The sequence below is a fragment of the Cyrtonyx montezumae genome, unplaced genomic scaffold (genome assembly GCF_038088225.1).
Source record: "Cyrtonyx montezumae isolate F1298 unplaced genomic scaffold, pur_monq_1.0 scaffold_31, whole genome shotgun sequence".
Taxonomy (NCBI): Eukaryota; Metazoa; Chordata; class Aves; order Galliformes; family Odontophoridae; genus Cyrtonyx; species Cyrtonyx montezumae.
In genome coordinates, this window is record NW_027072036.1 from 1,562,581 (window position 1) to 1,694,040 (window position 131,460).

The window sequence follows — 131,460 nt, forward strand, 5'->3', positions numbered from 1 at the left end:
ATGGGAGCTGGATGAACCAATTAAAATGACACCAATTAAATCAGCATAAATCACATCCCGTGAACCAGAGGTGGGGCTCGGGCAGACACCCCTGTGGCAGAAGATGTCAGAGCTGAAGCTCAGGGAAAGCCAGCCACCAAGCACTGCCAGGGAGGGGTGGGATAGGAAAGGGTGGGATGGGGTGGAGTGGGATGGGATGGGATGGGATGGGATGGGATGGGATGGGATGGGATGGGATGGGATGGGATGGGATGGGATGGGATGGGATGGGATGGGATGGGATGGGTGCAAGAAGGTGGAAGGGGAGCAGGGTGATGGGAAGGGTGGCCTGCCCTGTGCAGTAGGGACTTCTACCTGGAGATCTCCCAGCAGGTCGCCATTGGCTGTCATGCTCCTCATGCAACTTGGCTGGAAGAGCCCATCCCTGCCCCTGGGATCCACATCCCCTGCTTGCAGCACCCAGGGCAGGAGTTTGAGGAGGCTGTGCAGCCATTAGCAGAGCTGCTCTGAGTGGCTGTAGCTACCTGCCAGGGAGGAGATCCAAATCACTGTGGAGATGTCTCAATGTCAAAGCTGCTGAGTGAGGTCTGGGGCACGCAAGTGGAGTGGCAACTCTTGACTTAATCCAGAGAACTGCCACTGAACCACAAAGGAAGAGGACTCTAATTAAGTCCTGCAGCCCTTTGGGAAGTATCAAGCCAGAAAAACAGTTTAAGAGCTTTAGGCAGGGTGATTTTAAACAAATGAGGAAGTGCCTTAGAAACAGCTTAAGATGAAAGCTACCAAATTAAAATCCTTGCAATCAGTACAGAGGCTACTTATGCAACAACCTCCTGAGGAGGAATTGGAATCCCGGAGATAAAACTCTAAACAAATAAAGAGACAGGAGATGAAGGAGGAGTAAGAAAAAAAAAAAAGAAATTTGGTCAGAAAGTGATGTACAAAGGGCTCCTTGAGCCAGATGAGCTGCCTTTGAGAGGTGGAAATCTAAAGCCAATCTGCAAAGGGCAGATGTCACGTAAGCGGGGGAGGGTGGAGATGAGGAGGGTGCCCAGATCTGCAGTCAGTTTGGTGCAAGCAGGACGTGGCAGTTTGGTTGGGGTGAACTCAGCGGTCTCTACCCAATGCTTTGGTTTGCTCCCAGCAGAGCAGCTCCCAGTGCACGGGGACAGAAGGATGCTGCCCTTGGGCGTCAGGTGGGGTTTGGTGGCTGTGGGTGTTGGCAGACCCCAGGAAGACAGGGGTGCTGCAGCAGAAGAGCTCCCTGGAGGTTTGCCCAGAGGGTCCATGTCCAGACAGAGAGGCAGTGGTTGATCCCATCACAACTCACAGCCCCAGCACAGCGCTTGTTGCACACCAAGTCAGCTGCTCCTTAGCAGTGCAGAGGCTGCATCCTCTGAGTGACGCTGCTTTCCTTCAGAGGTACAGAGGGGCTGAGAAACAGCACAGCACCCCCAGGGCAAGCAGAGCCAAAGTGCCAACCTGGCAGCAGAAGGACATGAGGACACGGGGCTGCTGCCCACAGCTGCCTCCTGCAAGGTGCCCCTGCCCTGCTCAGCCCCAGCTGTGCTGCTGCCTGCCCCACATCACTGTGGATACAGCAGCACAACCCCACTGCGCTGCCACCTCCCACCACGGCACCAGGAGAGGGCATAGGGACGGGGGCTGGCACGGGAGAGGGAGAGCTGGGGATGGGTTCGCCTTTGGGACCGCCACCAGGAGTGGGACCGGTGGGGGCACGCAGCCTGGGGGTGCCACACAGCAGAGTTGTGCAGCAGCACCGACAAGGTCCCCGAGCAGCTCCGCTTCCAGTGCAACGAGCTTAGGAAATTAGTAGGATGGGGGGCAGGGCAGGCTGGAATAAGCTAAATAAAACCAAATAAAACTAAACCCCGAACCCACCGCTCCTCTTTGATTCCTCCAGTGGTGGTGGGTTGCTTTTTTTTGTTTTTTCTGCTTTTATTTTTTTTTTATTATTATTTTCACGCCAAGATTACTAATTGTCTAAGCATCTCCATTTGCTGGTTTCACTTAATCACAGGCACTTCGGAGATTATCAGCCTTCCCCACATGTTCGCTACCTTCCTTCCCAACTCCCGGGCCCACGGGGAGCGCCTGCAGGAGCGACAGCAGCACCGCGTCCCTCCGGCTGCGCTGTCAGAGCCTGATTGCCTCCAAGCCCAACTTCCCGAGGATGGGGGCTGCGAGGAGTGCAGGGGGAGGGGGCCCGTCGGCAGCTCCTGGCAGCTCCCAGCCTTTGATTTGCACAAAAGAAAGGAGGGAGGCTGGGAGGGAGGGAGGGGGGGGAGGGAGCGGATATGATTTATTCAGCAAGTTCCTAACCGTTTTATTTTTTTGTAGCTGGTTTTTATTATTTTTATTATTGTTGTTGTTGTTGTTGTTGTTTTCAGGGGGGTTTATTTTTTTTTCCTTCTTCTTTTCCAGCGGCTGCGAAATAACTGAAGCCGACGGAAAGGTGAAGCGCCGGCAGAGATGAAGGAGGAGCGTTTGAAGGCATTTTCTTCCTTTTTGTCACATCTTCGCTGCGACGCGTTTCATTCCTGGAGCTTCAGCTCCTTCCTGGAAAGCCCAAACCGCTGCGGGGTCGGGGGGCTCCGGGAGGGCTGGGTCTCAGCCCCGCCCCCACCTCCTGGCACCCACCCAGCCCTGGGGATGTGAGCTGTGCCGCAGCTGTCCCAGGTGCCACCAGGATGTGTCAGCACCTGCGGGCGCCGCGGGGGTCCCCGTGGTGGGGGTGGGCTGCCCGCCGCACCCCCGTGTGCTGCGATACTGCGGTTAGCACATCCCTCTCCGCATCGGAGGGTGAGCGAGGAGCATCAAACGGAATAGACGATGTGAAAAAGTGTCTGAAATCAAATTTTCCTCTTCAGAGGGGAAAAAGATCTTTTTTTTTTTTTTTCCTTTTTTTTTTTTTCTAAGGAAAAAGCCGTGATTGGAAACTTGACTTTTCCTTGTACTGCATCTATCTGCCTCGGGATAGCTGCCAGTCCAGCTGCGTTTTTCCTTCTTAAATAATGCAGACCACAGCACAGCCCCAGGACGGGGGGGGGGGGGGGGGGGGATACCTGGGGGCAGACGCAGTGCCAAACCCACACAGCTCTCCCGGGGGGGGCGGGACCACCCTGCGGGTGCTGCTCCCAGCACAGAGGCAGCAAGCAGCACTGAGCCCCACCGTGCAGGACAGCAGCGGGGCCCAACGACACCGCTCCCCAATCCTTCCCTTCCTATAGGGAGGTATAAACCAGAGCGCTGTGTTGCAAAGCTCTCCATCCCAACCCGACCCCTGATAGATTCGGTGTCCCCATTTTGTGCACCCAGCTGTAAAATCCCAACCCCTTTTCCAAAAACCCCTGGAATAAAATCAGTGCTGAGAGTTCACCGCACGCGGCGCCTTCAGCAGCAGCTCCTGCTCCGCCAAAGCCACCACCACGTCGTTGTCCTCCTGCAGCTGCAGCTCACGCAGGATTCAGAGGTTTTTTTTTTTCCTCTCCCTCTCTTTTATTTTTTTTCCTTCCATTTCCCTGTCGCTGAGAAGCCAGTCTCCTGATTTCTGCAAATGAATTTGTTATCTGCGAGTGTTTGCTGAATAGTTTATGCAAACAAATTTCAGCCCGTGGGGCGTCTGCAAACTGTTCATTTCACGGTGCGTGATGGGTAGCAGTGGTCAGAAAATGGGTGCAAAACAAATTCCCTGGGCCACCCTCAACACCCAGAGCCCTTCAGCCCCCATTTCTGCTGGGGGATCATCAGGAGTTGACCTCAGCCTGGCTGTGGTTGACATGAAGATGATCCTGGAGGCTGAACGCGTGTTGGTGGCTGTTGTTGCGCCAGTATATTTGAGCCCTGCCAAGAGAGAGGAACTGGAGCTATGGGAAAAGCTCTGAGATGCTGGTGACAAACCACAAATCGGCGTTGGGTTTCTATCCTGTGACTGCACTGAGCTCTAGGGGTTCCCAACATGATCCGGGCTGCGCTCCCGTGAAGAGCTCCGGTGTCACGCTGGAGAGGATTTTTGTAGAATCAAAGACCTCTAAGCCCAACCCCACCCCACCACTGCCCACATCCCTCAGTGCCACATCCCCATGGTGCTGGAACACCTCCAGAGGTGCTGACCCCACACGCCCTGGGCTGTGTGCGCCAATGCATTATCACTCTTTCAGAGAAGAACTTGTTCCTAATACCCAACCTGACCAACTTGAGGCCATCACCTCCCATCCTATCCTTGTTACCCGTGAGCAGGGGCCAACCCCCCTCCCCACGACTTCCCCTCATGCAGTTACAGAGAGCAATGAGGTCTCCCCAGTATCAAATGCAGCTGCTCAGCACCCACCGGGGCTCCTCACGGGGACCCACCGCTCACACTGCGATGCTCAGAGCTGTGCCCAGGTCCACGTCTAGCTGACCCGAATCACACAGCACGGAGGAGGTCCTGGGGCTCAGAGGTGGCACGGGCACTGGGGGCAGAGTCTGAGGCTTTCCCCGTGGGTCTAACAGCGCTAACGGGAAACGGTGCCCAAAGATTTATTCATTTAACGCATCTGGTAATTACATTTCGGCAGGTGGTATGTGGGGCCTGGACTCGTTCCACACACACCAGGCTCAGGAAGGCTCCGGTCCCACGTTTGAGAAATCTCAGAATAGAATAAATAAATAAAATCAACAGTCCCCAGCTGCGAGTGCGGAGGAGGCACATCCTCCCCCCACACAGCGCTCCCCAAACCCCCCCCGCACTCCTCCGCACCGCGGCGTGATTCAGCACTGCCCTCCTCCTGGTGCAGGGATCCTCCAGCTCCAGTGGTGACACACACACAGGCACAGGTGAGGATGGGGACAGGCAGTGCAGTGCACACCCGCAGCGCCCGTGGGGCACAGAGGCAGCAGACGGGTTTTATTTTTACACCTCACCTCCCTGCCCTCCCCCTCCCCCCCCCCTCCTTTTTTTTTTTTTTTGTCAAAATGACATAATTATGGGGATTTAATGTTCCGCTGCTAAATTTCTTCATTTTTCAGGATAATTTCCACTATTTCATCAAGGAATAATTAATTGCATTGTCTTTAATCAGTTGTTTTACAAATCCAGCAGCGCAAGAAATTTTCATAGACAGACAATGCAGGCAGCTGCTCTTCCCTTCTGGGCGCATTAATGAAGTGAAAGAGCTCGAGCTGGGAAAAATCGGCTGGCAGAAAAGGAAATCTATTGACAGAGAGATTGAAAAGATCACAGCGTAATCCCTTAATGTGTGCAGCAGGGAGGGAGAGGGGCGAGATGGAGCCAGGTGTGAGGGCAGGAGGATCGGGGCTGCAGAGCCCCCAGCCGTGTTCCCAGCGCGGACTGCAGCGCGTGGGTGCACGGGGCGTCAGCACGTGTCTGCATGTGGGGAATGGGAAGGTGCATGCGAGTGCATGGATGTTTACAGAGCATCTACTTTCTGCGGTCTTGAGCTCAAAGCTGTGCCCACAGCTTCTCCTCGAGAGCCCATCTCCCTGACCCAAACTCCACATCCCCATCTCCACGCCCCATCTCTATGTCCCCATCTCCGAGTCTCCAACTCCATACCTCCACCTCCACATTTCCAAGTTCCCATCCCTGTCCCCATCTTCAGATCCCATCTCTACATACCCATGTCCGTATTCCCTTCTTCACATCTCCACCTCCATCATCTCCACCTCCATGTCCTCATCTCCACCGCAGCACAGCACCGCTGTTGGTGTCTGTGCTCTGCCCTGCTGTGCAGCCGGATGGGGCTGGAGCTCTGAAACCAAGACACATGCTTAGCCACATGCGTGTGGGCTCTGGAGCTCCCCATCTGCCCAGGCTCCCCACCATCACACCTGGCCGAGATGGCTGCAGGCTCTGAGCACGCTCCTGGGCTGGGCTCAGGGATCCCAGCACCTCATACAGTCACCAAGCGAGGTCTCACCCAGCACTTCTCACCATTAAGTCTGAACATGCCTCACAAAGGAGGCCACAGCTCTACCCAGAATGACTGGGTGCAGAACAATGCTCTGTTTATGGCACAGTTATGGTGATAATTCAAGGTGCTCCTCCATCAGCCACCAAACTGCCAGGCACAGACAGCCCCGCTGAACCTCAGTTTGGGGGGATAAGAGGCCAGCACAGCCAAAAAGGTTTTCCCTCAGTCCTTCCTTGGTCTCAGCTGGAGAGCAATGCGCTGGGGCAGCCCTTGGGGGGGGGATGTGGGGAGAGTGTGTGCAGCAGCCCCTCCAAAGCGAGCAGTGGTCACGGCCTGGAGAACCCACAGACCCCACCAGTTCCTCTGGGGCTGTTTGGAAGATGGGGCAGCTACCTGCCAGGGAGAGGAGGGGACAGAGCTGAAAGGGTCGCGTGCACCATGGTTTGGAGGTGGCTGTTAGCACAATGCGCGCAGGCATGAGGGAGGGGGGCTGGGGTTGCTGTGGTTTCCCCCCTGTATCTGCTGCAATCACATCTCTGAAGGTTTTCCCTGGAGGCCTCAGCAACAGCGACAGAGAAAGCGGCGTCACCAGGGAGTCCCCTGCTCCTGCGTGGAAGGTCATTGTCAGGCGTGAGCAGAGACACGTGTGTGCGTGTCAGGGGCTGGGGGCAGCCCTCCTCCAGCAGGGACCAGCAGCTGCACCGCAGATAAGGACAAGATAAGGACCCCCCCCCCCCCTCTGCTCTCCTGCCCTTGGTCAGGAGGAGGAGGAATAAGCAGAGCTTTAATCCTGCTTAGCTGGGGGTGCTGGGAAAGCTGCTGGCTGCAGCAGTGCCACGCAGAGATGGAGCAGCCCAGCAGAGGCACGGGGCAGCATCTCCCCATCGGGGGTAGGGGGAGAGGGCTGAGGATGAGAGGCGGAGAGGGGGGAATCCACAAGGCTGAGGACATTGCCCGTGCAAGGAGGACCCTTAGAGCTGGAGCACCGCCCCGCTACGTCCGTGTGCCCCATGCAGAGCTCTGTGCCACTCTGCCTTCCTGCCACAACTGAAACTGCATGCCCACGTACCCACGAGGGCCAAATTTCTGGTCTGCCTTCATGAATATTCACAGCATTTACCCCAACCCAGCCCTGGCAGCAGCTCCGTGTGCTTTAATGTGAGCGATGGCCGCGTGGCCAGCACGGCTCAACGAGCCCACGCTGAATACCCACAGGATCCACAGAGTTAAATTATTTGAAGGAAAACGCGATGCTCACATAATTTTCCGTAACAATCGCTCCGCTCACAAGCAGCTTGCAAATATTCTGCGCATGAAAAGGAGCTGCTTTCCTCTGGGGAGCTTCCTCCTCTGCTCTCCAAATCAGCCTTCTACACCAACACCTCCAACAGGTTTCCGCATTAGAAGTGTGCTCTTCGTTATTAAACTGCTTTATACAGTTATCACCCCAAACTCCTCTGCAGCGTAAACATATCATTCCTGGGAGAAGCTGTCAGTGCAGTGCCAAACTACAGCATGCAATTAAAGCCCTAAACAATACAACACAATAAATCACTGGCGCTATGGCCGGTCAGTGTCGCCAAGCATGGAGTAAGGATCTTAATTACATTTAGACCAAACAAGTATTAGATTATTTATGGGATACTGTAAGTGCTTGACAATGGGTAGAAAGTCATTCCACACGCATCCCTGGGCACTTCGGAGTCCAGATGAAGAGGGAGAGAAAGAGAGGGAGAGAAGTAGAGCCAATATCCATCACGGAGCAGTATTGGAAGGGAAAGAGCTGTTGCTTTAAATAAGGCCCAATTGCATCATCAATTTAAAAGCAATAGCAGCAGCATCTGAAGAAAGCAGCAGCTGCCACAGGTGGCCAAGCAGCTGGAGAGCTGCCAGCACCCACGGGAGACACCAGGACCTGCGGCACTCTGTCACACTGCTGGGCACACACTGGGGCCTCCACATCACGCCCTCAGCATGTCCCAAAGGTGTCCAGGACTTGGAGAATGTGATCCGACTGGGAAATCACTGGGTTCAATAGCAGGGGCCATAGCAGGCCGCAGAACACCTCAGGACTGACGGATCCGTGTGCTTAGGATCAGGAATCTGTTTCAGGGATAAGCTGTTTGTCCTCAAGAGCTCTCTGCACAGAAGTGCACCAGGATATGCACGTTTTGGCCCCACTGCAGCGTCAGAGGATGCTCGTCCATGCACCTCATGCAACCCACAGCCTTCCCACAGCCTCAGCATCCACCGGGAGCTGTGACCTCACGGCACAGGACCCTCCACCTGTGACCTGATGCCATCCGGGTGGATGAGGCGTGCAAAGCTCATCCGTGGGGAGCAGTGGGAGCCACCAGAGATGCAGTGCTGCTGGCAGGAGCTGGGCTGGCTGTCTGCGAGGCTCCTGCTCTGGGTCTGCATCCCCCCCGGGGCAGGTCAGCGGGATCGGGTTCGTCTGACTGCGCTCAGACGGCCGCCGCAGCCCTCCTCGTCTAGACAGCCCGCGGAGGGAGGGCTGACGGGGTGCCCTTCAGCTCGGGCTGCCCAAAGTAGGTCAGAGAGTCTGCTCTGCTCTGCCAGCAGCGTTTCTTCCTATTGACCCCCGCAGCATGGGATGGATAATTGCAGCCGGCGTGCCTGAATCTAGGCAAGCTGAGCACACCCTGCATCAGCCTGCTGTCCTCTTGCAGGGTCCCTGTCCAGCCTCTCCACGTCTGAGATCTCAGAGTGGACCACAGCTCCTTCATAGGAGCTGGGGATCAAACCCAGACCTCAGTTATGTATGTTTTGTGTAAGAGCTGAGGCTTTGGCTGAACACTTCAGCCCAGGGAGGGTGGTTTGGCCGCTGCCATCTGTGCCTACAGAAGTGGGGGCTGCGCACACCAGCCTGCCCATAAAACAGTACCAGAGTCCCCATTTCCAGTGCCACTTTCCCACCCAGCAGAGCTAGATTTGCTCCTTCTCTGCCTGGGGATCCTGGGCACTCAGCCCACATCGCGCGCAGCCCATCCCAGTATCTCTGGATGGGGATGTGGTCACGCTGCTTGCATCCCTGCCAGCAGGAGCAGCACGCAGGGCTGCGGGGGGAGAGCCCTGATCCCGGAGTGATTGATGGGGCTGACAAGAGCAGCTGATGTCAGGCACTGGTCCGAGGCCACGCCATGCCACGAGGTCGTCGCAGCACTGATGGATGCCAAGGTTGCAGGAAGGCGATGCAGGGGGGGAGTGGGGCCAGCTCAGGGCCAGGGATTGTTCACCAGTGCTGTGCCACCAGCGGCCCCCGGGCTCCCTGCCCGGGGCAGACAATGCCCATGGCCTTGCTGGGACGCAGGGATGCCTCAGGTGAGGTAGGACCCTGATCCCATGGTGCAAACGACTTTGAGGAACTGGGAGTTAATGCTCTTTTTTTTTAGTTTTCCCCTCTCTTTTTTTTTTATTCTCCACACCCCCCCGCCCCCCCTTTCTGTCTCAGCAGCCGACAGGCAGTAAAAGACCCTTTTCAGTTGTCAAGGCAACAGCGTATCATGAAGACGGTGCCGTGAAGTGGCAGCAGCCGAGGGCTCTGCTCTCCATCTCCACTGCTTCCCTCACCAGGCATTGCCAGCGTGGATGCTCAGAGAGGGCAGAGCCCCACGGGATGGCAGGAGGGGAGCGAGCGAGGGGGCTGGAGGGGATGTGGGGCACAGTCTGCATCCTTCCCACATCTGCCTTGCCTGCTTCCATCGGCCCCACAGCACTGCCTGTCCTGAAAGTATCTCCTTCTCATCTCTCCATCTGCTTTCCCCCCATGGAAGCCGCACACCTGCTGCATGCAGACACCAGGAACGAGCCCTGTGGTCCTTGTGCTAACAGCTGGACATGGGATGGGATGAGCCTGGCCAGGTCCTGCTCCCTGCAGCTCACCCCTTACACAGCCTGCAAAGAGATTGCTGCAGGGAGTCCCTGTGTGGGCAGGAACACTCCCTATGGTGCCACCATCCCCACACCTCAGAGGAGCATCCCTCCTGCTGGGAATCACAGAATCACAGCTTCATAGATTCATATGGGGCTTGGGGTTGGAAGGATCATCCAGCTCCAGCCCACGTGCCACAGTCAGGATTGCCAGCACCAAAGCAGACCAGAAGCACCTCCTGGCCATGGTAAAGCTGTGGATGAGATGTGGCACGCTGCCTCCTGCCTGCCAGGATCCCTGAGAACATCCTGGAAGCTCCATTGACTGCAGTGCACCTGGCAGGAGGCTGCTGGACCGCACTACGCACCCCTGGGTGTGCAAGAGAGGCAGGGATGGGGAGAGCAGATGGACAGATGTCCTTTGCACGCTGCTTTGCCCAGTGCAGGGCTCTCCATGTGCCATTCTTGCAGAGCTGGGCAGCATTCATGCTTCTTGCTGGCTGTGATCTGATCTGTGCATGCCCCAACCACGCATCCGCACTGGGGGATGCTCATATTACTTTGGTCTGGATGCAGGATCAGCCAGAGTCAAGATCCAATGCCATGGGAGCAGCAGGGCTGTACGTAGAGCCTGTAGAGAAGGGTAGGGGCCACCAGCCACCATCCCAGCCCCCCCAGCAGCCCTGTCTGCCTGTCAGGCTGGAATGTCTGCCAGCACCCCAGAGAAGAGTGTTAAAAAGGGACCTGTGAACCCAGGCAGCCTTGGTGCTAACAGGGGCTGCAGAAGCAGATGCTCATCCTCCACACGTTTGGCAATTTCTGTTGACTCCTGAGAGATGGATGCTCTGCTCCAAAAGGGATCTACAAATAAACTTCACCCGCTAACCTCCACTCCAGGAGGACTGTGGTGGCCGGCACAGCCACTGCTGCTGGGCAGTGATGTCCAGGACCCCAAGGAAATGGGTTGGGATCACAGAAACATTGGGATGGAGTTCTCTTGCACCCCATCAGCCCAGGCTGCCCAGGGCTCTGGGTTCAACTGCTCCAGGGCACAGTCCAGGATGGTTTGGGGGAGCAGAGAGTGGTGGTGTATCTCTGTGTGATCACTCAGGGATGGCAACACTGGGCGAGGAACACGGGCATCTCTTCACTTCGCCACTCTTCCATTTTGGGACAAGCAGTGGAGGATCTGGGGGAGCAGAGGAGGGGGTTGCTGCTCCCCTTCTGCTCTGATGGCACTGGGCACCCCCAGACCTGTCCTGGAGGATGGAGTGTCTTCCTCACACCACTGAGGATCCTCCTCTTGGAGCTGCTGTGACCAATCCCCATGGGTGGGGGTGGGAATGCAGGGAGCAGCCTCCAGACTGGATATCACCCCGTGTGCTCCCCCTGCCCCTCACTCCGTGGGAGCAGAAGCTGCCATGCTGGCGGTACCGTGTGCCACCTGTTTTGTCTCACTGCACCATGCCAGGGCCTGTCTGATGTTCAAGTGGGGCCTTTGGTGGGGCAAACAAACTCTGTGGGCTCAGAAGGGCCACTGGGAGGGGGGAGACAGCTTCCCCATATGGGACCCCCTATCTGCTGCAAGCACAGCTATTGGGAGACGGCCATCCCTGCGCATGAAACAGAGATCTCAGAATCAGCCCCAGGGCTTTTTGCCCAGGAAATGACAGCACCGAGGAGGAGCTCTAAATCAGCCAGCAGCTCACTGACACGCACGATGACGGCTCAGGCCGTGGTGGGCACCGGGCTCTCCATCTCTGAGGTCAGCCAGGGACTCAGCAGCTGAACGAGGGACCCCTGGCTGAATGAGTGCAGCTGCCAAGGACGAGCCCTGGGAGCAGGATGCAGCGGGTGCTGTGTCCTTGGCCAGGAGGGCGATTCCAGGGAGGCAGATGTCAGTGCAGGAGGCCCTCGTTAACGCACCTCCCGCTGTGTCCCTGCCCAGATGACGAGCTTCCTCGGGAAGGAGGGGAGAGGATGACCTCCCCATCCTGCCAGCTTGGAAAACCTCACCCAAGCGATGCCAGGATGTGTTGTATCACGTTGCCACGGCAACTGACATCTTACGATGCTGAAGCAGGCGGATGCGGAGTCATGCCACATGAATCATGCAGATCATCTGACCTCGGCGTGACGGGGACAGACAAAGAGCAGAGATGTGCTCGCCAGGGTTGAGTCCTGAGCTCTGGCAGGGGAGGAGGTGGCAGCACTGTGGGCTGTGGTGCTGAGCACAGCGTGAACCTGGAGTCTGGCACAGCCCAGCCTGGGGCTGCTGAGGGCAGGAACACGCACAGCCCCGGAGCATCCTCTCTTTGGCACCCCACATGTGAGCCCCCAGGAGATGGGAGCATGTCCCCACAAAGCACAGGGGGATCCGAACCGGTGCAGAGCATCTCTCCTTCCCTGCACCCATCCTCAGGAAATCAGACTGGAACATTCTCCCTTGGATCTCCCAATCCAGTCTGGACGCATCTGGTTTTACTGCCAGATTGGCACACCCCATGGGGAGTTGTGTGGCTGTAAGGAGTTGTCTGCCTCCCTGGGGTCCTTCTTCCAACCCTCGGACCTCACATGTCCCCAGGGCTCTGCTGCCTGAGAGCCTTGCTCCTCCTGGGAACTTGGCACCACTCCCTGCAGGTGGATGGAGGGGCTCACTGCCCTCCACCGTGCTATTAAGTGACATCTTCCAGGTGACAGAGTCAGGCAGTCTGAATTCCATCTCACTCTCAAATAGTTTCGATCCCTTCTCCTCCTCCCAGGTGCTTAAGTTGCATGTAATGTCGTGACAAATTCCGACAAAGGAATGTGCATCCACACATCTCTTTCTTTTCGAAATAAGTAACTCCCCACCAGCCATCCCTGGGAGACAGAACAGCAGCACGGACCTCCCCCAGCCGAGCGAGCTGGGAGGGGGCACTGCTGCTCAACAGAAATCCGTTTTCAAGCACAGCATCCTTACAGCAGAGTATTCCCCACGTGGAGCCCCACTTGGCAAACTGAGCCCTCCGTGCAGCCGGGAGCAGACGTGCTGCCGGGGATGACCCTGCCCTGCTGCACTGCACACAGAGAGGACAGCCCGAGTGCTGCTGCCTCATGCAGAACAAAATCTGACCCTGAGAAAAAGAAAAAAAAAAACGCAGAGATGAATTCCTCTTCTGGCCAATTCGTCCTGCTGGATCCACCCAGCTCTGGTGCTGCTCACTGGAGGCGTCAGGGTGGGGATGCAGAAACAAGAGGGAGTGAATTCTGCTCTCCTGGAAGCAATAAATGCCTTCTGCTGTTTACAGGCAGTTCCCGACCTTGCTGCGGCTGATGGGCAAGTTTATGATCTTTCATTTTAGCTAAATGGAAGAAGCAATTATTCTTCCTCTTGGATTAAAATGACTTCGGGAACAGAAATGAGAGACAAGGGAAGAGCCTGACCCAGGAGGGGAACAGGCTCCTGGGAGAGCAGCTGGGTGTGGAAGGGCCATGCAGGGATGCGCTGCCTTTGGGGGCAGAGGGGCTTTGGTGGAAGGGCAGCGGAGCTGCCTCTGCCCCAGCGCTGATGGATGGCCCAGATCCACTGCATGCTCAGTGAAAGGCTTCACTGGGGATAGCCCTGCTCCATTGCTGGGTGCTCAGAGATACGGGCTGGTGTTTTGCTGAGTGCAAGGCAGCAGTGGGAGCCCTGTGAGATCCTCGGGCTGTCCTGGTGAGACTCCTCCTCCCCTTCGTACCATTGGATGCAGTGTCAGGGTCGTGGGACGCAGGACCCATATGGTCACAGTGTAGGGAAAAGTTGTGCCTCTGTGTCCCTAATGAAGCATCGTAGATTCCCAGGTGCAGCAGTTCTGGACTGGACCTTAAAGCATTCAGCTGAACCGTGCCCACACCCTGCTGTCCTTCCCCAGCAGCACTCCAGCGTGCTCACACTCCTTCCTCCCCAAGGACCCACTCAACCCGGTGCATCCTTTTTTCTGCTTTGCTTTGCACTGAGCACCTTTATTATCCATTGTCTCTGCGACAGTGACGCTGTCCATAACCAACTTCACAGAGTGATGACACAGGAGCCATGAGCGTGTCCTCCAACCCAAGCACACCTCGTGAAGCATTTGCTCACCAGAGCCTCTGATGGGTGGTGATGCCTGCAATGCCTCCTCCGCGTGGCTGTGACCCTGCGAGGTCCCCTCCGCACCCCACACCCCACAGCAGGACCAGGACTGGGCGCAGCAGCCCAGAGGAGATATTTCATCTCCGTGGAGAGCTTGAAGCAAAGAATGGCACTCAGATTGAGATATTTTCCTTTGGATGGTGCAAAGGTTCAGAGCAAATGCGCTTTTAATAAGCGTTCCGACTGAAATTGAGCTCTTCCCCCCAAAGCAATTTGTTGTGCTTTCTTTTATTGTTTTTTTTTTTTCTTTAATAATTGCTTTTTTTGTTTTGTTTTGTTTCGTTTTGTTTCAGCAGGAAAAATAAGAGGTTGGTCGAGCAGCTCAGTGCCGGTGTATCGAAGAGCACCACATCCCAGCAGCCGCGTGGACACGAGCAGTGCCCAGCAGACAGCGTTCCCCGTGTCCTGCTCTGCAGCCTCCGCCAGATGCATGCCCGCTGTGGGGTTGGAGCACCTGGGCTGGCACTGCAGCCCCTCTGCTAGCTGCCATCGCACCCCAGCGGGCCCTGAATGCTTCTCTCCTCCCACCTGCAGCAGCTCATCGCCTCCCCCGGCTGCGCCCTAACTCCGCAATCACTCTGAGACAAGGCACCCGCAGCCTGTCGTGCCCCAGGAGGGACACTTAGGGCCGGCCGCTCCCCGCTCTCCCGGGCTGGGAGGAAGCACCTCACGCGATGCTCGGGCTCGCTGGTAGCTCGGAGGCCTGATGGTAATAAATGAGTCAGGAGCACATCTGCACGCAGCGGAGACGCTCCCTGCCAAGTCGCTGCACTGCAGGACCACTCTCATCTGTCTCTCTTTAACAGGAACAAATGGAAATGAGCGAATCAATTAACACAGCACATTAGCAAAATGTCAGAGCCTCCCCGTTGCACTTAACCCTTCCCTCCGCTGGCCATGCCAGCAGCCCAGCACGCTGAGTCAGCAGCGTGGGCAGCGCTGCCAGGGGGCAGGATGGGGTCGGGGGGGGGGGGGGAATTGAATGGGATGGGGATGGATTGAGATTGGATGAGATTGAATGATATAAGATGGGATGGGATGGGATGGGATGGGATGGGATGGGATGGGATGGGATGGGATGGGATGGGATGGGATGGGATGGGATGGGGATGAGATTGAATGAGACTGAATGATATAGGATGGGGATGGGGATGGGGATGGGGATGGGGATGGGGATGGGGATGGGGATGGGGATGGGGATGGGGATGGGGATGGGGATGGGGATGGGGATGGGGGTGGGATGAGATTGGTTAGGATGGGGATGGGAATTGGGATGGAATGGAGTGGGATGAGACAAGGTAGGATGGGGTGGGATGGGATGGGATAGGATGGGATTGGATGGGAATGGGAATGGGAATGGGAATGGGAATTGGATGAGATTGATAGGATGGGGATTGGGAAGGAATGGGGTGGGATGAGATGGGATGGGGTAGTGTGGGTTGGGATGGGATGGGATGGGATGGGATGGGATGGGATGGGATGGGATGGGATGGGATGAGGAAAGGGATGAGTGAGGTGGGTGGATGAGATGGGATGGAATTATGGCTGGCAGCAGGCTTCCTCCTCTTTGCCCACCTCTGAATCAAGGCCAGAATAGAGGTAATGGCTGTGAGCTCCTTTATGTGCCCCTGTTTCATTTTTGCCTGGAAAAACCCCAGGGCAGACATGATGTGACCATGACATCCTGCATGCTCTGAAGCCAGCATAGGCTGATTCTGGTGCTGAGCAGAGCTGAGCCACAGCTCACAGACACTGCAGGATGTGTTACAGCTTTGTCCCCATGCCAGCATGGGACAAGGGCTCTGGAGATCACTCACTCTTGCATAGCAATTCTTGCACATATGTGAGCAAGAGGAGTGCTGAGCCCTCCCTGCTGCTCCTTGCCAGTGTGTCATAGCAGCAAGAGAGCCATACTCACACATTACAAACCCTCAGCTAATTAATAATTAGAGCCACTTGTACCTGAAAGGCTGGCTCCACTGGTGGGCTGCTCAAGTCTCCCACCAGGCACAGGCATCAAGATGTGTGTGCTGACACATGCCCTGGCCTGTAGGAGAGCTCCTGACTCCAGAACTCAGTCCCAGTGAGCAAGACTCGTCGCATTCATGTTTGTTCAGGTGCAAACCCTATGTGCCAGGAACAAGTGTGCATGGTCAGGATGTGGGCAAAGTCTCAGAGCCGCCAGGGGAAGGAGGACACGGTCGTGGGGTTGTTGAAGTCCTCCCTCCAGATGGGAAGAGCAGGGAGGAGTTCATCCCCCTGAATCCTGCAGGGTGGAAACAAGGCTGCTGCATCTCAGACTGGGCTGACTGGAGATTCCCTCCAGAGCCTGCAAGCAGGCAGTTTGTGAGCTGGAAGCTCATTTTAGGATGGGGGAAAGAGAAGAAAACCCCGAGGAAGCCTTTGAGCTGCTCCAAATGAAGAAGGCGGGGAGGATCACTTGGAGTGGGGCGATCCCACCCGCCCGATTCCTGCACGCTGCCGTGGGGCCGTTGCCCTGCACTGTGTGCCCACAGCAGCACCAGCCCCACGCTCCCTCTGCATGAATCCCTCCTGCAAACATTCAGGCCGTCAGGGCATCACCTCGATTAAACACTGTGGCCCTGATAGCTCGGGGGACTTTGTGTCTGGGGCTCCCCCAAGCACCGAGGAGCACAGGGTGTGAGAACCACGAGGCGAAGCCGAGGGCGCAGAGACAACCATTGCCATGAATTAATAATGCTCTGCCTGTCTATAGGCTCCTGCAGCTGGAGATTTCAAAGCACTTTGCAGACAGTAATAAGGAGGGGCTGGGTGGACCCGGCGTGCAAGGAGGCACTGAGCTCGGAGTGCTGTGTGCAGGATGCACTGGTCCTGTCCCCAGTCCCCATGTATTCTGGGATGCTCATCAAGGATGTGTGTGACTCGGGGTGGGGAATCTGCAGCTCGTGCCTGCACTCCCCGTTTCAGGGCTGCCTGCCCCTCTGCAGGGGCTGTCAGAGCGCGGGGTGGATCCGCACCAGTGCTGGGGTTAATGGGCATGGCAGGCCCCGGCTGTGCTGAGTGATGCAGCAGACATCAGAGCTGCGTGAGAGCTGGCAGCTCCACCACGGGGCTGCGTGCCAGCCCTGCCTGCAGCCCCGTCCTGCTGCCCTCCTCCTCCCCCTGGGCAAGCACCAGTGATTCCTGGGTCGGTAGGAAAATGTGTTCTCCCTCCCCATCCAATGCGTTCACCCAGCCAGGGAGGGGTACTGGAGGCACTGCCCCATCGGGTGCAGCTGTGGGATGCAAGATGTCATGGTTGGAACACCAGAGCTCAGTGCTGGGATCTCCTCCACCCTCCTTCACCCTGGATGCCATCATAGAATCATGAATCATGGCATGGCTGGGTTAGAAGGGACCACCGTCCATCCAGTCCCAACCGTTGCCACGGGCAGGTTGCCACGCAGCAGATCAGGCTGCCCTCTCACTTCTAACCTCAGTCTCCCCTCTTTTAGTTTAAAACCATTCCCTGCTTGCAAGCCCTCCAGGGGAGGATTAAGGCACGCAGCCCTGCACCCCAGGCAGGCTCCTTCCATGTCAGAGCTGCACACTTTCCATCTGCCCACTCCCCATGCCACATCCGTCCGTCTGTCCATCCTCTGCAGTGCCACAGGGCACATCTTTCAGTGCAAAGATGGAAATGCAGCCCCACCGGGGCCTGTGCTCCGCATGCAATTATGCACAACCTTCACAAACAATAACAACATGGAAATATTCTGATTTCCAAGAACATGCACGATCCTTGAGTCACCTGCCCACTCCCAGTTATCCATCCATCGATCTATCTGTCTGTCTGTCCTTCCCCTTTCCCTGTGCTCCATCCCAGCCCTCTCCACAAAGCCTTTCCCCCACATCCCTCACGTCTGTACGCAGCCATCTGTTTGTCTGTCTCTCCAGCCATCTGCATGTCTGCCTACAGTGTTTGCTGTGTCTCTAAAGCATATACAGCCTGCATGTATAGATCTATCAATTGGAAGTCTACTTGCCAGTCTCTCTAAGCTGTGTTCTCCGGGCTTCATTAACATGCAAATTAGCAAGATCTGACTGGCTCACTTAGCTGCTACTTCTCTTAGACAGCCATGCAACAATGCAAATACTAATGAGGCTCTGGAAATGGCACTTGCTCTATTGCTAAGCGAGCATGCACACAGAGCAGGCTTTGGCAATTTCAGGCATGCCATCCATCCTCACACCTGCTGGAGGACTCAGGACAGAAGGGATGGGTGATGGATGGATGATTAGGGGTACTGATGTGGAAAAAGAGGAGAGAATTCCCGCTCTGAGCGGGATGCCAGTGCTCCCAGCCCTGGGATCCTTGGCTCCGAGATCCCTTTGTCCTCACTACCACATGGTGCTGCTCTGGAGCTCGGACATCAGTGGGGATCCCCCTCTGGGAGCACACTGTCTCCAGCACCCCAGCACGCACAGGCACACCACCCCAGTGGTTTTACTGAGTTTGAAGGCTCTGATACGCCTCCATGTGTGCTTCCTTCCTCGGGCAGAAGGAAAGCTGGAAACTGGGGTGCAGCTGCTCTCACAGGCTCCTGACCCTCTGGCCCCCATCCCAGCATAGCACTGACTCCTGGGCTTCGTCGCTCTGCTGCTTCCAGCGTGAGGCCAGGTCACCACGGGGGAAGTTCCCTGTTCCTCTTCAGCTCCATCGCCTCCTCTAATGATAATTCAACCATACATCTCCTTGTAAAACATCTGAAATGATCAAACGCTGTGCAGCGAGATGAAGGCACCTCGTCTTAGGAACCTGGTTTCCGTATTCCTTTTTATCCCGGAGATAAAATAAAGAACCATTTGCTCTGGTTGCTGCTGCAGTCTCTAGCCTCTCCTCACCCACTCCGCTACCCATCCCCTTGGGAGGTAATGCTGCTGCACGCCCGGCTGCTTTGCTCCCAGTCCTTTTCATCTCAGCCCTGCCTGCTGCTGAGGAGTAACACAGAGCAGCTTGCTGAGCCCCGGGGGGACATCCCTGCCCCTGCTCTCATGGGGTGACATTATTGTATGGGTTCCTACAGCTGCTTCCTGGTGGCCAAGCCACCGCACACCTCTTGTCCTCTTGTCCCTTGTCAGCCCTCTCCCACACCCAGGTGCAGGGACAAGGGAGAAGATGGAGCTCGGGATGAGGGACTGTAGGGAGCTGAGGTCGGGATGGGTGCACTGGGACGTGGAGATGGAGCACACACAGCCGAGCAGGGAGGGGTGGCTTTCTCTGCATGCTGCGTGGGGTGAGCACGCCGTGGGAGCAGCGGGTGGGCAGTGCAGGTCGGGGAGCAGTGACGCTGTGCCGTGGCACGGCCTAATCACTGCGAGATGAGATTTCGGTCCGGGCATCGTGTTCTCTGCTCAGGGGATTCCCTGGGAGGTTGGCCACGTGCCGTGTGTGTTAGCAGAGCAAACTGCCCGCCTGGCTGTGTGGGGAGCCCCGTGGGTTGGCACTGTCTGAGACACTGTCACAGATTGCTCCTCCTAGCAGGAGAGCCCCTCAGCGATGCAGGGAGGTGTGGGGCTGCTGCTCCCCTCTATCACTCGTCTCTGCTAGGTCCTCAGCTTGGCAGAGCCCAGGGGTTCCGCTAATGCACCCGTTGAAAAGAGGACTCCATTTTCCAGTCCCAGACTCCACAAACTCAGTGTTTCCACCCTGAGAAATGGCATTACTCCGTTGAGAAGATGTGGTGACCTGCTGGGGGGAGAATCTGTGGCAGGATAAATTTATCTGATGAAATTACTGCTGCGGGGACACCAGCATAATAGCACCCCGTGCTTGGCTGCACTCTGTGCCTGCACATCAGCAGCTCTAGTGGCTCCCCACGTCACTCCTTGCTGGAGTGTGGCCTCCAGCACAGGTCTGATTGCAGCACAGTGGGCTGGAGCTCATGGGAGAGCCCTCAGCAAGACGTGCCCCATGGCAGAGCATGTACCAGTGTGACACGAGCTGCTCTGGGGCACCGGCCCCACTCCCTGCCCTCGGCTCCATTCTGCTGCCACAGCTGCGTCTCTGGTTTGGCCGGAGGCTGCAGAGCTCTGCCCTGAGCCTTTGGGGACATGCTAGCAAAGGGACCGAAATAGCTCCTGCATTCTGTGACTCCAGAGCAGCTTGTTTCCAACTTCTAAACCTGTGCAAGATTTAAATGTTCCCATGTTGTCACTGGAGATGCAGATCTCTGCCTCCCCTGCCAAACTCAGGCTCAGACCTGAGTTCCCTCTATGCAGGTCTGCACTAAGAGGTCCCTGCTCACCATTAAAAGGGGAAACCCATGCTCAAAAAACTTCAGAATTGAGTATCCTGAGCTGCGAGGGGCCCCTAAGGATCATCAAGTCTAACCAGCTTTGATGCTCCTGTCTTATTTTTGCCTTCCGCTACACATGCTTCCATTATCCATTATCCATCCATGACAATGATGATCCACCTAGGATCCACCCAGGACAGGGGCACAGTTTTCCTAGTGGTCTCCTCTCCACGTCCCCTAATATTTCCCTTGACACCACTCGGCATCGCTGCCACCTCCTCCCTTTGTGAGGAGCGCGGTCGCCCCATTTGAAGGCTGAAGGACGTGCTGCAAAGGGCCACAGCATTTGGAGAAAAAGAAGGTGAGGAAGGGTCAGCACCGCCCCGTTGGGACGGGGAGATCCAACACGAGGCCCTCGGGCAGGGGAGCATCCAGGACAGGGGCTGGAGGCTGAAGCTGGGACAGAAGAGCTGAAGGCAGTGATTCAGGGCAGAACGGACCTGCTGCTGCCACGAGGCTCTGTTCTCAGCACGGCCACGGTGCTCAGCGTGGCAAAGTCTTCCCCCGCAGCAGCGGCAGCGGTTGGGAGCCCAACACATCCTAATGGCAGCAGGCACACGTACTGCAGAGCCCTGCACCGAGCTCGCCAGGCCACGAAATAATGAGGGAAGGGGGGAGGAGGGACAGCACACGACGCCTTCGTTTCAGCTTCGCCCGCCGTGCGCTCCAACCTCAGACAGACGGAGCTGAACACCGCGTCTGCTTAATGCGACCTGTCGACTCTTGGTGGAGAGCAGCGCGTGTCCACCACAGCGAAGGTCACCTCATTAAGAGCAGCGGGAGCCGCGTCCCCCCAGGCACGCCGGGTGACTCCTGCTGCTGAAGGGTGACCTTTTCCGCGTGGGAGGAGACGGTCCCGCACGCCGGCCCCGACCCGGCTGGCTGTTAGCTCCGCAGACACTTACACGTCCCGAGCACTGGTTTTGAACTTTTCATTCTCACGAGCTTGTCAGCTCTTGAAAGCTGCAGGCGCCGGCGGTGCCTCCTGCTCTCTGATGGGCTGCGCTGGGGGACGACGTGTGCTCCCTCCTCGCTGATGGGGAGAGCAGGAGCAGAGATGAGGTTCCCAACTGCGGATGGACCTCTCCTGATGCAGCGTAGCTCAGCTCCCAGTGCAAGAGCTGGATGTGGCCCAGGCACGGCTGAGCAGGAGTCCCTGGAGCAGCTCAGCTCGCAGCAAGGGAGCCCTGCGCAGTGCCCCTGGGGCGCAGGCTGTGTTCCACTTCAGTCTCTGCTGTGTGCAAAGCCCCCATGGGCAGCGGGGTGCTGCAAACCCAGCAGCAGCATCCATGCTGCAGAAAAGCAAACGAGCTGCCCGCTCTGCCCTGCAGCCCCACAGGGGAATTTTGCCCTTCACATCACCCTCCAGCTGAGACAGAAGGACACAGGTTTCCCTCGGAGGTGGGCAGAGGTGCCATGCTCCACGCTGCTGCTGGGCCAGCCCTGCCAGCCCCTCCCCATGCTGCCCTCAGCAGACCTTTAATTCTGCCTCCTCTGATGTTCATCGTGGAGGTGGTGCACAGGTCGAGTTTAATACGCTGTCCTGGGGGAGTTTCATTCGAGGCTGCCAGGAGTGAGGCAGGGGATTCAATTAGGGTTTCCCATGTAGTCCGAGAGCATCGCCAGCATTCAAAAGCAGCTGGCTGTGCTCGGTGAATGCCATTTCCCACCGCTTTAGCTTTTATCCATGGGGCTAACCAGTTCCCCCTGCCCCATGGCACTGTTCCCAGTGCCACACTCAGACACCACCCATGGCTTTACCAGACAGACGCACCATGAGCTGCCCCAGCACTGGAACACACACCAGGGCTCTGGATGCTGTGAGTTTCTGCGTGCCATCACACACACACAGCTCCCATGCACTTCTCCCGAACTGTGGGCACACACGTGGCCCTTGGTTTCCCCATCTGGAATCAAAACACGTCACTTCTGATGGTTATCCCAGGTGTAGAGTGAATAACCCGAAAGAATAGTATCCACAGAAAATAATGGAAGTGGATGGTGTATTTTGTATGGCTTATCTGGGTGGTACACAGACAACCAGTAAATAAAGGCTCACGCAGGACTGTACAGGGGAGGGATCTCCAACAAGAGGTCCTTCCCCAGTGGTGCTCAGCCCTTAAATGGGGGCTGGGAGAGGCGGATTCAGACTCCTCCCCTTCTGGTCACACAGGTGCATTGCCTTCTCCTGTGCTCCGTGGCTGACTCAGTGCTCGCATCAGTGGTTCAGGCTGTGATTCAACAGTTCCCATACGCCCAGGAGATCAGTGGGGCAGGTGTGCAGAGACCCCATTGGAGCAGGGGGTGTTGGTTTGTTCGTGGTGCTGGGATGGACGCTGATGGCTCCAGCACACCTCACCCCCACCCAGCACGGCGGGCACGTGGCGGCAGCGCTGTAGTAATGCGAGAGGACAGGCAGCAAAAGGGCCGTGATGGGGATCATAAATATCCATTAAAGCAGCTTTTAATCTGCCCTGCTGACAACAGCAACGCCGAGGAGCGAGAGACAGGAGCCTGGCAGGCTGCATGCGGGAGCAGGTGGCACACAGACAGCAGGGCACCCCGAGCACCCGCTGCGGGAGGGGACGAGCTGTCTGCAGAGCACGGAGCGTGCAGTGCAATGGGACGGAGCTGCACACGAGCAGTCACGTCCGTGTCCTCTGCCACCAGCACAGGGCGAGGTGTCCCCAGGTGGAAACCAGCACCTTTCCCATTCACACTTGCTTCCAGTGTAGAGATTTGGAGGGGAGGGGGGGACAAATTCCACCCAGAAAACTCAAAGTGTTTTGACGCCGCCGAATCATTAAACAGCGAAGCGTTAGAGAGAATAGAAATGTAGATGTGGAGTAATGCGATCATATAAAAGCCCAAATGGAATGAAACCAAACGATAATGTCAAGTTGAAATGCTCGTCTCTCATTGGGAAGAATCTTTTCGACGTTATTGAAAGAAAATGTGAAAGTTGAAATCATTTTATCTGACACTTCCCCACCGGAAACAGAAGAAAAGGAAAAAAACTTCGGGGTGGGCTTGATCCCAGGAGCTGCGTGCAGATTTGGAAAACTGCTCTGGTGGAGAAACATCTCCAGGTGGGAATCAGGAGGAGTGATGGAGACGGTTCCTCCCGTGCTGCAGGCAGATGAAAGCAGAGGGTGCTCCCATGGCCTCAGCCCCACTCCTCTGCTGACCCAGCCCCATCGGGGCAGCTCGGGACCACGCCGGCCAGGAGCTGCACTTCACATTTTGCCCTTCCCTCTGCTTCACGCGGCGGTGCCGTGAGGATGCTCCGTGGCTGCCCCGCAGCCAGCCCTGCCCGCACTGCTCCTCATTTATTTCCTGACCCCTCTGCAGGCCGGAGCTGCCCGGTGCTCCCTGCTCCTCCCCAGGCCCAGCTCACCACAGCTGGCCGCTAATGAAGATTTCCTGGAGCGCTTGCTTAGCAGAAAATGATTGGTTACACCCGCGCCCGTAATTAAAAAAAAAAAAAGAGAGAGCGAGTGCACTAATGGGTATTTATTTGACTGTTACCTTGTCATGTATTTATCGATGCAGATAAATTTAAAATCATTAAATGCTTTACGGGGCCTGACAATTTACAGCCCCTGTCAGCGCTGCGTGCCCGGCTGTGCGGCGTGGAGCCGTGTGGGGCGGCCGCATCCTGCCCCACCGAGGGGCTGTGGGTGGGGGGCAGTGGGGCAGGCTTGATGCTGCTTCTGTGCACACACAAGCAGGTGCAAGGAGGGCACTGCGTCTCCTCTTGGCAGCTCTGCACTCACCTGGTGGGTGCTGCACCAGCAGGTGATGCATCAGTGAGCAGTGCACTAGAACACGCTGCACTGGTGGGTGCTGCACTGGTGGATATTGCACTGCATGGACGGATGCTGCACCGTTGGATTTTACACCAGCAGGTGCTGCACCGTCAGGTGATGCAGCGATGGATGCTGCCCCAGTGAGCAACACTCTGGCTGATGCCACGCTGCTGGGTACGTGTGGTGCAGGTGAGGCACCAGCGTGTGCCCTGCAGGCAGAGCCACTGTGCTCGGAGCACACCGCACGGCAGCTCGGGTGGCAGCATTGTTTGGGAGAGAAAAGGCAAGAAGTGGAGCTGTGTGTGTGTAAGTAGGTCACACACAAGGCTGGCGCCGAGGCCATGGGCACGGGCTACAAACTCAGCGGGGAGGAGGGGGGGCGGGGGTGTCTGGGGCTGGTGAACCCCTGAGTCCTGCAGCCCTGTGGATGCCTTCCCAGCCCCCGTGGTGACCAGCTGGTGCCCTGAGGCAGGAGGTGCAATTAACCTTCTCTTGACAAGAAGAACTACCAATGTGATTATTGATCATAAAATTACCCGGCCCTTTTCCAGCCCCAGACACGGGGTCTGAGCGGAGGTGGTGAGGGAACAGAGCTCACAAAGATGCGCTGCACAGCTCCCACCTTCACACCTCACTCCAGCCCCAAAAGCAGGCTCGCTTTGGGGGCACACACAGTGGGGCTGCCCCCCTCCAGGACTCGTAATGGGCTGACACAGAAACAAAAGGGGAGGAGGGAGAAGGCCTTGAGGGTGGTTGCCCAGCTCCGTGCTGTGCTCAGCCCTGCAGCAGGACCCAGAGGGGTGTGTGTCTGGGGAGCACGGTGGGTACGGGGTGGGGTTCTCTGGCATCTGCAGGGAAACCACCGCAGACAGCTTAATCACGGTGTAATTATGTCAACGCGTCGGTCGCTGGCTGAGCAGATCCTGCATAGCACAGACCTGGGGGAAACGCTCCTGGTTTTGGTGGGTTGTTGTTCTGGGTGGGTTTTTTTTGAGGGTATTTTTGTTTTTTTTGGGGGGGAGGAGGGACAGAAAGCAAGAAGCTGGAAATTCTCAGGGTAATGTTTCTGGTCCTGGTTAGGAAAATGATGCTGGAACGCCAGGCATCTTCACTGTCTTCTGTCCTGACAGCTTTTGTTTGGGGTTTTTCATTTACGAAAGGCAAGGATTTGGCAGAGAGGGGGAAATCTGATGGCAGTGCAAGGAAACAAAACAAAAAAACCAACAACAACAAAAAAAAAAAGATTTCCGCACAAAATCTGCAATGGAAAATAACCAGAAATTATTTCATCTGCCTCCTTTGAGCCTCCAGCAGCGCCGCGCTCTGCAGGGCCGATCCCGGGGCTCACCTGCATCCCCGGCCGTCACGCGGTGGTGGGCATGAAATTGGCAGCAGGTGAGAGGCACGTCGCTGTGCCACCGTGGTGTCACCGTGGTGTCACCTGCGTGACGGCGTGTCTCCGGCTGCCGGGGGCCACGAAGCGCTGCGTGCTCCGTGCTCACATCACCGGAGATACAGAAGGTCCCCAGGGGGCACGGGGTGGAGTCTGCGTGCGTGGCTCCTGGAGCTGCCCCCGTCCCCGAGCAGCAGAGGGATGTTGGCTCGTGGACTCTGCTCATTGCTCACCCATACTAATGGCCCGCAGTTATTAATATTGCCACTGTAGTCGTGTCTGGGTAATTACTGCCATTAACCGCCAGCAGAACTATTGAGTTCCCCTAATCAGTGCATTATAATAATTGGGACCAAGTGTTTTATAGATCCGAATGGTAATTCCTCCTCCCCAGCACCTCTCTGCTCGTGGGAGCTGCCCTGCTGCTGGGACAGCTCACCCCGGTGAAGGTGAGCTAAAATTCTAACCAGAATTCGCGGCCACAGGAGCTTGGGGCATCTCAGTGCTCCCCGAGGGAGCGCCCTCTGTCCTCGGGATGCAAAGCGATGGGAGGCAGCTTGGGGGGACCTGCAGCTGCCAGGCTCAGAGAGGCAGCAGGACGGGAGAGAGAGCTTTGGCTGTTCCCATTCCGCAGGGACTGAAATCTGGTGTGGGTGCAATTAGCTGCACAGTCTGCTATTTACACCCATTTCCTCTTGCTCTGGAAAGCTCCTCGCTCCCGCAGCCATCTGGATCGCAGAGCCCAAACCCACCGGGCCCGGAGCTGGCAGCACTCAGGTTGCTTCAAGCAGAGCATCTCCTCCATCCATGCAGATCCCAATCACTGCTGGTGATCCCATCCCAGCAGTGTGATGGGGGGGGAGGGGGTCCTGCCTCACTCTGCATGTGCACACAGCTCACCACAGCACAGCCCGCACTGCCCCTGTACGGCGCCCAGCCCGGCTCCCTGTGTGCCACAGAGCTGCCCTGGGGCAGAGTCAGACCCCCAACTGACCCAGGGCACGGTGGGGTCCGTGCCTCCGAGGCACTGCCCCATGGCAGTGGGACTGTGGCTGCCCCACAGCTGCGCAGCGTGTCACTGGGAATGGACACCAGTGGGGGTGGGGAGGATGTGGGTTGGGTTACGGGCTGAAACCGAAGGGTTCGTCGCGGCCGAGCCAAGGCGCTTTCTTCCGACTGCAGCCACTCCTTTCACAGGCCTTTTTTATTTCTTTTTTTTTTTCCCTTTCTCTTTTCATGTTTGGAGAAATGAAATTAAGGGAAACTTTGAAACAGAGTCATTTGGAAGAGGAGGAGAAAAAAAAATCCAAACGTTTCACTCTCAAAATGCCGAACTGAAATGTTTTGATCTTTTTGGGTGTGGTTTTTTCTGTTGTTTTTTTCTTCCCTCCAAACCGTTCAGCACAATTGACGCACTCTTCCAGAACCTTTTTGGTGTTGTGAAACCCGATTTTTGTTTTGTTTTGTTTTGATATTTTGGGGGGGGTAAAAAAGTAAAAAAGAGAAAAATCCATCTCGCTGTTCTGTCACGACAGAGTTTCCAGGGGGAGAAGAGACGTGCTCCATCCTCTGCGGTGTTTTTGTGCCCCCACGCGTGACCCATATCCCTGGGTGGGATGCATGGGACCCAGTGCGGTGCTGGGAGGGAGGCACACAGCCCCAGCGTGGCGTGGGGAGGGGAGCCAGGTGAGAGCCTCGTCCCCCCGGGAGCCGGCAGGTGAGAGAACAGAGCCGTGCAATCAATAGCACTAATTGCAAAGGCACCGTCTAGCAGCAGTGAGGTGGTTATTCTGCATCGCTGGGTGCTCTTACAATCAAATCGTCCACAGACAATTAGCTGAGCGGGAGAAATAGGAATTAGGTTTCTAATTATTCTGCCGGTGAAAGGCAGCTCGGAGCACGTGGAGGGATGGAGGAGGGAAGTGCTGGGGGGTTTCCAGGGCTGAGCAGGGAGTGGGGCTGCAGCCGGGAAGCACAGACAGCTGCCCCACGCAGTGTGACCAGGGCTCGTTTCTCATGGTAGGGTTCAGCACTCTGCACTTCCCTTGGTGCACGCACGTCCCGCATCCCCCAGCCCCACTCTGTGCACCTGGGACATCTCCCACTGCCACCCGCAGTGCCACGGGGCCGGCAGCATCCCCGTGGAGTGCGTGGAGGCCGGGGTGGGTGAGCAGGACCTGAGCCCGTGCAGCCACTTAGAGCAGGACAGGGGAGGGGGGAATTGTTTGTTGTTAGCGCTCCCTTTGCCTATTGAGCCACCACACAAGGGATCTCCTGATGCTGTGGCTCCTGAGGCTGTGTCGTGCAGACAAGGGGATGTTCTTCTGCCTCCACAGCAGGGAGCAGCCCCGCTGTCCTGCAGCAGCTGTAGAGGTCGGAGTTGGGCCATGGAGGACATTGCACCCGCTCCAGCAGCAGGGCTCCCTCCAGGAGCATCCTCGTTCAGCAGTGGGGCACAGGGATGCTGCAGCATCCTGAGATATCCATCACCCTCCCCCAGGTGTAGCATCTGCGTCCATGCTGACTGTAGGATCATAAGGTAAAGGTTGGGAAAGACCTCTAGGATCCCCAGCCCAACCCCAGCCCGCCCCCACCGCGCCCCCTGCCCACGTCCCTCTGTGTCACATCTCCACAGCACTGGAACACCCCCAGGGACGGTGACCCCTCACTCCCTGGGCAGTGTGTGCCACTGCATCACCGCTCTCTGGGAGAAGTCACTGATCCCAACACCCAACCTGATGGCAGCACCGTGCCCCTGTGCACCACAGAGAACATCACAGAGCACCATGAGACGTGAGGATCATAGCATCCATCTCCTGGCTGCACAAAGACAACCAGAGAGTGAACCCATGCACCTGAGAGCAGATCCCCACGCTCTTAGGTCCAATATCCTTCTCATTTTTGGTGCCCTGTGCCCCTACAGGATCAGCAGCACTGCCCTCCTGCCGGAGGAGTGGTACCAAGGAGCAGATCACCGTCTGTAGATCACCCTCCCTGTGGGACGTCGCCGTGTAGTGCATAGTACACACCAACCATTCCTGCTGACGGCTGGGTGCACCCCACTGGGGGTGGGGGCGGGGGTCTCACTGCAGCAAAGAGGGGAGCGGGTCTGCATCGCACACTCCCGAAAGCATCAGCCCCAGCAGTGCCACGGGAGCACAGCCAGCAGCGCTCACACCGACCCATATTCTCACGCACACACACACACACACACACACACACGTCCATGTCACCCCCACCCCCCGCCTTTGAGTCACCTCCCTGCCAAGAGCCCTCTGAGATATCCTCCTCTTTCTCTGCTTCTCCATCTCTCTCTTGCATACAGGCTAATTTTATCTTCTGCCTTTCATCTGCCTGTGCATCTACCACTCCTGACACACAAAAAAAAATAATAAAGGATTTTCACAGATTTTGCTAGTGCTCACCAGCTCTAAAAGCTTTCATCTCCCTGTGTCGATGAGTGCATGTCTTCTGCTTGCTCCAAATTACAGCGGAGGCCTTCACACTCAATCGGAGCATTTTCTGCCTAATTTCCCAGGCAGTGAGATTAAGTGTGGGCTCGGGGCACAAGTGATGCGCAGAGCGAGCTGGCCGTGCTCCTGGGGCAGGCACGGCGGCACACCTCCCACAGCTCCGGGGGAACCCGTTGGTATTTTCTGCACAGGAAGATGTGTGGGGTCTTACTCCTCCGAGCCAGCACCGCAGCACGGGGTGTGGGGACAGCCACCAGCTGTGCCACAAGGTGCCCCAGAGCTGGACAGCAGCGGGCACGGGGGAGCAGGCAGCCCCAAATCCCAGCCATGCTCTCGTGCTTCCCAGATCAACGTCTCTCGTAGGATAGAACAGAAGAAAATCATTGAGGTTGGAAAAGATCCAACCCCAACACCCCCCCAGCATCCCCCCAACGTGCCCTATGGCCACGTCCTTCGGTGCCACATTCCTGCAGCTCTGGAGCACCTCCAGGGATGGTGACCCCACACTCCCTGGGCAGCGGTGCCACTGCATCATTACTGTTTCAGAGAATAAATTGTTCCCAATACCCAATCTGACCTTCCCTTGGCTTAATGTGAGGCCGTCGCCTCCCATCCTATTTCAATGGAGGTGTAAAGTGCAATAAGATCTCCCCCGACCTCCCCTTCTCCAGACAGACCCCTCCCAGCTCCATCACCCCAAACCCACAGCGCAGTGTGGGGCAGCTGCTCGTTGAAGCTCATCCCACGAGCTCCAGCCCATCCCCCCCTGCAGGGCCGTCCTACCCTCTGCACTTTGGGTGGTGAGCTCTGCTCCTGAGCTTTTAGTTCTTCACATGACAGCGAAACACAAAGTGCAGACAGGAGGCAGTGGGGACACACACACAGCCTCGAAGAGCCGAGATCTCTGGTGGGACCCCACTCCCACCAGTGCCCCACAGCTCCTCCCTCAGCGCCCGGCATGAGCTGAGACGGAGCGAGCAGCAGACGGCACGATTAGCTCTGCTCAAAAAGGTCAAAACACTTATCAGACATGAACAGCAAAGCTAAAAATACACCCGGCACCTCCCTGGCAATTCTCTCCCAGGGAAGTGACAGCCAGGGCGGCTGGGTGTGGGATGTGAGCGGGGCTGCTGCGCTGCGGGGTGGGGGCCTGGTGCTGCTGGGAAGGGGGGGTCTCCATCTGTGTGAATAGTGAGGGGCAGAGCACTGCCTGACCAGTGGGATGTGGCAGTGGGATGTGGCAGTGGGGCATAACAGTGGGCAAAGTCTGCTCCGGGAGAGGTGGGGGGCCGACCCTTGGGAGCAGCAGGAGAAGCAGGATGAGGAGCTGACAAGACAGCAGAGATGCTACGGATGCGGAGCAGAAGACACGAGCTGCACTCTGTCAGAATGCTGGAGTCCCCTCACCTGCCCCAGCACTGCACTGCGTGCCCCAAGCCCCCAGAACACGGCTTGCAGCTTTCCATCGTGGTGCCACGTCCACCGCCGCCTCCGCAGCCGCACTGTCTTCCAGCCACGGTGCTCCCATTGGACATTGTCATCTTAGTCCTTTTTTTTTGGCTCAGGGAGGGAGCAGGGTTGCTGTCATCTCCCCATGCCCACGCACTGCTCTTCCCTCTGAGACCCCCGGGAACAACAGAGCCCAGTCCCAGCAAAAAGATGCCAGGTCTGAGCAGGGCACACATCCTGCTGCCCTCTGCTCGGCCTCCAGCTGCCAGGCTTCTCTGCAGGCGGAGGTGGGGAGCAGCACTGCGGGATTCTGCTGCCCGGGGTTGGCACGCTGCTCCCAGGGCCATCCCTCTGCTGCTGTTTCCCATGGTGGGAGATGCTTTGGCTGAAGCTGGGGGTGCTTCCCACCCAAATACCGTCCTGCCCAGCAAATCCAGCCAGGAGCACAGCGTGGGAACAGCACGGGGCAGCGGTGTGAGCTGGGGACCCAGCGGGGATGGGAGCAGCCCCAGCACAGGCGGCGGTGACAGCGCAGAGACGACAGCGGCAATTTGCAGCAGGGCTGCTGAGCGCTGTCACCGCCAATCGCTGTCACTGCTTCGCCTCCCAGACCTCACCTGGGCGGCAGCTGAGCTCCAGGTCTCCTCACCTCATTAGCAGCAGTTCCATCATTACCGCTGTGTGTGTGCTCCCTGCGGGGCTGGGCCCTGCGGGGATGAGGTGCTGCGGGGGATGAGCTGTGGGGTGCTCAGATGAGCTGTGGGGTGCTCAGGTGTCCTGCCGTGCCTCGGGGGGTGGGGGTCAGGTGTTCAGAGCCACCCCAGCAGCTCCCTGATGTGCCCACCCTGCTCTGGTCGTCGTCCCCCAGCACACGGCGTGTCAGGTTCAGTGCCCCAGGATGATGTGTGTCCCTTGGAGGATGCTGCAGATGCTCCCCTTGCCCCCGGTGCCCGGTGCTGCCCTGCTGCACCGGTGGCATTGCTCCTCCAGGAGCCGGCGGTCCCGTGGAGCTGTGGAGATGCTGGGGCTCTGCTCATGGGCTGGAACAAACCTCCCCCACCCAGAGCCCAGCACCCCCTGAGCTGTCTCTGGTGCCCTGAGCTCTAGAACAGAGCCTGTATCCCATTACACCCTCCTGGTGCTATGGGATGTGCAAGGACAGGAGGCCCCCACGTCCTCGTCCCTCAATTCTTTCCCACTGAGAAAAGCAGGAGAGAGCTGTTTCTCCTTCACCTCCTCTTTACCCTTCCAAGCCCAGGGCTTTAATATCCTTTTAAGACGAGAGCAGCAGCCCCAGGACAATGCCAGATCAACACCAGGGCGCTCCCAGGGCACGGCTGAGCACCATCTTCGTACTTGCAGGCAGAGCCCCCGCCGTGCTGCCAGCAGCTCTGCCCAAAGCTCTTTGTTCCTCAGCCCCCTGAGTGGGCAGCAGCACTGGGAGCACCCACAGCACCCACGAGGAGTGTCCTGACAGGGAGATGCTCTCTGGGCAGCTCCGGTGTGCCACTGCAGCTCACCCATCCCGGGTGGGGTTTGCCCATGGGGCTCAGCTGGGCGTTGCCCCACGGGTGCCACTCCCATCAGCAGGCACACACAGAGCACGCAGCCCCCACCCCGGGGTCAGGGGTGCACTCGTGCCCCCCGCTTTGCACGGAGGGGCTGCAGCGGTGGGAACTTGCCTGCACCTTTAAATCAGAGAGACAAAATAAATAAAGAAATGAATCCTTCGCCTAGAGGGCAGTGGAACAATTTTGACTTTAAAAAGAGAGCGAGACAGAGAGAGCGAAGTGAGCGTTAACAACTCCTGATCCAGTCCCTGGGCATTCATTAATGTTTCATGGCGCTTTCAATTATTGCCTCCTCTGCCACTGCCGTCATCTGTCTCTTCAAATCGACGGTATAATAACCACTCAAGCAGAAATCCACTCTGCTGTCTGCCCGCCGCTCCCCTCCCAGCCTCCCCAGCTCCCTCGCTCCCACGTTTCCCGCTGCACTGCCCTGCCGCTGCCGAACCCGGTGCCGGGGGTTGGGACCCCCCCGTTCCCGTTGCTGCAGGTGGGCTGGGCAGCTCGCTTCGTGCCTTGCAGGATTGCAGGATTGCATCGCTGCCCGCAGCCTGCAGTCTGTACTGCTGGGCAGGGCGCACGTGGCGGGGTGCTGCGCATCCGTGAGATGCCCAGCTCTGCCAACTCGGGGCTCAGACCTCAGCCTGGAGTTGTGCCCCTTGTTTTCACACCTTGCTCTGAGAGAGCCCCGAGCTCAGGAGGGCTCCACGCACACTCAGGAGGTGCTCTGGAGGAGCAGGAGGGGCAGCACCGCTGTGTGCTGCAAACAGAGCGGGTCAGGAGCAGCTGCAGCACCTGCAGCTCAGCTCTGCCCTTTGGTGCCTGCGTCGTGCCCGACCTGCCGGGGCTCCGTAAATCCTGTGCCCACTCAGCACACTGTGCCCGAGCACGGGCTGAGCAGAGGGATCGCAGCTGCTCCACGCACACCCGCGTGGGAAGGAGGGCTGGTGGTCCCCCCACGGCCTCAGACCGCCCTGCTCCGGTGGCACAGCACTTCTGTTCACGGAGACAGAAGTGTTTTGTTCGGATGAACTCGTGCCCTCGGTCCCACGCTGCGTTCACACCTCGCAGAGGTGTAAGGGCGCCGCGCTCTGTAACTTTTATGAGTATTTCAGAATGGAAGTAGTGTTGAAATTCCCTTTTTAATTATCCTCCCTGGGCTGAGGTTTATTGACAGCAACTGATCCACCCACATCTTGTTGCTATTACCCAAAACCCATCCCAGCTCTGCCCCAGCGCTGCAGAGCTCCCCATGAGGATGCTCCAAGGAGCACCAAGTCCACCTGAGTGTGATGGTGCCAGGCTGGGGAGGGCGAGGGCGCAGCAGCACCAGAATCCTCCAACTTTGCATCCCAAACCCTCCTGGCGGAGCTGCTTGGCGCTGCCATCCACCTGAGTAACACCCCAGAGCTCCCAGCGTCCCGGCAGCTCCAGGAAGGCTGTGAGCCCAGAGCTCCTTCCCCGCTCCTCCCTCCCTCCCCGCTGCCCCGCCGTGCTGCTGCTCCCTGCACGCTGCAGTCTGCCCTTCGTGGAGCTCCTCTGGCTGGAGGAGGCGAGCTGGGATGTGGCCTCGGTCACGGGGTGCTGGGACACGCAGGAATGCCCCAGCAGGAGCTTCACTCTCCCTTTCCTCTCTCCCTCGCTCTTCTAAGGATCTGTCAGAGTCCCTCTGATGAGAGCCAGATGTGCCGCAGCTGTTATGCTCAGCACAGCGCTGGCCCTGCCTGCCGCACACGTTTAGCGACGTCAGCGCAGCCCCACCGCACCCACGCACACGCACGGAGCGTGCACGGAGCTGCTGCACACGCGAGCACGCCCCAGCACGCCGGGACGGGGCACGCACGCCTCTCCCCAGCGTGGCTTCTCGTGTGCACACGGAGCGGGGAACACACGTGTGCATGCGCACGCACGCTTTGGCTACGCAAAGGCACGAGCACACACACGTGCCCTGGGTTTGCAGCCCGGGGCTGCTCGGTGGGGGCCCTGGGGGTGCAGCTTACCCGGGATCAGCACTCCCTGGGGTGCAGCCAGGAGGATGAGGATGGGCTGCATCCAACCGTGCTGGGGCGGCTTGCAGTGCAGCATGGAGGGCTCGGTGCCCAGCACCCGCACCCAGCACCCAGCTGCTTTTCTTTCCCATGTATGGCCTTGCACTGCTGTTCACTGCACAGCATAAATCTCAGTGACACCGGGTGACATTCAGAGCAGGGTGGGACCGAGCCCAGGAGGACGCAAAACCTCAGCTGAACCCGGGGCAAGTGCTCAGAGATGCCCCTGTGTGTGCTGAGCAGGGAGCTGGGGCTGATCCCCTCCAGGCACTGGGCTGTGAGTGTGGGGCTGTGAGTGTGGGGCTGAGTGTGGATCCTTGGCTCTGCCTCCCCATCGCCCCCTCCTCCCTTTCCCCCCGCTCGCTCTCCCCCTCTCCCTCCTAATCCCCACAAATGCTAAGATATTTAAATGTGGTATTTTCAAATCTAATCAGCGTTCCAAAGCTGTGCTGCCGCCACTCAAATTTAATTTGATCCATTTACCAGCTTTGTGGTGCATCTAATCAAAGAGAGGGAACAATTAGGTTAATGTCAGGGGTCACCCCGCAGCCTCAGCAACAGGAGGCATCCGTGGCCCCAGGGAACAAAGCAGGAGCCAGGGGTCTCGATGTCGGGGCCAGGGGTGGCTGGGAGGGCATGGGGCGTCCCGGGTCAGGCACATCACAGGGATGCTCAGGGCTTCAGGCATCTCACAGCATCCACATCTGGGCCCTGTGAGAGCTCCACAGTAGCAAAAACCTTGGCCAAAGTGTGTCCTGGCTTTGCTAAGGCTGTGGCGTCCGTGTAGTCCGCGGGGTGGGACCGCTTTGGATCATGCTGGCCATCACGTTGGCCTGCTGGTGTTGGGCAAACTGGGTTTCACGAGGGCTGGGAAGGATGTCAGTGTGAATAGAAGGGAAGGGAAGGGAAGGGAAGGGAAGGGAAGGGAAGGGAAGGGAAGGGAAGGGAAGGGAAGGGAAGGGAAGGGAAGGGAAGGGAAGGGAAGGGAAGGGAAGGGAAGGGAAGGGAAGGGAAGGGAAGGGAAGGGAAGGGAAGGGAAGGGAAGGGAAGGGAAGGGAAGGGAAGGGAAGGGAAGGGAAGGGAAGGGAAGGGAAGGGAAGGGAAGGGAAGGGAAGGGAAGGGAAGGGAAGGGAAGGGAAGGGAAGGGAAGGGAAGGGAAGGGAAGGGAAGGGAAGGGAAGGGAAGAAGTGTGGGGAGATACCACATGTGATGCCTGTGGTCCTCCTCTCCATGCCACCATCCTGAGCCCACAAGGATTCACTCTAGTGTGGCGCAGCTCTGGAGATGTGGGATGGGCTGAGAGTGCCCACCCACCAGCGCTGCTGCATCCACAGCCCCACAGCACCTGAGGGGTGAGCATCGCCTCCTGCAGCAGCTCTGGGGGTTTGGGTGCATCAGGTGCTGTGCTCTGAAGATTCAGATGGACTCCTCCAGGCCTCATTTCCTCTCCGTACTCCATCCCTCTCCCTCCTGTCCTAAGATCCCTTTCTCCCTGAGCTGGGCCCCGCATGCCACCAGCCCCACGTCAGCACTGACCACGAGGACAGCAGTGTAGCACCCCGCCAAGCCGTGTCCCTGCCTGCCATGCTGTTTCACTCTCCAAACTGATTGCAAGGATGTTTCTGCACTGTGTGATTTAAATATACGTGCTTTGCAATCTGCTGCAGAGCAGGGAGGTTTGGCAAGGTTTGGCCCAGGCTATCTGGGGACTTCGGGCTCAGGCATAGCCGGGGGTTCCAGACTTTACACAGGGCACAGGTGCTTGCCCCGTCCCCTGCATTTCCAGGGCAGTGCTGCATTCATCTCTTCGGGGTGCTGCCTTTAGCAGCCCTGAGAGCACCGCCCTCCTTGAGCAGAGCTGCACCTCTGGATGCGCAGAGCCCCACGCACAGCACACAGGAGAGCTGGATGCTGAGCTCACCTTCCTGCACTTCAGCCTTTGTCCATGCGCTGGGCATGGGAGCACCAAGCTGCACATCTCCTTGAGGGCCACGATGGCTTCTTCTTCACAAGGAATGGGGAAATGTGATGCTTATAAACCTGCTGACCATGTTGAGGGCACCTGTATTCAGGGCAAGCGTTTTCTCCTTCCTTTCAGTCTCCTTCCATCCACCCTGCAGATCTCTCCATCCCCATTTCACCCGTGGTTTGCATGTGACCCACAGTCCCTCTCCTCTGCCCTACATCCCCTTCTCCATCACCACATTTAGCTGTCACAGCCTGGAGCCAGTGGGAGCTCTGTAGCTCAATCCAGCCTGGACTGCAGCTTCTGGGAGCAGGATGAGGAGGTCAGCAGGCAACAAAGACCCAATAGTTGGGCCTGGAGGGAGCTTTTCAGGTAGAAAACCACTGGGGTGTCTCCCCACCACCACCAAGTTGGGTAGAAGAGAGAAGAGGACATGCAGTGAAGGCATGAAGGCCCATTTCCCCTCACATCTCAGCTGCCTCATGACTTCCCTGCTCATTTCAGGGCAGATGGGCCTTTGAGGATCCCTTCCAACTCAAACATGTCTATGATTGTCTTCCACACCTCCTCCCTGTTGCTTATCCCACATGCAGCCCTCTCCTTCCTTCTCCATCATTCCTTCCTTCTCCATCATCACTTACTTCATCACCTCTTCCCTCTCCATCAGTCTCATTCTTCTCCATCAGCCCCATTCTTCATCAGCCCCTTCCTTCTCCATCACTTCCTTCCCTCTGTCATTCCTTCCTCCTACATCACCCCTTCTTTCTCCACCATCCCTTACTTCTTCATAGTCTGCTTCTCTCCTTCAACCTTCCCTCTCCATCACCCTTCCTTCTTCAACGCAGAATCACAGAATGATTTGGTTTACAAGGGACCTTTAAGATCATCTATTTCCAACCCCAGTACTCCCATTCTTCTCCATCAGCCCCTTCCCTTTCCATTGTCCCTTCCCCCTCCACCCCTTCCTTCTCCACCATCTCTTGCTTCTATACAATTCCCTTCCCTCCATCATTCCTTCCTTCTCCATCAGTGTCATTCTCCTCCATCACTTCCTTCTCTCCCCATCATTCCTTCCTCCTCCATCATCCCTTCTTTCTCCTTTATCCCTCGCTTCTACACAATCCCCTTCCCTCCATCATCCTTCCTTCTCCATCATCCCTTTCTTCTCCATCATCCTTCCTTCTCCATTGGCCCCATCCTTCTCCATCGTTTCCTTCCCTCTCCATCATTCCTTCCTCCTCCATCAGCCCTTCTCTCTCCATATTCCTTTCTTCTCCGTGATTCCCTTCCTTCCCCCATTCCTTCTTCCTCCACCACCCCTTCCCTCTCCATCTCCCCTCACCCGTCCTTCTCCACCATCCCACCCCTCTCCCATCTCCCAGCCCATCTCCCCTTCCCTCCGCCAGTTCCCACAGGAGGAAGGCGATGCCATGTGCATGAAGGAGAGTGATGAGGACACGGGAATGGCATCAGAGAGGCAGCGCCGGGGAGGCGAGGAACACAGCAAGAGTTTGAAAAGCCTGCCCCCCTGTCTGGTTGCAAGGAGTTAATACTGTGATCTGTTGCGTGAGTTCTGATGAGAAGCTAGTTGACATGCAGTGCTGGAATAATGAAACGTAATACACATTAATAGGACCTCCCTCTGCGTGATTGCTTCTGCTCCACTAGCCCCATTGAAGATTTCACTTTTCTTTTAACAGTCAGAATAACAGAATGTGACATTAAGTCTTTTACATGCAGCAATTTATTTTAAAATATTGGGGCACTCAAAACAGTATCCAGAATGTTAAATAAGATATGCATGAGATGGAAATCAGAGCAGCACTGCAGTCAGGAGACAAGTCAGACACAGCCTATCGCAGGCAAAAGCAGCTCCACTTTTATTCCTAATTGCTGTTTAAGGCACAAAGAGATAACCAAGTTGGAGAGGGCTCTGAGGCATGACGTGTGTGATCCCCCTGCTCGCGGGTGCAGGGAGGACATCGGTGCCGCGGCCACAGTGCTAGGAGCCCGCGTTTCAGTTCTGCTTCATGCTGGGAGCAGGGGGCTCCTGGGGTGGAGCACAGCGAGGCTGGCACCGCTGCGAGGCTTTGGGACCCGCAGGGCTCTGCAGCACCTCGTCGTGCTGGGTCGCACGGAGCCTGCACCCGACCCATCGCAGGGACAGCGCTTCCTCCGTGGCTCAGCCAAGCAGGATCCGTGCCCCCATGGCTGCTTTAACCCTGGCTTCATCCTGAGCTCAGCAGCCAGCAGGGATCCTCTTGTTAAGCATTCAGCCCCAGCCTTGGCCTGGATGCTCTCGTGGCCCATCCTGTGCTGGAGCAGATCCCTGCTGTGGATGCTCACTGCCAGCACTCCTCCCCACACCACCGCGTGCTGAGGACGCCCGGGCAGTGGGGACGCAGAGCTGGCAGGGCCTGGGGCATCCTCCAGAGGGCACATCCTTCAAAAGCCCCACTGAGTTTCTTATGCCACATTGTCATGTTTTCCTGCGTGGGTTTTGGGCTGCAGCTGCTGAGGGTTGGTTGGGCCATGGTGTAGTCACACTGCACCGTCCCCTCCTCCTCCTCCCCCCCCCCCCCCCAGGAGCACTGCGGCACTGCTTTCTCCAAACTGCTCACGCACAGCAAAACCAGCTGGGGAGGACCTGTGCTTTGGACTACAGCTCTCCACGTCCCCCATAGGATGCCTGCTGGAACTCCCATTTCCCAAGGACCGCGGGGGAAAGCTCCTGCCCTATTACCCGAGGCGTCCCACTCGCTCAGTGCAGCTCCAGCAAAGCAGCTGTGTGCCAAAGGCCACAAACAGTGTGCCCACCATCAGCTGGCACTGCCCCTGGCAGCACGGCAGGTCCCCCCCCCCGTGCCACCTGCCCCATGGAGCTGCTCCTTGGCTCCTCTGCCAATGCCAAAACGTTTCCACTGGGAGAACTGGTGGCTGGTTGCTGCTTTCTCGGAGCTGAAGGGGATGGAAATGATCCCTGTCTCCGTAGCTCCGGGCTCTGCTGCTGTGCGTGCTGAGGTCTCCATTCTGCGGGGCTGGAATTCTCCCAGAAATCTTTTGCTGCCAAAAGCCCTCACGTTCTGCATTTGTCCTTGCTGTGGCTGAGCTGTGCTCCGAAGGCAGGACGCTTTTCCAGGGGGGGAGGGCTCACACTCTGCAGCCATCCCCGTGAGAGCCGTGGCCCTGCTGTGCTCTGGCAGAGCTCCCGTGCCGTCACTGCGTGTCCCCACTGCTCTCGCAGGGCTGTGCTTTGGGGACGCAGTGACACTGCAAATCCCACAAGGGTGCTGGCGCTGCCATGAATGCCCCATGCAATGTGGAGAGGTGATGACAGCCACCATTCTTGGGGCACAGTGTGGCTCCAAGCAGGGTGCCCAGCAAGGGTGGGAGGCCAGAGCCGAGCTGAGCTCCGGGTGGAGGGGGTGCTCCCTCAGGGTGCCTGTGGGTGATGGGGGGGCAGACCCATGCTTGGCTCAGTTCCCACAGGGTGACGCTCCCACCCACCATGAGCTGTCCCCACGTGCCCTTGTGGGGCTCAAAGCAGTGCTGAGCTCAGAGCATCTTGCACCAGGAGCGTCCCCGCTGCGGGCATTGTTGGTGCATCGGGGTGGGGGTCTCCATCCCATCACCCACCCGCTGTGCCTGGGGACAATCCCACCCCGTGGGCACCAGGCTTTAGCTCTTTTCAGCTCTTGTTTCTACACTTTGACACTCGCATCCTGCAGGAGAGGCATTGCACGAGTGCTCTCACAACCCTCATTTCCATCCACAACCCTCATTTCCATCCCTGCTGCCTCTTTTGGAGCCCGGAGGAAGCCGGAGCCACGCTGGGGCAGAGCCTGGGAACCGCTTGCTGCCCTTCCTGCCTCCCGCTCCGCGTGCCAACTTCACTTCAGTTTTATTCTAATTTAGGGAACTGATGCAAAAGGCTGTCCTGGCAGCTCGGCTGGCTCGGGCTGGGGTTATTTTGGTTTAGCTGCAGTCATCTGAGGACAGGTCATGCTCCATCCAGGCCCGTCTCTGCATGGCCAGGGTGCACGGAGGGTCACAGCCATCCACAGAGCGCGTGTAGGGAAAGCTCTCTGCCTGAGTCCTGCGGCACCGTGGCATGCAAATCCCCTTGGTGCAGCCGAGGATCAGTGCACAGAGCTCCAGCTGCGGTTTCAGAGCAGTCCTGCATGGCCACTGTGCTCCCCTGGGATGCTCTGGAGCCCTGAGCAGGGAGCAGGCAGGCACCAGCACGTCTGCTCCCACTGCCACCCTCCCGTCCCCTGAGACATCCTCAGCCCAAACAAGGTAGTGCCGGGGTGGGATAAGCCACAAAAAGGGCTTGCCACTAGCACAGATCTACCCAAGGCATTTGTATGGGATCAGTGTGCCTGGGGATCTGCTGCAGGACGAGGTCAGGGAAAGCAAAATGCAAACGTCTGTGATGCCCCTCAGGCCCCAAATGCTGAGTCCGATCTGTCCCTGGGGAGCAGACCCCGAAGTGCTGCGTCTCCACATCCACGTCATGGCACCACGTCAGCACTGTGGCTCCAGAACCATGCTGCCTCCATGCCCGTGCCATTTCCTTGTCTTTCACATCTCCATGCCCAGGCTATCTCCTTGTACATCACGTGTCCCCATGCCCATACTACCTCTCCATGCCCAAGCCGTGTCTCTGCACATGCCACATCTCCATGTTCATAAAATATCTCTATGCTCGTGCCATCCCCTTGTCCATACCACATCTGCATGCCCATGCCACGTCTCCACATCCATGCCATCTCCCCGTGCCCGTGCCATGTCCCCACACCCAGATCTGTTTGTCTCAGGGCAAAGCCACGCCCTTAGCCAAGTGGACAATTGAGTTTGTGCACCCAGGAGCACGCACCAGCACAGATCCCTTCCTGAGCACAGATGATCTCTTCCTCCAAGCGGGGATGGCAGCACTCAGTGGGAACACCAGTGCTGCCCTATGGAGCCCGGCATGGCCTGGGGCTGCCCGACCCCACAAGTGCTGAGGGATGGTGGGAATGCACTGCTCTGCTGCCGTGTGTGCTCTGCTGCTATGGGGAGACCGTGTGGCTGCACAAGGAGCAGGGCCCAGGCCCAGGAAGCACGATTCTCCGTGGGATCGGAGCACGAGGGTGCTTCCTTCTCACTGTCATGTTGTCACGTTGCAGCAGGCAGCCGTGCTCAGCTCAGCGCTGGTTTCTATTTAACTGAAGCCACAGCTCCCTGCTGCTCCTGGGACCTCAGGCACGTGCATGCCGTGGAAAGGGAAAGGAGCCACCAGGGCTTGGCACCCACAGCTGCCATGTGCTGCAGGGATGCCCTGGAGGAGCTGCACCGACAAAAAAGTGATGGCTCTGGGAAGCAGAGATAGCAGCGCATCCCACGTGGCTCTGGAACAAACTGCAAAGCCTCCAGGAGCTGCGGGGTGAGACTGCATCCAGGCAATGCCAGAGCTGGAGCAGAGTGAAGGCATCGCACGGAAAGCAAAGGACAGAGCTGCCTGGAGAGATGTCCCAGCAAGGAGTGGGATCAGCGAGGTGCTGCGCGCTCCCGCCCAGCCTGGCCTCAGCCATCCTCCGAGCGCGCACACACGCCCTGGGTGCTCGCTCCGTGCAGCCGTGACACAACATTTATGGCCCTATCGACCCCCAGCCCCCCCAAAAAAAGAAATATCAGGTCAGCGAGGGAAGAAGCGGAGCAGGAGCAGAGCCCTCCGCGTGTGTGGGGTCCTCTGCTTTGCGGCGTGGATCTGCAGCCTGGCTGCTTCCGAGCTCAGCGTGGAATACGCTCTCCGGTTTTTAATTTGCCAAAAAAAAAAGCCCTCTTTTTAGTTTACAGGGACAGAAGGGGGACTTTTATGTGCAATCTGTACAGCTCTCCAGAAAGCACTTACATTTATGATGTTCATGAAATTTATAGCCAGTTGGCAGCGCTGCTCTCTCCTCTCCTCTCCACCAGCCACCCTGGCAGGATGGCAGACTATAATAAGCCGCACATTCAAGTGGCATAAAAGGCATTTCTACAAGTTAGCCTCCTGCCCGGCCTTATAAACTCTAACAAGTCCCTAACAAGTAGGCAGGATCTCTTTATACCCAGGGAGAAAAACCCCCTTTCAGAAATGGCCTTTTCACAAAGCCCACACCTTTCTTCTAATTAAGGTTAAATAGCTCCATGTTTTCTGGCCAATTCCATTCTTTCCCCTCATTCCCCTCTTAACAAGGCAGCCTTTAAAAAGACATCACTAATTGGTGTCTGCTTCTCACATACCATGCGTGCTTTGATAGTCACTCAGAAAGCCTTCCCCATCGATCAAACCTCCCCTGAAAGGCCGCTAATGTGCTCCATGTGTCTGCCGTAGGACAAAGCCGAGCAGCACCTCCCCCCCCACCCCCCCCGTTCCTGTTCCCAGCCCCGGACCGCGGGTCGGGGCTCCCGGGCACCCCCAGCCCCGCGCCCTGGGAATAGCCCGGCCCCAGCGACGTGTGTGGCGACGGGGAAATTAACGGGGAGTGGTTGGACGTGAAGGGTTGGATCCGGATCGCATGCTGATGGGGATGGAGCGCGGCAGCACGCGGTGCTCCGAGCACAGCGGCCTCGGGCGCACCGGGGTGGGGGGCGGGGGGGGGGACGGGGTGGTGCCCCCCACCTGGGCAGGCGGCCCAGGACAGGGATTGGGGCGGTGAGAGGGGGAGGACTAGGGTTAAGATTCGGTTTACGGTTGGGGTTGGGGATAGGGGTAGTAATAGGGTTAGGGATTAGGTTTGGGTTCCGGTTTTGGTTAGGGGTGGGTTAGGGTCGGGGTGTGGGTTGGGGTTGGGATTTGGGTTGAGTTAGTTGGTTTAGGATGGGGATTTGGGTTAGGGTTAGGTTTAGGGTTGGGATTAGGGTTGGGATTTGGTTTGGGCTTAGGGTTGGGATTTGGGTTGGGGTCAGAGTTGGGGTTACAGTAAGGGTTAGGGTTGGGTTTGGAATTGGGGTTGGGGTTAGGGTTGGGATTTGGGTTGGGATTGGGGTTAGGGTTGGGATTTGGGTTGGGATTGGGGTTAGGGTTGAGATTTGGGTTTGGGTTGGGGTTAGGGTTGAGGTTTGGGTTGAGGTTAGGGTTAAGGTTGGGATTGGGGTTGGGGTTGGGGTTAGGACTGGGATTTCAATTGGGGTTAGGGTTAGGGTTGGGATTTGGGTTGGGATTTGGGTTAGGGTTATGGCACCTGCAGGGATGGAACCCCCACAGCTCTCCGTGCTGCCTGTGCCAGGCCCTCACCACCAAGGCCATGCTCCCCTGTGAGCATCCCATGGCCTCCTATGGACACACTCCGTCAGCTCCGTGCCCCCATGGCTGTCACCACGCGCAGCATTCGGTGGCACAGTGCCTGTCCCCAGCCGGGGGGGGATCACTGCACCTTGTGTGGGGGACGACTCCTGAGTGAGAGCTGCCTGGAACAAGCTGGGCGTGCAAGACTGCACTGGGGCTTTGCCACGCTGCTGTTCCCACTGCCAACATCTCTGGAGTCCCCCGTGCCCAATAAAGCCAGTGTTGTTTAGAAGTTACCTTCCCCAGCTGTGACTCGGTGCTGGCTGCCAGCCCTCTCCTGGGGCGAAGGTTTCTCTTCTACATCCCTGGTGGGGCCATTAAGCTCAGCTTCACCTCCCAGCCCGGCCCCACGGGCTCCTCCTGGGGGAGCGGCCAGGGATTCCCGGGGGTGGCAGCCAAAATCTGGCATCCCGCTGGCACCACGGCACGACGGGCACCGCCTCGGCACACAGCACCAAGCCGGGCAGCAAGCCGTGGCCACACCACAGCGACAAGGTGCCGGGGTGTCCCCAGAGGAGACAGGGACATCCGACGTGCACGCGCTCACCACTTCTCACTGGCAATTTGTGCTGCTGGAGCCGAGGAGGAGGGAGATGGTCGGCAGCCAGGAGCTGGCTCGCGCCCAGCGCTCAGTGGGGCTTGTCAACACCATAGGTTGTTCGGGTGGAGGACTGCCAGGAAGCGTCGTCCCCGGCCTCCAGGCAGGCTGCAGGTGTCTTCCTGCCTCTGTGGCCAGAAATGTCACTGCTGAGTTTCTCAGAGCCGCGTCCAGCTTCCCCAGACAGCACAGACGTGTGGCGTGTGCCGGGCAGCCTCCATCAGCTGGGGTCCCAGTGCCATGCAGCGGGGCTGGCGAGGGGCCGGAGTGTTTCCAGCAGTGTGCAGAGCCCAAAAACATGGCCTAGGGGACGAGCAGCACGTCAGCCCCTTGGGATCTTTGCAGCACTGTGCCGCAGAAAGAAGCACCACGAGGTGAGCGCTGGGGTGTTACATCGACGACCTGAGCGCTCACACGCCTCGCTGCTGCCCTCCCCTCCGTGCCCTGCAAAGCAGAGGGGCCACAACAGAGGGACGCACAGCACCTGGGGCTGGAGGGGCTCAGGGTGGCAGACGTCCTCGTGCTGCAACAAAGCGCCCGGGGACGTGAGCGTGGGGCTCACCTGGGCAGAGCTGCGGGTGTGGATGTGGAGCAGCTGTGAGCAGGGGTTGGGATGAGGGGCACAGCCACTCAGCGCATGCACCTGGCGCAATCTGAGATGCTCAGGGGGAGCTGGGATGGCCCTGCGGGGCTGGCAGAGGTGACACGGGATCCAGGGGGACCCAGATCCTTCTGGCACGGCAGATGGCGGCCAGGTGGGCTGCCCGTGTGGGCTCAGTGCCCTGAGTGTCAGCGGTGCCGTGCCAAGGGGCTCAATGACATGCACGGTGCTGGAGATGTGTGCACGCTGCCCTTCCACGCCTCTAGGTGTCTGCTTTAGCTCCGTGCCTCAGTTTCCCCAGCTGTGTTAGAGGACCACGCTGACCTCACTTGTCCTCACAGCTCTGCGTGCCACAGAGCTGCTGCAGCTCCGCATTGCCTCCAGACAGCTCAGTGCCCATGGTATTCAACCAGGGAAAGCGAGGCAGGGAGAGAACAGCGGGCAGGCAGCGAGTCACTGCAAGCCAGCAGAGCTCCTCGTGCCCCAGCAGAGGGGAAAGGCAGTTCCTACCGTGCTCCTTTCTGATCTGTGCGATCACTGAGGAGCCCTCACTGGCGGGGGACACGTTTGCTGCTGGGCACCAGGCGGGTCCATTGCCAGCTCCGTTCATGGAGATGCTCTGTGCTCTGTGCTCTGTGCTCTGTGCTGTGGCTGTAGCGGTGCCGCGCACCCAACGAAGGTCACGGGGTCTACAAGCAGAGATGGGAGCTTGTCTCCTCCCTCTGAGATGCACCAGGGTCCAGGAGATGGGCAGAGGGCAGCACACTGGAACTGGAGGCACTCGTACCCTACCCCAACACACTGAGGATCCAAGAAGGGCTGAGGTGCCCAGGAATATCGGCACTGGAGAGACAGAGGAGCTGGACAGGGTCAGCTCAGGATTAGGGTGCAGTTAGGGTGGGGTTTGGAAAGCTCCCTTGCCCCAAAAAAGTGACACACACTGCCCGGGGGGGGGGGGGGGGGGGTGGGCACAGTCCCTGGAGGTGTTCAGAACCATACAGCTGTGGCTCTGGGGGGCAGTGGGCACGGGGGGGTGGGTTGGGATCGGACCTGGGGATCCTGGAGGTCTTTTCCAACCGTAACGGTTCTGTGGTTGTGTGCTCACATAGGAGGAAGGCACACGGCTCAGGCATTTGGGGAGCACGTCTGCGCGGTGCCCCGGGGACATCCCCAGCCTCCCCAGACTGCCTTCCTCCCCACATTTTGCCATGGTCACCTCTGGCTGTAGGGTGGTTTCGGAGCTCCTGGCATCTCAATGGCATCTCAGTCAGGGCACAGACAAAAGTGGGGCTTTGTCCTTTGTAAAAGGAGCAGAGGACTCCATGGCCTCGAGGTTAGAGCAGAAATAACAGCAAGGCAATCACCGCGAGACACCCACCAGCCGGGCACAGACCTGCGTGCCCTGCTTACACCCCCAAAGGATGTGGGACAAACACGGGAGCAGCTGCTGGCAGAAGATTTGAGAACTCTGAGCATCCTGCAGCGGGGCCGGCATCGTCCCCACGAGGCACTACGGTCACCGGCTCCAGCTGCACCCTGCCACGGAGGCACCAAGCAGAGGGAGGCCGCCTCGCGGGAAGGATGCGGCCCCCGGGGGCTGCTGGAGAAAGCCGCGAGCAGATCCCCGAGCTCCTCCCCACTGCAGCAGTCGTTCAGAGCTGCCCCCGCTGCTCCCGTTGCGATCCCACCCGGAGCTCACGGCGCCGGGGCCGCCTCTCCGCATGTGTGGTCCCTTGGACCGCGATGGAGCTCATAAATAAACGAGGGGAAAAGTTCTTAATCTCCATTCGAAAGCTCCCGGTATCACAATGCTGCCGCACAAAAGCCATCTTATTAGCCCCAAGTGCAAAATGCTGCCTTTTCTCGCAGAAGCTCATTAATTGCAGGTCACCATTCAACAAGAAAGATGAGGCACTTGAGTTCTTCAGGCTCTCATTAGCCACAGAGCCGAACAGTATGTGTGAAATTAACAGTCACCTGAGTACCTCTATAATTTCATAATTATTAGGCCTAATGGGTTAGTCCCTGCCAAATGGCTTTAACTCTTTCCTCGTCGGAGCAGGGAAGCACGTGGGGGGCTTCGAACCGCTCCACTCTTCGTGTGGAAAAACAAGGAGGGGAAGTTTCCTGGATCATGCACTGTTTGCATTTTTTAACATATGTTTCGCTGTTAATTATTCATATGGAGCACGCCAAGGCAGCAGATAGCCCGGATCCCGGGGAGGGGTGAAAGAGCTTTCTCTGCAAAGGGATTTTAATTGGTTTTAAAACGCGCTCCGTGTGCGTGTGTTTATTTTTGCGCATGGGACAGAGCTGAGCCTTGGGTTTCTCCTCTCCTCGATCACTGTGTTACGCTGTTTCTCGTCTCTTCCTTTTTTATTTTATTTTATTTTATTTACCTCGGGCTTAAGAAAAAAAAAGCAAAAACGGGAGCTGAGATCCTGCCTCTGCTGCGCACCCACCGCGCTGGGAATCAGCGCTGCCTTTCCGTGGGGATTTCCTCCCCCTCGGATGCAGCTCACGGGCAGAGCTGCAGGGCAGGCCGCCTCACCTGCACCTCGCTAATCGTCTTCCGGACCCAGCGTGAGTGCCTCGTGCCAGGTGGGAGCACACCCGGCACACAGCACACGGCATGCAGTACATGGACCCCCAGCTTGGGCCCATCGCCCCACAACGACCTCCCCAGTGCTGTAGGGTTCAGCGCTCATGGATCTTCCTCCAGGACCTGGGATTTGTGAGGGGCAGTCTGAGAAGTGGAGGCTGAAGCAAAGAAGGCATCCAGCACCTCTGCCTCCCCAAAAAGTCACCGGGGCACGCACCTCATGCAGAGCCTGCCCCACGTTTTCCTCTCGCTGCTGACTTTTGCCATGCTTAAAGAACACTTCCTTGTCTCGGGTGTCCCAGCGACCCCCAGCCTTCCTCATCCCCCTCAGCATCGCTGCATTCCTCCCAAGAGCCCAGGCCCTATTCCCACCTGGATGGGAACTGCTGGATCACGGCCTGAACCACTGAGGGATCACCTGAGCTGAGCACTGGGTCGGACGCGGAGCACAGGTGAAGGCAATGCACCTGTGTGACCAGAAGGGGAGGAGTCTGAATCCACCCCTCCCAGCCCCCATTTAAGGGCTGAGCACCACTGGGTGGGTTCCCTTTCCACACGGTGCGGTTCCCTTTCCCGCTGCAGATGGGGGTGGGGGGAGGGAGGGTCCTCCCAGCTCAGGTGCTGCGGAGACGTCTCCTGCGCTGCCGTTTCACCTTACCTCTCCTTGCCACATCTGTCAACTTCTGCTAATTATCGAGTTTGCTATCATGCTCCTCACTGATGTGAAGGGTAGGAAACAGAGAAAAAGGAGGTTAAGGGATTCTACAATTATAAATGATGTCTGGCAGGCTAAGGTACCATATAATGCATTATAAGCACTTAAAAAGCTAACCCGTTCTGTCTTCTTTCTTCGGCATAAATAATGGCTTTTTTATGAATAAATCATGCAGCCAAGGTCTCTGAAAATAGCAGGAACCTGGAGCAGAATGTCTCCATCCTCATTTTTTGCTAGGACAGCAGAGAAGTCAGCACTCCACTCCATCAGCGCCGATAAAGCGGAGCGAGCGCAGCTCCCGGGAATGAAATAGGGAGATAAAGTTTCGGGAGGGTGAGTGGGGCTGGGGGGGTTCTGCCAAAGCACCGATCGCGCCCGGGCTCCAAATGAAGCGTAATGGACTCTGAGGAGATAAGCATTTTTTTCCTTGCCCCATGAATAAAGCAAGACCTCATAACTCACAGACAGGCGAAGCTGCCAGCAACTTGAAAGTGCTTCCTTCTGCTTCTGGTTTGTGTTTCCTTTTAATGAAGCTCCGAGGAGCCGTGGGGGGGTGGGGGGGCTGGAAGCGAGCCCTGCCTTTGCGTGTGTGCAGTCCGGCGGGCGGCAGCCACCCAGCACAAAGGGCTCACAGCTGCACGGCCTGGGGGGCTGCAGCCTCCGGAGGGGGTGTCTGGGGGGAGCACGGCCCCACAGCCCGCCCCACTGAGGGGGTGCACGGGTACCTCCCCTCGGGGGCCCCAACTTGGGGTGATGCGGTCCCATATCCCACCCGCGTGCTGAGCGGGGCCCTGCTGGGCAGGGGGTGTCCTGCACGGAGCGGGGGCAGCCCGAGATGCTGAATGGGGTGGGGGCATCCCTTCAGCTCCCCACCGCCTGTGGGGCACACCACCAGCACAAAACAGCAGAGCGACCCACAGCGAGACCCCGGAGCCCCATAGGTAGCCACGTGCAGGTCCGCATGCCCCCCACCCCCCCCCCATCATGGCTCTGGGGCGGCACGCATCCTTCCCCACGCAGCGGTGGTGGTGCAGGGTGGGGACGCAGCGCACAGCCCCCAGGCCAGGTGGCCGTGCTGCTTCCTTGGGCTGCGTTCAGCAGAAGCAGCTTGCGCTGTTTCTCCTTCTCCCTGGGGTGGGCTGCTCATTTTTGCCCCGTAAGACAATGCCCTCTTTCAAAAACAAAGGAATCCTGAAGTACATCGCAGCATATGGTAACATATATTGGAGGCTGCCTATGTGGCCAACGCTGTGTGTTACCATATGGCGCCGCGTATTTAGCAAAAATATAACTTGACTGTTTCTCTTCCCATATGGGGATTCTTTTGCCTTAATTAATAACATTGAGCAAAAACTCTTTCTAAGGTTTCCAAGATTTCTGCAAGGGAATATCTTATGACAGACACACGCTCCTGGAGGCTTTCCTCCCCGCGTTCCTCCTGTCCTCATCCTCCTCTGTGTGCTCCCAGGAGGGCTCAGCTCCGTCCCCGGTCCCATGGGCACCGCTGACCCCTCTCTGCTTCCCCCCCTTCCCTCTGTGCCTTCATCCCTCCGTCCCCCCTCGTTGTGACACCTCTCCCACCCCAGCTCCGATGGCAGTCCTCTCCTCCTCTGCCTGCATTGTGTTGACCTCCGCGGGCAGACGTGGAGCACCACAAGGAGATGTCGGGTGTGGGGTGGGCACGGGGCTGGGGGATCATGGAGCCACGGAGTCGGGGAGGTTGGGAAAGACCTGAGATCATCGCCGTCCCATCCCCGCCGTGCCCGCTCCGAGAGCCACAGGGTTGGGAAAGACCTCCAAAACCATCAGCCCAGCATCAGCGTGCCCTCCAAGTCGTAACCATTAGGGCTGAAAGAGAGCTCTGAGATTCCCACCCCCACTCTGACTTCATCCACCCCCCAGCGCCACGTCCCCACGGAGCACCCCCCTGGACGGTGACCCCACCGCTCCTTGGGCGCTCTGTGCCAATGCATCACCACTCCCTGGGAGAAGGAATTCTTCCTCCCGTCCAACCCAACCCTCCTTCCTGCCCCATGGGAAGGGAGCTGGGGGGTCCCAGTGTCAGCCGGGGGAACCAGTGATCAAAGGAGGAAACCCAGCCAGGATCCTCAGCTCCGGTGCTGTTTTCATATGGCACGGAGCACGTGGGGACTCCCAGGGCCCTGGGAGAAAAGTGGAGGTTGGCCTCGTATTTTAAAAGGGGAAACAGGACGACGTGGGTAATTACAAGTCTGTCAGCCTGACATTGATCCCAGGCAAAATAACGGGAAGGCTGATACGGAATGCGGCAATAAAGCATCAGAAAGGGCGATATAATTAATGCCAATCAACAGGGATTTATGGAAAATAGATCCTGTCAAACCAACTTGATGTCTTTCTTCCTGTTGTTCTTTTTTCTCATTTTATTCATTAATTTTTTTTTTTTGGGGGGGGGGGGTGGGATGACACGTTTCCCCACCGAGGCAGTGGGGTTTGCTGAGGACACGGAGCACCGCAGGGTCCCACTGCTCCGGGGCAGAGCTGCTGCTCCTGGTGAGCCCCACCCAGGCAGGGATCCCCGTGACCCTCCCTGCTGTCACTTGCACCTTAACCCCGACCTCTCCCTCCCCACTTCTGCCCCTCGGCTCTACAGAACTGAGCTGACCCTACTCCAGCACCAAGACCTGGGCAGCAACGAAAAGCTCTGCTGCCCTCCCCCAGCTCTGAGCCCTGCGTGCAGCACTGACTGCGCCCCGTCCCCATCACAGCCACAGGATCACAGAGTGCGTGGGTTGGAGGGGCCTCAATCCCACCCACCCAGCCCCACTGGGTCAGGCTGCCCAGGGCCCCATCCGTGGCCTCGTCCGTATGCGAGGATGGAGCACCCACAAAGAGAAAGCTTCCCCACAGGAGGACCCACTTCCAGCACAAAAGGGATCTCCCCGAGGACCCCCGGCACCCAACACAGCCCCCCATCCCGGGCACACAGAAGCAGCGACGCGGGCAGCCCGACCTTGTCATATTTAAAACGATTTTATTCATGAAAATATGCTGTACAATGCACTATACACGGTTCTTTACATCGCCACGTACACAAACTCTAACAGCACAACCAAGAAAGTTACCACTGCCATACGATAGATGCGCGGTGAGAGATGACGCCCGCCACTGCCCCTCCCCCCCCGTCTGTACAGCTATAAATACGAGGGAAAGGATGGACCGAGGCCACCGGGCCAAGAAAGCTGCTGGGACCCCTCAGTGTGCCCCAATTTGGTGGGTGCGGAGCTGCTGGCGCTGGGTGGGGGTCGGGGGGGGGTGGGCAGTGCTGTTGGCAGAGGATGGAAATGCAGCAGCGTGGGCACGGGGCGGTGGGAGCACCCAACGGCGTCACCCTGTGCCGTGCACCCAGCTCCCCCCACCCCACACGTCCCCTCCCACCCAGAGCCCCCCGGCTCCTGCCTGACCCTCTGGGGCTGTTTGTTTGTTGTTGTTTTTCTGGTGGGGGGGCTCAGCCCCCGCTGCGTGCCGTCCCTCGCACCGCACGACCACTGTACACACGACGCTTCACCAACACGACTCCACCGCACACACGACAACCCCACGGTCACGAACCACAAAGACAGCTTCGCAACGGGACCACCCCCCCTCGCCCCCCACTCCAAAACCCCGGGGGGGGGGGGGTGAGCGGGGGCCGGGGGCTCTTCTCATCCTTTGGGGGCTTCGGAGGGTCCCTGCACGTGGGGTATCCCCATCCGCGCACCGGGCGCTGGTGAGCTGCTGGCTGTGCCTACAGAACTGCCACTTGGGGGGCACACGGGGCAGGACCCCCACTTGGGGGGCACACGGGGCGGGATCCCCCCCCCCCTCTCTCTGTCCAGGGCCCTCCCCACCTCTCCACGTGCGCAGAGCGGACGGGGCCGGGGATTGCACTGCCATCGTTCCCACGAGTGAGACGCGCCTGAAACAAAGAGGTGGTGCTACAAAACGATGATCCCGACCCAAAGAATAATCCCTTCTTTAAAAAAGCGTTCGAGAAAGGTTATATATAATAGAATATATTAAATTCTGTACATGATCAAATAATGTAAACATAATTAATTAACCTGGACGAATGTCTTTAGAGACTACGCCCGCCGCGCGCCCGGGCCGGAGGTGAACGGTGGCACTGCTGCGCCAAACCCGGAGCTGGGGGGGGGGCGGGGGGTCCCACACGTGGGACCACGCAGTGGGGCCAGCAGTGCTGACTCAGCAGGGGGAGCCCCGCAGCACCCCATAGAGCGGCCCCCCAGCACCCAGCCCAGCCAGGACGGGTGGTGGGCGCAGCTGTGGCCTCCTCCTCCCCTCCCCGAGCTCCCCCCGTCCTTCCAACGCAAGAACTCAATGGCAAAAGAGTGCATGAAGTCAAATAAATAGACCCCCCCTCCCCGACCCCGGCTCGTGCCCGGGCCACCAGGATCCAGCAGCGCAGGAATCGCCCACACGGGCACGGCGCTGCCGCGTGAGCACGGTGCGACACAACCACGGCACCGCAGTGCGACTGTGGCACTGCTGGCACGCGCGGCCGCACCCTCCCCTCCGTCACCAACCCCTCCTGACGCCCCCCGAGGGCGCACGGGCCGAGCTCGCGTCCCCGTGAGGGTTTTGGGGGTGGTGAAGCCCCCAGCCCGGGGCACGTTTCCCTTCTGCTGACGCTGCCGCGTGGAGGATTCACTTCTTAAGGTGCCCCCGAGCAAAGCGTCCCCCACTCCGGACAGCGGCGCGCAGAGCAGGGCCCCGTGTCACCGCTGTCCCCGCTCCTCCAGCCGAGGGCCGCCAGCACAGGGACGAGCCGAGCTGGTGCCGGCACCCGGACCCCTCGGGGGGGAGGGGGGGTCCCCTTCCTGCTGCCCTTCCCTCCTGCCCCCCCCGGCGCCCGCCCCGCCTCCATCCGTGACCCTAAGGTTTGTGTTTCATCACAAGTTTGAGCCGCCGGCTCCGGCCCGTCTCCACAAATAAAGGCAGAAGGGAAAGGAAAAGAAGAAAGAAGGAGTTTGTCTCAGCGTTCCCCCGGCCACGTCCCGTCGGCGGGCAGCGGGCGGGGGTCACCCGGGCACCCAGCTCTGGTTGGGGGGCTGCGGGGCGCCGGGCAGCGCGGGCACGCCGAGCGCGTTCTGCGGCGGCAGCGCCGAGTCGAAGTTGAAGTCCATCTCGTCGCTGTCCATGAAGTCGTTGAGGATGATGGACTCCACGTCGCACTCCAGGCTCCCGTTGAACATGTCCAGGTCCAGGTCCGCGGGGAACCTGTCCTGACCCACGGCCGGGGGGTGCAGGAGCCCCGCGTAGGGCGAGTCCAGCGGGCTCGCGTGCAGGCCCTGGCCGGCGGCGTAAGGGTGCGGGTGCCCGTGGTGCGGCATCGCCGTCGCGCCGCACGCGTCGCCGGGCAGGCTCATAAGGCTGACGGGGGTGGCTAAGGCACTGGCGTTGAGCGCGGGGTGGTGGGCGGCGGGCGGAGGGTGGTACAGCGCGCTGCCCTTGGGCAGCGGGGCCGGGTGGGCCGGGAAGGCCATGCCGCGCTCCCCGCACAGCACCGGGTTCTGTCTGTGGCCGCGGGGCGGCACGGCGGGGCCGGGCGGAGGAGCGGGGAGGTCCGCCGGCTCCTTGTGCGCGTAGGGGACGGAGGAGAGCAGGTCCTGCAGCGAGGACGCGCCGCGGTACGGGGCGGCGGGCGGGAACGCGGCCTGCCTGTTCTCCTGGATGGTCTGCATGGGCAGCCGGCGCGCCGCGCCCAGGGCCGGCTGGCTGTAGATGGTCCCGCAGTACGCGCCGCCCGCCGGCCCCGCGCCGCAGCCCTTGGAGCCGAACGAGAAGCTGGAGCTGCGCTGGCGCAGGGGCAGCGGCTGCGGCTGCGGCTGCGGCTGCGGCTGCGGCTGCGGGGGGCTGACGGCGTAGCCGTCCCGCAGCTCGTCCAGCAGGCCGTCCCCGAGCCCGTCCGCCAGGCCGATGGTGCCGGCGAGCTCGGCGAGGTGCGGCAGCTCGACGGAGCGGCGCGCGCTCAGCGACGGGGACACGGTGCTGGACGGGCTGGGGTACATGAGCGGCGAGGACGGCGCGCCGTCGTCCTCCTCCAGCTCCTCGGGCTCCCGGTGGGCCACGACGGGCGACGCCGCGCTGGCCGAGGAGCCGGCCCCGCTGCGGAAGTCCGCCCAGGCGTCGTACTCCTCGGCGGCGCGGGCCGCGGGGCTGCGGGCCCACCGGGCTGGCTGCGAGCTCGGGCTGTCGTCCCCGCGCTCCGGCGTGGCCGGCGCCGCCTTCCTCTTGCCGGCCTTGCCCTTGATGCGCAGGAACTTGCCGCCGCCGTCCACGGACACGGCCCTGCGGCGCGGGCTCTTGCCCGTCTTGCCGCCCTCGGGGTTCAGCATCCACCACGAGCTCTTCCCCGTGCCCTCGTTCTGCACGCGGATGAAGCGGGTGTGCAAGGAGAGGTTGTGGCGGATGGAGTTCTGCGGGGGAGAGAAAGAGCACGGAGGGGTTGGGGGCGTGGGGGGGGGGGGGGACACACGCAGCGCCGTTGCCCACGCGGGGCGACGGAGGAGGAGGAGCGGGAGCGGTGCGGCCCCCCCCCCCCCCCCCCCCCCGCGTCCGTCGGCCCCCGAGCGCGTGGAAATCGATCGCGGCGCTGGGAACGAATCGCTCCTCCGTGGTGTGGGGGGGGCGGGGGCTTCAATTTCACGTCCACCCGAAAACGCGACTGCGGGTGAACGCGGACCGCCCGTTATCCCCTTCCTGCACGGCCACGGGGGGGGCAGCGGGGACGGGAGGGGACAGCGGCATGACAGACCCCCCCCCCCCCCCATCCCCCACCGCGGAGGGAGTGTGTGTGTGTGTGTGTGTGTGTGTGTGTGTGTGTGTGTGTGTGCCCCCCCCCCCCCCGTGGAGCCGCGGGCGGTGTGAAACGGCTCTGATGAGCAATTAGCGCGCAATTAGTGCCATTGTGAGCCGGACCGCGCCGTCCGTGGAAGGGGGGGGGGTGGGGGGAGGGGAATAGTGGGGGGCCCCGAGGATCCCCAACACCCCCCCCGCGTTGGGGAGGAAATCACGCGTGGGCGCCACGTCACTGCCGCGGGAAATCGCTGTGGGGTTTTTCTATTGTAATCCTCAGCCCGGATCGATTCCCCCGCACCGCCGACCCCACACAACCCCGGGGGGGTCCCCCACCCCAACCCCAATATACGTCCCGGCCCCAACCCCCACGCCCCCCAACCCCCACGCCCCCCTGCCCCACCCCCACCCGCCCCAAAACCCCATCGACCCCCCCCAGAAGAACCCCCCCCCCATACACACACTCGTGCACACACCCCACACCTCACAGACCTGACCCCAAAGTCCATCCAGGATCAGACCTCAAAGCCCAACTATGGACCAGACCCAAAGTCCAACAGCCAGACCCCCAGATCCATGGGTCTGACCTTTGAATGAATGGGTCAGACCCCTAAGTCCATGGGGCAGACCCCAAATCCACAGTTCAGACCCCAAAGCCCATGGAGTAGACCCCAAAACCCATCAACCAAACCCTGAAACCCACAGATCTGACCCCAAACCTCATGCAGCAGACCCCCAGACCCATGGGGTAGACCCCCACATCCATGGGGCAGACCCCAAAGCCCACAGACCAGACCCCAAAACCCATCAGGCAGACCCTGAAACCCACAGATCTGACCCCAAAGTTGCCCAGGATCAGACCCCAGTGGGGCCGGGGATGGTGAGAAATCCCCACCCCCGTTCCCCCAACACTGTGTGCCCCCATGTGCCCCGAACAGGGACATTCCCACCCCACACCCTACAACCCCACTCGAGCAAAGTGTCCCCACCCCACACTGAATGCGGGGCTGCCCCACAGGGGCCACCATGGGGCAGGAGGAGGATGAGGTGGGGGTATGGGGACAGTGATCAGATGTGGGGAAGTGCAGTGGGACTGAGGGGCAGAAGCCCCATTGCTGTGGGGGGCAGTCCCAGCCCCACAGCCCCACACGGCCCCACACGGCCCCACAGCCACTCTGTGTCTCAGTGGGGCCTTTGCTCACTGCCTCTATGAGCGCCTCCGGCCCCAAACACCACCCCATGGACCGGGACCCCAAAGTCCGTCCATAGGCCAGACCCCAAAGGACGTGGATCAGACCCCAAAGTCCATCCATAGATCAGACCCCAAAGATCACAGCCCATATCCCAAAGTCCTTCCATGGGCTGGACCCCAAAATCCACCCATGCGTCCGACCCCAAAGGACACCTTCATCCAGACCCCCAAATCCATGGGACAACCCCCAAAAATCCATGGGTCAGACCCCAGAATCCATCAGTCAGACCCCAAAGGACACTGACCTGACCCCCAGAGTCCATCCATGGGTCAGACCCCAAAGGAGACCTTTGCTCAGGCCCTAAAAACCATCAGCCTGACCCCAAATCCATGGGCCAGACCCCAAAGACCATCAGACAGACCCCAGATCCCACAGTCCAGACCCCAACACTCATTTGCTTGACCCCACATCCTACAGACCGACCCCAAAGCGCACCGGGCCCACCCCATGGGGCATTAAAATCAGAGTCGCACTCCCCAGCCCCACACTGAAGTCTCCCAACCCTACATCACTGACACCCCAAGCTCTGCACACTGCACCTCCTCACCCCCCAGCCCCACATCTCCCCCCTTCCCTAACCCTATGTCCAAAACCCCCAGCCCCACACTGACGTCCCCCACAGCCCTGGCCGCCTTCATGGTGTGTGGGGCAGGCTGTGGGGCGAAGCAGGCGGGTTGTGGGGTGCAAAGGGTGCGGAGTTTGGGGTGACGTGTTTGGGGCGCGCAGTGCGGGGTGGGGGCAGAGGGAGCAGAGCTCCAACAGCGGAGTGCACAGCTCTGAGCGGGGCAGCAGAGGACGGCTGCTCATCCCTTCCTCCTTCCCTTCCCCCCGAGCACATCATTCCCCGTTCCCGTCCCCGCTCTCACACCGCAGCGCACACTCGTGTGAGCGCACGCACGCGCGCAGCGCCGTGCACGAGCAGCGCCGCGGGGCCGCGCAAAGGGGCGGCGGGGACAGCGCAGCGCTGAACCGCCGCCGTTGGTTCCCATAACGGAGCGCCGAAGTTCGGGCGGATGAAATAACGGCGCCGGAACGCGTGGGAACAGCTCCGCCCCACACCGACACCCCGCCCCACAGGGACACCCCGCCCCATAGGAGCGCCTCTGCCCCATAGGGACAACCCCGTCCCATAGGGACATCCCCACCCCATAGGAGCATCCCTGCCCCATAAGAACATCCCCATCCCATAGGAGCACCTCTGCCCGACAGGGACATCTCTGCCCCATAGGAGCATCACCACCCCACAGGAACATCCCTCCTCCATCACAGCATCCCTTCCCCATAGGAGCATGCCCACCCCATAGGAACACCCCTGCCCCACAGAAGCATCCCGAACCCATAGGGACATTCCAATCCCATCAGAGCAACTCTGCCCCATCGGAGCATCCCAGCACCAGCACTGCAGCCCTGCCCCATAGGAGCACGTCTGCCCCATAGGGACATCCCGATCCCATAGGTGCATCCCTGCCCCACAACAGCAGCCCGACCCTACAAGAACATCCCTGCCCCATAGGAACACCTCTGCCCCATAGGAACATCCCCAATCCACCACAGCATTCCTGCCCCACAGAAACATCCCTGTCCCATAAGAGCATCGCTGCCCCATAGGAACATCTGTGCCCCATAAGAAACACCCCTGACCCACAGGCGCATCTCTGCCCCATAGAAATGCCCCTGCCCCATAGGAACATCCCTGCCCTATTGGAGTGTCCTTGCCCCACAGAAATACCGCTGCCCCATAGAAACTCCCGTGCCCCACCGGAGCACCCCCCCCAACCGCCGCCGCTCCGGCGCTGCCCCGGAGGAGCCCCACAGCCCCGGGGGGGGGGGGCGGTCACAGCCGCGGAACGTCCCACGCGGAACCCACGGGGGAGAGGCGGAGCTCACGGAGCGCCCCTCCGACCCACGGGCGCCGGGCGGGGCCGTGGGGACGCGGGTCCCCCCCCACCCCACGTGTGTCATCGGAAGGGATGCACGGACACGGACACCCGTGGGGATCGCACGGACACCCGTGGGACGCGCGGCCGCCCACCCGCGCCCACCGCCGCGGGGCACACGCGGACAGCGCCGCTCCACGGCCGCGCGTGGCAACAACGGGCGGCGGCCGCGGGGGAACAGCGCACACGGGGGGGAGGGGGGAACACAGGGACGGGGACATTATGGGATGGGGACGTTATGGGGACGGGGACACTGTGGGATGGAGATGCTATGGGGCAGGAACATTATGGGATGGGGACATTATGGGATGGAGATGCTATGGGGCGGAGGCACTGTGGGGATGGGGACAATATGGAATGGGGACGTTATGGGGACGGGGACACTGCGGGGATGGGGACACCGTGGGATGGGGACGCTATGGGATGGGGACGCTATGGGGATGGGGACGCTATGGGATGGGGACGCTATGGGATGGGGACACTATGGGATGGGGACGCTATGGGACGAGGACACTATGGGCACAGGGACGTTACGGGACACCGTCTGTCAGCCCAACATCAGCAGCAGACACCACGGGCCACCCCACCGCCCTGCACCCCACAGACCTCCCACCCCCCACCCGACCCCAACCCCCCTCCCCCCTTTGTAGGGCCGGGGCCGCGCTTTGGGGCGCGCTACCTTCCATCCCGCGGAGCTGTTGCTGTCGCCCTTATCGTTGAAGTAGGGCACGCACCGCACCATCCACTCGTAGATCTGCGACAGCGTGAGCCGCCGCTCCGGGGCGCTCTCGATGGCTTTGGTGATCAGATCCGCGTACGAGAGGTTCCCCCACGCGTTCCTCCGCGCGCTTTTGGCCTTCCGCAGCTGCCCCGCATCGCCCCCGTTGGGATTTTGGGGTGCGGGGGGGACCGCGGGGATCCCCCCCCCTCCCCGTCCTCCTCCCCCTCCCCCGCCGGGAACGGCGTCGTCGTCCTCGGGGAAGTCGGGCTGCGGGAGCGGCCATGTGCACGAGCGGGGCCGGAGCCGCGGTTCCAAATCCGGATCGGAGTCCACCTGATGCGCGGCCATGGTCCCACGCGTGTCCGTGTTGTGTGCTCCCCCTCCCGCCCCCCCCCCCCCCGAGCAGCGCAGTCACGAAATAACGGCGGGGACGGAGAGGAGCGGTGAACGATGATGGGGTTTTTGGGGGGTTTCGCTTCTTTTCTCCTTCTCCGCCGCTCCTCTGCCGCTCCTTTCGCTCCCGCGTTTCTCTCCGCTTTTCCTCCTTCTGTTTCGCTCCTTTTCCTCTCCTTTTTGCCGCCTGTTTCTCTCCGATTTCTCCCTTTCTTCTCTCCTGTTTTTCCGCTCTTTTCCTCCTTCTTCTCTCCTATTTCCCTCCTATTTCTCCCCTATCTTTCCCCTATTTTCCTCCTTTCTTCCCCCTTCTTTTCCCTCCTTTTCCTCTCCTCCTTTCCTCCGTTTTCTCCTTTTTCTTCTTTTTCTCCTTTTCTCCCTTCCGTCAAAAACGCACCGGACCCGCGCGGCTCACGGCGCAGTTTCCGCGCTGGGAGCGATGCGCGGAGCCCCGGAACGGCGGAAAGGAGCGGGGGGCGGCCATGGGGGGGCTCAGCCCGGGGAGGGGGTGAGGGGTGAAGGGGGGGGGGGGGGGGGTCGGCCCGGCGCTAAGTCCGGTGGAGCGGCGGAGCCATGCACCTGACAGCGCCGAGCGACGGAGGGCGGGCGGGCGCGCGGCTCCCCGCCCCTCCGGGCCCCTCCGCCCCTCCGGACCCCTCCGCCCCTCCGCTCCCCGTCTTCAGCGGCCGCGCTCCGGCCCCGCGCCCGCCCCCCCCCTCCGCCACCGCCGCCGCCGCGCCGCCGCCGCCGCGGGCCGCATGCTGGGGCTGCTCGCTCCGCGCCGATCGCCGGAGCGGCCGCCGCCGTGCCGCCGTACCGCGGGGCGGGGCCGTGCGGGGCGGGGCCGTGCGGGGCGGGGCCGCGCGGGGCGGGGCCGCGCTTCCCCCCCCCCCCACCCCAACCCTCCCCCTCCGCATCGCGGGCGGCCCCGACCCCGCCGCCGCCGCCCCACGTGTGCCCCGGGCGCGCCACCGCGCCCCGCCCCGCCCGCCCCCCATTGTTGCCCCGCGCCGCCGCCGCCGCCCGATTGGCGGGAGGAGCCCCGAGGCCACGCCCCCCGCGCCCGCCTATTGGCTCCTTCCCCTGCGGTGACGTCACGGGGCGCGGCGGGAGCGCGCGTCACCACGGCAACGCCGCCGCGGCCGCCGCGAGACCACGCCCCCTTACTACGGGACACGCCCCCGGGACGGGGAGACCCCGCCGGAAAGCCACGCCCACTGCGCGAAGTCACGCCCCGTCCTGAAACCACGCCCCTATAACGAAGCCACGCCTCCTCGAAGCCACGCCCCGTTTTCCAGGCGCCGCCCACGTGTGGGATGCCGTGCGTGACCGTGGGTCGGGGCGGCCATGGTCGTGGTTGTGGTCATGGTTACGACGATGACTATGGTGGCACTGAGGGCAATAACGATTTTGGTGACGGTGGTGATGAAGGTGATATTCTATAGTGACAGTTACGGTGACGGGGATAGCGATGGATCTGTGGAGGTGGCGATGGTGGCAGTGATGGTGACGATGGTGATGATGGTGGTGATGATGATGGTCCTACAGCAACCATGGTGACGATGGTGATGGTGACGATGGCTCTATGGTCACGATGTTGATGGTGATAATGACGGAGATGGTGATGATGGTCCTCCAGTAACGGTGATAACGGCGATGGTGATGGTGATGATGATGATGATGATGGTGATGTTGACAGCACGTCGTGCTCACGCTCCAGCGCCAGCAGGGTGCTTACACTGCCACTGCGGGTGGAGGCTGAGAGGGGGGAGTGGGAACCGGGGGGGGACGGGAAGAGCGGGCTCAGTGCCGCCCGCAGCCGCCCGAGCTGGGAGCGCTGCTGCAGCGCTGCCCACGCCAGGGGTGCTCCCACGGGGCGGAAAGTCGAGCGAATGAAAGTCCGAAGTCGAAAGGAGCTGTTCTCACTCTCCCGCAGCCGCAGCTCGGAGGACGCGGGGCGGTGCGGGGAGGTGCGGCCGCGCTCAGGACGGCACCGGATCCTCCCCGGAGCTGCTCCTCCCGTGCAGGGAGGGGAGGGGGGGGAGGGGATCTCCGCGGCCACCTCTTCCCACTGCCGCTCCCACACGCGGTGCTTCCAGAGGTGCTTTTCCAGCAGCGCTGCTTTTGTGCGCCAGCACCTCCCCCCCCCGGCCCGGATTTCATCCTGGGGCCTTCGGGACACACGCACCCATCACCGCCCGCACGCATCCCCCGCTGCATGCGCCCTCTGAGCAGCGATGCGGGCGGGGTGCACCGCTCGGATCGAGGGCTGACAGCACAACCTGGGGGGCACGGCAGCTCAGCACTCACCCTGACTCCCACCCGTTCCGTGCGCTGTTTCAGAGCACTCGGTCACTCCCCCTCGCTGCCCTCCTCGCTCCCATCCGGGGCGGCTGCGACGCTGTGCACAGCTCCGGGAGGAGCGGGGCCTGGAGGGACCCCCACCCCACACAACCCCGCAGTGGGGCTGGGTTTTGGGGCTGAGCTCAGGGGCAGCAGCCACAGCCCCAAACTCTCCGGGGACATTTGGGGCCCCACCCCCCCAGCTCGGTGATACTCCTTCCCCTTCCACTCCACGTTAGTGAATAAGAAGCAGAGCTTGGACGGCAGCGGACGGCTCTCATCAGCCTCACGAGTTGTTACGGTCTCAGAAGGCAGCAATAAATCCACCGAGCTGCGAGGAGCTCTCAGAGGAAGGGATAGATTTGCTTTCTCTTTATGATCTTCCAGGTGACTCTCCGGGCCCTCTGGTCTTTTATTTCCCATTAATTGTCGCAGCGTGGAGCTGTGCCACCCTGGGCTCAGCCCTCCTCCTCCTTTCCCAGCTCACACGGAGGGGTGTCCCCACCAAAATTCAGCTGTGGGATGCAGGGACGGGACCACAGAGTTTGGATTGAGATGGCATGGACACGGAGCCCTCACCCACCCAGGAGCAGGAGCAGGGGGAATCAAAGCCACAAAGCGTGGGGATGTGGCACTGTGGGTCGCAGTCCGTGGGCACGGTGGGGTGGGCTGAGTGCCCTGAGCGGTCTTCCCCACCCGCTGTGGTTCTGTGATCCTATGAAAGTGTGAACAGCAGTTTATCGGCGCTCTGTGAGCGGTGCAAGGTGGGGAGGTGCGCTGTGCCTCGCACCGCGTGGGCCGTGGAAAAGCCCGGTGAGGTCGGACCCAATCCCACGGGGTCCACGGGCACGCAGCACTGTGGAACTGGATGTGGTCCCTTCAGGGGCTCCTTTCCCCAAGCCTGGCTCCCTCAGCTGAGCACCACATGCCCCGTGCTCCGGCCCACGGCCATCCTGCCGACCTTCACCTGTTACACATGCCGGGAATTACGCTCCAGGAAACCATCCCTGGTGTCATCTGGGGAGCCCGAGCTGCCCTCCTGCTGCTGCCCTGGCTGCACTGAGCTCTGCATGCATCGCTGTAGGGATGCAGAGGAGGACGGGGCTGTGACCTGCCCTGCTCCAGGCATGACTGCGGCTGCAGGAGGTCCAGAAGCTGCTCCTGGAAGAGGAAAAGCTCCTGGAAGAGGAAAAGCTCCTGTCTGTGCGGCACAGCTGCGTCCCCAGGCCTGTGGGGATGGCAGAAAGCCGGGGCTGTGTGGTGGGGCAGGTCCCTGCTCCCTGAGGAGCCCTGCACAGAAAGGCTGTGCCATGCTCCTGGGCGGTCCTGGGGCTGCTCCTCTGGTTGGAGTGGGGACAACGGACCCACAGTGACAACTGAGGCTGTGACCGAACAGCAGAGCCTGGCACACAACGGCCACTCCGAGCTGCAGGACCGTGATGTGTGCTGACAGGCGCCAGTGCAAACCACAAGAAAGCCAGGCTGGGCATCTCTGCAGCGCTCCGAGCCTGACAATTAATGCATGCAAGCCGCTGAATTATGGGCTGGAGACACCAGGAGCCCAAATGGCAGCTAGCAAGTGCTGATGGTTGGCTTTCCGGAGGCCGTGGAGACACAGACACTTATTCTTAGAGAGACGGACCCCAGAGGGGCTGCAGCAGACACTGGTGTCTCCCCACAGCGCTCACATCCCCGCTGCCCCTCCCAGGAGGAGGGGAGGGGATGGCAGACGGCCCCGGGGCTGCTTTCAGCCCCCAGCACCCGCACGGCTGCGGCTGCTCCTCCTGAGCCACAGCCGTCTGCAGCAGAGGTACCGATCCCCAGCGCTGGGCAGAGCTCTGGTGGCAGTGGGGACGGAGGTGTTGAAGGACGAGGTGAGGTGGGACCACCCTAAGGTGGGTTAATGTTGCAGAGAAAGGACCGCAGCACCAAGAAGTCGCAGGGAAGCGTCACATCGGCACTGCCCTGCGGACACCCGCACACAGCGGTGCTTCAGGTGCGTGATCCAGCACGGGAAGGTGTTTGCAGTCAGCGCACGCTTCCCATCTCACAGCAGTTAATTGCTGGGAGTGTTGGAGCTCTCAGCATTTGGAGCTCTCAGCATTCGGAGGCCACACGTCACCGTCCCGCCTCTCATCCCCACGCTGCCTTTTCCCCAGTACTCACCACTCCCCGGGTATTTCTGGCCTCACGCTCTTCAAGAACCATCCCTCCAGGGCAGCTCTGGCATCTCATCGCTTAAAACCATTCCCCCTTTTCTTACCGTTGTCAGACCGTACAAAAAGTCACACTTCATCCATCTATCCCTCCTTCCTTCCCTCCCTTCACCCACCCCTCCATCCATCCAACCACCCAACCCTTCCTCCCTCCCTCCCTCCCTCCCTCCATCCCTTCATCCATACCTCCATCCATCCACCTATCCCTCCCTTCTTTCATTCCTCCCTTCACCCATGCATTCACCCATCCCTCCATCCAACCCATCTCTTCTCCTTCCATCCATCCATCCCTCCCCCACCCCTGCCACCCCCAGGTGCTCGCAGCCCTCTCACTGTGCCCAGTTGGGCTCCAGCAGCGCTCTGAAACTCCCACAAAAGCTTTCGCTGGAGATGAACAAGGGAGTGCACATCAAAGACATGGACCACGCACGAAGCAAGTGCCCAAACCCCACTGAAATGCACAGCTGGACCGTGGAGCACGGCCGGGTTGGAGGCTTTGGGATGAACCAACACAAAGAATCCCGGCTGGTGCGGATCTCCTGACTGGTGTGGGGCACAGGGGGAGGAGGAGGAGGTGTGGGGGGAGGTCCCGGCCCCGGTGGGACCCCGGTGTCCTCTCCTTGTTTCCCAATTTCTCCATTTTCCGCTCACAAAAGGTGGATCAAAATGCACGAAAATAAAACGAGACCTCCTCCGTTTCCTTTTTATGATCCTTTTTGAACTCCCCGAAGTTTCACACTCTGAGTCGGCGCACGGTTCCCCCCAGCACAGCAGTGGGCAGCGCAGGTGGGCACCGTGGAAATCCCAGAGCCGAGCAGTGCTGAGTGGGGCATCCACAGCTGCTCCCCACGGTCCTGCCCCACAGGGAAGGCAGAAAGGGGTAAAGGCAGCTCCAGCACCCCCCGGCGCACGGCTGCTTCGATCCGGGCACTAAAACACATTTCCCTGCTGAGAAACCCAACGCCGCCCGCGTCAGCCCCACGAGCAGAGCTTCCAGAGCACTTTGTGCGAGCAGTTGGATTGATGCTGGATGGGGAGATGCCTGGAGACGTTACGGGGACGGATCCTCGGCACGCGTCAAAGCTGAGAGCGCCGGACCCAGAGACGTGGATGGGGAGGAGAGCCCCCGTGGATGGGCACGGAGCTTCGTCCTGTGGGGGAACTCAGGTAACTCTGAGTGGGCGATGTGGCAGCATTTGGTGGGGACAGAAAGGAGCTCACGGATCCGGAGGTGAGAAATGGTGTCGGGAGCCAGGAGGCCACAAATTGAGGAGAGCGGGGAGATGCCCGTCCGTCCTCCCAAGAGCACGCCAGGTGCTTCCATGACTCCTGCAAGGGATTTATTGCATATTTTCAGAGAGGTGTGGGGGGGTAAATGTGATTTAAAAGGACACTGTCGAGCACTTCTTATGGCTTTTATTTATTTTTTAATCTCTATTGTTTGCAAAGCCCTCCTCGGGGATGGAAAACGCAGCTCCGCCCCAATTCCGCTGCCTTTCCTCCAGGATGCACCACTCCCCCTGCTCCCCCTGCTCCCCCTGCTCCCCCTGCTCCCCCTGCTCCCCCCGCTCCCCCCCTCTCTGCAGAGCTGTGTCCCCACTCCACAGTGCCCCCCCAGGACCCGTCCTGGGCAGCTCTGCAGAGGGGAAGGTGTTGAGCAGATGGATTGGCCGCTTTGTGTCCTTCCCCCTCTTCTGGCATCACCGCTGACCCCTCCAATTTTGATTTTTGTCATGTTTTTATTTTCTCCCAGCCTCCCCCCCCCTACAGAACCGTTGTATTCCTTTAAACGCTCGGTGAAAATCTGTACAGCCACGTAGGAAACGAGCAGCAGCGTCTGTAGAAGGGAGCCAGCACCAGCGAGCTGGGAGAATCTGGCTTGAGCAACACAGTGGGAAGGGGGGAACGGGAGAAGGAAGGCAGCCAGCACGGAAGGTTGAGCTCCAAGCGCCCATCCACAACGTGTCTGCAGGGTTAGAAGGTGCACAGTACGGCAGTCAGGATGCATAATGAGGATTATCACAGTGGAAGGGAATAACCCAAAATAGATGGAATGTTCACCCGCGTCCCAGGCTCACAGTGGGAAAACACCGAAGGAGTGATCTCCAACAAGAGGTCCTTCCCCAGTGGTGCTCAGCCCTTAAATGGGGGCTGGGAGAGGTGCATTCAGACTCCACCCCTCCTGGTCACACAGGTGCATTGCCTTCACCTGTGCTCCGTGGCTGACTCAGCGCCTCAGGTGATCCGTCAGCGGTTCACGCCGTGATTCAGCAGTTCCCGTACAGCACATCGTGATTTTCAAGGCGTGCTCCATCGATCCCATGGCCAACGCATGCAACTGCAGTGACGCGACGAGGTCAGCCCTCCTGGGCTGGCCGTGCTCCCATCCCTCTCCTCTATGTGCTCGTGCCCAACTCCTGCAGAGCCCCCAGAGCTGGCGGCACTGCCCAGGGGAGCAAGGTCACTGCTTGGGGTACGACCCCGATGCTTCCTCTGTCGGCCCCATCTGTCGGCCTTTTATCTCCACGCTGATCCACCTCCTTGCGTTCTGCACGGTGTCACTGGAAGCTGAAGCTCACAGTGGGCTCAGCAATTAGTGGTAGCACAGAAATATAAGGCAAAAACAAGTCTTGCTAATGAGCTGACACATTAAACAATGAGTCACACTTCCATAAGGAGCCCAAATCGAGTTATAACCCTAAATAAACAAGCTGTGAGAAACAGTTTACAAAATATGAATGTGTTACTTATTTAACTGCTGTTGAGAAGCTGCGATCTGAACCCTGAGATGTATTTAAATATCTGAAAGAAGTATTCCACGCGTGGCTCGTGTGAGCGGAGCTGAGCATCAGTGCATCCCCACCACCGCTGTGCCGAGCAGGAGCTGTCCAGCACCGCGAGGAGGGAGGGAGGGAAGGGAAGGGAAGGGAAGGGAAGGGAAGGGAAGGGAAGGGAAGGGAAGGGAAGGGAAGGGAAGGGAAGGGAAGGGAAGGGAAGGGAAGGGAAGGGAAGGGAAGGGAAGGGAAGGGAAGGGAAGGGAAGGGAAGGGAAGGGAAGGGAAGGGAAGGGAAGGGAAGGGAAGGGAAGGGAAGGGAAGGGAAGGGAAGGGAAGGGAAGGGAAGGGAAGGGAAGGGAAGGGAAGGGAAGGGAAGGGAAGGGAAGGGAAGGGAAGGGAAGGGAAGGGAAGGGAAGGGAAGGGAAGGGAAGGGAAGGGAAGGGAAGGGAAGGGAAGGACTCCTTCACATCACTGACTGAGAGGAAGGTAATTCATGCCCTTTTGTCTCCAGCGTCTGCTGAGGAGCCTGGGCTGAGCAGCCCAAAAGATGCTTGCAGGGGAGAAGTGTATGTTTGACCACTGGAAGCCATCCCATGGTTGGACTGTGCTGCAGAAATAATACAAGGTTTGGAAAAAACACCTTGTTAGAGGATGTTCAGTGAGCACAGCTTGATCCATTGCAGGAGTTTGACTACAGAACAGAGAGGATCCATCTCCTGGTGCTCCTGCAGATGTCTGGGGCTCACAGTGCCCAGCAGCATGGGAGAACTGTGACCCGGGCAGCAGTGGAGATCAGGTCACACAGTTCCCAGCCCATGACATAACCACCTCTGCACCAGGCAGAGAAGTCCTGAAGGCAGTGCAGAGAGCCGCAGCCTGCCTGCAGGGCCTAAAATACCTAAATACCAGAACGCTGAGTGTTTCAGTGCGGCTCACACCAGACAACGCTGCAACCACCGACGTCAAAGTCCCAACGGTTTATTCTGTCTCCAACCCCTGCACCCACCGTGCTGCAGCACTGCCAGAGCTCTGCCACGCAGCACAACCTGACAAGGGGGCATCCACACTGCGCCCAGGAACTCAGGAGCACCGCGGCCAAGAAGGGCATCCAGAGACCCATCCCCTATCCCCAAACCCTGCTCTGAAACCCATTCCCCGTCCCCGAGCAGGCAGCCCCGAGGCAGCACGCACCTCGCGGCCCCGATCAGCACGAGACGTCTCCTGAAGCTCATCTGGGAATCGCTGCTATCCACCAGTCCTGCTTCCCCAGTCAAAGATGATTTACTCTGATCTGCACTATTGATTTTATTGTGGGAAATGTGGTGATACCTAGCGAGAGGGAGAGGCGGAGGTTTGACTTATGGGGAAGGCTCCCGTCCCCGTCGCAGCGACGGCCCTTTCTGCATCTGCACCAGAATTATTTGTAGTGTTTTATGCACCCATCTGCTCCCTGCATGCTCTCTATAAATCTCACTGGCTCTCTCTCACACACACATGTTTGCTTTCCATGTAGATTACTTATGATGAGAGTCTAATTAGACCCGGGGAAGCCTGCCTACAGCGCGAGCCTGGGGAGAGCTTAATTAAAGTCAATGGAGAAAATTATAGGTGAAAAAAAAATAGGGCAGCAAGGAAAAAATACCAAGAACGAAACCAAGGGGAAAAAAAAGGAGAAGTGGGGAAATAACAGCACCAGAGGAGAGCGTGCACTGCCACTGGGCCACCAGAGCCAGCAGTGCTGGCTTCCAGCGGGGCACCCAGAGCTGCAGGATCCCATGGGGCACCCAGAGCTGCAGGATCCCATGGCCCCTAGCTGCCCCACAGCACGCAGCCCCGCAGGGCACAGCTCTGCTGGGCAGAGGGGCACTGCCCGGCCCTGTGACTTCTGGTGGAAGGAGAACAACTCTTTCAAGGAGGACTTGATTTAAAGAGCACAAATGATGGAGAACCCGCCACATCCCTTGGCAAATTGCTCCGATGGTTAATTACACTCCCTGTTTAAAAGATGCATCTTCCTTCCAATTTCGGTTTTTCGAGCTCCAGCTCGCAGCCACTGAATCTCATTACATTTTTTATCTCCTAGATTAAAAAGCCCTCCATTATCAGAGCTCTCCTCCCTCCGTCAGCACTGATAGATGTGATGGAGCTGCCTACGATCCTCCCCGCGATTAGCTGCACTGCTCCACCTGCCCCTGCTGCTCCTGCTCATCCCCTGCCCCACATCCCATGTGGGTCCTCAGGTGCAATTTTCCCAGAGAGCTGCTAAACCTGCAGTGACACACGGCAGGGAGGGATGGGATGGGATGGGATGGGATGGGATGGGATGGGATGGGATGGGATGGGATGGGATGGGATGGGATGGGATGGGATGGGATGGGATGGGATGGGATGGGATGGGATGGATGAAGTGCTGATGATCTCACGGCCCCTGTTCCAAACTCCTGATACCCCAAAACCTGCAGCACCCAGCCGCTGTCTGCCTGGGACCTGGTGGGTCATAGAGTCACAGCATCACAGAATTGTAGGGGTTGGAAGGGACCTCCAGAGATCACCAGGTCCAACCCCCTGCCAAAGCAGCTCCCAGCTCAGGTTGCTCAGCGTGGCATCCAGGAGGGTCTTGAACATCTCCAGAGAAGGAGACTCCACCACCTCTGTGTGCAGCTCCAGTGCTCCATCACTGCACTGTGAAATTCCCACACACGTTGGTACAGAACTTCCCATGCTGCAGTTTGTGGCCATTTCCCCTCGTCCTATCACCACACACTGCTGAGAAGAGTCCGGCCTCCCCCCTTTGCCTCCCGCTCCCCAGATACTGCTGAAGGTGGACTCTATCCCCTCAACACTGATGAAGATGTTGAGCTAGACGGGATCATCAGTCACCACGGAACCTCTCATCCAACCTCAGCCCACCCCCCCCGTGCCCACCCCCAGTGCCACATCCCACAGTCCCAGGGCACCCCCGGACGGTGACCACACCGCTCTGTGCTGTCCGTGGGTCACTGCTCTTCCAGAGCAGACAGGATTCCCAATACCCAGCAGTGCCCCTCCATACCTCAGCCATCAACGCCTCGTCCCCATGGGTAAAACCTGCAAGTGACACAAGGCCGGCAGAGCAGTGAATAATGAGGTGTCACGCAGAGCTGGGACGCATCCTCCCTCCCTGTGCCCCAGGCAGGAGCTGCCCACCTCTACACACTCACATTCCTCACGAGGCCGCAGGCGAGAGCTGCCATGGGCAGAGCTAAACCACCACATTGGGGTCCCCTGGGGCACTGGGGTCACACCCACAGCCCATGCCCCCTGTCCCCACGCACCCATCTGCTCAGCACCAGCACCCGCACACGGACAGCAGGGAAGATCTGTGAGCAAAGATCTCAGGACTGGAACTGGAAACCTCCTCGAGGTGAGAGGTGCCCTCTTCCACCGGGCACAGCTTCACCTGACAGCCCCATAACTGCACCCCACGGTGCTCCCAGCCCCATAGCGGGAGCATCCACGGGAAGAACAGTGATGGCATCTGTGGGATCCACCGCTGGCAGATGGACCACCAGGAGCACACTGCACATCGTCACAGAGTGACGCCCCACGCGTGTTTGCCTTTGTTAGCGTGGCAGTGCACGGTACGGCCTGGCCAACATTCAAGTCAGAAGGAAGAGCATTAAAAAAAACAGAAAGGAAAAAAAAAATAAAAAGTAATTATGCTTTTCAAAGTAAGGCTCCGTGGGTAAATTGTATGCAAATCGCCGTCTAAATCAGGGCGGCATATCTTAAGCAGATCTAAAAGTTGCGAAGGCCTCCAGCGCATCATCGATATGTAATCAGCAGAGATGTATGATTCTGCTCCTCACTTAGGCAAATGTGAGTGGCAGTGCTCCGGTCGGTAATTGCTATTTATCACAGCAGCTGATGCGAGGAGCTGTCATCTGGCTGCGGGTGGGACCGGCCCGCCATCCATCACGCCTCTCGGAGGCGGCTGCGGCGCAACTGTGCCCCGTTGGGGTTTCCAGGTGCCCCACAAGTGCCATCTGTGCCCCGCTGCTGGGGCACGCAGGTCCCGTTGGATGGGGTCGGGTCGGGGGAGCCCCGCAGGTCCCTTCTGAGTGCAGTGATTTTTGCTCCTGTGCTGTAGCTCGGCAAAATGTGAAGCAGAACTGATCCCGAGCTGAGACGTGCGCTCCGTCCGGGATGCAGCCCAGCAGAAGGTTCAGCTCCGGGCTGCAGCCACGGTGCAGAGCAGGAGCAGTGCGTGGGAACGTCCCGGCCCTGCCCAGCACCCACAAAACCACACCTGTAATCCTCCCCCGTGAGGTCTGCCCACAGAGCCCACGCCTGCAGTCACCTGCTGGGACGTTGAAGCATCCCACCGGGCCGGCTGCTGCGCAGCGATGCGGCAGCGGAGCAGTGCAAGGTGTGCAGCAGTGCAGTGTCCCCGCGGCCGCGCACCCCCGCGCTCCCCTCCCCCTCCTGGTGAGCTCCGTCAGGGAGGCAGCAAAGTGTTATGTATTTGCAAGGCCCATCATCCTTAACAGCGGAGTGATGCACGCTCCAGATGAGAAAAGAGCCTCCATCCCATATGTTAATAGATAGCATTAGGGCAATAATGAAAAGCACTTGAGACAAGTAAGCCCCTATCAAACGCTGAGTAATAGAGATGCACACAGTGAATCACAATGCACCTCCTCTGCAAAAGATATTAAGACGTCTGCTCCAGCGCGGGGCCCATTCACTCCAACAGATGCTTCGTTCCTCTGATCGAAACGGGAGTGGGGAGAGCTTTTCCAGCCCCGTCCAAGCTCGTGTGCAGCCCCATCCCGTGGCACGCTGGGGGATGCACGGTGCTGGGCACGGAGCCCAGGCCACACCGACTCGCTCCGCCGCCGTCCCGCGGTCACAGATGGGCGCAGTGCGGATGGAGGCGGTGAGTAACTCCGGCACAGCCCTGTGCCAGCACTGCGGGCCGGGAACATGGAGTGCTGCCCGGCGCGGGGCCGAGCTCCTCTGCTGTACAGCCTGATGGGATGGGACGATGACAGCCCCAGCACGACACCAGCCTCGTTCCCAGCCCCAACCCCACTCCCAGATACAGCCTCAATCCCGTCCCCAAAGCCATTCCTATCCCCAGCCCCAACCTCAGTCTTATTTCCAACCCCAACCTCTACTCCACCCCCAGCCCTAGCCCCAACACCATTTCCTTTCCCAGTCCCAGACCCACTCCCACCCTCAGGCCCAATCTCAGCCCCAACGCCAAACCCAACCCCATTCCCAACCACAATCCTATCCCCATCCTCATTCCCATCTCCAATCCCAACCTCAGTCCCAACACCAACCCCACTCCCAGTCCCATCCCCAATGCCATCCCATCCCAATCTGAGCCCCAGCCACATTCCCAACCCCATTCCCAACCCTAGCTCCAATCCCCAGTGCCAACCCGATACCAACCACAGCCCCATCCCCAACTCAGCCCCATCCATACTCCCATCCCCACCCCCAACCCCAAAGCCATCCCAAAGTCCATCCCTAACCCAAACGCCAACCTCAATACCATTCTCATTCCCAACCCCAACCCCAGCCCAAAACCAACCACGGCCCCAACCTCAACCTTCAACCCCAACCCCATCCTGCACTCCAACCCCATCCCTACCTCCAACCCCATCCCCAGTCCCATCCCCACCCCAACCCAACCCCATGGCCACCCCTACCCCCAGCCCTCCACGTCCCCAGGTTCCAGGTCCCCATGCCCTTGAACGTGGACAATGAGCGAGGAACAGCGCTTGGCTTCATCACACACAACCCAGCACTTGGCTGAGCTTCCCCACAGACATGGTGCCCACCTGGGGGTCACTGGGGGATCTGGGTGGGGGAAGGGACCTCAGGGGTGCAGTGGGAAATGGGAACCAGAGGATGAGTGCGGGTCGTGCAGGAGACAGGAGGAGCGGCACCGCTGTGTGCAGGACAGTGGGACACACAGAGCTCTGCTCACTCCATGCTGGGTCACACTGACGCCCCACGGCCACGGGGCCACCGCTCACAGCAGATGGGCCAGCAGTGCCTGATGCTGGGAGCATGTCACGCTTCACCCCGGTAATTAAGGCAGGCAGGGCCAACTAATTACCCACACACCCAGCGCTGCGGGGCGGGAGGTGCCACACATCCAACCAGACCCCAATGCAGCACTGCCCTATGTGGGGCAACGGCACGGCTGGGGGCACTGCCCATAGCACGCACTGAGCTCGTTGTGTCACTGTGCTGTCGAGTTGTGTTGTCTTTTGTTGTGTTCTCTTACACTGTCTTTGCATTCCGTTGTGTTGTGTTGTGTTGTGTCGTGTTGTGTTGTGTCGTGTCGTGTCGTGTTGTGTTGTGTGGTGTCGTGTCGTGTTGTGTTGTGTCGTGTCGTGTTGTGTCGTGTCGTGTCGTGTTGTGTGGTGTCGTGTTGTGTTGTGTGGTGTGGTGTCGTGTCGTGTTGTGTTGTGTGGTGTGGTGTCATGTTGTGTTGTGTCGTGTCGTGTTGTGTTGTGTCGTGTCGTGTTGTGTTGTGTCGTGTTGTGTCGTGTTGTGTTGTGTCGTGTTGTGTTGTGTCGTGTCGTGTCGTGTTGTGTTGTGTCGTGTTGTGTTGTGTCGTGTTGTGTCGTGTTGTGTCATGTTGTGTCGTGTTGTGTTGTGTGGTGTCGTGTTGTGTTGTGTGGTGTGGTGTCGTGTCGTGTTGTGTTGTGTCGTGTTGTGTTGTGTCGTGTTGTGTCGTGTCGTGTCGTGTTGTGTCGTGTCGTGTTGTGTCGTGTGGTGTGGTGTCGTGTCGTGTCGTGTTGTGTTGTGTGGTGTCGTGTTGTGTCGTGTTGTGTTGTGTGGTGTCGTGTCGTGTTGTGTTGTGTTGTGTGGTGTCGTGTCGTGTCGTGTCGTGTCTTGTTGTGTCGTGTCGTGTCGTGTTGTGTTGTGTTGTGTTGTGTCGTGTTGACAAGGTGTGTTTGGTTGCACTGTGTTGCACTGAACTGTGCTGCGTTGCGTCGCGTGGTGCTGCACTGTGCTCTGTTGCGTTGCGTTGCGTTGCGTAGTCCCCACGCCGCGCTCCTGGTCCCCATTTGTGGCCGAAGTGTCACAGCCGCGCTCCGACAGCGGTTATTGGGGGGGAGGGATGGGGGGGAGCGGTGCGCGGCGGTGTCAGTGCGGCTGCGCGGTGCGCGGTGCGCGGCTCTTTGCGGCTGGAAATGCCGCGCACACCGACACCGCCCCGCACTGCTCACACTGCGCCCGCAGCGCTGCGCCGCGGCCCCACACCCGCAGCCCCACCGCCCCACGGCTCACAAGTCCCATAGTACCACAGCCCCACGACCCCACAGTCCCGCAGACCCCTGTCCCCATTGCCCCCACTGTCCCATTGCCCCCAGTGCTCCGCGGCTCCCAAAGCTCCCAGTGCCCCCCCCCAGTGTCCTAAAGCTCCCAGTGTCCTCAGTGCTCCCACTGTCCCCAGTTCCCCCCCCCACTCCCGCACGGCCGCTCCGCATCCCCGGTCGCGCAGTGCCCTCTGCCGGGACCACGCGGCCGCCGCCGGAGCCGCTCCGTTACCACGGAAACGCGGCCGCCCCCGGCAGGGACGGCGCTCCGCTCCCCGTGCACCTCAATCCGCGTCTGCATCGGTGCATCTGCGATGTGCTCCGTGCTCTGCAGGGCCCCCTGTGCGCCCGCATGTCGCTGCAGGGCGAGGGGTGCGCGGTGCTGCGGGCGTTGCGCGGTGCTGCGGGCGTCGCGCGGTGCTGCGGGCGTTGCACATGATGCCCTGCGGTTGCCCCCAATGCAGCCTGTAATCTCCCGACTCCAACTTGCAGCTCGGGTCTCTTGCACATTTGTTCCACTCACGAAACCCCGATTTCTGTGTTAATGAGCAATTAAGAAGGTCCCCTGTGGAGCGGGGGGGGGAGGGGGGATGCTGACGGGGGGGAGATGCTGAGCGCCTTCTTCGCTTCAGCCCTCACTTCCAAGAGCGCCCGGGGGGGAACACGGTGCGGGAGTGCCCACCGTGTGCGGGCGGTGGGAGCGGGATCCGTGTGCACAGACCCATGGGCCGCTATGGGATGCGGGAGCTCACAGAGGTGGTTCCCGAAGCCCTGGGCGCCGAGCCGTGCTGCAGGGAGCTGCTCGGGCAGGGGGTGACCTCTGCGGGTCCCTTCCAACCCCTCCAGCTCTGCTGTTCTGTTCACGGCTGCCGGAGCCCACGTGTGCTGTGCCATGAGGCCGCAGTGTCACACTCAGTGCTCTGTGCCTGCACTGCAGCCCGGGCAGCAGCAGCAGCTCCACGGACACACGGAGGGTGGCATTCATTCCCACCATGCAGAAGTGGGCATTAACTTCCCTAAAGGAAGGGAGACGAGCACAGCAAATGAGCTGAGATGTCTCAGACCCTCCTGCAAGAATCACATCCCATCTCACTCTATCACATCTGATCGCATCCCATCCCCATCACATCCCATCCCATCCTATCATGTCCAATCTAATTCCATCCCATCCCCATTCCGAAACCCATCCCATCTCATCTCATCTCATCCTATCACACCCAATCCCATCCCATCACATCCCATCTTATCCCATCCCCATATCAATCCCCATTCCATCCCATCAAATCCCATTCCCATTTCCATCCTATTACATATAATCTCATTCCATCCCATCCCCATTCCATCCCATCCCCATTCCCATCCACATCCCATTCATCACATCCAGTCTCACTCCATCCCATACCATCCCCATTCCAATCCCCATTCCATCCCATCTAATCCCATCCCTGTTCCCATCCCATCCCCATCCCCATTCCCATTCTCATCCCATTCAATCTCATTCCATCCCATCTCCATTCTGATCCTTATTCCATCTCCATTCTGATCCTTATTCCATCCCATTGAATCCCATCCTGATTCCCATCCTCATCCCATCACCATTCCATCCCATCCCATCACCATTCCATCCCATCCCATCTCATCTCATTCCATCACACTCAATCTCATCCCATCACATCCCCATTCCCATCCCATCATGTCTGATCCCATCCCATCCCCATTCCAATGCCCATTTCATCCCATCTCATCCAATCCCATCCCATCCTATCGCACCCAATCCCATCCCCATCCTGTTCCATCCTATCACATCCTATCAAATCCAATCTCATCCCAATCCACCCCATACCACTTCAGCCCACCCCATCCCATCCCACTTTATGTCACACTGCCCCACCCCACCCCACCACCTGATCCCACCCCACCCCATCCCATCCCATCTCATCCTATCACACCCAGTCTTATCCCATCCCCATCCCATCCTATCATGTCCTATCTCATTCCATCCCATCCCCATTCTGATCCCCATCCCATCCCATCCCATCCCATCCCATCCCATCCTATCCTATCCTATCCCGTCCCGTCCCGTCCCGTCCCGTCCCGTCCCATCCCACTCCACCCCACCCCATCCCATCTCATCCCATCACACCCAATCTTATCCCATCCCCATCCCATCCTATCATGTCCAATCTCATCCCATCCCCATTCTGATCCCCATCCCATCCCACCTCATTCCACACTTCCCCACCCTCCCCACCCCCCCCAGGACCCACTCCAATCCTCCGTTCCCACATCGCAGCTGCGCTCCCCCCGCACCCCACGGGCGGCGGCGCCCGGAAGGGTCCCCGGCCTCGGCGGCGCGGGCGCTGTGCGGGGTCCGCCCGGCAGGGGGCGGCCGAGCGCCGCGCTCCCCCCCGCCCCACTGCGCAGCGCAAACATGGCGGCGGAGCGGCGCTGACGCGGAGCCCGCAGCGCTCGGGGCCGCGCAGGTGAGCGCCGCCGGGGCGGGGGCTGAGGCGGCTCCGGAGCGCTCCGCTCCGCCGTGTCCGCCGCTCGGAGCCGGAGCGCGGCGGTGGGAGTCGGGATGCGGCGCCACGCGGCGTTCGGGAGCGTCGCCGCGCGCTGCGGGGCCGCCGCGCACCGAGTGCGGCCTCTGCGGGGCGGGGGAGGACGCGCGGGGACGTCCGGCGTCGCTGCCACGGGAGAGCACGGAACGAACCCACGGCCACGCGGAACGCGCCGCGGGTCAGGCGGGGGGTGGGGTCAGGCGGGGGTTGTGTTGGGGTCGGGCGGGGTGTGGGGTCAGGCGGGGGTTGTGCAGGAATGCAGGCAGGCTTTGGGGCTGTAGGTCAGGGTTTGTGCGGAGGATCAGGGGTCAGGCAGCGTTTGGGGTCAGGCAGCGTTTGGGGTCAGGCAGTGTTTGGGGTCAGGCAGTGTTTGGGGTCAGGCAGTGTTTGGGGTCAGGCAGTGTTTGGGGTCAGGCAGTGTTTGGGGTCAGGCACGGTTTGCACAGGGATCCGGGCAGGGTTTGTGCTGGAGTCAGGCAGGGATTGGGGTCAGGCGGGGTTTGGGGTCAGAGTTTACACAGGGATCCAGGCAGGGTTTGGGGCTATGGGTCAGGGAGGGTTTGTGTTGGGATCCAGGCGGTTTTGGGGCTGGAGGCCGTGCAGGGATCTGGGCAGGATTTGGGCTTTCCGTGTGCAGCAGCTGCACAGAGCCGTGGTGCAGGATCCGTGCGATGGGATCGCTGCGTGGCCCCGAGTGGGGCAGTGCTGTGCACGCGGCCTTCCAGGACCCCGTGAACAGGACAGGATTCAGCTCTCGGAAAGGGCAGAGAGCAGCAGGACGTGGTTTTGAGGGAGGGAGGATTTAGGTTGGGCGGCAGGGGGAAGTTCTTTACTCTGAGCAGTGAGGTGTGGGTGCCCCATCCCTGGAGGGATTTAGGGCCGGATCGGACGGGCCCTGGGTGACCTGGGATGGGATGGGGAGGTTGGTGGCCCTGTGTGTGGCAGGGGTTGGGGATTCACCATCCTTGAGGTCCCTCAGGTGCCCAGGAAGGATAATGGGATCCTGGGCTGCATTGAGAGCGTGGCCAGCAGGGCGAGGGGGGGACCCCTCACAGCTCTGAGTGCGGGGTTGTGCGTGGGGTAAAAATAGCACACAGTAATTAATGCACGGCTTCGCTGCTCCCGGTGCACTGCTGCGATTTCCTCTCCTCCGAAGGAAGAGGTGAATTAATCTCTCTCTGCACGGGTGGGAAGGAAAAGGAGGACGGCAGCGGGGTGGGAGCGGGGCAGTGCTGTGGGGCAGTGCTGTGGGGTGGGAGCAGGACTCTCCCTGAAGTTCAGACACGCTCGTTCCATTAATTACTTCCATTAATTACTGCCACACACCGCGTGCTCCTCCTCTTGATGTGTCCTCCCCCTCTCTCCCATCCGCACGGAGCTTTGTTCCCAGCCCCACGCTGAGGCTGGTGCTGCAGGGTCCGTGGTCCCGTGGCAGTGGGTTGTGATCCCATTGTAGTGGGTTTGTACCTTTATAGCCCCCAGGGCAGATCCCATTGGAGCGGGTTGTGACCCCGGGGCTGTGCTGGAGCTCCTGCTGTGCCAGCAGTCCCCACGCGGTTCCCCCCGGGGAACAGTGCTGCTGCTTTTGGGGCTGCTCCTGTTTACCATCTTTATTAACCATCTCGGTGGGGGGGATGAGTGCAGCCTCGGTGTGCAGATGACACTGAGCTGGGAGGGAGCGTTGAGTGAGGGGAGAAGGGCACTGCAGGGGGACCTGGACAGCCTGCGTCGATGGGCCCAGGTGAGCTGTGTGAGTTTTAACAGGGCCAAGTGTCAGCCTTGCATTGTGGTCACAACCACCCCAGCTACCCTACAGATGTGGGGAGGTGCAGCTGGAAAGCTGCCTGATGGAAAGGGACACTGGGCTGAATGTGAGCCAGCAGTGTGCCCAGGTGGCCAAGAAGGCCGATGGCATCCTGGCCTGGATCAGGAACGGGGTGCTGAGCAGCACTGGGGAGTCATCCTGCCCCTGCACTCAGCGCTGCTGAGGCCTCACCTCGAGTGCTGTGCTCAGTGCTGGGCACCTCAGTGCAGAACGGGCACGGAGGTGCTGGAGCAGCTCCAGAGAAGGGCAGCGAGGGCTTGGAGAGTGTGCCCTACAGGAGAGACTGGGGGAACTGGGGCTGTTCGGTGTGGGGAAGAGGAGGTGAGGGGAGACCTCACTGCTCCCTTCCAATATCTGAAAGGTGCTCACAGTGAGAGCGGGGTTGGGCTCTGCTCACTGGTGACAGTGACAGTACAAGGGGACGTGGCCTTCAGTTGTGCCAGGGTAAGTTTAGGTTGGAGATCAGGAAACACTTCTGTACAGAAAGGGTCGTTCAGCACTGGGATGGCTCTGCAGGGACGTGGTGCAGTCCCCATCCCTGGGTGTGTCTGAATCCATTTGGATGTGGTGCTCAGGGCCACGATTGAGCAGAGGGCTGTTAGAGTGAGGGCAGCATGGGTGGGTCGTGGTTGGACTCGATGATCTTTGAGGCCTTTTCCAACCTGAGTGGTTCTGTGTGTGATGAGTCTGTGCTCTTCTTGAGGCAGTTGTGTGACGTGGGGTGAGAGCATCGCTGTTCTCCCCGCGGTGCCATCAGAGCTGCAGATGTTGATGTGCTGCACAGCCCGGGGATCCGCTCACAGTTCTGTTCTCTCCTCCCAGGCGTCTTCAGTCACGTAAGGCCGAGTGGCTCCCACCATAAGGACGGCAGCAGCGGTAGAATGCGGAAACCAGGGCCCCAAAAAGGTGAGGTCCCCACGCAGGGACACAGCTGGGGGACACGGGGACACAGCAGGAGGGGCGTGCAGAAACGCAGGGTGCCCTGCGTGGTGCTGAGTCCCGGGATGGTGTACAACCCCTCGTGCATGGCACAGCCCTGCAGCTGTGTGCAGCAGCGTGCACGCGTGCCGTGCCCACGCCGTCTGCTCAGTGCTGCTCCTCCAGCACAGCCGTGCCCCGCTGGTGAGGCGTGGAGCTGCCTGCCCTGCGTGGCCGCAGGGCTGTGCCGTACTGAGCACGCTGACCTCGGCCTTCAGCAGCTGCTCTCATTTCCTGCAGCCGTGCTCGGTGTGCGTGGCCGGCAGGGAGCAGCCGAGCGGGGCGCATCCTCCGCAGCCCTTTGTTCACGGCGGTGCGCTCACGCAGGGCTCGTGGCAGGAGGCTGCTGCTCTCACTCCTCCCTTTGTTTTCCTCATCCCTGCTCGCCCTGGGATGAAGCCGCAGGAGTGCGTCCTCCTTTTCCTTCCTAACTACGGTCATCTTTTGCACACGTGATGACGGATTTGCCGACAGCGGCGGCGCCGTTTGTGGCGTGAGCTGCACCCCCAGCACAGCTCCGTGTGGGGCCGGGGGGAGCTGCTCCCCCCACTGACCCCAGTGCTTTATTTCTGTCGCAGCCATAGATTGGAAGGATGGGAAGAAGCACAAGTACGGCCGCCCGCCGGAGTCCCCCTCCCAGTACCAAGGTGAGAGCACACATCACTTCCTTTTATTTCTCAGGGCTTAATGCATCGTCCTGGGGGGGGTGTCCCCTGGGGGGGGGGGGGGCTGAAGTGCTATGGGAGCCTGGAGGAGGAGAAACTCCACCTCCGTTTCCATTCTGGGCCTCAGTGTGACATGAAATCCCGGCAGCAGGATGGGAGCGCGGGCAGCAGCGTGCAGAGCTGCGCCGTTTGCAGCCGCTGCGTTTCACCCCTGGGTGCAGGGGGTGCTTCGGGCGTGGGACACAATTCATGAGGGTGACATGGAGCACGGAGCCAGCACTGCCTGCAGGCACTGCTCTCAGAAAGGGCTGCAGCTCGTGGTTGCAGCAGAGGGCCGCGGTGAGCAGAGCACAGCACTCGGCCCTCGCTCTTCCCAGCTCCGCTTTGAGCGCTGCCTTCTCCCCTCAGGTCACTTCACGTGGGACAGATACCTGAAGGAGACATGCTCTGTCGCAGCGCCCGCCCATTGCTTCAAGCAGGTGAGGGACTGAGGGAGAACGGGGGACCCCGGGGGGGGCTGGGCCGGGGCCGAGCCCCTTTTTGGCACCGGGGGATGCTTCAGGACGTGAGAGAGCAGAAATCAGTAGTGGTTGTGGTGCTCACGGGCTCTCCGTTTCCCCTCGGCAGTCCTATGCTCCTCCTGCCAACGAGTTCAAGATCAACATGAAGCTGGAAGCTCAGGACCCACGCAACACCACGTCCACGTGCATCGCCACGGTGGTGGGGCTGACGGGAGCGCGGCTCCGCCTGCGCCTGGACGGCAGCGACAACAAGAACGACTTCTGGAGGCTGGTGGACTCAGCAGAGATCCAGCCCATCGGGAACTGCGAGAAGAACGGAGGCATGCTGCAGCCTCCCCTGGGTGAGCAGGGCTCCGGGGAGGCAGGGCTGCTTTGCTCTGCTCGGATGTCTGCGTAGAGCTGCAGTGCTGTGGAGGTCAGAGCTGCTGTGCACGGCGCGGCCAGGAGAGCTGCGGGGGTCACAGCTGCAGCAGCACTGCCCACCCCACTGCCATTGCAGGAGCAGCTCCAGGTTCATTTGTGCCCCAGTGGCTCAGCAGATATAGGGTCTGTGTGTGTGGGATGGGATGGTTGGGGTCTGTGTGTGTGAGATGGGATGGTTGGGGTCTGTGTGTGGGGGATGGGATGGTTGGGGTCTGTGTGTGGGGGATGGGATGGTTGGGGTCTGTGTGTGGGGGATGGGATGGTTGGGGTCTGTGTGTGGGGGATGGGATGGTTGGGGTCTGTGTGTGTGGGATGGGATGGTTGGGGTCTGTGTGTGTGGGATGGGATGGTTGGGGTCTGTGTGTGTGGGATGGGATGGTTGGGGTCTGTGTGTGTGGGATGGGATGGTTGGGGTCTGTGTGTGGGGGATGGGATGGTTGGGGTCTGTGTGTGGGGGATGGGATGGTTGGGGTCTGTGTGTGGGGGATGGGATGGTTGGGGTCTGTGTGTGTGTGGGATGGGATGGTTGGGGTCTGTGTGTGTGGGATGGGATGGTTGGGGTCTGTGTGTGGGGGATGGGATGGTTGGGGTCTGTGTGTGTGTGGGATGGGATGGTTGGGGTCTGTGTGTGTGTGGGATGGGATGGTTGGGGTCTGTGTGTGTGTGGGATGGGATGGTTGGGGTCTGTGTGTGTGTGGGATGGGATGGTTGGGGTCTGTGTGTGTGTGGGATGGGATGGTTGGGGTCTGTGTGTGTGTGGGATGGGATGGTTGGGGTCTGTGTGTGGGGGATGGGATGGTTGGGGTCTGTGTTTCCTGTGAGCTGTGTCTCTCCCGTCGCTCCTTCCCCTCTGTGTTGGCTGCAGGAGCAGGCAGCTGTGAGCCCTAAGGCCGCAGTGCCCGCAGCCCTGGCCCCGGGTGCAGCTCAGCCCTGCAGTGCAGCCGTCCCCGCTCTGCCCCATTTGAGTTTTGTCAGCAGATGGCAATAGGAGTGATGGAGTTGCAGGGCAGAAGCTCTGCGTGCTGTGCCCCCGTGTGCTGCTCCCTGCACACGGAGCTCTCAGCACAGCCCTGTCCTTCCTGCAGGGTTTGGGAGCCCGCAGCTCTGGCTCCTCTGCAGTGAGTGCCCTCAGCCTCCCCCAGAGCTGCAGCAATGGGGACACGGGGGGGAATGATGCTGAGCCCCGGGCACGGCCATTGTGCACTCAGTTGGAGGAGATTCGTGTTTCCCTTCCCCCTGACCTCCCCCTGCTCCGCTGTGAGCAGTGTGAGCGTGCTGTGACGCGGCCGTCCCCGCTCTGTCCCCGCAGGCTTCCGCCTGAACGCCTCCTCCTGGCCCATGTTCCTCCTGAAGACTCTGAATGGAGCAGAGATGGCTCCCATCCGGATTTTTCACAAGGTACTTTGCCGTTGAGGAGCAATGCTTCCTTCTCGCACGTCCCTGTCGCACGCTGCTCCCCATCTGCCCGTGGAGCTGAGTGCTGACTGCCCTCTCTGAGCTCGTTTTCCTCTTCTTTGTAGGAACCACCATCTCCATCCCAAAACTTCTTCAAGACAGGTATGAAGCTGGAGGCGGTGGATAGGAAGAACCCTCACTTCATCTGCCCGGCCACCATTGGGGAGGTGAGAGGTTCTGAGGTCCTCATAACATTTGATGGCTGGAGAGGTGCCTTCGATTACTGGTGCCGATATGATTCCCGGGACATCTTTCCCGTAGGCTGGTGCTCGCTGACTGGAGATAATCTGCAGCCCCCTGGAACGAAAGGTGAGGCCCGCCTCGTTGCCTAGCTCTCTTGCTCTTGAGGATACAAGAAGGGAGCCGGGAGCCTTGCCCATTTTACGCCTGGCTGTGCTCCTGGCAGCTGTCCCAGCTGTGATCTCTGAGCGTGGAAAAGCTCGGGTGCGGGCAGGAGAAGCGCTGCGCCGTGAGCTGCAGGTTTGGGCTGCGGGAGCAGCCCCCGTTATCCGGGCACGGCCTTGCAGAGAGGAAATGTCTGCTGCTGGAACAGCACCCCTCACTCTGCTCGTGCACGATGCTGCTGTGGGGCAGGGAGGTGCTGCAGCCTTCCCTGTGCCATCCCCCCCCATCGTGCTGCTCGGTTCCCTGCTGCGGTTCACAGCGATGCTGCTGCAGTGTGAGCCATGCGCCCAGCTGCTTTGGAGCCCGTCCTTCTGCATCAGCTCCGTCTGCAGAGCACTCAGTGCTGCATTCTGTGTTTGGAGGGGGGAGGATCTGCTCTGGAGCCCGGGCTGCCTCGCGGGCCCGGCTCTGGCGCTCAGGTACAGCAGCGTGCGTCCTTGTTGGATGTAGGAGGGCAGAGCAGTGTGCCGCGGTTGGCCCTGCTATTTTTATAACCTCTGAATGGTTTTAAAAGGAACAAAAGATGGAACAGAGCGCCCACCCACAGCCTGCTGGCTCAGTGTGCTCTGACACATCGGAGGTGCCCGGCTGCGCTTTGACCGGGAAGGATCAAAACGCGCTTCAGACAAAACCAGGATGAGCAGGAACGGCTCAGAGCGGCCTGAGCCCCACGGGAGCGTTCTGGTTTGACCTGGGGGGGTCACAGTGAGCAGGGCTCACCCTGCAGGCCGTGCTCGGAGGGGAGGGCACGGGGGGCAGCGTGGAGGACGGGCACAGTGCACAGCTCTCCTGCACCGAGAAATGCAGAGCTGGGTTTTGGAGCTGAGCAGGATGCGTGCCCTGCTGGCTGATGTTTGCACATTGGTGTAGTGTGCAGTGCTGTGGGGCTCATCCCCCCGGGTGCTGCCGTGCTGAGCAGGGCCTGAATCCGTCCGTTGCGCGGTGCCGCCGTCCCACAGAACTTCAGCCCTCCGTTGGGGAGCGCACGCGTGTGTGAGCTGAGCAGCACCGTGTGTGTCACTGCTTGTGCCGCTCTGTGACACAGGAGAGGGTCCCTTTGGCTGTGTGCTCGGAGCAGAGGGAGCCCTGGAGCACCAGCTCTGTGCAAAGGGGCTCTTTGAGGGGCACCCACGGGGCTGTGCTCTGCTCTCACTGCCCTGTGGCACAGAGCTGTGCTCGGACAGGCAGCGTGCTGAGCGTGGCCAAGAAGGCCGATGGCATCCTGGCCTGGATCAGGAACGGGGTGCTGAGCAGCACTGGGAAGTCATCCTGCCCCTGCACTCAGCACTGCTGAGGCCTCACCTCGAGTGCTGTGCTCAGTGCTGGGCACCTCAGTGCAGAACGGGCACGGAGGTGCTGGAGCAGCTCCAGAGAAGGGCAGCGAGGGCTTGGAGAGTGTGCCCTACGAGGAGAGACTGGGGGAACTGGGGCTGTTCGGTGTGGGGAAGAGGAGGTGAGGGGAGACCTCATTGCTCCCTTCCAATATCTGAAAGGTGCTCACAGTGAGAGCGGGGTTGGGCTCTGCTCACTGGTGACAGTGACAGTACAAGGGGACGTGGCCTTCAGTTGTGCCAGGGTAAGTTTAGGTTGGAGATCAGGAAACACTTCTGTACAGAAAGGGTCGTTCAGCACTGGGATGGCTCTGCAGGGACGTGGTGCAGTCCCCATCCCTGGGTGTGTCTGAATCCATTTGGATGTGGTGCTCAGGGCCACGATTGAGCAGAGGTTTGTTAGAATTGGGGCAGTATGGGTGGGTCGTGGTTGGACTCGATGATCTTTGAGGCCTTTCCCAACCTGAGTGGTTCTGTGCTCACCTCTCCGTTCCCCACAGCTGCGTCTCCTCCCCTCCTCCTGTTGGCTGCTCGGGTTCCCCCTGAGCTCATCGTGCTGTGCAGGCACCAGGCCCTGCAGGGCCGTGCTCTGCATCAGCTCTTTGCTCCGCTCACCCCTCAGTGCCCGCAGGGCTCCCAGTGCTCCCCCTGGAGCTGCCCAGGGCTGTGATCACTCCTTCCATCCCTGGTTTTGCTCTCACGCCCAGCAGCCCTTGGCTGCTCTGCAGAGCCCTCAGCTGCAGAGCGGCTCTGTTGGGTGCGTGGTGCTGGAGCACGCTGCCCTGATTCCTTCTGCTCATCCCTTCATCTCAGGGAGGGCTCCGGGAAGGACTGAGCAGTGCTGGGGGCTGCGGCCACTCCGTGCTTTTCCCAACTGACGCCGTTGAAGGACGGAGGCTGCGTTTGTTTTCGTCGCCGCCTGATTTAATTACGTTTGCTTTCTCTCTTTTTATTTCAGTTGTGATTCCAAAGAGCCCTTTACCCGCCTCCGAAGTAAACTCGGAGAAGCCTAGCGTGCACAATAGCACAAAGACTGTTTTGGGGCATCAACAAGGGCAAGGGCGTCGCAAAGCGGGGAAGAAGCGTGGTCGAACGACCAAAGCGCTCATCCACCACCCCATGCCTGCGCCCTCCAAATCAGTGGAGCCTTTGAAATTCCCCAGAAAGAGAGGCCCCAAGCCTGGCAGTAAGGTAAAAGCTGGTGCTGACGCAGGCGGGTGCACGGCAGCTGCTGCCATGGGATGCTGCATGCGTGTGTCTGTGCACGTCCGGCCGGCAGCGGTAGGAGAGCAGAGGGGAGCGTGGGGCTGGGAGTGCCCCAGAGCCCTGAGGGCCCTCCCCGTGGAAAGCCACGAGTCCGGAGCTGCGTGGGCCGTGGGGTAGCACGGCGGGGCCGTGGGGCCGGCCCCGTGCCCGCGGTGCAGGGCTGGAAGGCGTGGGGCTCGTCGTGGTTCTCAGGTTCCCGTCATCACCGCCTCGTCTGTTGGATGCACGGCAGTGTGTGGCGATCGTGGGTGGTGGAGGAGAGCGGGGGTAAAAGGAGAAATATCCTCTTTTTCTGCAGAGGAAACCTAGGACATTGCTGAGCCCAGCACCCACCTCTCCAACCACCAGTACCCCTGAGCCCGACACAAGCACTGTGCCCCAGGACGCTGCCACAGTGCCCAGCTCTGCCATGCAGGCTCCCACAGGTAAGGCTCTCGGGCCGCATGCCTGGAAAGATTGCCCACGTGGGACCGCGGCCGTTCAGGACACACCGGGGCACTCCCATTTCTCCACGAGGAGGAGCAGAGGTGGCCCAGGAGAGAGACACGAGCTCAGCTCAGCAATTCCTCTGCAGCACAGCTGCACAGTCAGGGGGCAGCTGTGGGTCCGTGTGATGGGCGTGGGGGTTGAGCTGCCCCTAGCGTGGCCATGACCCCAGAGCCCTGCAGGGCCACAGCAGCGGGGTGCAGAACCAGGCAGGACTTCGGGGCACACTGGGCAGGAGCGCAGCGCCGGCCTTGGTGTGTGTGCGCGTGTGAGCAGTGGACGTGGGCAGAGCCCTCTGTTTCCCCAGGGCATGAGCAGCCCCTTTTCGGGCACCTGAAGCAGCCCCTTCCCCCTCCCCAGAGCTGGGGCTGTGTCCCTTTGCTCGCTGTGCGCGGTGCAGCCCTGCCGCCTGGCTGGAGCACAGCCCTGGGGCTGAGTGCTGGGGAGCAGCCCCAGGAGGAGCGGCAGCGGTGGACGCAGCAGCCACAGGAGCTGCCCGGCCGTGGGCAGCAGCCGTGCTGGACTCGTGCTCCATGTGCACCTCGGCAGCGTGTGAAACCCTCGTGTTGGATGTTAGGCACCGTGCTTTCCCGAGTGGGTTAACGGCAAACACGTTTCTCATCTTGGCAGTTTGCATTTACTTGAACAAGAACGGCAGCGCTGGGCCCCACCTAGACAAGAAGAAAATTCAGCGGCTGCCGGATCACTTTGGACCAGCTCGAGCCTCTGTTGTCCTGCAGCAAGCAGTGCAGGCCTGCATCGATTGCGCTTACCACCAGAAAACAGTCTTCTCCTTCTTAAAACAAGGCCACGGGGGAGAGGTCATCTCAGGTGAGAACTGGCCCGCAGCGCTTGGCCTTCGGAGATGTCGTGGCAAGAATCTGCTCAGTGAAGATGAAGCTTGGCACGGCCCGGGCCGGGAGCAGACAGGAGGTTTCTGTCTTCTCATTGCGGCCGAGCAGCAGGCGCGGGGAGCAGGCATCACTGCTGGGCCCCAGGAGGGGACGGCACAGCACCCGTGGGTGCTGCACAGCTCCGGGTGGAAGGAAGAGCTGTGCCACAAAGTCTCTCTTCCCCAGGCCTCGGTTTAATGTCCCCTGGCCGTGGGAGTGCAGCCCCCGATGGCCGTTCCTCCCCCACCCCACGGCCCCCAGGAGCACGCTGGCAGCTCTGGTGCAGAGCAGAGATGCAGCAGCTGGCGGTGCAGCCCTGGCCGCGGCCTTACGTGTCGGGCTCTGTTTGTTTCTGTCTCCAGCTGTGTTTGATCGGGAACAGCACACTCTGAACCTGCCCGCCGTAAACAGTATCACCTACGTCCTCCGCTTCCTGGAGAAGCTGTGCCACAACCTCCGCAGTGACATCCTCTTTGGGAACCGGCCTTTCTCCCAGCACAGCCACGCGCCGCGCTCGCACCAGTACGACCACGACAGGTATCTACCAGGTAGGAGCTGGGGCAGGGGCGGCACCGGGGGGACCCCAGGTCCCGTACCCAGCTTTCCCCGTCGCTCGGGTGCCGCTGCCTGCAGCTCCGGGTGCCATGAGGGGGCACATGGGTGGGCAGCGAGCCGTGCAGGGGGCGGGTGCGCCCGTCTGAGGAACCCCAGCTCTGGTGAGGACGAGGCTCCTGCGTCATTTGTAGAGCTTCTGGGAGCATGAGGATGTGCTGGAGTCGGGGCTGCCGCCGTGGAGCCGAGCAGGAGTGGGTCAGGGAGCTGCAGTGGGAACAGGGCTGCTGCGTGGCACCGTGCGTGGGTCGCTGTGAAAGCACGAGCACAAGGAGCACCGCCGTTACTCAGGGGCTGCACCACAGGGCAGCTGGGGCCACTCCGAGCCCGAAAGCACGTCCTCACCCCGAGCAGTGCTCAGGGACAGCGTGCTCCTGCACAGCAGCTGCCGTCACCCGTGGTGTGATGTGGGGCCCTTTGTGATGGGGCCCTTCGGCATCTGTGCTGACTCAGCGCTCAGCTCCTCCTCCTCAGAGCAGGCACTGTCCTGCCTGGTGCAGCACGGGCAGGCTGCAGGTCTCTGTGGGAGTGCACACGTGTTGTGCACGCTGCTCACGGCTGTGGGGGCACGGCTCCTGGCACCGCAGCATCCTGAGCCGCCGTGGGGCTGAGCCCCTCCTGCTGCTGCTCTGCGCCTGCGTGTCCGCCGTACCCGGGGTCCTCGTGCCCACTCTGCCCCACTGCTGCAGCGCCTTCGTAATGTGTAAGGGTGAATAACCCAAAGGATTGTATCCACAGAAAATAACGGAGGTGGATGGTGTATTTTGTAAGGCTCATCTGGGTGGTACACAGACAACCAGCAAATAAAAGGCTTGCCTGTTGCAGATGGCTGAGGCTCACTAGTAACTCCACAGGGGAGAGATCTCCAGAAAGAGATCCTTCCCCAGTGGTGCTCAGCCCTTAAATGGGGGCTGGGAGAGGCGGATTCAGACTCCTCCCCTTCTGGTCACACAGGTGCATTGCCTTCACCTGTGCTCCATGTCCGACTCAGTGCTCAGCTCAGCTGCTCCCTCAGTGGTTCAGGCCGTGATCCAGCAGTTCCCATACAGTAGTGTTAAAGCGTCCGTTGCACTGAGGCCGTTTTCCTTCCGTCCCGTTCGGTCCATCCCCTCCCCACCCCCATCCCTCGTCCTCTGTGCCACAGTGCAGCACCACGTGCTGCTGGTCACCCTGGGGCCGCACGGTTCCCTCTGCAAGAGGACCGGGACCTGCAGAGCGCTGCTGGGCACTGTGGGGCTCTGAGAGGGGGAGGTGGGACAGGGCCGAGCTGAGCGAAGGTGGCACCGGGGGTGGAGATGGCAAAAAGCACTGCAGCCCCTGCTGAGCGTCAGCCCCGAGCTTTCCATCTCTGGAACTGACGGAGCAAACCTGGGGGGCAGTGGGGCACACGTGTGGCTGTGGCACGGCCGGCCTCGCTTCCCAGCAGCTCTGAACAGAGCTTGTTCTCTTTCCCTAGACAGAAGCAGTTCGTTAGACGGCGCTCTGCAGGGACCGGGCCGGGGCACAAAGCGCTATTGCCAAGATTCCCCTCCGTACAGTGCTCCTCTCTCCCCCAAGTTACCAAAGAATGACCGTCACCCGCTGGAAGGTGAGCACGGCGTCTTCCCAGCGCTGCGGGCACACGGCGGGGTGCAGGAGAGGTGCTGCTGACATGGGAGCTGCACAGAGAGGGCCAGAGCACTGCTGAGCCCCCACAGCAAAGTGGGGCGAGCAGAGTGCGGGGGGGGCCCTTCCCCCCCACTCGAGAGCCGGGAGTGCCACACCGGCACAGTGTCACTGCTCCTAATGCAGCCCTGTCCCTGCAGTCTGTCTGCGTCCGAGGTTTGCTGCAGTGCTGTGCTCAGGTTCATTGTGCAGGGGTTGGCTGTGCAGGGGCTGGTTGTGCAGGGGCTGGTTGTGCAGGGGCTGGTTGTGCAGGGGCTGGTTGTGCAGGGGCTGGTTGTGCAGGGGCTGGTTGTGCAGGGGCTGGTTGTGCAGGGGCTGGTTGTGCAGGGGCTGGTTGTGCAGGGGTTGGCTGTGCAGGGGCTGGTTGTGCAGGGGCTGGTTGTGCAGGGGTTGGTTGTGCAGGGGATGGTTGTGCAGGGGCTGGTTGTGCAGGGGCTGGTTGTGCAGGGGCTGGTTGTGCAGGGGATGGTTGTGCAGGGGTTGGTTGTGCAGGGGCTGGTTGTGCAGGGGATGGTTGTGCAGGGGTTGGTTGTGCAGGGGTTGGTTGTGCAGGGGCTGGTTGTGCAGTGCAGCCTTGGGGCTGGGAGCTGCCCTTCCCGTTGTGTTCCTCGCAGTGGTGCAGAGCTGTGTGCTGCCCCCCCACGCTGCTCCTCGTGCAGTGGGGGCTCCCACCCGTGCTGCGTTTCCCCGTCGCACCTCGAGGTGCTGTGCAGCCACACTGTCAGTGCTGGGAGCAGTGGGGGTTTGGGTCGCCGTGCTGGGCTGGGGGGGGGTCTGTGCAGCCCCACACTGCTCCTCGAGCACACCGCTGTGCTGGGTGTTGCTCACAGCGTGGCACCGTGCCGTCACGGGTGGCAGCAGCGTGGGCAGAGGGGCTCCTGGTGCGCAGAGCATCTCTCGTGCCGTTGGTTTGTGGCTGCTGCTCCCCAGGACTTGCAGGGACACAGTACCCGTGTCTTAGAGGGCAGCTCGGGCAGCACCTGGTCTGCCCGCACTGGGATTTGGTCACATGTGCCATAGCGGTGCAGAGCCACGCTGCTCTCATCGTGCTTAGTGCAGAGGGCCCAACAGCACTGCCTAGGTAGGGCTGTCTGTGGGGCAGGGCTGTCTGTGGGGCACTGGGCCCGCATCCGGCTGTGCTGTTTGCCACCCTCGAGGCGGGACGGGTCGGCCCCACGCCCTGAGTGCTGCACGCTGCGTTCCAGGTGAAACCTTCGTGCTGGGAGACGGTGCCCCCGGGCCCCTGGAGCCCCGCCTGGACCCCATGGATTCAGCCCTGAACGCCGTCAGCGCCTCTGGCCACAGCCGGAGCAGCAGGGACAGGGAGCTCCGCCTGCAGGGATACCGACACCTGCACCAGCCCTGCAGCCTCAGCCAGGGCAGCAGCTCCGCGCTGGGCAGGCTCAGCTCCACGGGTAGGAGTGCGTGGGGGCGCTGATGTGGGGCCGGGGGGGTGGGGGAGGCGGTTGTGGGGGGCAGCACGGGGCGGTGCTCCGTCCGCAGCGTGCACGTGGGGTGACCCTGCCCTGCGCTGTGCCCCAGGCTCCGAGCGGTACCGCGACGGCACGCGGCTCAGCGGGCGCGACCCCTCGTGTTGGACGGTGGAGGAGGTGATGCAGTTCATCCGGGAGGCGGACCCACAGCTCGGACCCCACGCAGACCTCTTCCGGAAGCACGTGAGTGCGCGTGTGTGTTTGTGTGTGCGTGGGGGGGGGGTTGGGAGCAGCGCTGCAGCTCGCAGAGCACGCCGTGCTGAAGCTGCCGGAGGAGGGGCATCCCTGTGCCGCTGTGTGTGGGGCGGAGCCGCCCCACGGGGCTGGGACGGGACGTGGCCGCGGTGCCCGGCGCTGACGGCACTGCGGTTTCTCGTCCCGGCAGGAGATCGACGGGAAGGCGCTGCTGCTGCTGCGCAGCGACATGATGATGAAGTACATGGGGCTGAAGCTGGGCCCGGCGCTGAAGCTCACCTACCACATCGACAGGCTGAAGCAAGGCAAGTTCTGAGGACGCTCTGCAGGACGGTCCCCGTGCTCACCCACGCACCCACCCACGCTGCCACGCAGAGCTCACCCCGTGCCCTCGGCCCCTCCTGCCCCCCCTGGATGCTTGGCCACACGGAGCGGGGTGGGCGCCCGTCCCCACCCCCCAGCACCGCCTGTCTTCCACGCCAGCACGGAGCGGCTCAGCACCGCCCCCCCCCACCCCCCCCCGGGGTCCTCTGTATTTATTTGGGGCTGGGGAGGCCCAGGAGGTGGAGCGATCCCGGGGGCTGAGGAGCAGGGCTGGGCACAGCGGGACACGTCGGCCCTTCTCTCCCCTTCGCCTTTTTTTATCAGGAGTTGTCCGTTGAAAACAATGACTTTTTTTGTACCTGGTGTCGAACTGTCACAGCTCGGGGGGATTTAGAGGTGCAGAGCCCATCCCCCAGGGCCGTCCCTCTCCCTGCAGCTCCGGCCCAGCCCGGCCCGGGCCAGGGGGGCTCTGCCTGATGTATTTATTTGCGATGGCACTTGGGCGCTGAGTTTTCCCCCGGGGGCTGTGGGCAGCAAACCAAAACAAACCCACAAACCCTAAGTGACAGAAAGGCTTTTGTCACACAGCACTGCCAGCGCCGCGCTCCCTGCTCACCGAGGGGGGGCCCCCAGATGGGGGGTCCTCCGGATGGGGGTTCCACCCTGCCCGCCTGTCCCCGCTCCCGCTGCAGCCCAGCCCCCCAGCGGGCTCAGCCCCCCAGCGGGCTCAGCCCCTGCTTTCCTCTGCACTTATTTTACGTTGATTTGTTTATAAATAAAAGAAGAACGCGGAGCTGGCGGCTGTGTGTGGGGGGGGGGGCACTGCCACGGGGAAATGCCTTTCTCCTCCACAGCCACAGAGCAGAGGGTGCAGTGCTGATGCTGCAGGAGGAGGCAAAAAACACAGCAAAAAACACGGCAGCGTCGGTGCACGGCTGTGGGCCCAGCAGAGCTGAGCTGAGCTGAGGGGCACTGCCCTGAGTGCCACAGTGAGCTGTCCTGGCAGCTGCGCAGTGTCAGCCCCAGAGGTGGCACTGGGTTCACAGGTCCCACATCTCCCGCAGTGCTCGGGGTCGGACGTGGCCCAGCAGTGGGGGAGCACACAGGAGCCCCCCCCCAAACCCCAAACCCCGCGTGTACCTCCAGGACGGAGCGCCCTGAGGCACTGTGCTGTGCTCAGCTCTCTTCCCGTCACGATCCAACAGCGACGCCAATAAACAGAAGAGCTGAGGAAACGGAGCGGCTGCGGTAACAAAAGTGTATAAACCATAACTTAGGGAAGGCCAAAGCGGAGCACAGCGACGGGGGCCCACAAAAGCCAGCGGGGGCTCTTCAGCCACAGCGCATCTGACGGGAGAGAAAAGGAGCACTCAGTGACACTGAGGGGCAGCGGACGCATCCACGCCCTCCGTAAGGGAGGAGGAGTAAGGGAGGAGGAGTTACCGGGTGTCAGTCGTGACTGAAGGACGGGAACTTCAGCTCTGTTATCTCCGAGTCGGGGGAACTGCTGCCGCTGCGGTCGCTGTAGGTGTCCCTGCAGAGGACAGAGGTGGAGCAGTGCCTCCTGTGGGCTGAGGACCAGGAGCCAGGCACAGAGCGGCCCCATGCTGTCCCTCTGGATAGGGCTCAGCTACACGTGCTGACTGTGAGTGGCAGAGCCTAAGATTAATTCTGTATCGGATGTTTGAACGGGGAGCAGGCTCAGCCACACGCACAGCGCGCTCTCCTCCAGCTTCCCAGGGATGGCTGATTGCCTTTACATGCAGCAGCTCTCTGAGTCCAACAGCAGCCCCGAGGGGAAGCGCACTCAACCAGCTCCCAGCCTGATCCTGAGCACTGCTGGGATGCTGTCAGGCCCCTCTGAAGTCCCCATAGGGTGAAGAGCTTCTCTGGAGCAAAGCTCAGCTCCCCCCCACCCCCCGAGTGAGCGCAGCACAGAGGAGCAGAGCAGCACTGCAGCAGCTCTGAGTTACATGCTGAGCACGGAAGGATCTGCTCCCACCAGCACAGCCACTCCCCAGGCTCCCTTGGTCACCTCGGCTGGGAGAAGCAGAAAATAAAACATCCCCACAGCTGTGGGGCACTGCAGTGGGGCTTCATGGGCTCAGATCTGCTGTGAGCACTGCTGCATGCCCTGCCTTGCTCTGATGCTTCAGTGCTCTCCACTCTGGGCGCCGTGAATGGCTTTTTGCTGCCGTGCTGCTCAGCACGAGCACTCCCACTGTAAAAGCTCAAAAGGAGAAAACCACCTGCAGGAGCAGGCCTGGCTCGGTTTCCTGACGTATTTCTGGTTCCCAGCAGGGCACCACGCTGCAGCTGGCACATCGCAGCAGGGCGCTCACACATCACACAGCAATAAGCACTGCTGCCCACCCCGTGAACCTTCAGCCCCACAAAGTGCTGCTCCGTGACTCCCCAGGTCGCCCCCTAAGAAGCAGCACCGCCCCACCAGCGTCCCCCAGCCCACCTGGGTGAGAGCCTGCAGCCCTTCTGCAGGTAGTGTGCGAGCCGTCCCGCGGACGCCAGCAGCAGCCCGAAGTACGGCGGGGATGGCTTGATGGGTCTGGAGAGGAATTCAGGGTGGTACTGAACACCCACAAAGAACGGATGCTCTGCAAGGAAACGAAACACAGCACACATCGGTGCCGAGCGTGCAGGCCTGAGGCTGAACCCGCTGGCTCAAAGCACTGACCCTGAGGTCTTTACTTCTGCTCCTACCAGGCCAGGCCCGTGCCTGGAACGGTGCTGAGGGAGCGCGGCTGTCTGTGGGAGCAGGCTCAGTCCCTCAGCAGGTTCCCTGCAGATGCTGACACCCACAGTTCGCCCTCTACGCACTCACCTTCTAACTCAACTATTTCCATCCGCTCTCCCTCCTCATCCTGGCCGACAAACTTCAAGCCTTGATCTTCAAAAGATTTCTTCAGCTCTGGATTGACCTGGAGGACGAGAATGGAGAGCGCGTGCTCTTCTGTGCCTGCGTCGTGCCGGGGAGCCCGGCACCCACAGCAGCAACTGTACCTCAAATCTGTGTCTGTGCCTCTCCTCCAAGAAATCGTGATCTCCATACAGCTTCCCTGCACCAAAGGAAAAGTGAAGGTCTGTGAGCAGACACCATCCAGTTCGCACAGTGCCACGTTCTGTCCGAGTCCTCCGGGCACCAGGAAGCCCCCGCAGCACGCAGGCAGGGAATGCCTTACTCATGACAGAGTTCTTCGTTTGGAAGAGGGTCCTTCTCTTGCCGAGCCTCATGGTGCCGCCCATCTGCCCGGGGTTGTGCTCTGGCATGTCGATCACCTGGGAAAGTCAGAGCAGGATGAGGCTGAGGGACACGCAGTGCTGCCCTGAGCGGGCAGAGCAGCGCAGACAGAGCGACATCCCAGGACGTCTGCATGGAGGCCACAGCTCAGATCCACCCACAGGCAATTCTCTTAATTACTGAGTCGTCATTAAACGGAGTGATACTGATGCTGCTGGACCCCGATATCACTGCACGTGGGCCATTCCCCTGTGAAATCAGCTTCGCAAGTGCCCTTAAGAGGGAAAGCTTTCCCCTCTCAGAAAACAGCTTCTTCAAGGAGTGTTTTAAGGCAATCCCTGTCACACTGAAACAAGCACTGCTGCGTGCTGGGAAGCAGCACAGCCATGCAGCCACGCAGGCAAAAACATTTCCCATGCAGGTGAGGAAAAGCAGCTCGAGCACAGTGGAGATAGAGTGAGCAAGTCATGGCATACTCACCACTGGATGAGTGGTGTTGGGATCAAATTCTGTTGAGTTTGCATCTGCAACGTTACATCCAGCAGTTAGAAACACCTTAATTCCCTCTTGTGGAAGTACAGACACAGCTTAAGATATTCTGCATAGGGCAGGGAACAGGGGAGGGCTCAGAAATGCACTCCTCCCCCTCACGGTCACCACCCGTGAAGGTTCACCATCAGCCCGAGGCACTGAGTTCAGTTTCCCCCTCTGGAGGAAGGTCTGACAGCACGGACCCGCTCTGTTTGGGCCCAGAAAGCAGTTCAGCACAGGGAAACAGGCACTGCTGCTGAACTGCTTCGAGGTTTTGTGGCTGTGAGGGGACGCTGCGTGCACAGCTCCACTCGTGTCACACTGAACACCTCCACGGGGCTCTGTGTGAATGCCACTATTCTTTTTTCCTTTGAGCTGGCGAAAGGAGGAGGGGAATTTTCTACGAGCTCAGAAAAAATAAAATGCAGTCTGCGTGCCAGTGGAAAATGGAAAGAATCACAGGTGTTACCCAAGGCACCAAAAGGAGACATCCATTGCCTGGGGACAGTTCTGTGCACTTACCTGGCCAACCAAGAACACTGCGTGCAAACTCCACAACTGCTAACTGCATTCCCAAGCAGACCCCTGCAGAAGAGGCAGAACACAACTGAGGAGGGGACCATCACCAAGAAACACAGCGAGAGCACCACGGGCTCCCTGGCCACTCAGACCCCAGCACAGGGATCCACCATGGCACCCCAGCCGGGTATGGCTGGTGGCACGTGAGCACAGAGCCCTGCTGCCCTCACCACACATCCATTCTGAAGATGGACAGCAGTGGAAGCCAGAGAGGCTCTTGCTCCTTCATGCTGTTATTCAATCTCCTTTCTTGCTTTACTTCTTCATACGGATGAAAAACGTTTCTCACCTAAGAAGGGTTTCTTCTGTTTTCTTGCCCAGGAAATAGCTTGGATTTTGCCTTCTGTGCCCCGAACACCAAATCCACCAGGAACCAGCACGCCACTGCACCACGATGAGATGCTGCTCACACAGGGCTCAGCAGCACAGCTCCCACAGCCACGCACCGCTTCTCCCCCACCGCACCTTGCACCCGCAAGCCCTCCCCACTGCACAGCACCCCATGGGAAGTGAGGTCTGGGGCAGTGCTCCACGTGAGGGCTCTCACTTTCCCAAGGAGCCCTGAACTGCCACGCAGGCTGCAGTACTCACATTTCACCCTTCATGACTTGCAGACTTCAATTCTGAGTTCTGCACAGGTTCTGCCACCATGCACCCCGAGCAACAAGTCCTCCTGCTCCTCATTTCCTGGTCTAACTTGGCATCTCTGTGCATTGCAGCACTTCTTTTCACATCTCCCCTACAGAACCACGTGGCACAGTAACACCCTCCTCCCTTTGGTTTCAGCAGTGCCCACTATTTCACTTCTTTTCCCCTGTGCACACTGACTTCCCCTGCTGCTGCCCTTCACAGGATCCCCCACTTATGTAAGTTCTCCCTGTCATCTCTTCTACCTCTCCCCCAAATTTCATCTGGGGAAGCACAACTGCATACAGTGCCTAACACACAGGCTTACAGCAAGGCTCTTCATTCCCAAAGCATCGACAGCAGCAAGCTTATCAGCCACGGCCCAAAGAAGCACAAGGATCTTACTGAGCACTGCACAGCTTCTGCCACGCCTCGTGGTATCGGACAGGTTCCTCCTGCAGGGTGGCAGGCTCCAAGTCAGCAGAGTCAATGTACTGGGAAGAAAAAACACAAAAAAGCACCATGAGACAGCACCAGAGGGGCACCAACACAGAGACTTCCTCAGTTCTCCTCCTCCTCTCCCCTGGATAGCTCTCAGTCTGTGTCCTGCTCGATGCTTTATGGGTTTTCTGCACTCATTTCCCATTTGCTAGCCAACAGAACTGCTTCCCTCTACCATCACACAGACAAACCACCACAACAGCACCATCCCACAAGCACGCTTCATCCAGCCTTCGAAAGGCACAGGTGAAACCAGAGGATATTGTGAAACATGGGTCGCTGCAGCTAAAGAACACTGCCATCAGCCCTAGGCATGGAGAAAACTGTGGCTTCCCGGTCTGAACCACCATCCTTCCCTTTGTGAAGCTTGGAATACAGCCACGTGGTTCTGCAAGGGGATGCCAGGCCTCCATGCACGGGCACCAGAACCCCTTCCCCTTCTGCACCAAAAATCACAGCAGCTGGGAAGGACCCACAGCTTTTGGTGCTCTGTGCCTGACAGCAGATGTCTGCTGCTGTTCAGTGGCACAACTGAATGGGGACTGCTGAATCACGGCCTGAACCACTGAGGGATCACCTGAGCTGAGCGCTGAGTCAGCCACGGAGCACAGGTGAAAGCAATGCACCTGTGTGACCAGAAGGGGAGGAGTCTGAATCCACCTCTCCCAGCCCCCATTTAAGGGCTGAGCACCACTGGGGAAGGATCTCTTGTTGGAGATTGCTCCTCTGGAGTTTTTCCACTGTGAACGTAGGACATGGGTGACCATTCCATCTATTTTTGATTATCCTCTTCCACCATGATAGTCTTTCTCATTATGCATCCTGACCATCATACTGTTTGAACCATTAACTACACCTCTATATAAATACTATTTGAACTGCTTATTCTGTTAGCTATACATCTGTTACCCCTACATACAATCAGCTCTCCCACACAGTGTATGAAAAACCTCATGAAGAGGGGTGGGATTGAAGGTGGATTTTGGAGGGGGAAGCACGTACCTTGATGTCAAGCTTGTGGTTGATAGCCAGAGCAGAGTGCTCCAGTGCTTTAATGACAGAGGCATAGGAGTCTGAAAACTTGGTGTACTTGCCAACAAGTGCAATGGAGCACGTCTCAAGGAGGCGATCGTACCTGAGGGAAAAGCAAAACAGAGTTACCTCATCACCAAGAGAAAACCCTGCCAGTGGGAAGAGAAACCTCCTGTGGAAGAGAAAGTGTCCCACGGCAACTGCGACCTAAAAATGTCAAAGCAAGAACATGAGAAACAAAACTCAACTGAGGGGAAAAGCCGTTAGGAATAGATCCAAACTGTCATTCTGGGATGATCCGAGTCAGTTATGAGATGATCAAAGCACAGTTCTGCCTGTTTCTCCTGCACAGCGTTCCCACAGCGCTGACGGAGCTCACTGCAGCAGCCAGGAGCACAAAGGTGACTTCCAGAGCCTTATGCTGTGCTGCCTGCTTTGTGCCCCCAGCACCCGACGTGGTGGCATGCACACAGCCCCTGACCAAAGGAAATGCTCTTCGCAGCAGTGCCCTGCAGCGCGATGGCAGCGAAGCACCTAGCACACAGCTCTGCTCCTTCCAGGGCAGAGACCTCGCAGGCTCAGAATGGGCTGAAGTGCAGACTGAAAACCCTCAGCTCAGAGCTCCACAAGGACAGAGCACTGCTGTCCGCGGCTGCCTCACCCGACTGAAAGCACACCCAAAAGGCCCTTTGTCTGATGCCTGCCACACACGCCCAGACACAGATTTCAGCACTGTGCACTAACAGCTTTTTCAGCTCCATCCTTCCTGTGCCCCCTTGAGAAAATCCACGAGGCACGAGATGATCCTTCAGAACACTGGATGACAACGGAGTAACGCTCATAACCTGATAAGCTACAAGCAAACTCCACCAGGTTATTCACTCTGCTCACCTGTCAGCCATCTCCTTCCACTTCATGAGCATCCTGCGGGGCTGCCTGCCGATGGGGAGGTCCAGCCTGCGCCTGAAGTAGTCCACAACCCCCTGCTCCTCCAGCAACAGAGGAACCCGGTAGATAGAAGAGACGTCGTGAACGCAGATGACCTGTTCATCAAAACACCAACAGCATCGGAGCAGAGCTGAGCACCTGGCAGTTACACAGAGATACAGGCACAGCTACTTTTGAAGTATTGCTTCTCCCGACTCACGTGGAAGCAGAGCTCAGCACCTCACCAATAAAGATCCCTGAACTGCAATTCTTACCCTTTGTGCAGGTGGGAAACAACCAGGTGAAGTTGTACTAAACTTCCTGGGAAGTGCATGCTGGGATGCAGCAGGTCAGACAGACACAGCTGGGATGCAGCAGGTCAGACAGACACAGCTGGGAGCCCCCTTAAGCCCCACACAGTTCCCTTCATGCAGACTGGGGCAGAAGAGTGACACCATGAGAGGAGCAGCAAGCAGAAATGCATTCCTTTTAGCCCAGTGTACAGGAAGGCAGTGCACTGTGTGACCAGGAGGGGTGGAGTCTGAATGCACCTCTCCCAGCCCCCATTTAGGGGCTGAGCACCACTGGGGAAGGATCTCTTTCTGGAGATCACTCCTTTGGAGTTTCCCACTGTGAGCCTGGGACACGGGTGAGCATTTTCCTTTACTCTGACTGTCTCTTTCCATCACAATAATCTCTCTAACTATTCCATCTGTAAGATATCCCAGCTACAGTACTGTCTGGCATTACTCATTCTGTTAACCATAAGCCCAGTCTGGGGCAGCTGCCTTCTCAACACTGACAAATACTCATTCTTCTGTCTTTGTAGAAATAATAACTGAGGTCAAAAGCAGCTATGCAGAAAACACCTTGGATGCCACAAAATTCCAAGCCTAAGGGTATTTACTTTGAAAAAAAATGCCAGCATAAAAGGGAGCATTGTCAAAATGTTTACTGATGTAGAGAACGCAGGTAAGGCAAAGAAGCAGATGAATTATGCAGCTCCCAAAGAGGCAAAACTAGAAATACATCAGCTCTGTGCTCATTTACAGCCCCCCCAGAACCCAGCAAACAGCCACAGCATTTACTGCACGTAGTGCAGACAGCAATCCTCACCTGCTCTGGTTCAACATGACAGAACATGGAAATCTTCTCTTTCACGGAGGTATCCAGGGGAGTGGAGCACCTGCAAACGATCTGACAGAACGGCAACACTGCCATTGTGAAGCAAAACAGGAGCACTCAGGCAGCAAAGCTGGATGAAGCCACCTTCCTGCAGACTCGGGAAAGAAAACAGCTCTGTTCTGTGGGACTGACACAGCAGCTCCCAACCTCAGCATTAATGAGCCCGGGATGCTGCTGCAGCACAGGTCACAGGATGGCTTTGGGTTGGAAGGGACGTGATGGGACACGGAGTTCCAACCCCCCTGCCAGGTCGAGTGCCAGATCACATTGCCAGTGCTTCCTTCCCAAACCCAAAGCCACACAACAAAGCTTACCAGATCCGGCGAGAGACCGAGACCTCTGAGCTCCCGGACGCTGTTTTGGGTGGGTTTTGTCTTCTGCTCTCCCGTGGAGCTCGGCTGCTCAAAGAGCACAACTGGCTGAGTTAACATCCTACACTACAGAGCATCACGTTACTGGGGACTCCCCACCCCACTCGTCTCCTAAAACTCTGAGCTGGCTTTTAGAGTGTCCACACCAGCTTCAAATACTCCTCTGTACTGTCATTTCAATCCCAAAGACTGAGAGCAACCAGAAGGAACCAGAGCTGAAACCTGCACACTGAGCAGGAATTAACTACTGCAGGACAGAGAGCCCAGGATTTGTTTCCTCACTGTTCCCTCTGAGTACCTCATATCTTACATTCCTTGTTTTCTGTCCCTGGATCACCTAACCCAGGTGCAAAGGGAAGGAAAGAGTGGAGAGCAGAAAAGGGACTGATCTGCACTTCAGGAACTCGAATTACTCCAAATCCAGTTCCACGATGGGGAACTCTCTCCTGTAGAGTTCCTGCACTACAGAGGACGCCCTCTGGTACTGTCAACACCCAAGGAGGAATTAGTTTCTCAGCAGTGATTCAGAATAGAGCCTTTTTGGGTGGGTATGGCTGTAAGCTGTCTCCAAAGCCAGGAGAGATAACAGATGAGGCAGCAGCGGGCGCTACGTGCCATGACAGAGCTCCATCACACTTCTGCTATTGGCTGCATCTTGCAACATCGGCTTGGCACATGAGAATGCTTTGTGATTGTTAATGACATTTCTCTTCTCACAGCACTGCTTCACCACAGCTTCTGGGTTGCATTTCTGAACCAAGTCCTGCAAAGCACGTTTACTGCAGAACTCCCCACGTTCCCATAAGGGAAAGCAGCAGCTGAGGATGGAAGCCTGAGTTTACCACCACCCCCAACTATTTATAACACGTTCACAAACTCTGTTTGGAGAATACACAACCAAATATCCTCTGCATTTCTTCCACAGCTTTCCGTGCACAGAAACACGAGCAGTGCCTGCAGGGAGGGCATTTCAGGGTGGCAGCTCACAGTTCAGGGGGAGCGGCCAACACCCATGCTCCGTACCTGTGGCACGAGGCTGACGTGAATGTTACAGAAGTTCTCCCTCCTGGCTTTGAACTGGAACTGGCGGAAGGCCTCGATGAAGGGCATGCTCTCAATATCACCCACAGTCCCACCGAGCTGTAAGGACAATTTACAACTGAAGTTAATAAAGACATCCTCTGCTACAAAGGCCCACTGAAGCGTACTGACACACGCAGCGACACCAACGCACCTCCCAGCACCGCCCTCTGAGTCCCTACAGGAGCATCACCTGAGCACCAGAGACAAGTGCCTCGTGGTGACTGGCCTACCCTTCTTCCTCCACCCACTGGCTACCAAGAGGACACAGCACAATTAACTCAGCCCTCCAGGTATCGACTTCTAATTAAAATTCCTTCCACTCATCCGAGGCAGAGGGCCTCAAAAATGCAACTGTCCGAGACCTAAGTCTTCCTGTAGGTGCATTCAGGCACAGAGCTCAACAATGCAGAGCCAGCCGTTCCTGAAAGGGGCTGAGTTCTGCTGAACACAACGTGCACGTGGTTCAGTTCACCCCATCCAGAAGTAAAAATGGTTTTAAGAGCTACAGACCTCAATGACACAAACTTGGGGCTCCACGTCATCTTCATCCACAGGAATGCGTGCCTGCCTCATCACCCACTCCTGTATGGCATCCGTGATGTGGGGGACCACTGGGAAAGAAGCCATGGGAAGAGTCAGATCACAACTCAGTGCAGATGGAATTACTGAACGTAAATAGCTGGTGCTTCCCAAAGCTCCCACTGCGTTTCTCAAGGATGAACTGTTGAAATGGTTATTTTTGGCTGCAATTTTCAAGAGGTGCCTTGGCAGGAAACGCAAGCCTGCTTCCATTTGAACAGATGTGAGCAGTGTTTCTTTAAAGCTGGAAGCTTCCAGTACAAACAGTTCCACGCACTGAGCTCAGAGAGCTGGCTGGTTGTAAACTGTCTACAGACATCTTTACCCAATCCAGCTGTGGAGGATTCTCAAAAAGGACAGAGACTGATCTGATGCTCAGAGATCCCCTCGGTCCTCTAATGACATTGCAGTACTATTTAAATGAGTCAAGCAGCAACAACTGCCTTAACCAGCTAGGAAACTATCCACGTCAGTCTGGAGTTCCCATTTCGGATTGGCTGTGTCAGAAAGTCGGGTCCAAGTCCAGGATCCAGGTCAGGCAGCACATCCAGAGAGTCACGGAGGGCCAGGGTTGGAAGGAACCCCAATAATCATCAGGTGGGAACCTGCTGCAGGCAGGGCTGCCAGCCACTAGGTCAGGTGCCCCATCCTACCCAGCCTTGCACACCTCCAGGGATGGGGCACCCACAGCTCCGTGCTATCCTCTCTCAGTGGAAAACTTCCCTCTGACACCTAAACCTTCCCTCCTTTAGTTTAAGACAATTCCCCCCTACCTACCCATTTAAAAGTTGATTCCTCTCCTATTTATAATCCCCTTTCAAATACTGGAAGGCTGCAACGAGGTCACCCCGCTTCTCCAGGCTGAACGAGCCCAGCTCCCTCAGCCTGCCCTCATGGGAGCGGTGCTGCAGCCCTCTGAGCATCTTCATGCCCCTCCTCTGGACCCTCTCCAAGAGCTCCGCACCTTTCCTGTGCTGGGGGCCCCAGTATTGCAGATGGGGCCTCACAAGGGCAGAGCAGAGGAGGAAAAAGCAGAGAGTAATCTGTGCCGCTACGCTCACACTGGCGTGCCTTGTGCTTCTCCTTCTACGAAGGAATCAGACATATCACAAGGCCAGCACAGGTCAGAGAAACCGAGACAGAACCCAGGGGCAGGACAGAAATACAGAGCACGCTGCTCAGCACCAGAAGCAGAACCTGACATCACCTTGGACGGTTTTGCCGAGGTAGTCCCCCTTCCTCTCCTTGTTGATGACATACTGGTAGATCTTGCCCGTCGTCAGATTGTTGTCTTTGGTGAGGCGGATGTCGAGGAAGCGCTCATAGTTCCCGAGGTCCAGGTCCACCTCCCCGCCGTCATCCAGCACAAACACCTCTCCTGTGGCACACAGAGGAACGATGTGGCTGCGGGAACGGGGTGGGTCAGGGCGGAGGAGGCTCAAGGGGGGGTTGTGGGTTACAGAACGGTCTGAGCTGGAAGGGATCTGTGAAGCCTGCCTGGTCCGACTCCCAGCAATGAGCAGCGACAGCCACAGCTGCATCAGTGCTCAGAGCCCCTCCAGCCTGACCCTGGGAGCCTGCAGGGTCAGGGCACCACCACTTCTCTGGGCAACCCGTGCTGCTGCCTCACTGCCCTCACTGCAAAAAGTTCTTCCAAATATCCAGTCTAAATCTCCCCTCTTTTGGTTTGAAACCACTTCCCCCTGTCCTATCACCACAGACCCCGCTAAAGAGTCCATCTCCTTTCCTCCACCCTCTTTAGGCACTGATCAGTGCCTGCTCCCGGGTACCAGCACCAGGACAAGAGGTGATGGCCTCAAGTTGCACCAGGGGACAGCCAGGTTGGGGATCAGGAACAACCGCTTCTCCTACGAAAGAGTAATGGTGCAGTGGCACAGAGTGGGGTCACCGTCCCACGGGATGCTCCAGTGCCGCAGGGATGTGGCACTGAAGGGGGTGCACAGTGGGGGGGGGGGGGGGTTGGACTGCGTGGTCCTCCGCAGCCTCCAGGACTGCACGGCAGCTGGAAGAGCTCCCGTAGGGAATCAGCCCCTGCAGGAGCACCACGAGCACAATGAGCACAGTGCCGAACCGACCCCCGCGCCAGGCAGCAAACCTGCTCACAGGGGTAAAGGAGCAGAGCTGGGGTCCCACAGCCTGCCTCCAGCCCCACTGCCCCGACCCACAGCCCCACTGCCCCGACCCCACAGCCCCGCATCCCAGGGCAGCCCGGCGCTGCCCCCCCGGCCCCGTCCCTCACCGTGCTCGTAGGGGGAGAAGGTCCCGGCGTCGATGTTGATGTAGGGGTCGATCTTGATGGAGGTGACGCGCAGCCCGCTGGATTTCAGGATGGTGCCGATGCTGCTGGCGATGATCCCTTTGCCGATGCCCGAGATCACCCCGCCCGTCACCAGGATGTACTTCATCTGCCTGCCGGCCTGACAGCGCGCCTCAGGGGGGGAGCCCAGCCCTGCCCAGCCCTGCCCAGCCCCCACCACGCCGTCCCGCCTCGCGGACCACCCATCCCCCCCCCGGCGGCGCTCACCTGTTCCCGCGCGCGGGTTCCCGCGGGGGGGAGCGCACACGCACGCTGCGCCGCCGCGGCGCACAGGAGCATGAGGCCGGCGCGCGGTACGGCGCATGCGCGGCGCTCCTCGGGCGCGTGCGCGTAGCGGAGGGGGCGTGGCCTAGCGGCGGGAGTGGGCGGGGCTTCGCCGGCGTTGGCGCTGCTGGGAGGGGGAGGGGGAGGGGGAGGGGGTTTGGGGCGGGTGAAGGGTCCTCCACAGAGAGGTGGGGGGGGTAACTGCGGGCAGCGCAGGGTTGCAGAGGAGCTCTGAGGAGAGGGGCGTCGGGGTGCTGGTGCGTGACCGGCTGGCTGTGAGCAGTGTGCCCTGGTGGCCAAGAAGGACGGTGGGATCCTGGGGTGCGTTCAGAGCGTGGCCAGCAGGTCGAGGGAGGGATCCTTCCCCTCTGCTGTGCTCTCATCTGGAGCACTGCGTCCCGTTCCGGGCTCCTCAATGCAAAGCAGGCAGGGACCTGCTGGAAGGAGTCCGGCGGAGGGCTACAAAGATGATAAAGGGCGTGGAGCACCTCCCTTGTGAGGAAAGGCTGAGAGAGCTGGGGCTGTTCAGCCTTGAGAAAAAAAGGCTCAGAGGGGATCTGATCCACACCTACCAGTACGTGTGCCCAGGTGGCCAAGAAGGCCGATGGCATCCTGGCCTGGATCAGGAACGGGGTGCTGAGCAGCACTGGGGAGTCATCCTGCCCCTGCACTCAGCACTGCTGAGGCCTCACCTCGAGTGCTGTGCTCAGTGCTGGGCACCTCAGTGCAGAACGGGCACGGAGGTGCTGGAGCAGCTCCAGAGAAGGGCAGCGAGGGCTGTGAAGGGCTTGGAGAGTGCTTTTCTCATGCAGAATGTCTCAAGGCCACGTTCAGTCCCTGCCCTTATCCAGAGGTACCCTCAGCTCCTGCTCTGCAGCTGCCACAAGAGCGATATTACCCGCTGTGATGCTGACTACAAGGTTTGCCCGGTGCTGGTGGTGGCAGCTCCCCTCGAGTAGAGATGTGTGCAACCTGAGCTGTGAGCAGATCCTCCTCGGGCCCTTTGTGCCATTCCTTTACGCTTTCAGGCACCTCCCAGCAGTGAAGCTGCATAAGCTTTTGCTCTGAGCTCGATCAGGTGTTCCCCAAAACGCAAAGTTAACGTCTGCTGCCCTGAGGAACAAAAGAAACCGGGCACAAAGGACGTTAGAAACGAAGAAGATGCGGAAGATGCTCCGCAGAAGATGCAGAGCGATGCAGGGGAGCCGCAGCTTCCCGGAGATGAACGCTAGATGGTGGCATTGAACAGCAAAAGGAGAGCTGCTGGAGCAAGGCAGGAGCAGGGCCCGGGTACCTGCAGCAGGGAGCAGCATCAGCTCTGATGATGAACCCTGTGTGCCCTTGGGCAGAGCGCAGCACCGAGCCGACCTCTCCCTGTATGCAAACCGTGGGGCTGACGTTTCTTATAACCCACAGTGCTGGAGGAGGTCTGCCAGGCAGGGGGAGCAGGACAAGGCAGTGCAAGGAGAGGGATGGAGGAGAGAAAAACATCTTCCTACACTCACAGGTCTCACAGGGCTGGTCAGCAGGCATGGCCACGCTGCTCAGAGGTGCTCTGGTGAAGCAGTTCAGCACACAGAGGTGTGCAGGTGGGGGGTGACTTCTCCCTGGGACGCTGAGCGTGCCAGCAGCTTCCGTGTGCAAGCACAAGCCAGCCCCGCTTCTCGTGTGCTTGGCACTCGTGCAGGTCTCACTGCTGTAATGCAGTGCAGGAGAGCTCGACTGTCCAGATGTTTGACGAACAGCCGGTGCTGGCTCTGGTGGTCCCTTCTGCCTCCTCTCACTCTAGAGGCTTTCATGGGTGTGCCGAAGACAGCGTGGCTGTGTAAGGGTCGCCAACCACAAGATACAATCAGTTCAGAGCTCATGGAGAGCCCTGCTGGCACGTACCCTTATTTCTGCACCCGTCTGCAGACCATATTTGCACTACAGTGATCAAAGTCCCCGCCTCACGTTTGCGTGGCAGCAAAAGCGATTTTTGGATGACTGCAGGATGCTGAGGCTTCCCAGTTCCCTGAGGAAGCATCAGGACTCAGCTCAGTGCTCAATGCAGGGCACTGCTGTTTCCTGACAGGGCAGGGAATGGTTGGGAGCTGCAAAGAGGCATCGAGGTGTAAGAAATACGTTCCAGGGACTGGCGTCAGGGAAGCAGCACCGACCTTCTCCCTCAGATTTGGGGTAATGTAGGGCTGATAGCACTCGGACTTTGGCTGAAAGTCACTCGAGATCTCTGGCAGAGCTGAGGTCAGCTGTCCGTGATGTACTGTAAATCTGACAGGATTGCTGCCTCGCAATGAGAAGCGGTGACGTGGGCTCTCAGCAAAGCGTCACCTTCCCTCAGCTTCTCCTGAGTGGAAAATCAAATAGCATCCTTCCTGCATCTCAGGAGCAGAGCATATGTGATTGTCAGCAGGAGAGCATATACCACAAGCACAGCGATGTGCACGGGGCATGGGGAGCCGACCTTGGCTCAAGGGCAGCTCAGCACAGCTCAGTGCATGCAGAGGGAGAAAAGGAAGCAGAGAACTGCTGTGAGAGAGCAGCAGTGTGAGCAGAGGGCGTGAGAACTGGAACGGCAGGAGGAAGAGTTTGCAGGGCTGGGAGTCACCACGTAGCAGTAAGTCAGAGAGCAGTGCTCCTGTGAGGGTTTTCCAGGTAGGGAAAGGAAAGGAGAAAGTGAAGATAGACAACAGAGGGATCCAAGCTGGGGCTGAACCCTGAGAGAAGTGCCCTGTGCGATCACCTGAGACAAGCACTGAGTCAGGCACGCAGGTGAAGGCAATGCACCTGTGTGACCAGGAGGGGTGGAGTCTGAATGCACCTCTCCCAGACCCCATTTAAGGGCTGAGCACCACTGGGGAAGGATCTCTTGCTGGAGATCACTCCTTTGGAGTTTCCCACTGCGAGCCTGGGACACGGGTGAGCTTTCCACCTATTTTTGATTATTCCTTTTCACCACGGTAATCTTTCTTGTTATACATCCTGACCACCATACTATTTGGACTATTTATTTTGTTAACTATACATCTGTTAACTAAACAGTGGGTTTCTCATTTAGATCCCAGTTTGCAGCTGATTTTTACACCGGTTTTGTTTAACTGGCAATGCAGAAATCCTCAGGTGATCGTAGTACTGATTTCTGCCTAAGTGAAAGCATTTCATAGTACTGATTTCTGCCTAAGTGAAAGCATTTCCCTGCATGCAGTTGTTTCATTGCAGAAGAAACCCTCAGGTTGCAGTTGGAGGACTGTGCAGTGCTCTCCTGCAGCCAAACCAATGCTCCTATCCAGCAGCCCCGTGCCTGCAGGTGAGGTGAGGTGAGCAGGTTGTGCACTTGGGTCCTCGCTGAGGAGAGACCACATTATAAAGACACGAAGGAATCAAGAGCTTAAAGGAAACGGAGGTGTGGAAAGAGGAGCTGCAGGAGCAGCTGCCTGCTGTATGGACTGATATGCACGGGCTGAGTGCACCAGGGAGCAGGGTTTGTTTGCTCTGGTCCGGGAGAGCAGGACAAACTGGGACAGGGACAGGAGGCAGCTGTGCACACCTGGGTTGTTTTCACTCAGAAGTGAGTGCTGCTCATTGGCTTTGTTTTAGGAGAAGTGGAGCAGCAAGCAGTGCTGCGGATGGGCAGGCCAGGTGGTGGGACTGTGAGCCCAGCAATGTTCACTGCCCACTGAAACAGCTGGCATTGCATTTCATCTCTGTAGTGTAAGGCGGAGCGTGGCCTGAAGTGTCCAATAGCGAGAAGGAGATGTGCTGCCCTAGCAGATGAGAGGGACAGCTTTTGTCCCTGCCAGCACCCAGGGCCACGCTCCTGCTGTGTTTGCAGCAGGACCGCCCGGATGGGCTGGAGGAATTTTAATCCCAAATGATTTCCACATTCCTTCCAGCAAGGCGAAGGATTCTGCTGAGGCATCAGCGGACTTGTGCAGCTCAGTCTGTCCTACATCTGATAATCTAATTGGGGATTTAATTGAGGAATGAATGAAGGCATTCTGCAGGTTACCACAGCCTCATCAGTTGGCTTCCCAGGGCGTTCGGGCTCGGTCCTGTAAGCTAAACACCACAATGCTGTCAGCTTCCTCTGCAGTCCTGGTGCTGGAAGCAGCAGTGCTGTGTGTGCCCCTCTCGCAGTGATGGCTCTGCTGCCTCGCGTTGCCTGAGGCACGACGTTAACTTTGGAAGCAGAACTGCTGAAGAGCCTTTTTTCTCTCCACGTGCAGCTGATGGTGCTTTCTGTGGGATCCCATTCTGCCCTTCTTAGCGTGGCAGAGAGGTGTTCAGCTTTTGTTCTCCATACGATACAATACCTGAGGATGTTTGTGCCAATTGCAGCTGTGATATGTCATGCAGCAGTAAGCTAATAACTCTGCTTTGATGAGCTTTGGCTTTCCAAGGGATGACACGTGAAACTGAGAACTTGAAGGGGTTATCTGAGAGCCATAGGGGCACCTTTTGGTCTCGCTTCAATCAGTGTGAATGAGAAAAAGATGAAGGATGATGGTGGGGTGGGGGCAGAAGCAGAGCTGTGCAGACCTGCACTTCTTTCCTTTCCTGCTGCATTGTGGTCCAACACAGAATGTCGTTCAAAGCCATTTTAAAGGACTTTCTGCCTTCTTCCTTCCTAAATTACTCCACGGAAGCTGAAGGTGGGAGCAAACACGTGGAGCTTGCCGGGTCCCGGCCGTGCTACCCCACAACTGACACCACGAGAGCTTTGTTGGCATGAATGAAACACCTTATCCCTTCCAGCTTCGCATCAGCCCAGCTGCCAGCAGGAGTTTGACCCAACCCAGGGCCCTGAGCCCACCCGTGGTACTGCAGCCACTCCCCTCCACTTCCCAGCTTGGCAGTGCAGGAGCTCTGATGTGTGGACCTGGGGCTTCTTCCCAGCGTTACAAACTTTTAGGATACCCGAGGGAAGTGCAAGGCTTCAGAAAAAGGTGCTGCCCACGGAGCAAGACCAGGGGGCTACTTTCTTGTCGAGTAACAGCCCGAGTAACTCTTTATATCTGTAGCAATGCCGAGACGTGGGAGGAAGGTTTGAAACCAGGACCGAGCTTTCTCAAGAGCAGCTCCGTGCTGAGCTGGGAAGTGCTTCCCCCATCCTGCCTCTGGAGGGCAGGGATGCCCGCAGGAGCTGCAGAGGTCGGGAGGGCCTTACACCGAGTGATGGAGGACGGGCTCTTGGATGGAGATGCCGCGGTGTCACGATGTCCTCACTCTTCTGCACAGCTCTGTCTGCTGCTCCTGACGTCACTAACCTCTGTGGCACACGGCCACGTCGCCCTTGTGCTTTGCTACAGGTGGTGGGCAGTGAGTGAAAACAGCCTAAAACTAGAAAAGGTGCAACGGTGTGCAACAAACTCCACCTGATGCCTGCAGGTCTTCCACCTGAGGAGCGACAGAACCCATCCTCGTTGTAAGGAGGCACTGAGGAGGATAAAGGTAAACTTCTGAGCTAGCTGGAGACGTGTGTGGGGAGTGACTGTCCCCTGCTCCTTGAGAGAGGCAAAGGGAGATCCCTTTGCACTGTTCACGGCCAACAGAAGTGGCATTTCTTCTCTGTTCTGTTCTTAAGCTGGAGAAACCTCTCGTCAGAGTGACCTGCTGCTGCTCCTTTACAATCTTCATCTCCCGCATAAACTCGGGCTGACGGTCATAGAGCAGAAGCAAACAGTGAAAGTGACTGCAAGCCCAGTCAGCTAACACTGCCCTTACAGACAGTGACACTTCTATAAACAATCAGCTTGTCCTTATCAAAGATGTCATCACAGCCACCTCCTCCAACCTTGGCGTTATTTTTCTCCGCTGTTTGTTTTGGTTTTAGGACAGCCAGCACACAGGTAAATGGGATCACAGCCCAGGCCTGCTCTGCCAGGTGTTAGGGCTCAGAGCTGCTGTCAGCCTATGGAACAGAGGAGCTGGTCCTCAGAGTGCTGCCATGAGCTGCTCCTGTGGTCTGTAACGTGACTTTCTGGGTGATAGTTTCATGAACAGTGTTTTCTGAGAGCAGCGTGAACGCCATTTAGATTGAACATTTTGTTGGCCTATTTTTCACACCTTGTCCATTCTTTTATCTGTAGAACTGCTCCCTTCTTCGTGAGCTGATGTAGAGCCCGTTGGCCTGCTGCCCCAGTTCCCGAGGTTGTCCCGTTTGACAGTTTGCCACATCAAGCAATCAAGCCCCCCACTTTTGTGATGTTTGTGCATTCCCTGAGGGTACACTCTTCATTTCTTTCCACGTGTTGAATGGTGGAGACCCCACAGGGGTAACACGGGGATGCTTGTTCCCTGCTGCACGCCAGGGGCACCGGTCCCTTGCTGGTGGGCACTGGGCCTGGTGTGCTGGCCAGTTTCCAAGCACCTCAGTGTCTCTGTGCCCTGCCTGAATGGCACTGCCTTCCAGGTGATGCTTCTGCAGCATCAGAAGCTTGAATGAAGGCAAAACGTATTGCATCAACCGCTTCGACCTCGTCCAGATAATTGTTTAGCCACAGAGGGCTCTGCTGATGCCTGGCCACGGTTTGCCTTTGGTAAACCCATCCTGTTTCTGACTGCTGCTTCATCCCACACAGCTTTGGATGAGGACTTCAGGAGGCTGTGCTCCATGACTTCCCATGCACAAAGCTGCGGCTGACCAGTTCCCAGTCCCTCTCCTTAGCCCAGCTAAGGGATACAAAACCCAGGAATACAAAACCCTGCCCAGCTGCCTGGGTCTTTCTTGCTCTAAAGTAACGCCTCTCTGATGAACGGGTAAGATATGGCCTGAAGCTTGCAGAGCTCTTCTGTGCTGGAGGTGCTTCTCAAACCAACAGTGCTGTTCTTGTCTCTCTTCATCCAGTTGGCTGCTGCAGCTGTGCTTGTTCCAGATTGTGGTGTGACCTTACTTTTCTAAGATCTGCCTATCGAGGAGGAATTCATTTCAGTTGGCGAAAGACAATGCACTGAAACAGCCACAGCTGGGACAAAGATGGAAATTAACATTTGTAAAGGAAGAAAGGGACAAAAGAAATGTGGTTGACAAGGAAGAAAGGCAAACAGAAATGAAATCGTTTCCATTATCGGACGACAAAAGAGAAGGATGCTGCTCCAGAGATGAAGACTCCCACCGCGCAGCCTGCTGCCTGTCCCCACTCCAGGGGAAGTGGTTTGTCCACGTGCAGCAAAGGATGGGGCACTGCTGTGAGCATGGAGGACCGATTCGCCCACCACCACCGCTGCAGAGTGATCCGCTCCCGTGATGTTCACCAGCAGATCTGCACAAACACATTTGTTGGGCAGGATATTTCAAAGTGCTTCCCAGGGAGAAGGAAAGTCCCCTGAATGACTGCCCAAGTCTGGTTGTGCACTGCTGGCTGATCTTTAGCCCTCACTCATGGCTGGGAGGTGGTGAATGACTCAGGAGCAGCTGTAGAGCAACAGCTGGGAGAACGCTGCTCATGCCTTGTGATGCTGCCCGATGGCACGCGTTCCTCCTCCTTTTCTTTCCAGGAGCTCCTAGAGGTGCCCATGGTCACTGCCAATGGCATCCATCGTGGCACTCACACAAGGCTCTGCTGACATCCCTCTGCAGTGGATGCTCTCTTGCAGGTTCTCAGCTCTGTCTGTCCTGTGGGTGCTGATGGGAACCTCCATCCGGGATCAGAAAACATTTGATTCTCAGTAGGTTCAGCAAATCCACAGGCACCAAGCCTGGAGTGTGCAGACCTCCACGTGTGCAGCCGTCGCTTTGGCTCCTGGCTGCGGGCTCAGTGTAGGTAGGCTGACTCCCTGTGACGTTGCCCGGTTGTGGAGGATGAGGGCATTGTTTTCTATTCTTTTTCTGTGCTATTGAACTATCTCAGCCCGTGAGTTTTGCCTGTAACCTATTCTGTCCATGCTGCTTTGCTGCCCTGGGTGTCAGGAGCCTGCACCCTGGAACTGGCGAACTACAACAGAATCTATTTCTCCCAGACCGACCTTCTCTGTCCATTTCAGCCGAGCACAAATCATCGCCCAGAGATGAGCTGAGGCCCTGCCCCAGAGTCAACAAAACCTTTTGGACCCCAGCAGCAATTTGGCAGTGCAGCCACACACACTTTAGCAGCAAAAGCTCCTCCAAAGGGCAGAGGGGGGGGATTCCTGCACGGCTCAGTATGAGCTGTGCCGGGAGAGCTGAGCGGACTCATTGACAAGTAATGAATCATGAAGCAGCAGGAAGCAAGCGAGCCAAGAAAGCGTGAGCTCTGCAATTAACTACGGGAGCACTTAGGTGAATAACGAAGGGATGTGATAGTGAGGCACAAAGCTGTCGGAGCTGGGAGTGTTGCAAGGTTTGTTGCTGCACGCCACGGCTTTCCCAAATAACTTTTAGAGGAAGAAATGGCTGGATTATCTTGAACAGAGGCAAATTCTGTGTGCGTGTGCAGCTGAGGGCTTCTAACTCGTGTTTAAATTGATGAGTGGAAGCTTGGAAGTTACACCAAGACAAGGCAGCAGGGGAAGGATGGGTTTCCACTGTGTAACAGACACTTGCTGTGGGCGATCAGCTTACGGAGCAGATGGGAGAGGGACAGAGAGGAACCATTGCGTTGTCCCCTGGATTTGGGCAGGGGTTGGAGTTTGGGTGAAGAGCTGCTGCCGGAGCTCTCTGTGGGCACCCTGCAGCATGGGACCCCTTGCTGGAAGGAGCTTGGAGGTGCAGACAAAACTGCTCCTTCAGAACTACTCTCTTATTTATGTCCCCCAGGTCCCAGTGCGTCCCCCTCCCCTTTCTCTGAGGCACTGTGCCAGGAGCAGCGGTGTCACGGCAGCCAGGTCCCAGTGCAGCCGTGTCCAGCTGAGGAGGAGACTTCTTCATCAAACATTAACTTCAGCTGAAGTCCACTGTGTTTCGTGTCCTCATCTCCCATTCCACGTAACCCCAGTGATATCAGTGAGTCCAAACTGACCTGCTGCCTCTCCTGGGCAGGGAGCTCTACCTGTGCCTCTCGAGAGGAACAAGGAGAGAGGACACAGGGAGAGTTCCTTTTTGTGTCCCCGATGCAGCATCACCTTTGGGAGAGATGTCAGCGTGCAGCTCAGGTCTTTGCCTTGGCACCCCGGATAACCCGGATAACTGCTCGTCTGCTGGAACGATTCCTTCCAAGCACTCAAGGAAGGTTCAGCCAGTGGCATCACTGTGAACTTGGTGGAGTCGAGCATTTGAGAGCAGAGCTGTGCTGAGCCCCGTGCCTGCGTGGGAAAGGCAGAATTGTCACACCACATTCACAATGCTCCACTGCCCTCGGTGACTGCACTGCGCTCACTGCTGCTCCAGTGCCTCCTGCTGCTGAAGGACGAGTGCTGGGTACCGTGCCTCTTCCCCATTGTTTCTCACCCTGCTTCTTCCCTAACCTCCTTTTGTTTTCCTCGCACCTTTTGCTGCTTTTTCAGGCCCACGAGGGGAGCAGATCAAACAGATGGATGCTCACGGCTGATGTGCCAGAGCTGGGAAGTTAGTGCTTGTGCGTGGAAGTCACTCAACCTCTGTGCAGAGGCTGTCACTGAGAAGTAAAGCAGCCCTCGCTCCCTGTAGCTTAATCCCCTGACCTCAGCCCCGCATCGCTCCAGCTGGAGCACTAATTCCTGCTGTTTACATGGGTCAGCAGCTAGACAAGGACTTGACTTAGGTTTTCTCAGTGGGTCCTGCGGCTGTTTGCTAATCAGCAGTAGCACAAACACTGCCGGAATCCTCACGGGTCACTCGTTAGGGACAGGCTGAACAAACCAGCACCAGATGAAAAGCAGCACGGGTGAGTGGCTGAGGATTGAAGCAACTGCACTGGAGCCCCAAATCTGTGCCTGGAGGGCTTCCAGGACTCAGGAAAGGGAGAGGCAGTGCCCAGGAGACCCAATGCTCAGCCGTGGTCCTCACCCAGACTGGAGAGTGCACATGGGGTAGCTCCCAGGCACCGTCTGCAGAGGTGTGAGCTGCCAGCAGCATGGTTCCAGGCCCTGGACACTGCAGGAACGATGGCTGCAGCTCTCAGCACATCGCTGTCTGTCATCCTCATCCTCAAGCGCTGCCAGCCCTGCCCCTGGAGGTCTGCTCTTACACCAAGGAACCAGAATTGCTCCTCCAGCTGTAGGATCTGGGAGTCACTGCTGGAGCATGGGCTGGCCTCAGGTTTCCTATAAGGGCAGCACTGACCTAATTAGTGTCTGAAATAAACAGCAGAGGAAGACTCACAGCCATATGATGCAGCACCAACCCTCTCCCCCTCCTTCCACTCTCCCAGCCCCAGGGATCCATCCCAGGCAGGTGCTGCTGTGATTGCAGCAGGTTGTGAATCCTCTCCTCGCGGAGGATGCCACCTGCTGTCTTCCGACCTCGTTAGCATCTCCTCCTGTTCCACTTCCCTGCTCCGTGCTCCCAGCCCCACCCTGCAGATAATCACTGCACACGATCTGCAGGAGCACACTGCTCGGAGCGGGTGAGCAAGGTGCTCCTCCTCCTGCTTGGTCAGCCCAGGAGAGGGACGTGCTGGCCATCAGGACGGGCACCCTAATCCCATTCTTCTCTTTCTTCCCTCTTTGTTTCAGTCTTAGTCATTTGCTTGATGCTCCCTCTCAGCCTCTGCCCTTCTTGGATCCTGAGAGCAAGCATTTCTCTGTCCACTTGCACGTGCTCACCTCCACGTCTCCCCTCTTTATTTCAGATCTACCTTTCTTGCAGCTCATTCCATATTCTCCATAACTTGTGGGTTGCATCCCAAGGTGTCAAGCCACGTTTGACTCAGCACATTGTGCTCACTGCAGTCCCGGTGCTGGGCACTCGTTCTCAGGTTCCGCTTCTCTTCTGTCATTTATATTCTGCAAAAGGATCTCACGTCTGTGTCAGCCTGCTTGCGTGGGATCTACACCCGAGTCTGCGGGCAGCAGGTCACAGCAGAGGCCTGAGAGGGCTGCAGCGGCCGTTCTGCACACTCTTTGTGCTCCTCCTCCAGCCACCCAGCTGCCCTCCTCCTGGAGATCCCTCCAAGGACATCTGGAGCTCTTCACTGAGGGACTGTGCTGTTGTGAGTGGGGGAATTTAAGAGGCAAGGTGATTTTCTTTCCTGTGTTTCTCCGTCGGCCCTCTCCGAGCGGCTCAGTGTCAAACAGGAGTTGGTGTGGAATGTGTCTGCACTGTGCAGGTTTCTCTTAGGCACGAATTTCACACTTTTCAAAGGGGCACACGGAGCAGAGCAGTGTAGGGAAGCTGGGAGCACTCTGCAGTCCCAGCAGTGCAATGCATGAGATGCTCAAGGGCCGGGGAACATCTCCACATCAGTGCTGGACAGCACCTTCATCCCCGTGCTGCATCTTCTCCATTTCGGGGCATTTTCTGCCTCTCCTCAGCATTGGGGCTCCCCAGGCAGCACAGGAGGTGCGTGTGCTCCCTCTCTGGGGAAGGACTCGGCAGCAGCAGTTGGTTACCTGGAGCTCTCTGTTTCTCATGGAAGGCTCATCGTGAGCTCAGCTAGGTGGCAGAGATAAGCATCAGCCCTCCCCTCAGACTGTCTTAATTGCAGTTTGGCATCCAGACAAGTTAAAGCACCCTCATTTTGTGACTCATTAGCTCCTTCGAGATCACAGCCTTTAGTGACTTCCAATTCAGGAGCACTGACGTAGAAGCCAGCTGAACTACCAACGTGTCTTTGGAGAATCTGCGGCTGTAACTTCCCCAGGTTAACCCCAGCGTGGTTTTCTGAGCCCTCTGCTGTCCCCAACCTGAGCCACAACACAGCTGTGTCACACTATGCCTGTGCATGGCCATGGACCCACTGAGCCCAACCCTGACCTGGAGACTGACTGTGATGTTTTCATGCTCAGTGTGGCTGGATGGGGCAGATTGCCGCTCTGCCTTTAGAGCTGGAGCTCAGCTGCTCTGCCCTCGTGGTGTATCACCTTTCTGGCTGGAGGGGCTCTGGTGGAGCTGTGGGTGTCCCCATTTATTGCAAGGAGTCGGAACAGACATCCTTTGAACATCACTTCCCACTGAAACCATTCTATGCACTATTGCTGGGTGGTCCCTTTAAGAAGAAGTTGCTTTCTCTTTCTAAATGCTTTCACTTTCAGTTCATCACATTCCCGCAGCCATGGACACAGAAGTCCATCGCCTCAAGAAATGGACAAATTATATATTTTGGTACCAGTATCGCTGTTTTGAAATTAAAGACACGTGGCTCCACTATTACTGGTAAGTCACTGCCCGAGGGGAAGCGATGTGATGCACAAAGGGGCTGTCCATGGGCAGAGCTCAGCAGGGCCAGAACCCGCGCCCCTTCTCACTGCAGGGAAAGCAGAGAGCTCCCTGTGGTCGGACAGGGGATGTTCCAGCCAGGAGCTGCCTCTCAGTGCAGTGTCGAGGCAGTGCTTTGCTCGCTGCGGTTTCCTCACTCTCCTTTCCTCACCGTGCAGGGATATGGATGACGTCGGCCTCATTATCCGCGGCAGCATGAATCTGAGCAATGCCACCGTGCAGAAAGTCAACTCGAAAATGCTTTATCTGTCCAACCACAACGTAACGTACTACCTCAAGTCAGACAGCAAGAAGGAGATGGATCATTTTCTCTGCAAGCTTCAGGAGCTAGGTGTCCGCATCAAGGACCAATAGAGGAGCATCTTGTGCTCTCCTCGTGCTGAGCAAACAGCCATTCCACCAGGCCGTGTTTTTGCCTGGAACTGGGGACTCCTCCAACTAAGGAAACATCAAAATGCTCGAACTCGCCCACTGCTGCACCCTTGGAATGAATTCTCACCCGTTGTGCGCTGTTTGTTTGCACCGTAGCAGCAGAAAGGCACAAGGTGTGTTGGAAAAGTGTGGATCCTAGCCACAGAAAAACGTCTTCAGCTCTGAAATTATCACATTGTTTGCAATTGATGACATTAACACCGCTGTGGGGGAACTCTAGAAATTACCTGAAAGTAAAAAACGAACACCGCCTTTAGCTCACGCGTTGCAAAAATTGTGCAAAATAAAATAACATAAAAGCTGCCATCCATTTTTGACTGCTTTGTGATTTCAATTTTTCGTTAATCCTTTGGGGGCTGCTCCTGTGTGTCCCCTGCTTATCCCCTTTCATCTCACGGCCCTGTGACTGAGGTCATGGTGCCATCTGATTTCTGGGCCCGCTCATTGAAAAGCTGTAGAACAATGCCTCCTCTTTGGACACTCCACTTTCTGTGCACCCGGGTGCTCGCTCATCACTCTGCTTTGTATGGAGGATGGTGGAGTCCCATTTCACGTTTGTATGTTCCGCTTCAAACTCCTGCTCTTCCCAGGGAATTTCTCACATGGTTCTTATCTCACTGGGATAGTGTCCCCAGCTCCTGGAGCTGGAGCAGAGCTGACCTCACCAGCACAGTGCTGTGAACGAGCTGAAAAATAACATTGCCTTCAAATGTGAGCAGTGTGTCGATAGGAAGCGTTTAAAGGAATGAACCTGACCCAGACAAGAAATGCCACCATCAAAGAGCTCAGGACTTATTGACAGATGTGTCCGTGCAGCGCATCCCAAACACATGCTCAGCCTTTTCTGCAGCACTTATGTGCAAGCTGAGATGGAGAGGGTCGTGGTGTACAACACCCATGAGGACTGCTGGCAAAACTGTCCCTCGGTGGTCTTTGTAGGTGGGCAAAGTTAACAGACAAAAATATTGATCACGAAGCGATGAGATGAATGGCAAAGAGCCCCAAGAGGGAACGGTGCTGAAGAACAGCTCCAGCTTCTGCAGGGGACCTTGGGCCTTCCCCACCTCCGTGTGGCTGAGCAATGTCCCTCCTCCTCAGTTCGGGGTAAAAGAGATCTCCTTTGCGACACATCACAGCCCTTCGCTGCCCGGCTTTAAGACCCAAGTGGTCTGAGTCAGCTTTGGGGCTGCTCTGAAACGTGGCTCAGCCAGCAAGAGCTGTTGTAAGAGGACACGGAGCAGGAGCAGCCGATGGCACTGACGATAAAAGGCTTCAACGTGAAGTGACACACGGGGCTGGCAGGAATACCTCACTCCTCAGCTCTCAGCTGTGTGAAGCTCCACGTGGGTTCCTCTCCGTTCCTCCCACACCGTGCTTTGCTGTGCTCCTTCAGCTCCCCTGTGTGCATGCACAGCATCCCAGGGCCGGGCTGTGCCCGCGGGGTCTGTGCGTCCGTCTGCCCGATGCCGGGCTCCAGCACTGCAGCTGGGCACTCACCAGCAACTGCAGAGGAAGCACTCAGGGAAAAACACACGTCCCTTCCAATTAATTGTGCTCAAATCCACTGAAACGAGTGGAGGGAATGCAACACTCAATTATTCCCAGCAATCAAATTAAATTGATGCTTGTCATTAAAGAGTCACCGCGTGCCCTCGGCTGCGTCGCTGGGAGCTCTGATTGTGGCTACGTTATCACCGTGGGGGGGGGGGGGTGAGTGGATTCCTGTGCGTGTTTTATCCCCATTCAATCTCTACAGACTTCATTTGCCTGCATTTTAATGCCATTCTCGTCACAGGATTTGGAAAATCCATCTCCTCCCCACCCCCCCCAGTCCGATGTGCTGTAAGGATGACCCAGTGCATCATGTAATCTGTGGTCGAGGGGAGAAAAATCAAAGCAGTCCAGTTTGCTTCTACCCTTCAAAGCCAAACCCAGCAGCAAAGTGAGCAGAGGGCACCCAGCAGTCCCACGGGCTCAGGAGCTGTCCTTTGAGCACTCAGGACTGCAGTTCCAACATCTCTTGGTTCTCGAGCTGGGTGACACGCTGGGCTCGAGCTGTCACAAAGAAAGTAGAGGCTGGGTGACACGAATTGTTTGTTTGGAGCATTTGTCTTTGCCAAGTTTGTGGTTGTATTTAAGAAATGGTGACCCGACGTCCCGAGGACACTCCATGCCGCAGTGTTGTGTCTTTGCCTCTTTTCTTTCCCCCCTTCCCGATGCTGGAAGCTTTTGGCTAACACCAGCCACATTAAGCAGAGAAACCAAGGTCCAAAACTCATTAAACTCCTGTCTTGTTTCAGGAAAACTGTGGTCTGGAAGAGGAGCGTGCCCACCAGCTTTCCTCCAGCTAAGGTAACGAATCAAGCAGGCATTTATTAACACATTAAATTACTCTGACAGCTGTAGTTAATTGTCCATTTCCTTCTGTTCTCAGCAGCCCTGTGAAAGTACTTTAAAAATTATGAAATCCCTCTTATTTATTGCCCAGAAAGGTGTGGATGCCCCATCCCTGGAGGTGTTCAATACCAGGTTGGATAGAGCCTGTTCTGGTACCAGGTCTGGAGGTTGGTGGCCCTGCCTGAGGTTGGAATTTGATGCTTCTTGGGTTCTCTTCCACCCAAAGTCATTCTGTGGTTCATGGATTTCATGGGAAACCTGGATTGAACCACCAGGCAGCAACTCAGCACCTTCCCTCGCTGAAGAAGGAGCGAGTGCTGTTCTCATCATCACCTGGATGACACCAAGCTGTGCACGCAAGGGCTGCTCAGAGGGATGTAGGGCTTGGCCCTGTGAAATTCAGCAAGGAACACGAAGCCCTGCAGCAGAGTGACTCTGCATCAGTACACCGCTGGGGACAGGGTGACCAGGAGCCGCTCTGCAGCATGGGATCGGGATCCTGGTGAGCAAATTGAACGTGAGCCAGCAGTGTGCCCAGGTGGCCAAGGAGCCCAACCCACCTCGGCGGTGTCAGCAGCAGGACTGCCTGGTTTTGGGGGTAGCATGTCTGGGTGACAAACGGAGTTGAAAAGGAGGATTTATGCATTAATGTTATTGCTGTTATTGGGCTGGAAAAGATTATCCCTATCTGGACGAGCTTAATGCTGGCCTGATCCTGTTAACCAGCCACCACAGATGTTTGGACAAACATATCCATAATCTCAAAATGAAAAATAAAAGGATCTCAAATGAGTTTTCAAATGAGACTTGAGAGCAGGAAAACAGGGCGATACTGTCTCTTTGGGTTTCTTTTCAGTATACCTTTGTTTAATGTTCATATAAAATAATTGTGTTCATACAGACAGTTCAGCATATCCTGGGTGACACTGCAGCCAAAGGAAAACATTCTCAGCACACTGAAGTTGTGTAGCACGTCTTCTGTTCCAGGGGACCCATCCTTGTTCCCTATTTCTGCACAGTATCATTTGGGATCAGTCTGAACTTGTAGAGAACACATGGTCAGGAGGATGAAGAAGTGCCTCTGCCCCTATGCACTTTCCCTGTGGATTTGGTTCTGTTCTCCATCAAACTTCTCCCCTGCCCTCAGCAGTGTGGGTGGAGGGATGGGATTTCCGTGCAGCCCAGCACTGTGGGACCTGGCAGGGATCTGTGTCCTGAACACTGGGATGGGGTTTTGTGGGAGCTGTTGGGACACTGATCTGCTTGGCTCCTCAGCTCAGAGCATAGCGAAGACTGGGAGGCGTTCAGTCCAAGCTGCCATTCGGAGCAGGACAACCCCAGGCTGGCTGCAAGGCTTTGCTGAGCCAAATCTTAGCAGCCACCAAGAACGGAGACCTCCATGTGCTCCCAAAGTCTGAACAAGGCTGGACCATCCTCCTGGAGAGGAAGGCTCTCCTGGTGCCAGCCCTGCACCTCCTGAGCCTGTGGCTGCTGCTCCAGTGACTTTACCTCCAGTTCCCTTCCAAACAACCGCAGGATTGATGTCCTTCTGTTTTGCATAGCACCCACCTCACGTAGTTTTTCATCACGTGTGTACTGCTGATGTTGAGCATCATGTCATCACGCAGATGATAAACGTGTCACGCTGGGGCCCTCATTCTTGGTTTTGAAGCAGACATCAACCCATCGCTCATCACCACCTGAGCCAGTTTACAACCACCCAAGAGCCCGTTCTGCCTCCGCTTCCAAGCAAAAGTGTTGTGGGAGAGCATCTTGTGTCATCTGACCCACCAGAATCGCAACCACAGTTACACTTCATTTGTGCTCTGTTGTTATGATAACTCCAAGTGTTCTCTGTGAGCATTGTTTTAGGTCCTAGGAACGGATTCTGGATGCTTTTGGCTCTAAATAATTAACATCATATCCCACTTTACTGAGAAAAATGTCCTACTGATGTTCCTCCAGGTGGACACAATCATTTTTCCTACCCTGAAATCCTATTAATCAATAATATTTATAGAAAACTGTATCTGTAATTTGACTGAATGCTGTTGGACTGATCCTTGTGAGCCCAGCTTCAATCTCAGCCCACGGAGATCCGCTGTTCCCTTCTGCTCCAGTACCCAGCCAACAAAGGACACTCAGAATGTGGCTTCTTTTACACCCTGTGTGCCTTCTCATGCAGCTGCACGCTCATGGCTGTTTGATACAGGAGCTCACGTGGGTATATGCATTTGCATAAACATTCAGAGTAATTAGGACTTGTTTGCTTTTCACGAGTGCTTATTTGCGAGCTGAATGTTGCTCTACCAAATATTCATGAACAAAGGAGGTCGTAGACACAACCAAAGCAATCTGTGGGGTTTCACTGCGAGTCCGTAGCATCCCCACCCACCTCTGGTGGCTGAGCACTCATCTGCGCGACCTGCTGGGCTCTGACAACGCATTTCCAAGTGTGCAGGATCATCTGGAGTGCAGATGGAGGCAGTCCTATAGCACTGAGATTCAGCCAGTAATTAACTATAAGAAGTAAGAATATTAATTATAATAAAATAATCCCGGCATGGGAGCCTGAGTCTGGACTAACACCTGTTCTTTACTCTCAGGACGCTGTTCCTTGTTAATTCTTCCTGAGCTGAATCCGAAGGATGGAGAGCTGCTCTGCTTCCCATAAACCCAGGAGATATGGGTTGGTGGGCACAGTGGGGGTGGGCTGACACTTGGACAAGAGGATCTTCGAGGTCTTCTCCAGCCTTGAGGATTCAGTGATGCTGTGAGTGGACACGGTGGGATGATGGCTGGACTTGAAGTTGGAGGCCTTTCCCAACCTGAACGATTGAGTGTATGTCTCTGAGTGGACACGGTGGGGATGGGTTGATGAGTAGATAAGGTGACCTCAGGATCATTAAGGCTGGAGAAGAACGCTATGATTCTGTGGGCATGGCAGTGATGGGTTGGTCTGGATCTGATCTTTCCAACCTTAATGACTCTACAGTTCTACATTGCTTATGTTTTCTCTTCCATACAGAGCGTGCTTTGATTCCAGAGCTCCCACCCCACGCAGGAGCTCGAGCTGCACAGCTTGGTGCCGACACGCTCCTCCTGCTGAGGTCTCATATGCAGTGTGAGCTGCTAACCTAGTACTGAAACACAGAACGAGTTCCTCTGGATGGGAGATGGGACAAGGCAAACTGAACCCAGAAATAACTGCTGAAGCAATTGTTCCCTTGGATTCCAGGTGGTCACGGGGGCCTGGAAAACCGTGGCTGTGTGACTCCAGACTCTGAGCTCAGACAGGGTGAACCGGAGCTCTGTGCCCTACTTAGCTGGTGTATATATTTGTCACTAAGTGGGACACTCAATAACCTGAGATCTGACAGCCTTCAGATCGCGTATGGGGAGATGTCAGTCATGCTGGCTTACATTAAACATCTTCCAAGTGTCTGGGCCATATTACAATATCCCAACAGTGCCAAACTGTGGATGCGAACCACACGTGCTAATCTCTTGATCCTGTCTTATTTCCCTTTTGGACAGTCCCTGAGGGAAGGAAAAAAAATCTTGTTAGTGAGCACAGCCATTGTCACTCTGCCCCAGATCTTGGTACAGGTTCTAACGGGTCCAACTGGGAAACGTGCCCTCCCAGAAGGACCAAATGGGGGGAGCTGGAGATTCCCATCCCAAGCACAGTGTTAGAAAAGCAGCATGTGTTGGAGTCCCCCTTCCACAGTGCCCTTCGGTGACCTTGCTTCCCAGTGTGGGAATACAGCAGGGACGGTTTCGGTCCACTGCAACTGGAAAGAACTGGGCAGTTCTCCAAGTGAATATCTGCTGGGTTAATCACTGCACAAATCTAATCAGGAGCAGGAATGTGCCAGGCTCATTACTGAAATTAAATTCACCTCCAATTAAAGAGAGAGCTACAAGCTTCCACCACACAGCAGTGCCTCCGGGCTGCCCCTCCCCAAAAACAGCCGGGTTCTGCTGATCACCAGGGCTGCTGGATGCCGGAGGGGTTTCCAGGTGCAAGGAAGTGAATTGCTGCTTGTGCTTTCCCCACGGCACTGCAAGGAGATGGCTGATGCCCTTAATAAGTCACCCAGTGAGGCAAAAGCAGCTTCGATGGAAGGATTTCTTGAGAGTGCTCGCCAGGAGAAAGCAGAGGACATGGTGACCGGGACTGACCCTGGGCTCCGTGGGCATCCGCAAGGAGAGCTGAGCTATGCGTCCTGTATCTGCACGTGAGAGCAGGTTATCTCCGAGCAAAAGGGCTTTGAGAGGAGAGCAGCAAGGTCACAAAGCTGAGCAGGTAAAAATGTAGAGATCATAGAATCATATAATTATGAAGGTTGGAAAAGACCACCTACAATCACCCATCCAACCCCACCCACTCCGCCGTGCCCACCGACCGCATCACTCAGTGCCACATCCCCACGGTTCTGGAGCACCCCCAGGGACGATGACTTAAAAGTTGTTCAAGCTTCGTTTGCCCCCGTGCCCTCATTAATTAGCCTTGCACAGCCCAGTCCCATCACCACTGCACTCAACACCATCTCACCCTCCTTCACCTCAGCATTAGGTGACTTCAGGGAAGAAAACTTCATATCTTTGCTCTAAATCGGTGTTCCTAACTGAAACCCACCTCTGTGATCTTACCCCCTGGCCTTCTTATCCCCCTCAGTGCCCAGAGAAGGGTCATTCCGCAAAGATTCGGGTTGGCCTTCACCTGGAGATGGCCAACATGGGTGGACGCCTTGAAGGCTTCCCATACACGTGTCCTTGCCTCTTTTTGGAAGGGATTTTCAGCTGAAATCCCACATTTCCAAAGATTGGGATTGAGGAGAAAGGATCGTTGTGTCTGTGTCCGTTTTATGATTAGTGCTTATAAATTTGCCTCCAAAGACAAAAAATAAAAGTGTTAGAAATACTGAAATGAAAGGTTCTGCATTTGTTGAATTGTTATATGCCCTTAGGGAGGGCAAGGGGAGCATCAGGGCCACCTGTGGATATTCTGTAGAACTAAAACTTATTTTTGGCAGTTGGAGAGCGATGAACCACCAAAACCCGCAGCAGTTTTACCCCACACCACAGCCCCATGTGCCCAGGGGTGCAGTCCTGACCTTGGCAGGCCCAGACACGGTCTCATTTTCTCTTTCAGCAGCATTAAGAATTTGTTTATTTCTTGTCCAGGAAGCCAAACTCATGGTGGTGTCGTATCAAATTGAAGCACTTCACTGTAGGAATGCTGACACAAAATATTGTCTATTTTAGTAGAGTCATTTTGGTTGGAAAGGACCTCTGAGGTCCCCAGGTCCAAGCCCAGCCCACCCCACTGTGCCCACCGACCACATCCCTCCATGCCACATCCCCATGTTTTCCCAGAACGGTCCCAGTGGAGTCTCTGAAACTTTGAATCAAGCTCTACCAGACCCAGCCCTGCTCTCCTCATTCCCATCAAATTACATCACATCCATGAGCATCTTCGCAGGAGCTACACGAGGCCCTGACAGCTTGACTCGAAATCTCTGCGAGCACTGCTTGCTCACGAGCTGCAAGCACAAAGAGGAGCACCCGGGGCTCAGGTGAATGCCACCCACCCCTTACCAAATGCCATTCAAAGAGAAACGCCAGCTCCTCTCCAGTGCAGGAAGGCGGTGATGCCCGAGGAGCCCTGCGCTGGGCTGCCAGGGATGCAAGGAGCTCGTTACGGAGCAGAAGCTCAGCGCTGCCCCAAGGGTTAATTAGCAGCATCCTTTGCCTCTGGAGGTGTTCATCTAAGTGCTTCCTTGGTGAGGGACAGCCCGTCTTTGTTGCCTGGATACAGCCGTGCTGGGTGGGGGGGTGGGGGGGTTACCTGGAGCTTCGTTAGGGAGGATTGCAGCGGGAGCTGAGGTCTGAGTGATGTGGATGATCACCCGGGGCAGCCCCGAGGCAGAGCGGCCTCCTGTTACCATCAGCCACACATCACATCCAGGCACTGACAAGACAAATAAGGGTAATTGCCTCTCTCTCCTTAATCAAGGGGACGTGATTAGCCGCTGTAGGCTTTAGCCAGGTGCTCCCCAGCACTGCAGGGAGTGCAGAGTCCCTGCAGCCCCGGGCTGGGGATGGAGGAATGGGTGCAACAGCCTTCAGCTGCAAGGGAGCAGCACGCCTGTGTGCTTCAGAGGGAGGAAGGGCAGAGGGAAAGGAGGCTCAGCACTGCTCCTGTCCTTGTCATACACACCTCGTGTGCATTGTGGGGTGGGCACAGCTGGAGCAGAGCTGGGAGCAGTGGGAGCAGAACTGCTGAGCACCAAACGCTGAGCTGAGCATCCTGCAGCCATCGCCTCATTCCCACAGCTCACAAACTAATGCCAACTGTGGACGGGGAAGGTGGGAGCTGTGCTCCCAGTTCATGCTCCCTGCGGCTCCCAGCAGGACCAGTACAGCCTGAGGAACATCCCTCGGTCTGCACAAAGAGAGGGAGGAAGGAAAGAGAAACTCTGATGGCCGTGAGCTCGTGGCTGTGTAAAACCAAGTGACACTGCTGTTTGAAGCTCTGAGTGCGAGGGTGGGCCTGCACATGTGGCCGTATAGAAACACAGATCATAGAACCAGGAAGGATGGAGAAGGCCTTCCTGATCCCCCAGTCCAACCCCAACACATCCCCACTATTCCCACTGACCACGCCCCTCAGAGCCACATCCCCACCCCAGGGACAGTGACCCCACCACTCCCTGGGCAGTGTGTGCCAATGCATCACCTCTGTTTCAGAGATTTTCCTAAGATCCACCTGGCACAGCGTGAGGTCATCAGTAGCCCCTTCCAGTGGAGCTGTGGGAGTCCTCGTGTGCCACTGCAGGGTCCACACCTGAGGTCACAACTTCATCCCAGCTGTGGCTGTGCCATCAGCTCTGACCACAGCAATTCCCATTCCAGGGGCTGAGATCATGGTCCCACGGGACAAGGGAGCACGGCCTGGCACTGTGCTCACCTCCTGCTCACAGTCTGACCTGAAGTCAGACAAAACAATGTCTAGGAGAGCCACCAGAGATGCAAACAACCTTCCTTGCTCTCTGCTCTGCTCCTTGCAGGAAGGAAATCGTGTGCTGCAGCCTGAGTTCAGCTGGGCAGGATAAAGCAACAGCCCTTAATTAGAGGGCAGTGCTGGTAATTGTGATGGGGATACATGTTTCCATTAGAAACGAGGATGTTGTGCACGGCATCCTGGCCTGGCCATGCAAATCCTTCTGGGTGCCAACGAGGCACTGGCGCACCTTCCACGCCATCCCTTGCACAGATGCACATCAAGCAGGTAAAACTTTTGGTGTAAAAGTCTGAGATATTCCCCTGCAGACTGTGGGACTTCTGAGCACCCATCTAGCCAGCAGCACGGTGATGGAGATTGGCAGGACTAGACTAGCAGAACTGGCAGCACTTGGGTAAATAATTGAGACAAATCCGGACTATATTAATTATGGTGCAGAGTTCCCCTGAAATAACCGTCCTACAAACGGGGAGTTCTGCGACAGCTGCCACAGTATTCCCAGTGCCATCCTGATCCCACCCCTGGCTGAAGGGCTGCATTACACAGCTGTGAGTCAGATGGAAGAGCTGAGAGCCCCCAGTTGTGTTTGCTGGGCAAAGCAGCAGAGGTAAATGAGCTCCATTGCGGACCTAACAGCAACATGGGCAACGTCTCCCTTGATGTTCTGCAGGAGAGGGGGAGGGAAAAGCAGGATTTCCTCGGGGATGCCCTAGTCCATGATGGCACATCAGATAAGACATTTTCCCCCATCCTGGCCCTCCTTTGAGGGAAAGGCTGCTCGCTCACTTGCCAGCTACAGGACTGGCCAGCAATGTAGGTTCAAGCCAATGATGAAGAGAAGGCATTTTTGCAATACCTCTTGGCAGTGAGGCCAAGGCCACCGCAGACCATTCCAAGTAAAGGTTTACTGCAGCTGTCAAGCCCTGTCCATAAACACTCAGCTACAAAAGTATGGATTGTGGATATGGCTTCCTCAGCACTGCTCATTACACCTCCCTTCGGTGGGGCTGATTTGGGGAAATACACCGTTTGTAGATGCAGTGTGAGGAAGGACCAAGAAACCTTCATTACAGATAACATTAGAGCTTCCTTTGAAAGCAGCTGTTGTGGAACCATGAGTCAAAATGCAGTTTATGAGTCAAAATACAGTTTCTCCAGGGATTGGCCCCACCAATTGAGTTGAATCACGCTCTAGTCTGGGACCAGAGCAGCCTGGTCAACGAAGAGAAGCAAGGGAGGGAGAAGTTATGCTACAACAGCTTCATGTGCAGGTGGAGTGACGTGACCATCAGCCAGCTCATCCTGGTTGTGAACAAGCTCGTAGTCACAGCATCCATCGGAACACACCTGGAAAGCTCCGCCTGTGTTTAAAGAGAAATCCAAAAGGCAGATTTTGATTGCACCTACACAGACGTAATTATTAAACGCCATGATTTCATTAGCTGTGACGAGCTCCTCCTGACCCATTTGTCCATAGCTTCCCTCAGTGGATGGTGCAGTGCTTGCCCAGGAGCCAGTCCCCCCATCCCGTCCTGCATCGTGTGGCTCAGAACGGCTCCAGCACCGCCGCGTGATGCAAGCACGGCACCCTCTGTTATCTCTTCTCACCAGGATGAATGAACCCTGAATCAGACATCAGTAACTGCCTGACATTCCTGGAGATCTCTGCATGCTCGTGAGTTTATCTCCATTCAATTTCCCTGTTGAGAAAGCAACCAAGGGCTTCAGCTGCTCCGTGCAATAGGAAGCTGTGGTAGAGCTCGAGCAATCCAAGGAATGCTTGGAACTACCACTTGAGTTTTGGCTCTGCAGATCAGTGTCCTGCTGCTTCTTGGCATCCTGCTGGGTGTGTGCTTCAGCTCCTCAGCTCCTGCCACTTGGCCTCACTGTCTGGCATCTCCTTCAGAAGGTGTGTGTGCAGAGCAGGGTGCGTAGGATGGAATAAGGTGAGCAGCAAACATGGGGAGGAACACCACCAACTCATAGTGGCCATGACACAAATCGTAGTGGTCAAGGCACGAATCAAGTTGTTTGGGTGAGCTTTCCGAAATGCTCGAGTGCTGTTCCTTGGGTGATAGATGTGCACAAGAGATGGCTCTGAGGTCCGAGGGCTTTTGCAAAATAGTGTGGCATAGCTGCCTGAATTCCATTTATTCACTGTAGTGATAACTTCACAATTCCTTCTCTGTAATTTAAGACTCTCAAAACACATGGCTTGGTGACTCGTGGCTTAAAGCACCGATTCTGCTGCTTTAATTACAGTGGTTCATTGAGGCCAGATGATGGGAGCAGAAACAGGAAAATCCTTGAGTGTCCTGCATAAGGAGGGTCCCATCCTGGGAAGTTTTGCCCCTAATCCTGATCCTTCTGAAAGACAGAAAAAAAAACCCAAACCCTCACCTCTTCCTGAAATGTACTATAATCTTTGCAGATAAAAGTTTAGGAAGATTCATAAGAAGGACAGGAAACGTGTGTGCACACCTGCACTCCATTATCATAATGGGCAGCAAGGAATACAGGAGGGGTGTGCAGGGCTTAAGTCAATCTCGTTTAAGCTGATCTTCAGAGATTAGACTGAGGCTTAATGCAGAAGGAAGTGTCGTACACCTGCTCCTGCAGCACTCTGCACCTTCTGGCCATTGTCACCTCAAGGAATAGGGACCAAGAAAGCATCAGCTGGGAGCATCGGTGTGATGGCTCCATCATCAGAGTGGGTCCAACCTTCACAGGATGGGGCCAACAGCATCAACAGTGGGAAGGGAAGGGAGAAGGGGAGGAGAAAAGGAGGGAGGGGGAGGGGGAGGGGGAGGGGGAGGGGGAGGGGGAGGGGGAGGGGGAGGGGGAGGGGGAGGGGGAGGGGGAGGGGGAGGGGGAGGGGGAGGGGGAGGGGGAGGGGGAGGGGGAGGGGGGGGGAGGGGGGGGAGGGGAGGGGAGGGGAGGGGAGGGGAGGGGAGGGGAGGGGAGGGGAGGGGAGGGGAGGGGAGGGGAGGGGAGGGGAGGGGAGGGGAGGGGAGGGGAGGGGAGGGGAGGGGAGGGGAGGGGAGGGGAGGGGAGGAGAGGGGAGGAGAGGGGAGGAGAGGGGAGGAGAGGAGAGGAGAGGAGAGGAGAGGAGAGGAGAGGAGAGGAGAGGAGAGGAGAGGAGAGGAGAGGAGAGGAGAGGAGAGGAGAGGAGAGGAGAGGAGAGGAGAGGAGAGGAGAGGAGAGGAGAGGAGAGGAGAGGAGAGGAGAGGAGAGGAGAGGAGAGGAGAGGAGAGGAGAGAGAGGAGAGGAGAGGAGAGGAGAGGAGAGGAGAGGAGAGGAGAGGAGAGGAGAGGAGAGGAGAGGAGAGGAGAGGAGAGGAGAGGAGAGGAGAGGAGAGGAGAGGAGAGGAGGGTGTGCAGCAGGGAAGGATCACAGAGCTCTGTGATATAGAAGCTTTGGGGGTCAGTGATAGTTTGGGGCCAAGGGAGGGGAAAAGCTGAGCAGGGAACTCAATGGATGGTGATGGTACCTTGAGACTGGAGCTCTTCTAAGGAGGAGGAGGGCAGAGGGCAGGCTGGAAACACATGTGACCATGGGATCTCATGGTTCTCCCTACAGCCTCATCTGGATGGAAGGGAGCATCCAACAACCTCAGCTATGGGATGACAAAGGTGGAATAAAGGACAGCTAGCCACTGGGAATGAGGGGGACACAGGCTGGGTGCACCAGGATCTGCTCCCCTCTAGGCCCACACTGACCCTGTGTGGCAGGGAATGCCAGGTCCCAGAGCAAGGAGAGGCACTGGAGGTGAATGAGCATGAATCATTCCCACACTCCTGTTTTCTCCTGCGTTATTATCCTTTTTAAAAATTAAAGATGGTAATAAGTTGAAAGTGAGATAATAAGAGATGTTAGGGAGATAAAATTCTAATGGTATCCAGGGAGGGACAGGGATAGGGAGGAGAATTGAAAGGGATTCTTCATGCACACAGCCTCACTTATAAGTATTCCCCCAGGTTAGGACCTTACGGTGTTAATAATTAACCAGAATCTTATGGAGGCTAAAATAACTGCAACATGCACGAAGATCATCCCTTCAGTATTCAGCATGTGCACAACCCTTGCCTGCCGCCCGTCTCAGTTACTGTGGCAACAGTACATCTGCTTTCTACAATATCCTTCATTAATCATTTACACGCAGGAAAAAGAATATATCTATATGTCCTGGAGGAACGATGCCACACACGCTGATTCTGCTCAGCTCCTGCCAGAGCTTGGGGCCAGCTCTGGGACCCCCTGTGCCCCCGTTTGCAGCCAAGCCACTGCCCCATGCAGCTCAGCAGCTTCGTGCATTTGCAGCCCTGTGAGTTTGGGTTGGGTTTGGGTTGTTGGGTTATTGCTTAGATGAGCTGAGCCTCTCCCAGCTGCAGCTGTAGGGATGGGGACTGCGGTCACCCAGGTGCTCATCTCACTGCTCCCACAGCTTCTCCTCAGACCAGAGCAGCTGTGCTGAAGGTTGTAGATCAACTGTGTTTAAAATAACTCACTTATAATCTTCCCTGGGCTATCCAAGCTAAGGGAAACTGCATGTTCAGAGTGTAATTGGTATCAGACCCTCATAGTGTGCTTCCTATGTAAGAGCTCGGTGGTGTTTTACAGTTCTGCCCAGTGAACCTCTTGGATCTGGGTGAATTTCATCTCCAAATTTATTGATGGAAAGCACAAGGAACTGACAGGCCCAGTGACCCTTCCTGATGCAGGTCACACACCTGAAGGCCAAAAAGCTCTCTGTTTTCTACTGCTGAGCACCCACAGACAAGTAGTTGAGTCATCCCCAGGCTTCCTCAAAGATCTAAGCCAACTCAGCTCTTTCAGGCACTCTGCTCAGCTCTCCAACAGCCAAGGTCAGGTTGGAGTGGCTCTGAGCGCTGGGTGGAGCTGTGGGGTTCCCTGTTTATTGCAAGGAAGCTGGCTCTGATGGCCATAAGGTCCCTTCCATCTCCAACCCTTCCATGATGCCCTCATTCTGGCAGCTACAGGCTAGTTCAGTGCACTTAGCTGGCACTCACTGGTTCTCCAGTCTTGAATCTCACTGAAGCCCAGCAGATATTTAAGAAAGAGGAAAGCCAGCAGCTGAGGAAAGGACGGGGCATGTGTCAGAAGCAGCCTGTTCCCACAGGAGCTCCTCCAGCACCCGCCTGGTGTCACAGCACTTTGATTTTCCTAAGGCTGCAATGCCAACGTGAAACTGGTGGCACCTTGGTTGGCCACAACTCAACCTGTTGTGGGAGAGCAGCTCCAGTTGAAGGATCCTGCCCTGAAAATGCACCTCTCCAGTCATGGGCTTTGCCTGATAG

At 58.1% G+C, this 131,460-nt stretch overlaps 4 protein-coding genes across 6 annotated transcripts; 2 read left to right on the forward strand and 2 right to left on the reverse strand.

Annotated features, from left to right (window-relative positions):
- Window positions 1-52,701: 52,701 nt before the first annotated feature.
- On the reverse strand, window positions 52,702-59,677 carry FOXO6 (forkhead box O6). The gene is made up of 2 exons (XM_065744600.1): window positions 58,547-59,677; window positions 52,702-54,298 (listed from the first exon to the last, which is right to left on the reverse strand). Exons 1-2 carry the CDS (start codon window positions 58,934-58,936, stop codon window positions 52,901-52,903), a joined length of 1,788 nt encoding a protein of 595 aa, XP_065600672.1. The 5' UTR covers window positions 58,937-59,677; the 3' UTR covers window positions 52,702-52,900.
- A 16,378-nt stretch (window positions 59,678-76,055) lies between these two features.
- SCMH1 (Scm polycomb group protein homolog 1) lies at window positions 76,056-91,364 on the forward strand. Of its 3 annotated transcripts, none has more exons than XM_065744421.1 (15): window positions 76,056-76,124; window positions 78,850-78,933; window positions 79,584-79,652; window positions 80,079-80,149; window positions 80,298-80,532; window positions 81,924-82,012; window positions 82,135-82,378; window positions 84,764-84,996; window positions 85,370-85,496; window positions 86,188-86,388; window positions 86,813-86,998; window positions 88,519-88,650; window positions 89,933-90,142; window positions 90,270-90,403; window positions 90,606-91,364. In XM_065744421.1, the coding sequence occupies exons 2-15, from the start codon at window positions 78,909-78,911 to the stop codon at window positions 90,729-90,731; spliced, it is 2,082 nt and encodes a 693-aa protein (XP_065600493.1). In that variant the 5' UTR covers window positions 76,056-76,124; window positions 78,850-78,908; the 3' UTR covers window positions 90,732-91,364. The 3 variants fall into 3 exon arrangements, with proteins under 3 accessions (XP_065600493.1, XP_065600495.1, XP_065600494.1); XM_065744422.1 differs by lacking the exon at window positions 76,056-76,124 and adding an exon at window positions 76,356-76,380; XM_065744423.1 differs by lacking the exon at window positions 88,519-88,650.
- An 805-nt stretch (window positions 91,365-92,169) lies between these two features.
- Window positions 92,170-103,976, reverse strand: CTPS1 (CTP synthase 1). The gene is made up of 18 exons (XM_065744465.1): window positions 103,956-103,976; window positions 103,671-103,848; window positions 102,618-102,788; window positions 101,342-101,442; window positions 100,772-100,888; window positions 99,692-99,775; window positions 99,309-99,389; window positions 98,157-98,308; window positions 97,236-97,368; window positions 96,138-96,226; window positions 95,395-95,489; window positions 95,049-95,111; window positions 94,476-94,519; window positions 93,937-94,033; window positions 93,758-93,813; window positions 93,579-93,675; window positions 93,207-93,351; window positions 92,170-92,273 (listed from the first exon to the last, which is right to left on the reverse strand). The coding sequence occupies exons 2-18, from the start codon at window positions 103,834-103,836 to the stop codon at window positions 92,189-92,191; spliced, it is 1,776 nt and encodes a 591-aa protein (XP_065600537.1). The 5' UTR covers window positions 103,837-103,848; window positions 103,956-103,976; the 3' UTR covers window positions 92,170-92,188.
- A 12,122-nt stretch (window positions 103,977-116,098) lies between these two features.
- On the forward strand, window positions 116,099-117,036 carry LOC136053593 (oxysterol-binding protein 1-like). Its single transcript, XM_065744372.1, has 2 exons — window positions 116,099-116,220; window positions 116,442-117,036. Exons 1-2 carry the CDS (start codon window positions 116,120-116,122, stop codon window positions 116,635-116,637), a joined length of 297 nt encoding a protein of 98 aa, XP_065600444.1. The 5' UTR covers window positions 116,099-116,119; the 3' UTR covers window positions 116,638-117,036.
- The last annotated feature ends 14,424 nt before the right edge of the window (window positions 117,037-131,460 follow it).

Bases quoted from the DNA above. Each gene is read 5' to 3' on its own strand.
- LOC136053593 (XM_065744372.1), top strand. From the start codon at position 116,120: ATGGACACAGAAGTCCATCGCCTCAAGAAATGGACAAATTATATATTT. The intron at 116,221-116,441 runs GTAAGTCACTGC...CTCACCGTGCAG, and splicing joins ACGTGGCTCCACTATTACTG to GGATATGGATGACGTCGGCC.
- SCMH1 (XM_065744421.1), top strand. From the start codon at position 78,909: ATGCGGAAACCAGGGCCCCAAAAAG. The intron at 82,013-82,134 runs GTACTTTGCCGT...TCTTCTTTGTAG, and splicing joins CCATCCGGATTTTTCACAAG to GAACCACCATCTCCATCCCA. The intron at 86,389-86,812 runs GTGAGAACTGGC...TTCTGTCTCCAG, and splicing joins CGGGGGAGAGGTCATCTCAG to CTGTGTTTGATCGGGAACAG.
- CTPS1 (XM_065744465.1), bottom strand. From the start codon at position 103,836: ATGAAGTACATCCTGGTGACGGGCGGGGTGATCTCGGGCATCGGCAAA. The intron at 97,369-98,156 runs GTGAGCAGAGTG...CTTTTCCCTCAG, and splicing joins TGGAAGGAGATGGCTGACAG to GTACGATCGCCTCCTTGAGA. The intron at 95,490-96,137 runs GTAAGATCCTTG...ATCGTGGTGCAG, and splicing joins CAGAAGCTGTGCAGTGCTCA to TGGCGTGCTGGTTCCTGGTG.
- FOXO6 (XM_065744600.1), bottom strand. From the start codon at position 58,936: ATGGCCGCGCATCAGGTGGACTCCGATCCGGATTTGGAACCGCGGCTC. The intron at 54,299-58,546 runs GTAGCGCGCCCC...TCTCCCCCGCAG, and splicing joins ACAGCTCCGCGGGATGGAAG to AACTCCATCCGCCACAACCT.